This window comes from Esox lucius, chromosome 13 (assembly GCF_011004845.1).
Source record: "Esox lucius isolate fEsoLuc1 chromosome 13, fEsoLuc1.pri, whole genome shotgun sequence".
NCBI classification, from domain to species: domain Eukaryota; kingdom Metazoa; phylum Chordata; class Actinopteri; order Esociformes; family Esocidae; genus Esox; species Esox lucius.
Genome location: NC_047581.1, coordinates 22634145 through 22761688, shown reverse-complemented (window position 1 = coordinate 22761688; position 127544 = coordinate 22634145). Strand labels below are relative to the sequence as shown.

Here is a 127544-nt window from a genome sequence, read left to right as displayed (position 1 = left end):
AGTGGGGCTACCGGCTGTCAGCCCCACTTGGCATCAAATTTGTGTGATCTACATTTATCACACTAACATTCTGAGCATGGGTATTCATATTTTCACATGTACAATGTACATTGCATTGTGAGAGAGGGGCTATCCTCACATTCACGCTTGGCCTATAACCTACTACCTTGAACCGGTAGAATGCAGTCTGAAGCAGCAAGGGAGGGACCAATGAACATTCAATAAATCCTAACACAAATTATATGCAATTTAGGAAGATTCTATATTCATAGATAATAATTTATAGGAAGTAATCTTTGAGAAATAAAAATACAAATGTTGTTGCAGTTCTTTCTGTTGACAACAGGTGGGGCTGTACCCCAACCGCCCTTAATGATCAGTCACACCTGATAATAGGTAATCCTTGCTGGGTCTCAAACCAGAAAGCCATTGAATATCATTAAAATTCATCACCTCTTGTACCTTTGCAGAGATCTGACTACTTTTAGGGAAGCCAAATACAAAAAGGAATATTTAGAATTGTGAAATATGTTGTTAAATATGTTTTCTTGGGTTGGGTTAGGTTCAGGTACAGGGTTATCTAAATTAGAATAAAAAATGAATAGAAGACATAATAAATTGTACAACATTTAAGTCATTCAGAAGACTAGTGTCCAGAGCAACCTACCACAACACATCCCAAATAGGAATTGAACCCCAGGCCCTGGCAGTGAAAGCACCATGCATTTACCAAGCAAGCTACAGATCAGGTTGAAATCAGTCTTTCTGGTGTTTTCCATTCCACCCCTGGGCCAGACAGACAGCACTTGTCTTCAAATCAACTGACAAGGCGAAACATTCAATCAAAACCACTGGAGTTGAAAAATAACATTTTCAACAGTGGGAAATATGCCTGGGGAGACAGACAGCATGGACAGGACCTAATGGATGGAAAGCGCTTACTGGGCAGTTAATATCATCATCCGGGAACAGTAACTCCTCTGCGACTTGGGAACATCAGCTCCTTCCCTCATACAATCGCTGCCGGTTGTGTTTCACCCGGAGATAGTCTCAGGTACAGCCCAAGGCTTTGCCTCCTGTTGCACCCTGCTGGGCCGGTTGGACACATTGTATATTAAGATTGACACATTATGGCACTGGAAGTGTACATAGTCAGCCCTATTGTCATTACAAGTGCCCCACTGTATAGGGCACATTGTCTTTGAAAAGGCTGCTAAGTGGACAGTGATACATGTTGTTCCCCAGGCAAACCTGAAAGACCTAAGGGCCGAGAGCTTATGCAAAACAACCTGCCAACATCCAGTCTGCAGCTCTATCAGACTGTTATAATGGAGACTGGGAAGAAGCAGAGGTGAGTAATTGGGATAACAGCTCCTCTGAGAGATGAGGGAAACCTTCTGTGGAAATGTATGCAAAAGCAAATGTTTATGTAGTGAATTCAATCTCAAACTAACTCCATAGCAGTTGCTGACTGAGTCACATTGGCTTTGTTAAAAAGTCAGACAACCCAAACCCTGTCTTACACAGCTCTTTTCAAGTGATACAGTAGCATATCCTTGCCCCTTTTTGTTGTCAAACAGTCCACCCAGGAAGTCCCTAAAACTAAATTGTGAAAAACAAGAATAGGCGTTATTCTATAGATGTTTAAATTGTGACTTTGGTAAAATTGTGTATAATTGTCCTCGCCAATCAAACATAGAGCTCAATGCATTTTATTATTTTAACTGCAGACTGTAGACTATAGTTGCAGGATCAAAATGTGATTGTTATTATACAAACACAAAATAAAACCACATGTAATGTCATGTTAAAGTGTTTAAACAATGTTTAATTTATCCAATCTCTAAAGCAGTGTTTCCCAATCCTGCTCTAGAAGGGCCGCACATTTTTGTTTTTGCCCAAGAACTCACACACCTGATTGAAATGAAAGACTTTATGACAGGCTGATTACGTCAATCAAGTGTGTAAGTGGTAGGGCAACATTTGAAACAGCTGTGTGAGTGCTAGGGCAAAAACAAAAACGTGCACCCGTTTGGGTCCCAGGGACCAGGATTGGGAACCACTGCTCTAATCAATAATAGGTCAAAAGGTTTTGGCATTGGGGTTGCTTTTCTTAGCAGAATTACTCAGTTAGATTGAAACAAACTGCAGGCAAACAACATACAGTCCTTATCTCATCTCATGTTCATCCACTTATCCGGTATCAGGTCGCGGGGGCAGCAGCTCCACCAGGGGACCCCAAACTTCCCTTTCCCGAGCCACATTTGCCAGCTCTGACTGGGGGATCCCGAGGCGTTCCCAGGCCAGTGTCGAAATATAATCTCTCCACCTAGTCCTGGGGCCTACCCCAAGGTCTCCTCCAAGCTGGACGTGCCTGGAACACCTCCCTAGGGAGACGTCCTGGGGGCATCCTTACCAGATGCCCGAACCACCTCAACTGGCTCATTTCGATGCAAAGGAGCAGCAGCTCTACTCCGAGTTCCTCACGGATGACTGAGCTTCTCACCCTATCTCTAAGGGAGAAGCCAGCCACCCTTCTGAGAAAACCCATTTCAGCCGCTTGTACTCACAATCTAGTCCATTGTCCCCTCACTCGCGAACAAGACCCTGAGCTACTTGAACTCCTTTACTTGGGGTAATGCCTCATTCCCTACTCGGAGGAGGCACTCCATCGGTTTCCTGCTGAGAACCATGGCCTCAGATTTAGAGGTGCTAATCCCCCCCTGGTCCGCCACTCCTTAGGCACTTTCCCCGACTCCCATGCAATGTTGAAGAGGCGTGTCATCCAAAACATCCCCTTCACACCCAAAGCTTTCAACATTTCTGGACGGATCTCGTCAATCCCCGGAGCTTTGCCATTGTGGAGTTGTTTGACTACCTCAGTGACTTCTGCCATGGAGATTGACGATGCTTCCCCATCAGCCTCCAGCTCTGCCTCCACTATAGAGGGCGTGTTAGTGGGATTTAGGAGTTCCTCAAAGTGTTCCTTCCATGTCCTTAACACATCTGGGAAATATTTTTATTACCTGAAAACTTGAGGTACAGCCCATAAATGTTTAGGTAACACCAGTTTCACTGTAGCTGTTTATATTCTGTTAATTGTAGCTATAGGTAATGAAATTAACTTCCCAAGACATGAAGTAATGTTCACCCTCGAACAATAGAGGCTGAGACATTATTTTGTAATGGCAAAACATGCACAAACTCATTGCTGAAGGTTATTAGTTTGGATCCAAACCCACGCTGCAGCTGTACCAGAGGCAAAACACACCATCCAGGCCACAAACTCTTACACTTTTTAATATACACTTAACATTTTTAAATCATAGTGCTTTTTGTTTTATGTTTTAAAAATGTTTTGAAACCATGAGCTTTATTTCATTTATTTAAAAGTTATTTAACAAAGTAAAATAAATGAAATACAATTGTTGGTGTTGGACTACTACACTATAGCTAGAGATCAGGCAGTTGACTTTTAAATGAATACACCTCTGAACTATTGCCCTAAATTATGCTTTTCAGGACACTGCATCCCACTGCAATAAAAGTGATGACGTGCAAGATGGCATCAATTCTTAGCTAATGCAGGGGTTGAGAGGATGTAACTTCGGTTCACTAGATGTCTCCACAGGAAAGGGGTAGGTCTGATTGGAGGCCCAGGAGTGTTGAATTTGGCGATCACTGACATGACCAACTGAGTTAATATACTCTGCTCAGTGTTCAACAAACACCTTAAAGTCAGTAAAATGTAAAACCTGCTAAACTTTGGAGATAGCTCCCAAAAACACTGTATATGTTGGTATTACATAGTTAGCATCTCAAAAACAGTTTCCATCACTAATGTATGAAATGGCAAATTTAAATCCTGATCCCAATAGCCGATCACACCTAACCTAGCCTTAGGCCTACTATCCAATATATTGCAGAAAGCATTAAGCGATTTAGTGCACTGCAATGACAAATCACAAGAGAAAATAAATTATTGACTGTGAGCTTTATCCTATGATAAATAATTCAGAGGAAAACATTTTTGTTTACTAGCAAAAACAACCGGGTTTTGGCAGCTACCTCTGGGTCAGTTATGGATCCTTTTCTTATACCTTCTACCCTGTTCTGGGCTATGCAACCTCAATAAGTTAACTTGATTGCTATGCTATGTGCCTCCTCAAACTCAACATCAACAAGACGAGCAGATCTGCTCTAAATCAAAACTGTTCCACCCACAACATCTCAACGTCACCATAGATGGTTTTCCGGTTCCAGCTTAGACATCCTGATTATTTACCCCACTGGGATATCCAAACATTTGGATATTATTTCTGCCAGACCGCGTAAGCGGAGCCGGCCAAGAAGAGCGATTGTCTCTTACTGACTGACTTACTAACTGAACCTTTTTAAATAGCATAGTGGTTAGAGACAGACTATCAACCAACAGGTTCCACGTTCAAGCCTCATCACAGTCAACACAAATTATGCATTAGTCTCGCTAGCAATGGCTTAAATTTTATGGCTCTTCCAATTATTAAGTTAGTAGATACTAGTAGGCCTATTACTGGCTAATAAGCTGTTAAAACGGCCAGTGGCAAAAGCAGTTCATATTTGGTGTTTGTGGTGGAGGTAAACTTACTAAGAAACGTTAGTCAGTTTAACACATTGCTTAATGGTGTCTAGTGAAATATTCAAACTTGGCGCAATGTTAATGTGTGACGGTATACTGACACTTATTCACTTATAGCTCAGTGGCATAGTGGTTAAAGACACAGCCTCTCACATAGGAGACTCGGGTTTGAATCCAGGGAGGACAACAACAGTTCTCGCTTTTAAAATTGAAAAATTAAAAAAAAAAATTAACATGTGGTGTATTCTGTAATGATTTAAGTGACCATTGTGCTGTGGTAGATGTTAGAAATACTGAGGTCCCTAAGACAAACCCATGCTTACTTTGTAAAAGAAATGTAACTGTTTTATGGAACAGGCTTATTTTCATGAATTGTTTTATTTTGACTGGGGCAGGATTGAGCCCATTCATGATGTGGAAACTACATGGAAATTCTTTCACAATGGTTTATTACAAATTCTAAACCAAAATGTCCTATTCTGCCAGTTCAGAGTTAAAGAGGGAGATAATTTTTTGTCTGTGCTGACTTGTATTATTCATCTAGCATGGGCACAGGCAAGGACAAAATGTTCTGATGATGATTAGCTTATCTTAACACAGTTACGAAACAAGTTTTTCTTCTCTGCTCAGGAAGGCCAAGTCTGAATTATCTGTTACCATGGAAAACCTGAAATAATAATGCTGATTACCATTTTATACTAAAATATTCAGCTGCTGTTTATGACAATATGTTATTAAAATGCTGAATTGTTTTAATAAGCACATTGTATCATCTGGTAAGCTGTTTGATTACATTTCCGTTGTCCCTGTTCAACCCTGTGTTGATAACAAGACAGTAGGCTTGAAATCATGTAATGGGCTGCACAGTCTCCAGACTTAAACACATTGAGCTGGTTTGGGATGAACTGGTGTTGAAGTCTAACACTTCCCCGAGTTGGTTTGTTGGAAAGGAGAATAAAACACCAGGAGTCAGGTCAATTACCGTATCGTATATCCATTTATTACAGAAGCTTCTGGAGACAAGTGTCGCCGCACAATGTCTAAGGATCAACAGTCAAAACATAATTTTTATACTTCTACTACGCCCAAAAAGATATAGGCGTTAACTTACAAAGCAAGTGTGTCCTTGGCCCAATCCCAGTTTTATTCCTTATAGGATAACTGCAAGTACCCCCTTGCCCCCCTTGTGGTTTCTGTGTTGTCTGTCCGACTATGTGTGTGTGCCTCTAACCTGTGACCTGTTTCTCACAAGACAGACATACTAAATCTTTCTCTCCCCGGCAACTGCTTGAACAGGGTTTCCAATTCTCCTACTTGCACCTTCCATTTTAGCTCATATTACAAACAATTAATATTTTGCTTCATTGGTTACAACAGCTTATAATAGTTCACTAACTTATACAATCAATACATCTACACTGGGCAGAAGTGTGACACAAAGCAACCTACAAGTGTAATGCATTTGTGGGGACTTTCGCAACAGTGTTGGGAAGAACGTTCCAAAGAATATTTAATGTGCAAATCATTTATCCCTGTATATAATTGAAGATGGTGCTGAGTTACTGGTATACATTTATTTACAAAGCCATTCTGGGTTTGCTACCTTTTTATTTAAACGTTTTTAATATGGAAAGGGGTTTTTCAGGTACTCTGCCCCATCAGCTAGGAATGCTGTTTTTAAATCATTGATGAAGGACTTTGAGGCTGATTCCTTGATGTGATAATGTTTGTAATATGTTGTTTTTATTATTTGAATAATGGGATTTCTTAGTTTTTTGTTTTTGCCAGACTGCATATGCAGAGCCTGCCAAGAGCGAATGTCTCTTACTGAGTGAGTGATTGACTGAGTAAGCAGTGTCCCCTTGGTAAATAGCATAGTGGTTAGAGTTGCGTACTGGCATGCAGGTGACCGGTGTTCAAGCCATGCCTCAGAAGAAAAACAATTATGTATTAGGATTTGTTCAAGATAAACAAAATCTTCATTGGCTACAACCTTCAGTAGCTATGTAATAGTAAGCCTAAAATAAAACTGTTTACGTTTACATTGCGACTATTTCCGGTTGATTTTCAAAGAATGCATTCATGCATGCCTTTTGGGGTAATATAGATCACAACCCCTTGCACAGTACAAGAGGAGGGGTTTTTCACTTGACAAAATGGTTATCTTCACCTATATTGATTGTTATTGTATCAATGTTATTCACGAATAAAAGAAAAACTCATGTTGTTGTGCCATGAAATGAAATACCTTTGGCGGTGTAAAGTTCATCTTCAGTCTTGCTAGCAATTGCTCAATTCTTATGACTATTCCAAGCAGTAAGCAGATACTAGTAGACCTATTACTGGCTAATAAAAGCCACACAGTTCATAGATGCTATTTGTGGTGGAAGTAAACTCAATAATTAACGTTAGTCAGTTTTACACAATGATTAAATGTGTCTGGCTTAATATTTAATGAGGTACTGATTAGGTGATTACCTGAACCAAATTTAATTTAACGGGTAAAAGTATAAAAACCACTGCTGTGGTCATCACTATCCTCTTGCAATAGGACCAGCTGGATTGCAAAAACAGTGCAAGTAGTACCTCAAAGGTAATTTGAATACAAAAATAACTATTTAGTATGACAAAAGAGTTGAAAAGAAAAACTTGTGAAGAAAATAAGGGTTCAATTCTGGCTTTACTGGCAGAGGGATACAATGAGCATCAGGTTGCTTCCATCCTGAAAATTTCAAAGATGGCGGTTCATAAGAACAAGCTCAAGCAACATAAATTGGGGACAACAAAGATACAGACTGGCAGAGGGCGAAAACGACTGTCCACTGACAGAGATGACTGTCAACTCATTTGAATGTCACTCAAAAACCGTAGGATGAAATCAAGTGACCTACAGAAAGAATGGCAAACAACAGCTGGGGTGAAATGCATGGCAAGGATGGTTTGAAACAGGCTCCTAGGGGCAGGGCTGAAGTCGTGCAAAGCTAGAAAAAAGCCCTCCATCAAGGAGAAGCAAAGAAGAGCCAGGCTGAAGTTTGCAAAAGACCATAAGGATTGGAATGTAGAGGAATGTTGTAAGGTCATCTCTGATAAGTCACATTTTCAGCTTTGCCCAACACCTGGTCACATTTAATGGAGAACTGGAGAGGGCTACAAGCCACAGTGTCTCACACCTACTGTGAAATTATCGGTGATGATCTGGGGATGCTTCAGCAAGGCTGGAATCGGGCAGATTTGTCTTTGTGAAGGACGCATGAATCAAGCCAAGTACAGGGTTATCCTGAAAGAACACCTGCTTCCATCTGCTCTGACAATGTTCCCCAACTCTGAGAATTCGTTTTTCCGGATGGATGGTCCCAAGCCATCAAACAAAGCCGAACTACTTGAATTTTTGTGCCAGGAGTGGCATAAAGTTACCTAACAGCAATGTGACAGACTGGTGGAGCGCATGCCAAGACGTATGAAAGCTGTAATTAAAAATCAGGGTTATTCCACCAAATATAGATTGCTGAACTCTTCCTAAGCTAAAACATTAGTATTTTAATATTAATTATTATTATATTTGAGGTCTGAAAAAATGAAAATTAAATGGAGGAAGGAAAGAGAGAAGACGCGTGGCACCTGGTTTGTTCGCTTGTAGAGCAGGAAAACTTCACACCAGAAGTATCTGTATAGTTGGTTAACAATATAATAGCTATCTAGCTAGAACACAGTGTGCTTGTTCAGCTGATGTGTAGATGGACGAAAAGGTGTATTTAAAATATTTGAGCATGTCGGCTAATCGTTTCAACGATCTTCTGCATCGCTTGAAACCCTTTATTACACATCAAGCCACCCACTTCACGCAATCCTGCTTCAGGGTACAGTTGCCATCCCTCCACCTGCAAACATTCCTGGGATAGGAGTCACCATCCCCATGTCATCGTTGGAGATGCTGCTTTTCCACTGCATGTAAATCTGATGAAGCCCTTTCAAAGTAAGCAATTGTTTATTGATATTCTGAAAATATTTGGAGGGTTAAATCATAAGCAGATAATATATTTGATTAATAATAGGGTTAGGGTTATATACTTAATACTTGTAAATGTTCTGCCTTCTATTTGCCTCCGTGCCACATTTAGAACTGCCATATGAAACACATTTGCATTAATTGTACATCTATACACTCCACTTGTACATACATATACTTAATAATTGCCCTCCTCAATTTGCACTTCTGTTTAGACGCAAACTGCATTTCTTTGTACTGTACTTGTTCAATGACAATAGATTCAACGTTGTCATTGAACAGTACAAGTACAGTACAACAAAATGCCGTTAGTGGGTTTTTTGTTATTTTAAATATCAATGTATATTCTCCTTTACCAGGTGTCAATTTGGACAAAAGCAAGAGGATCTACATCTATTAACATTCACGGGCCAGTCGTGTGATTGAGAACTGTGATGGCAATTCCATCGATCAGAACTCTTTAATGAGGAAATACAGAGACGAAATTCTCTTGGCACAACAGAACTCATTTGGTATGATGGTTGCATAGAGAACTCTAGACAGACCGTTGGAATTCCTACCAGACAAATGTACAGATGTTGTGAAGGCCTGTGCTGCACTGCACAACTATCTGGCCTGTACAGATGCTGCCAACACACCTGCAACAAAGTATATACCACCTAATTTCTCAGACTCTCTTTTGAACAATGGCGAGGCACAGCTGGGGAGTGAAGAAGACAGGTCACTGAGGGAGGCACCTTGGCTGACGCAGGGAGAGCCTCTCAGGCTGCTGGAGTCCTCAATGACCTGATGAGGTTTTTCATGTGCCATGGCAGGATACGGTGCTGAGGGCTGGCCAACTAAACTCTCAGTGAATTATTGACATACAAATATTTGACAAAATAAAGAGGTTTTCTTTAAATGTGTATGTACAATTGTAAGTGTAAACATAAATAGAGCAGACTACTTCGAACATATTGTTGTAAAATCCAAAGAAAGTGCACACAAGTATTTTGTTCAAACGTGCACTTTCTCTGCATTTTTTAAATCAAAGAATATAAAATTAAACAATGTTGAATCAAATAGCTCAAAAGGTCAACATCCATGAAGCGTGCAAATTATTATCACTCAAATCACCACCAAAAGTAACTTAGTCACTGGGAAAAAATATTACTTTAGCCACATCGGGGTGTGTATTCAAACAATGTCTTCAGCACTTTCTTTCCCCATCTCAAATAAAAGCTGATGGATTTTGAACTTGGCTAGACCTTTTATGTTGTAGCAGTTCGCGGATCAGTTCACCTATGGTGTGACAAAATCTTGCAATATCATCATCAATCTCTTAAGTGAGCATGGCATGTCTCTCTTCCCTCTCTTTTCTGTGCTGATCCAGAAGGTTAAGTCGAGCTGTCAGGTCATCGTCCTTCCTAATATTCTTTAGTGTTCTCTAGGAGGATGAAGAGTCGTCAAGGCAGGATGTACCTGGAGAGACACTCCTAGGTTGTTTTTGGTGGACAGGTCTTTGGTAATTAGATATGGCAGGTTCTAATGGTTGTCTGTTCTCAGCCTCGGGGTCAACTGATGCAGCTGTTGAAGTAAAATTTGAGTCCTGGTCAGTTTCAGGTGACTGTATGATTGATGAGCTGCTGCTGTACTCCATCTGCAATGACAACATATTTTACTATTCAACAGGGCCATTCAACCTGAAGGGGGAGAGGGGCACAACATAAGCTTGCAGTACATGACTACTAAAAATAAACAGGCATATGCCTGCTTTCAAGTAACCTTAAACTGAGTTCCACTGTGGTCTACTCTCTTCTCTTCATGTCCTCTGTTGGCTCTCTCTGTACCATTCTGTCCCTCACTATCAAGACTCTTTTCTCTTCCCTGCTTACTAAAGTAATGCATAAGTAATTTATAAACAAAGAGCAGTAAATACATTCATTCAACTTTTAACTAAAGTTGCCTGACACATGTCCCTGCTCCCCCTTTCTCTTTCAGCTTAAACTATTTATTCATCTGAAGAAAAACCTATGACTATGATTTTCACTTTATACTGGTGTGATTCATGGCTAATCCGGTGCGAGAACTCAATGCCCAGATAAAGCACCGCCTCCACGCCAATAGATGCTAAAAACGTGGTTTTGAGAAAACATGATTCGAACGAAGGTACCTGCGTGAAGTTGGCCCCCCCACCAACGCAAAACTTCGTCAAACTATGCTCGTTCGTTTGTGCTGTAAAAAGTTTCGTTTAATATTATTAACATAATATTTTTAGGTCAATCTGAGGTCAACCAGCCCCAGTTCCGTTTGTGCACAACTAACTGAATGGGAAAGACACTGAATGAGAGAGAATTATAGACGGTGCACCAGCCCACTTTTTTTTAACAGTAGGCTAGTTCAAGTAACAAGGTAAGACCTAAAGAATCGGCAAACCAAATGACTATTCACTTATAGGTTACTGTTATCCTGTGCGTTTTCAACTTTTAATGAACACTGATGCGGATCACAAGATGTGTGGATGCAACATAAACTTCAAGGTAAGTGTTTTTACTTACTGTATGCTGTGTTTTGTTAATAATATAAAAATTGTCACAAATACACGCACCATAATCTGTTTGCTGTGTTTATACACTTGTGTATTGTAAAGGCCTATAGGCCTATATGTCTCTTAAGCTCACTATGGCTTTTTTTATTTTTATTAAACATTACGAGCTATTTGCTATTTTCTATTTTTTTATCGAACATCCATTAACAAAAAAAATACCTTTAAAAACACTTAATACTGACAAGTTACAATCTGTCTTCAAACCAAATATACCACACAAAATAATAGACTTGAGTGCAAACTTCCATAAAATAGCACACTACTTCTCCTAACAGGAGTAGGAAAACAAGGGTGTGTGGCATACAAAAAAGTTCAACAAAAATAATTAAACTTGTTAAATTAAATTGTGCAATCAGTCTTTTGTGTATAATACAGCTTGTGGGCATATTTTGCTTTTATCTGACGCTCCTGTCACTCCACTTCTCAGGTCATCATACATCTCCCAGACACATGGAGACCTCCTGCAATAGGCCACATAATGTCCAAGAGCATCCTGGGTTAAGCCTCCTCTAAAAGCAATGACTGCCCGTAAAGTAAATCTCTTTCCCTGGAGCATCAGATTGGAGGGAAATTCACTCAAAGGAAATTCTGTGGAGTTGCTTCCCAGGTCAGTTTCAATCCATATAAGTTCTCCCAGACTGTAACTGTGAGAAACTTTCCCTGCACAGAGCACTTTTTCTGGCTTGATTGCAGAGGGACTCTGTGACGGACTTTGGATCGGCCTGAGGCAGGGGGACTCTGGAAGGTCAAGGCCTTCTTCCACCGCAGTCTGAAGATGAGCCATGCCAGAAGCCTGCAGTACAGCAACAGAAATACAAACAAATGCAATTTCCCTTGTGACTTGTTTGCTGAGACCACAATTCTGTGAAGAGCACTGTTTTGTTAATGAAACACAAGTGCGTTTTGTCATTGACTTTTCAATGATAGTGGAGATGTGGCATTGTGCATCAATTCGGAGAGCACCAGACTTCAGTCGGACAGCTTTGAATATTTCGCTCATCAGTTCTGCCCTCTGTATGTAGGCCTGTGCATTCAGACCCTTTGTGGTGATGGATTTCACTAGCTGGAGGAGGTTGTTGGAATCCTCATTGCAAACAATATTTTCAAAAGTTACACTATCACAGTAGGCACAACATAAGCATTGACAAAAACCATCAAATGCACATGTGTTCAGCACAGAGATTCTTGATTTCCTGAGTTTAACAGGCTGTTCATTGTTTCCATTTTTCAACAGGTCCACTTTGAGTCTTTTCCCTCTCACAGATGGATCTGCATGGAGCCATTCAGGACAAGGAGAGAGGTATGAACTCCTCTTCCTCTTTTTGGGTGGAACTGCTAAGCCTCTCCAGTTTTCAACAGCTTCTTCATCTGTTGGATGGATGTTTGTGACAGTGTCAGACTTCCCAGAGCAGGAAGCATCCATCTCTGGCCTTCCATCAATCCTGCAGGTTGTGGTGGGTAGTGGACTGACTCCTGTGTCGATCTCTGTTGCAACAGCCTCATCCTCTTCACCTTTTTCCACACTCTTTAGTTTTGCAGAAAAAATATGCATGTTGCCTTCAATGAAGGACAGATGTCGAGCAATGAATCGATCCACTCGAATAGGCAAGTGTTCATGCTTGAAAAGGCCGCGTTTGATGTTTTTAAACTCGGCTTCGACATTGGCTGAACTTGCAGTGATTTTGGAGCTCCGGAAGTGAGGGATCATTACCCCTGTCCAGAGAGGTAAGTAATTTGCAAGCCAGATTATATTTGGAATAATCTCAGGGAGGAAGTGCATATTGTCATGATCACCATTAGATGTGGCAAGTGACCTGCTCTCCTCACATATATCTGTTACCCACTGCTGCAGGTCTGTCTGTGTTTGGATCCACTTCTTCCAGGTCTGCACCCTCTACATCTGGAATGATGACACACTCTTCTGCAATTCTGGCTTTTAGGTATTTCTTGCACCTTTCTGAAATGAGGGGGGCTCCAGAGCTGTCACTGCCCTCTGTTTCGCTAAGAGCCACAATAGTAATGCATCTTAGTAGCTCTCTTGCATCGTCCATGGATTGTGACATGAGAAGCTGCGCTATTGACCTAACAAAGAAATCTTTAATGCTATGTTTTTTTTTTCAAGCAGTCCCACCGGCAGATCATCTTGATGCAGTGAGCAACATCAACCCGCACAAAACAAGGTGGGACTTTTGCTGACTGTCTACCGAGTAAGACACCACAACATTCATTGATGTAGGTCTTAAGATCAGGATGAGAAGTAAAAGCCTTGACCAAAGCTCAGAGCAAAGCCAAAGAAAAGTCACTCACAACCTCTTTTGGGGTAGGTGCACCTGCGTGTATCCATTCTGTCAGCCAATGTGTTATGGCATTAACATCATGTCTCTCTGACAGCATTTGCACCACTGGGACACTTGAGCTCTCACCCCCTGCCACAACACCCTGATAAAGGAATATATGGCCAGACTTGCCATTTGGTCTCAGTTGCATCAAAACTCACAGTGGGGTTAGTAGATGTCTTTAATAATGTCTTGTACATCTACATTTGTGTTTGGCTCCAATAGTGACAAAAAAACTTGTCTAGTCCAATGTCTTTAATGCTACCACTGTGAGGGGCACTGTATTTTAGCATCTGCAATGACAGAATAGGATCCTTGTCGCCTAATTCCAAATCATTTCTCTCCTGCTTTGCTTTGCGCAGGGTGGCCAAATTAGGCAGATGACTTGGCTCAGGATCTCCAAAATCCATCAGCTTTATTGCCTCTGATGCCCTCCATACATGGGGTTCCTTTCTACCCTCACACAGTTCTTTGGATATCTGCACACACAAGTTACCAGACATCGGATGTTTGGAACAGCCAGTATGCAGGGAGTCATCAGTGTTTTTAAGCGAACACCTGAACATCATTGTGCTGTTTATTTCAGGCTTTTTGTCACATTTAATGTGAATTTGGCCACAACACTCCTTACAGTTGCCTCTGATTACAATATATTTGTTTGTGACTGATGGATAGACCTTGGCTCTTTTAAAAGTAAATGTGCAGGGGCATTTCACTTCTTGCCAAATGTGATGATTTATCACATGCGTCCAGATACCAGGCTTCAAAATTGTGTATTCCTTTTTTATGTTTTAGAGAACTTGTTTTTGTATGTCACTGTTTCAGGCATAAATTCAATCCATTTCTGAAATGGAACTTCAAAATCAAAAGTGCAGCAATCTTTTGGACTGGAGGAAAGGGACCCTGGCTCAAAATCAGTGTCATCACTACTGCCACTTGTTTCATGATCACGTTCATGAGTAAACCCTAAAGCATTCCAGATGTTGTGTCTGTTTAATTTAACAAAAGTGTATAGTGCCTTTGCAGTGATCTTGTTGTCTAGCTGTTTACTAAGCTCTGTCCAGATGCTCTCATTAGGAGTAGCTATGTTGCCATTTTGGATTATGGCCTCATTTGATGAACACAGGACTGTGAAAATGGAATCCCTGTCGACTGCTGGTTTCTTGGGCATCTGGCATAAGCAAAACATAATTACCCTCAATTATTCTGATTCCAAAAAATATCATGTACAGCATAAATTTGTTTTAATATATTACTGTATTGGTCTGAATATAATGATCATATAATATAGTCAGGATAATGTAGATGGATAATATATCTTATATTAGGACCAATATGGTAATGTTGACCCCTATATTGTCATTTTTTATTGAACTGAAAATTTATTGCTAACACTATCACTAATTTAGCTATGAAATGTTAAATACAGTTGCACCCATGGTCGTTTTTTAATACTAAAATGAAACTTTGTGCAACTGTAAATAGCATTTCATAGCTAAATTAGTAATAGAAGTGTTATTATTGAGGTTTCTGTTCAATAACAAGGTTAGCTCTCTTGAATGTTGTACAATATTCTTGCAGCTACTAGTATTGTAACAGACAGTTTTAAAACAATGTATACTTACATTGTTCAGAAATTTGGATTAGTAACGACTTTTGTAGTTTGATTTATATCGACCTTTTCTCCACTAATTCTCCACAATTTATACAAGAGCATTCTTGAATGGAAGTGTCACTTGCCCCTAGTGGTGGGAGTGGAGTGTAGCAGATGAGATTCGTAAAAATGAAAATACAATCAGAAGATACTGAAGTGAGGATAATTGTTTATTGAACAAATTGTGTGATGACAGAACGTCTTCGTCAATTCTACTTTAAAAGTGTGCTCACCTCGAGGATAGTTTAGCTGTTTTCTTGCCCAAAAATGCTGAAGTTACATTTAAATTACAACTTGATGCCACACGCGCACAAATCTATTTTGCTCATAGAGTAGCAGAAGATAAGAGTGACATAGGCCTAATAAAAGAAAAACATTACGTTTTTATTAAACACTACAGGACTACAAAAAACCTGATAAGAAATTGCATGATGTTCTATTAAATCATCTTTATTAGCATCTAACATTTTAGAGATTGAATAGACAAAACCGAAATAAAATGCTCATAGGCTAGGCTACTGACTAACTACATTATAGACGTCATCGTCTATAATTCAATTTCGAATATTTTAAAACCCAAAGCAGCACACACGAAACTTTTACCGGCACAAACCAGCACAAACGATCGAGACTATTTTGGGTGAATTTGGAGAATGTGGGGGGGCTGGTTGACCTCAGATTGACCTAAAAATATTATGTTAATATCTAAAAAACGGAAGCAGCACAAACGAAACTTTTTACAGCACAAACCAGCACAAACGGAGCACAAACGAACGAGCATAGTTTGAAGAAGCGAACGAGAAAAACATTTTAAGATCGGACGCGAAAATCTATTTAATGATTTTAGCATACACTTTTCACGCTTTTCATACGACTGAATTTAGTTTTTTCATACTATGACATATTTCGTTTTTCTTTTCTTACGGTCAATACATTTGAGCTCAATTTGGCTCCATAGAAATTGAGTATACGTTTATCCCATCCTGGCTGTTCTTCCTCTGGGGGCAGCCAGGAGCACTGAGCATCCTCCTCTTTTATCGGGGCTCGGGGACCAGTTCCAGGTGGTTGTCATGTCGTGTCAGGAACAGCACAGGAGAGCGTTTTGCAAGTTTTATGGGGTTCTTTATGGAGGAAACATGCAAACCCCACACAAAGGGGGTCAATAAAAGGCTTATATTAAAATACACTAACTTGTTCTGTGTTGTTCCTAGTATCATCAAAGTGAATTATTAAGTGGTTCAACAAAAAACAAAACAAAGCAAAAAACACAAACTGACAAAATGATCAAACGTTCTGTTGCGCTTTATTCAGCAAACATAGCATATCACAATATTAGCATTCACAGTTCACCAAATGACAATGTGTAATTTATTAACAAAAAAACTTCCAGGTCTGCAATATGTGAAATACATGGCTCCAAGTCTGATTCCCTCATGTTCGTCCAAAGTTTTCAATACAGCTTAACAACATCTTAAGATCTTAAGACAAATGCAGACCTATGCCCTTGCTAAACTCTTTACAAAAACGTTTAACAAAGTCAGTTAGCTTACGTTATTCACAGAAAAAAGTAAATACCACCATAAAACTTCAGGAGCTAGCCACCTACCTTTAAAACGACAAATAGTAACATTTGGTAATTTGTGTGGTTTAGATTGGCACATATTGATAGTGGTAGCTTTTTTGACAGTGAACATATAGACGACTTTTTTCAATGTTTTGGATAATGCTAATCAGTCATATACCATTGTCTACCTTTGTCACGTGTCGCGAAAACAACAGAGAATGGGATGTAAACAAAATAAAAACCGTTTCGAAAGCGACCCATGGAGCCCTACTGAGAACGGGGTCTGCAACTAGAAGCGATCCACAGTGGAGCCGGAAGCGAGCCCTGCAGCCAGACCCCTCTCTGCTAGGGCCCTTTCATCTGTGTGAACTGAGAACTTACATCACACTGGCACTGAATACTAATGCAAGCAACTTATTTCTGAATAAAATATCAATATTCCATATGTAATTAAGTAAAATTCGAGAATTGGTCAGGGTCTGAATACCTTGCAAGGCCCTGTAAATAATATATCCTAATAATTCTAAATACAACACAGCCAGGTGCTTAGTCATGTGGCATGCTATTTCATTTCACAAAGTCAGTCTTGCAGTTACCTGGTATGTCAAGTCACATTTGGAATTAATGTCTGGAAATTCCAGCATCACCATAAGAGGGGTAGGCTACACTTGTAGCCTAAAGCTCGGTCAGCTACTTGCCTCATCTTGTATTATAGTTTCCTTCTCTTAGATGAGATTAATGTTGTTTATCAGTCTAACTAGTCTGACTAATTAAGTGAAATGCTAAGCTTTTGTTTACTAACGTGATCTGGCTTCAGTATCTCATTATTATAATAAAATCCTAAACATTGGATTTCTAGTAAAATAAGAATATGCTTATTTACTTACGGAACTCTATGGTTAGAATCCGATATAGCATTTTTTATGTAAGTAACCATGTGATATAGGGACGCCGACCCGCATCTCAGAGCCCAGGACAGGATAGAATGTTAAGGACACAAACCACAGACAAAGAATGTAAATTAAACACAGTTGATTGACAGGTCATACCGAGCCAATAATGTTTTCACAAATTTGCGCGAATAACCAATAGTTTATTCACGTGGGCGTGAACAGACGTCCAAACATTTCCCTGTAATTTTAGCAACACCTGGCAGAAAGTCAGTACTGGACTTCAATTCATGCGTATTTAAGAACAGCAACAGTTGGTGAGAATCTTAGGAGTTCTAATTGTAAACCACGTTTCACGAAATTAAATAAGTATTCACGTTGCTAAAAATCTCTCTCGGCTCCAGTTTTTCCCTTCAGCGTGTACTTACAAGTAGCACGTGCCGACGAGAAAAAGCAAGTGCGTTACTAGCTAGCTAACTAGCAAATGATGCGCTTAGACATAATTTAGCGATATTGCCTTTAACTTTCTGAATAGTAACTCGGTTGTGTATATGTTTAGTAGTCGCTGTAATGTTTGGCAGAAAATACACAATGACCATAAGATAAATCAAACTTTGCGACTGGTTAGTTATTTATCATGAAACAGAAGTTCGCTGCTGTACGTTTGCCTTGGGGGGTAGTACTAGGCAGCAGAGTGCTTTGTGAATACTAAATCGCATACGTGTATACTATATAGTAAGCTAGATGAGTAAACGAGAATATTAGTATGTCTCAAACCATAGTACGGTGAAAATAGTATGCCAAAAGTTCCAGGGTAGTCTACTGTTTCTGGTGGATTTTCGAAGTAGGCATGCTTTTTGGGTAATATTGACTAACCCCTTGAGCACGATTATGTTCTTTTGACTTGACGAAAAATGTATCGTTACCTATATTGATAGTTATTGCGTCAATGTCATTGACGTATGGAAAAAAACGAACGTTGTCCTTCCATAAAATTGAAGATATGCGGCTGTGTAAAGTTCGTGTTCAGTCTTGCTAGTAATTGCTCAATTCTTATGACTTCTAGTAAGATACTATTACTGGCTTATAAGCTATTACAACGGTTAGTGGCAAAACAGTTCATAAATACTATTTGTGATGGAAGGGAACTTCATAAGATACGCAAGTCATTTCAACACAATGCTTAATTGTGTCTAGTGAAATGTTCATGATGTTAATGAGTGACAAAATTATCTAAAATTATCTATGAGTGACAAAATTGTTGACGCAATTTTATGACTATGTAGTATGTCCTAATCGTCCCAATACTGACATACTAGCTTAGTATTTACTAAACTGTACATACTTCACCATCATCCACAAAGTACTAACTTGTAGTATGCGATTTGAGATACAGACCCTGTCTCTGAATGTGTGTGCTGCACAACTAAACGTTTTTTATTGGTGGCTAGATGATTGAAATGTTTCTCCGCTAACTAAATTCATATATAGAGCCAACTTAACATCAGAATTCCACTGATGATTTATCTATTACCTTTCTCAACGTATTTAGCTCATGCTAACACTCATACCAATAAGTGTTTTTATTTGCACTTTATTTATTTGCAAAAAAAGCAGGGATGGAGCCAAACAAGCCTAGGGTCCCAGGCATCACTGGTGGGGCCCGAATGCCTTGGGTGCAGCAGAATGTGCAGGGGCGTGGACTTCCGTCAAATGAGGCAGCAATAGGACGAGCAAGAGGCCTGCTGTTTGCAGCTAATGAGTCAGCTGGCTTAGGACGAGCAAGGGGTTTCACCAGCACTGGTGATACACCGCTTATGCAATATGGGAGGGGAGTGCCCTTCCCAGAAAGCAAGCCCCACATTGGCTATTCAAAGGGGATAACCATGCCGACACCTGGATATGGTACACTTGGACGTGCTCGAGGTCTACTTTTCTCGACAGCGGAGCCAACAGTAGGGATGGCAAGAGAGGCTCCCTGTGGGTTGGAGCCTCACCTTGGGAAATCACTCCTAGATCAGCTTGCCAAGGAAAACTTTCCAGAGGGGGTGCCAAGTCTGCAAAAAGAGGAAGAATTAACCAAGCAGGTAGGTTATTACGGTTGATAAAGGCTTCAAATTTCGATCCAAACCGTTGTTCAAGCCTGTTTAGTCAGACAATTCATTTTAGTTCCATTGCACCACTTGTGCTCAGTCAAATGAAGATTTAGTCTTGGCACACACTCAGTGGTAACATTTGCTACACCTGCCCATTATTGCAAATAGCCAAAAAGGTGATCATGTGGCTGCAGCTCCATATATTCAGCATGTATACCTTATAGGTCAAGAGATTTAATTGTTGTTCGACCTAACATAAAAATGGGGACGATGTGTTCTACGACTGTGGTATGAATTTTGGTGCCAGACATGACCACCCAGGAATTTCACACGCTACAGTCTCTAGCGTTCACAGAGAATAATGTGATGAACAAAAAAACATCCAGTGAGCTGCAGTTCTGTGGGTGAAAATAACCTTGTTAATAAGAGTGGTCTGATAAATAACCACTTTTTACAACAGTGGAGTGCAGAAAGTTACCACTGAATGCACCAAGCATTGAACCTTGAAGCAGATGGGCTACAGTAGTAGCTGGAGACTGCAGGGTTTCACTCTCTTCAGCTATATATATTTATTGAATGATGTGGCCAATGAGTGTGTGTATATACCGCACGTGCATACACAGTCACTGCATACACAGTTTTTGTTTTATCCTTGTCAGATCTGGGATTCTAACACAACCTTATTGTCACGGTCAGGACACTAAACCACAAAGCTACATGTAGCAATAGCATTTGCCTAACTAAAATAATGTCTCTTAGCTAGCTAATGTCTAAGTTGTTATAGCTATTCAGGTCATGACTTTGAATTCAGTTACAGAGTCTTTGGAAATTAAAAATGACCTACCTTTTAACCTATAGATGCAGTTGTATTCTGTCTCTGTTTTTCTTATATCTTGAGCTAATTCTTATAGGCCCTATGTGCCCTACTGCTGCTTGTATTAATGCCTGATGGCTGCCTCATATTTCTTGCTGAAGAGCTGTGTATATATTTATCATTGATGGAAGGAAGCTCAATAAACATGTGTAGGTGTATATGCTGTAGCACATTTAAATACTGATTCTAGTGTAATGCACTTACGTGGTTATTCATTTAAAATTTCAGGCCAGTTTTATTTCTTCTCTGGTCCCATGTAGCTCAGAGCATGGCACCTGTAATGCCTGGTTTGATTCCCAGGGCCAGGATGAAAATGGTTACGTTCACTCAATGTGCTAAATTGCTCTGGTTAAAAGTGTCTGTTCTATTGTTACAACATTATGGTAAGATTTGTAACAATATTTTAATTTGTTTGTAATTGACAGATGCACATGCCCACTCAAGGCCAGGGTTCCTCTCTGGTGTCCATGTTCAGAGGCATGGGGATTGAGCCATCAAAAAGCTCCTGGGGCAGGGGCGCTTTGACTTTAGGTGAGTAATATTGTGTCTATGAAAGACAAGATTAATGTGTAGTGCATTACATCTGATTAGGGCCAAAGAGTACTCTTGTGAACCCTACTGTAGGCAAAAGTTACTAGGATTTGTTTTCAATTAATGAGTTTTGGCATAGAGGAACTACATCAGTCACTCCCTATGTCATAAACCTATCTGCAGAAAATATAGAATTGTAGGCATCAAGATGGACATCAAAAAGTATGTTTTGAAAAGGCAACTGAACTTTTGACGTTGTTTTCAAACTTGCTCACTAAGTAATTAATAGAAACAACAAAAGCATTTAACAAATGTTTATTCTGTGTAATCTTTCCTAGAAAATGCAAGTTTCTACTGTAATGTAATGTGGTATATTACTGCTCAAATTCCAAAACATCTTGTGACCTGAGTCTAAGCCAAAATATCACAGAGCAGACATTTTCAGCTGCCCCTGGAAGGAGATTACTTTGGTAATGTAGACCACAACACTTGGATCTGTGGGAGAATTTCTTTACGCTGCCACTCGGATGCTTGACTCTGACAATACTGTTAGTAATTTTACTGTGTGTCTCCACCTGCCTTAAACATTCTACCTCCACATGCCAAAAACCCGCGATTTCCGACTCAGTTAATCAATCTTAATACATTTTTTTTTCTTGGTGATAGTTTATTAAAATAATGTTCTGGGGATTTTTTTATTTGTTTTCTGTATCAATCCCACCCCCATACTTATCTTTTCTGGCCTTGAAAAGACTAAAGCCTGACAGGAGCCCTGTTCCCACCCTGATTGCTAGCTAGAATGTTTGTCTTTGTGAAAAAAATTCTGCTTCTGATAATTGCTTATTACAAGAACAGCTGGACATGGCTATAAACCAATTAAACCAGAAACGCTCATATTTTGTGTTGTGATAAGTCACAATTTTGATGGCACATATGTGAGTACCATATTAACAGATATGTATAGGGCACTATGAATTCTGTTTAAGTTTTTAGCCGATTCTGTTGAATTTCTTTCAGAATTCCTTAACATACATTTTCTTTTTTGGTAATTCTATTTTTAATATCACACCTCCATATGAACACCATAGGCAGTAGTGGTGCATGGGTCAGCTGTTTTTTTTCACCACACAAGCCTGTTTATCCACACAATTTATCCCCAAACTCCAGACCATATGGATAAAGTAAAGTTCTGAAGCTCACACCAACCCCAAACCCAGTTGGAAATGCTGCTGTAACATGCAGTTCCCATAGCGTTGTTTAGACTTATTGCTCCACACTGATTGGGTGACAATGGTGTGGGGTGGCAGTTGAAATTGAGCTTACTTTGAGAGGCTGACTATAGCTTAGTTCTCATAAATTATTGCAAAAATATATGTTAAGCCTAGCACTGTCAGACTCACAACCCACAAGCCCTTTATCTATTTTTTTATGTGTGATATGAGCCTCTGCAAACACCACAACAAAATCATGAGCTTAAAGGGATAGTTCGTCCAATGTTCTCTTACCAAAAGGTGAGCGTGAATTTTTATCTCAACAAGCTATGTGAAGATAGGTTGCTTCGTCTAGCTTTTTAAAATTGCTGCTACTCTACACTTATATTATTGCTATATTTTTGCTTTATAGATTTCTTAATTCTTACTACCTAGATGTCGGGTGCCATGTCAAAAGAATTTCATTGTACAGGATGACACTGTTATTCAATCCATTTGATAAATAAACTTAGAACATCTGCATTTCCTATGTTTGTAAGTATCGATTTCGACTTCTGTCTGCTCGTGGATCTTGAGTTTATGAAATTCTACCTGCTTTGCAATTGGGACAATATCTCTGCCTCTCCCGAGTCGTATTGTGGGAGAATCAATGGAGCAACTTCACCAACGAGACATACAATTTTTGCAAGAAACATTTTAATACAGCCAGTTTAACCCGTGGAGACGAGACAAATTGTAAGTAATACTTCTGATTTCTATGTTATAATGTACAAAGTACACATTGCCTCCTGATATTCTGGGCAAGGGTTGGGATTAACGTGTTCACCATCGTCCACCTTTATCTGCTCTCCAAGCTTTTGTCATGTTCTTTCAGGTAAACAACACCACTTGTCTTAGTTTGGAGTGTTTTATAGGAGTTTTACACTTGCAATGTAGCTTTGCGATAGGGGTATGTACGGTTTCCATTAATGAATTTGTACAATGCTAATAATGCTATTTACAGACTGTGACTGAGCTGAATAACGGATTGTTTTAAAAAATGACTGTGTGCCTGATGAACCTACTCGAGGAAAGAAGGGGACTGTCATCGAAATATGATTTTTGGACAAACTATCCCTTAAAATATGAACTCTCCTGTTTCAATGGAAGGGTGATAATTTTAGGCAAAATATAGTGGTAAATTGTAATTTGAATTGTAATAATTCTATAAAAAATACTTTTGTTGTTGAATTCCATATTTATGTCTGGATTCGTCAATGCAAGGGTGTAATATAGATTTGTTTTACATAAGGACCATGCTGGCTGGCTTCTCTGTTGTGAACTTGGTTTAGATTTTTTAAGTGTACCGCATAATTTGAAAACAAACTTTGCATGAGGCAGACGCGAAAGTAAAACAGTTCATTACTAAACATGGGAAATACTTTTCTGATGGGGGAATATACCAAGGGAATAGGCTTTCCTCAATAATGAGCTCAATACAATGCCTTGCAATAAAATATACAAAACAGTGTGTAAAATCACATTGAACCCTGAAAAAGCAAATCTACGCATGCCTTTTAGAAGTCTGTGCTGCCTTCAGCATCAGGCCTACAGTAGATCTTTTAAGGTGGAGCACTGTGGCAATAAGTTGACAGCTTCTGTTTGGTTTAGCCATCCAGTCAGTTTGACATGTGGACATTAATCAACTGATTAAACATTAAATGGGCAGTCCCGACAAAAATGTTGCCTATCCCTGTGATGTGGCCTACAATTACCACTTGGACAGTCTTCTGTCAATGTCATTATTAGGTTGAAAAGGAATTTGTCTTTGATTTAAGTGGTGTGAGGGTCTCACCGCCACTCTGACACTACTCTTCCAGGTTGGCAGCTCAATGCCAGATACGCAGTTTAAATCAGACATATTGTTTTTCTGATTCAGTTAACATCTTATGTTTTGAGAACTCAATGTAAATACTCCTTAGGCCTCAGGATGGAAACGGCCTAACTGGGTTCAAGCCTATGGCTGGTAGTCCTGTAACAGAGGTGCAAAGTAGACCAGCACCTCAGACATATTGGTTTTGCTTACTTTCTAGTTTATCAAACAATGTGATGAGGCAATATGCTGATCTTTGCCTTTTTGGATCCTTTAGGTAGTGGGTGAATCCGTAACTATCAATTGGTTAACAAGGAATAGCAGAGAAAGGGTGAACTGAATGATTAATTTACAGCCCTGGTGTTTTTTTGCCATAGGAAGGGCTGCAGTTGGAGATTTTGATGCAGAGCGCCAACCACAGACACTGATCCAAGGGGGAGATGGATTATCTGCGGACATGATGGGCCAAGGCAGCAGGTAGGAAGAAAAATAAGGAATGAGGTGACAGGCCAATTCCTCAGTGCTATTCAGATCTAGTGCTTTTCACAGCTTGACAGTAATGCTTCTAGAATGCATCATTAATACTGGTTACATAAATACATATTCCTCTCACAATTACATCATGTTTGTTATATGCCTATCTTGGTTTAAATGGTTATTGAGTTATTCGTTGTTAATGTGGAGGTGATTTGATCGTGCACTTCTTGGTGTGCACATCCCCTCTGTCGTATGCAAACCTTGTCTTTTCAGAAAGTTAGAAAGTAATAATTTTAACTTTAATGAACAAAGCATCATGAAAGTTGACTACATTTTAGATCAGGTATTCACACTTCTGAATAATGGCAATTTGATCACCAAACATTACTCTGTAGTTAAGAATCTTTTGACCCTTGTAGAGATCAGGGGTTTTCTTTTCATTGATTTGAACTAGTGCTGCACGATATATCGTTTCAGCATCGTCATTGTGATGAACGCATCCGCAATAGTCACATCGCAGAACGTGTGATTCAGTAAGGTAAACATACACTCACCTAAAGAATTATTAGGAACACCATACTAATACTGTGTTTGACCCCCTTTCGCCTTCAGAACTGCCTTAATTCTACGTGGCATTGATTCAACAAGGTGCTGAAAGCATTCTTTAGAAATATTGATAGGATAGCATCTGGCAGTTGATGGAGATTTGTGGTATGCATATCCAGGGCACGAAGCTCCCGTTCCACCACATCCCAAAGATGCTCTATTGGGTTGAGATCTGGTGACTGGGGGGGCCATTTCAGTACAGTGAACTCATTGTCATGTTCAAGAAACCAATTTGAAATGATTCAAGCTTTCTGACATGGTGCATTATCCTGCTGGAAGTAGCCATCAGAGGATGGGTACATGGTGGTCATAAAGGGATGGACATGGTCAGAAACAATGCTCAGGTAGGCTGTGGCATTTAAACGATGCCCAATTGGCACTAAGGGGCCTAAAGTGTGCCAAGAAAACAACCCCCACACCATAACACCACCACCACCAGCCTGCACAGTGGTAACAAGGCATGATGGATCCATGTTCTCATTCTGTTTACGCCAAATTCTGACTCTACCATCTGAATGTCTCAACAAAAATCGAGACTCATCAGACCAGGCAACATTCTTCCAGTCTTCAACTGTCCAATTTTGGTGAGCTTGTGCAAATGTTGCCTCTTTTTCCTATTTATAGTGGAGATGAGTGATGCCCGGTGGGGTCTTCTGCTGTTGTAGCCCATCCGCCTCAAGGTTGTGCGTGTTGTGGCTTCACAAATGCTTTGCTGCATACCTCGGTTGTAACGAGTGGTTATTTCAGTCAAAGTTGCTCTTCTATCAGCTTGAATCAGTCGGCCCATTCTCCTCTGACCTCTAGCATCAACAAGGCATTTTCGCCCACAGGACTGCCGCATACTGGATGTTTTTCCCTTTTCACACCATTCTTTTTAAACCCTAGAAATGGTTGTGCATGAAAATCCCAGTAACTGAGCAGATTGTGAAATACTCAGACCGGCACGTCTGGCACCAACAACCATGCCACGCTCAAAATTGCTTAAATCACCTTTCTTTCCCATTCTGACATTCAGTTTGGAGTTCAGGAGATTGTCTTGACCAGGACCACACCCTTGAATGCATTGAAGCAACTGCCATGTGATTGGTTGATTAGATAATTGCATTAATGAGAAATTCAACAGGTGTTCCTAATAATCCTTTAGGTGAGTGTATATCAGTCTACAATATATATTTTTTTCAAATGGAAAACCAGCATTATATCTGTCTGATATAAGGTAATTTCCTCTGATTTATGGGTAATTGGATACACAGTTTATTATTATTATTATTATTATTTTAAACACGGCTCGTTGCTTCACTTACTTGACATGCAGGCTCTGCTTGTGCACAACGAAATGATGAGCAAAGAACTGGCAAAAAAGACAGAAATTGAGAATTTGGTTGCAATAAGAAATGCATCGTCAATTACATGGAAATATTTTGGCTACAGACAGGATGATGTTGACCAAAAACAGGTACTTTGTCAAGAGTGCCTTGCAATTGTTGCCACAACACGACCAGCTTGTTCAATCATTTAAGACGGCACCACAAATCTTCTTATGATGAGTGCAAAGCATCTCAATGCTGTCCAAAGCAAAAATCTATTTCGAATGCATTTGCCAGTATTACACCATACGAGAAAGGTTCCAAACAGCAGAGAGAAACCACAGATTCAAAAACTTTTCACGTCGCCAAAGACATGGTACCAATTAACACCAAAAGAGGGTTTTTAAAACATTATCCGGTCACTTGACAAGCGGTATGTAATGCCATAAAGCAACTATTTTTCTCAAGTTGCCATCCCAGAGCTGTATGAGAAATGCAAGGCAAAAGTTGAAAGAGAGCTCTCACAAGTGGTATATTATACAGCAACAACAGACTTGTGGTCCAGCCGGACAACGGAGCCCTATATAAGTCTGACCGTACACTTTATTAATGAGGACTTCCAACTGAAAAGTCGCTGTTTGCAAACTGAATTTTCCCAGAGGATCATACAAATGAGAACATCGCAACAGGGATGAGAGAAGCTTTAGCTGATTGAGGCATAGATGAGAGTTGTCTAGTCCGTATTACAACAGGCAATGTTGTAAAGGCTGCACCTGAACAAGTGGACCAGATTGCAGTGCTTTGGCCACCGACTGCATCTTGCAGTTGGTAAGTTGTTTGAACCCTCTGTGTCTGAATCCGGGAACGCATCAGTGTTATGCTTTAATTCTCCAGTAATTGATATTCATTACATATTATCATTGTGTATTCGTTAGGTAAAACAGTTGGTTTAGCAGACTTTACATTGGTTGCAAATTGCAGTTGATGAAGTCATAATGGTCATAATAACAACGTACAGGCAGACAAGCTCCTAAACATTCTATTCCAACCAACAATATTTCACCTATCAATTATGCAGTGTTATGTGTATTTGTTATCGGTGCAGAGAAGAAGTTAGTTGGTTGATCTGAATTAAATCTCTGGTTACTTGCTCTGTGGCTTAGCTTGTTCTTTCTTGGCCCAACTCAATAGGCTAGTGGTGCTTGCAGAGCTTAATATTCCTTATATTTTGTTGTCATATGATTAATTATCTACCAATTAACCTGTTAGCTCTTTGTGCACAATTTAAATAAAAAAAAAAAATACTTTTGGGACCCTGTAGTTTTTTTACATTTAAAGCTAGTGGATGAAAATCTTTTGATCATTGCTTGTGTTCATCAGGATACATTATCTGGTGAACTGAAGTATTCTGTCAATTTGCTCAATTTCATAAGAAGTTTAATTGTAATGGGTCAATGACCCTGAAACTACTAATGTAAAAAGTTTGAAATCACAGAATTTGGATTTACAAGGTTTGCATTCAACAGTGACCATATGAATCTGTTGCCTTCCTTTTAAAAATTGAAAAACTTTGTAGATATATAAATAATCAGATTAATTACATAACATCTTATTTGAGAAGTTAAGTTGCCTATTGTATATGACACACATTGGATATAGAAGGTCTATTCAACTCATAACTTGTCTGTCTGCAGCTTCCTTGGTCGAGGTGCGCCACTTCAGATAGTGGGAATGGGACGAGCATTGATGCCCTCCTTGGGCACTGGGAGAGGGCCCATTGTTTCCCCTGTTCTACCCCCAGGCCCTATACATTCCCAATCTGTCTCCATCTCTGCCCCTCTTCTACCTTCTTCACCCAGAGAAGCCCACATTCCTTTAGGAAGCTCTCCAACCAAAAGTGAACTTAAGATGGAGACCACCTGGTAAGTGCTGACCTCAAAATGTACTCCTTGATGTCTGTTGGGCTGAACTGGTTTTGACAGCCAGAACAGCCAAATACTCAATGTTAAATGATTGTGAAGCTGTTCTAGAAACTAAAAGCCCTTTACCTTCTATGTGCTTATTTTTTGTTTAAACACTGTACCGTGCATGTCTTAGGCCATGTGAGAAAATTGTTAGTCAGTAAACATTGTAGAATCCTCCATCTTTGTTTAAATCTTCAGTTTGGCAACATTTTGTCATTCCATTAAACCACAGCAATCATGGGCTGACAGTTGTTGATAAAATCTACTATATGTCACCACTGCTTAATGAAAGCAGCCTACCCAGCCGCTAAGCACTGAAACATGTTGACACATACAGCCAAAGTCACCCCACTATCACTGTTCTTGTTGTCTTGCTGGAAGATCGTTACCAAAGAGCTATTTGTGTTTCATGTAACCATAGCACCCAGTTTCAATTGGGGCGCCAATGACATTTAGCAAAGTCCAGGCACTTAAATGTGTTGATTGCTTTTAAAGTGTATTTTCTGGAAATCTTTCCTAACGGGCTGTTGCCGTGTAGATGGGGTCTGATTGTAGATGTGGCTTTGGTGACTCCAAGATAAAACATTTTGTAACAAATGTTGCCCTTGGAATATTATAATCCAAGTTCGTTTTTTTATTTTTATTTGGCTAATAAAGTATCCTCGGTGGTTCCAGTGGTCACACACACGATGCAGCATTTTGTATCTGTTCCACTGCTCTTTCTGCAAAAACTCTCCTATAACTTTCTGAACGTTGCTGTTTTTAAACATAAAAATTATGTATTTGCACCTATAAATAGATTCTGTTCTTGGAATCTGTACTTTTTCTAATAACTACCAACATTGAAATACTAGTGCATTACCATTGGTGATGACAAGTTGAAAGGTGCGTAAAGTAACAATTTACATGTGGTATTTCTATTACCTGTATTGTTGAAGCCGTTAAATCAAACTTATCTTTTGTTTTGAAAGAAATACTGTTGCTATTTCTGTTTTTAATTATCTGTTGTGTGGGAAAGCAGTCATATGTTCAGGCAGAAATGTATTAGCAATGCGTTTTTAAATGTTTTACCATGATTCTGACAATTTCTTGGCAAATCCTTTGGTCACTTACATTTATTTTATCTCCCTTTACAGTGAGCCATTGAAAAAGATTGGTACCAAAGGAACACCATTGCCTATTGGCTCCAACCACATCACGATTCGCTGCAGGAATGAGGCAGTCTATCAGTACCATGTCACATTCATGTAAGTGCATGTATTTGGAAATGGAATTTCTGTGTTAAATATCTCCTATGAAAATACAGTTTGGTGCAGCTTGCTAAAGCACTTCATCAAAGTGCTGAGAGGCCAAAACATGATGTTACTATCCCAGGGTGTGTCATAGTCGGCAGTGACCAGGAGCTCCAGCCTGCACAGTTGGCTTTGCAGTGTCCAGGTTAGGGCTGGCAGGGGATTATTTCTCATCACACTACAGCAACTCCTTGTGGTTGGTCTTGCACCTGCATGCTAAGGCCGAATGGTGCCGAAGTGTTCCCTCCAACACTTTTGGCTGCATTCCTGGGTAGGACCCAGAAAGTCTGCCTTTCTCTGACATTTTGAATTTACATTGTTGAAAAAAGTTAAGGAAATAATTAAATCTAATTAAATTAAATCGGGTCTCAATGAACAAAATATATTAAAAATAAATTTTAACTGAACATTGAGGATCAAATTATGTAACAACAGTCAATGGAAAACAAAATTACCAACCGATTGAGGGCTGGATTTAAACTCACACTGAAAATCAAAGTTAATGTTCCAACTTTGTGTGAATTTCATCATGGCGCCTCATAATAAAACTCAGTAGTGTGTATGGCCCCCACGTGCATGTATGCACTCCCGACAACGTCTGGGCATGATCCTGATGAGAGGGCAGATGGTGTCGTGGGCGATCTCCACCTAGACTTGGATCAGGGCATCAGTGAGCTCCTGGACTCTGTGGCACTACTTGGTGGTGTCGGATGCTCGGTACATAATGTCCCAGGGGTTCTCAATTGGATTCAGATCTGGGGAATGTGAGGGCCGTTCAATGGTATCAATGCCTTTGTCATCCAGGAAATGCCTACACACTCTGGCCACATGAGGCCGGGCATTGTCCTGCACCAGGAGGAACCCAGGGCCCACTGCACCAGTGCAATGTCTGACAATGGGTTTGAGGATTAAATCCCGGGACCTAACAGCAGTCAAGGTACCGTTGGCTAGCATGTGGAGGTCTGTGCGTCCCTCCGAGGGTATGCCTCCCTCCGCCAAACCGGTCATGCAGGATGGTGTTGCAGGCAGCATAACATTCACCACTGCGTCTCCAGACTCTTTCACATCTGTCACATTTTCAGTGTGAACCTGCTCTGTTATACTGTGATGATTACGTGTTCACCTAACAGTTTATTAAAAACTTCTACATCCCTACTCCTGGGACAGAAACACCAATCTGCATGTACAGTGGAAATAAGAATTAACCAATCACATTTAAACTCATGTTAAATTGAAGTAATTACACCTGCCATCATTTAAATTGACTCTGATTAATCACAAATAAAGTTCAGCTGTTCTAGTAGGATTTTCCTGACATTTTCTTAGTTGCATCTCAGAGCAAAAGCCATGGTCCGCAGAGAGCTTCCAAAGCATCAGAGGGATCTCATTGTTGAAAGATATCAGTCAGGAGACGGGAAAAAAATCATTTCCAGAGCATTAGATATACCATGGAACACAGTGAAGACCGTCATCAAGTGGAGAAAATATGGCACAACAGAGACATTACCAAGAACTGGACGTCCCTCAAAAAATTATGAAAAGACGAGAAGAAAACTGGTAAGGGAGGCTTCCAAGAGGCCTACAGCAACATTAAAGGAACTGTAGGAATTTCTGGCAAGTACTGGCTGTGTGCTACATGTGACAACAATCTCCCATATTCTTCATATGAATGGGCTATGGGGTAGGGGGGCAAGACGGAAGCCTTTTCTTACAACGAGAACATCCAAGAAGATTCACCAGAAGAAGATTTATGTTTTGGAATGGCCCAGCCATAGCCCAGACCTGAATCCAATTGAACATCTTTGATCTGAAGAGGGCTGTGCACAGGAAATGTCCTCGCAATCTGACGAATTTGGAGAGCTTTTGCAAAGAAGAGTGGGTAAATATTGTGTGCTGTAATAAAATCTAAATATATTGCGATATGAAGAAATACAGGATGTCTTCAGAAAATGCTTCTGCTATCAACCTGTCAGTACGTAATCCTCATTCTTCCCCAGCCCCATCTTTTACAATGAAACTCATGCAAATTGTTAAATTTCAGAACAGGTTGCTAGGTCATAATATGTAACAGTAATAGTATAGCAATAGCAACAGTAGTAAAATAGGATGTGCAATTGGATGTGCAAAAATAACTTACCAACTGCAAGATGCAGTCGGTGGCCAAAGCACTGCAATCTGGTCCACTTGTTCAGGTGCAGCCTTTACAACATTGGCTGTTGTAATACAGACTAGATGACTCTCATCTAGGCCCCAATCAGCTAAAGCTTCTCTCATCCCTGTTGTGATGTTCTCACTTGTATGATCCTCTGGGAAAATTCAGTTTGCAAATAGCGACTTTTCAGGTGCAAGTCCTCCTTAATATAGTGTACGGTCAGACTTATGTAGGGCTCCGTTGTCCGGCTGGACCACAAGTCTGTTGTTGCTGTATAATATACCACTTGTGAGAGCTCTCTTTCAACTTTTGCCTTGCATTTCTCATACAGCTCTGCAATAGTTGCGTGATGGCATTACATATCGCTTGTCAAGTGACCGGATAATGTTTTAAAAACCCTCTTTTGGTGTTAATTGGTACCATGTCTTTGGCGACATGAAATGTTATTGAAATTGTGGTTTCTCTCTGCTGTTTGGAACCTTTCTCATATGGTGTAATACTGGCAAGTGCATCCGAAATAGATTTTTGCTTTGGACAGCATTGAGATGCTTTGCACTCGTCATATGAAGATTTGTGGTGCCGCCTTAAATGATCTAACGAATTGGTTGTGTTGTGGCAACAATTGCAAGGCACTCTTGACAAAGTACCTGTTTTTGGTCAACATCATCCTGTCTGTAGCCAAAATATTTCCATGTAATTGACGATGCATTTCTTATTGCAACCATATTCTCAATTTCGGTCTTTTTTGCCAGTTCCTTGCTCATCCATTTCGTTGTGCGCAAGCAAAGCCTGCATGTCAAGTAAGTGCAGCAACAAACCGTGTTTAAAATAAAAATAAACTGTGTATCCAATTACCCATAAATCAGAGGAAATTACCTTATATCAGGCAGATTTAATGCTGGTTTTCCATTTGAAATAAAATATATATTGTAGACTGATATACACTCACCTAAAGGATTGTTAGGAACACCTGTTGAATTTCTCATTTATGCAATTATCTAATCAACCAATCACATGGCAGTTGTTTCAATGCATTCAAGGGTGTGGTCCTGGTCAAGACAATCTCCTGAACTCCAAACTGAATGTCAGAATGGGAAAGAAAGGAGATTTAAGCAATTTTGAGCGTGGCATGGTTGTTGGTGCCAGACGGGCCGGTCTGAGTATTTCACAATCTGCTCAGTTACTGGGATTTTCATGCACAACCATTTCTAGGGTTTACAAAGAATGGTGTGAAAAGGGAAAAACATGTAGTATGCGGCAGTCCTGTGGGCGAAAATGTCTTGTTGATGCTAGAGGTCAGAGGAGAATGGGCCGACTGACTGAGAATGGGCCACAACACGCACAACCTTGAGGCGGATGGGCTACAACAGCAGAAGACCCCACCGGGCATCACTCATCTCCACTATAAATAGGAAAAAGAGGCTACAATATGCACAAGCTCACCAAAATTGGACAGTTGAAGACTGGAAGAATGTTGCCTGGTCTGATGAGTCTCGATTTCTGTTGAGACATTCAGATGGTAGAGTCAGAATTTGGCGTAAACAGAATGAGAACATGGATCCATCATGCCTTGTTACCACTGTGCAGGCTGGTGGTGGTGGTGTAATGGTGTGGGGGATGTTTTCTTGGCACACTTTAGGCCCCTTAGTGCCAATTGGGCATCGTTTAAATGCCACAGCCTACCTGAGCATTGTTTCTGTCCATGTCCATCCCTTTATGACCACCATGTACCCATCCTCTGATGGCTACTTCCAGCAGGATAATGCACCATGTAACAAAGCTCGAATCATTTCAAATTGGTTTCTTGAACATGACAATGAGTTCACTGTACTGAAATGGCCCCCACAGTCACCAGATCTCAACCCAATAGAGCATCTTTGGGATGTGGTGGAACGGGAGCTTCGTGCCCTGGATGTGCATCCCACAAATCTCCATCAACAGCCAGATGCTATCCTATCAATATGGGCCAACATTTCTAAAGAATGCTTTCAGCACCTTGTTGAATCAATGCCACGTAGAATTAAGGCAGTTCTGAAGGCGAAAGGGGGTCAACCACAGTATTAGTATGGTGTTCCTAATAATCCTTTAGGTGAGTGTATGTTTACTTTACTAAATCACACGTTCTGCGATGTGACTATTGCAGATGCATACATAGCAATGTCGATGCTGAAACGATATATCGTGTAGCCATAGTTCCAACAACTAAGCATTCCCCACAGTACTGATGTGATGGATCAATCCAGGAGTGTCATAGAAACATAGAGAGAAATGCATCCCCAGTCCACCTCTTTGAATTATGGGAATGTTGTCTGCATACCTCAGGCTATATTTCAGCTATTTTTAAAGCTACCTTTTTTTAATTTCTCAATAATGTCTTACCTTTATTTATTCCTCCTAATTGCAAATCTGGGTTCCAGCATATTACAGCTTACTAGTGGTATCTTAGCATACCATTTTAGAGAAATAACACACACAAGTGTTCAGACCCCTTCACTCTGTTCATTGCTGAATCAAAAGCAATTATTGCCTTGAGATCTTCCTATATTTGGAGTTTTTCCCCCATTCATCTCTGCAGAACCCCTTAAGCTCTCGTCATGGTCTGAGAGTCCTTTAGGTTCCTTTTAGCAGCCTCCAAGTGGGCTGTCATGTGCCTTTTACAGAGGAGTGTCTTTTGTATGGCAACTGATTTTACATACACATTTTAGTCATTTAGCAGACACCTGTATCCACAGCGACTTTAAGTACATACATTTTAGAAGAGCTAGTTGAGACAACTCTAAAGATTCAGATTGATGGAGGCTACTGTGTTATTGGGGACTGTCAATGCTGCAGAAATGTTTGGGTTTTTGAAGACACAACCATGTCTCATTCAAAACCTGATTGCTGCCGCTGTACTTTATTTTGTGTATGTGACTGAATTTCTGTGCGTATATGCAAGATTAATCACTTAAAGTCCTGGTCAACTTGCCATTATTGAGTCAACCACAATTTCCATATTGTAATCAAGAAGTGATGTAGGGATGCTTATCAACATCAGGGACTAAGCGTCTTGTTCATATTAAAAGAAGAATGGATGGAGCACAATAAATGTAAATACTGCACGAGAACCTTCTTCACTCTGCTAAAAATAGTTTTGGGGGAAATGTGATCAAAGCCACACTAAAGGTTTAAGAACAAACATGTGTGTATCTCACCATGGCCCAGGTAAAGCCCTAATCTCAATCCCATTGACAATATGTGGCACTGTTTTCACAAGTGTTGTCCAACCAACTGTAAGAACATAGACCAAATCTTTCCAAGATACATTTCCAAGACAAAAATCACTAACACTGTGCTAAACTGGTACAAATCCCAAAAGACCTAAAGGTGTTGTTGCTGAAAAGGTGGCTAACCAAACAGTATGTGGGGGTTGAATGCAAGCAAGAAATAATCCTGTAATAAGAGAGAATTGGTCAGGTTGTTGAATACAATTCAATGCAGCTACATTATTAACACTATCATCTGCTGTTGACAGTATGACTTCAGAGCACTGCTCCAAACGTGGTTTGTGTTTTTGACTGTATGACCCAGTGCGTACGGAGCAATTTATTTATTTTATTTGACCTTTATTTGACCAGGAAGTCCCATTGAGATCAAAAATATTTTTTACGAGAGACCTGGCCATGGTAGCTGCCGTATAAAAAACTGAAAACATTAAAATGCAACATATACAACAATGAATTCAGTAGAGACATTAAAAACATTAAACTATTCAAACACTGGCCTCTCAAGAAAAACAACCACATCACCATAAGTCTCCATCACCATATTCTTTATAATGCCCTTAAATTCAACAGTGGATATAAATATGTCTAATTTTAGATATGTTTCCAGATTATTCCATGCCCAAGGTACATAGTAGGAAAATGCAGTTCTCCCCAGATCTGTCAAAGCCCGAGGTACATTAAAAAGCAACCACTTGGAAGAGCGTAGCTGATAGCCACCAGAGCTGAGAGGCTATTGACACTACAAACATAATTTTATCAGATTCCTGTGAACCCCCCCCCCCCCCCCCCCCCAACACACTTGATTAGTCTCTGTTAGGAAGGTATAGCAAGTGTTTAATTTGATTGCTTATTAAAAATGTGTTTAAGAACGTTGTAAGATGTAGCATCCTGGGAAATGGTCTGAGGATGCATTTTAACTGCAAGTTGCTCTGGATGAGAGTCTGATTAACTGACTCATGTTAAATGTTTCAAATATAACCAAAGGGGCTCGTCTTCACAAAGGTTCAATTGTGTCCCACTTTTCAGTCCCAACGTGGAGTCGATGAGTATGCGATTTGGCATGATGAAAGACCATCGCCCGACCACTGGGGAGGTTGTTGCATTTGACGGTTCGATTCTCTACCTCCCTGTGAAGATGGAAGAGGTAGGTAACTTTTTCTGATCTTAAGTCAACTGTATGTCTTGTACTAGAGTGCTAGAATAATAGGCAGATTTACTCTGCAGTTTAGATAAATGTTAGTTTTTTAATGAAATTTCAATCATCTCAAACAGTGACATTTATTAAAGTGATCATTTTCAGAGGAGTCCCATATGTTTTGATACACTTAAACACAAAACCTCAGAAATATAAAAACAATTCAAACATTAGCATTATGTAAATGACAAAAATTTACTGTACCATGCAGTTGAGTTGCTTATTAGAGATTTGCTATTATGGGCTATGGTGAAAATAAATTAGTAATTACTACATTAAAATGAGGGGGAAAAATAAGAATACGTTGACTGAGTGTCAGTCCTCATTTTTAGGAATTAACAAGGAGCAATTCATGTTAAATGGCTTGCTCAGTTGAAGAAATGTTCACTTTTGCAGAAGGCATTTTATTCGGCAACCTTTGGTCTGTGGCCAGAAACTAACCACTCAGCTACTCTTCTCTTAACAAATATCAATAGTTTTGTTGCATGGTGTTCTGATTGGATTCAGTTCATGTTAATACTTTTTTTTTGGTTGGCCTTTTTTCAATATAATTTATTTTCATAGGTATGTAACTATTCATGCTGATTGATTCTTCTAGCATTAAATGCTTAAGATTCCATCATGGGCCTCTACACTCCTTGGTAAAGCAGTGTGAAGGGAAACAGTGTAGGCTACTTAAGGAAATTTCACAAACTCTCACCTACTTAATGTAGTAATTACTAATTTATTGTGTTTCACCAGCATATTGTTTGGACAAACCATACATGCAGTCTCCCAAATGATCTTGGCTACTCTAGTTCAAAACTTTGATTCAGTATCACCATGAAAGATCACTTAAGTAAAATGATTAATCCAAATTTCAATTTTGTTGCGTAAGCTAGCTTGCTATCTGTTATAGGTAAAACCAAAAATAATTTAAACATTTGCGGCGGTAGGGGTGGGACTGGGTCAAAGCAGGAGTCACCGCCCTCGAGTTGTCTTTTAGATCACGAACGATCCAGTGGTTCTTAACAAACCAGCAAAACCACAACTACACACAAAACGACCCATTCCCACACAAGTTGTGTGAAACAAATCTCACTGACCTAGAAATCTCTCAAACATGGTATTTATATAATAAACAATCAAAGTACTATACTACGTTTTTCTCTGGGTGTATGTACTTGACTAAAGGGGACCTATAAATTCTATATAAAGTTTTCCCATATTCAATTCTCAACTGTATTTTCTAGGTTTAGCATTTTGGGGGGGATTCATATTTAATAATATTATAGATACTGCAGCTACTGAAAAAAAAATGAATTCCTGCACTTTGATCATCAGATGTTCAGACCAAAAATATAAGAAACTATGCCCTATGGTATTTTGTTATGCTCATCTAGGTTAAGTCACTGCCATCACAATATTGTATACAATACCACGAACAAAACCACCACCATAATATTATTAATAACAAACCCCATGGGCAATGTGCACAGCACTGATTGCCCCCACAAAAGGAATCATAGGACCAAATAGGTTGACAGTGGGATGGTGGATTTGCCACTACATGCTAGTATGCCAATCAGCATATCAGACTGAGAACCTGACAATTTAGTTGAGAGGTATGAAATCTAATAGTGTGATGGGAGCGGTCTGAAATCAGCTCATGCTTCGCTAACCAAATACCACCCGGGTTTCCTTGCTGAACTGGCTATGCTAATATATTTTGGAAAATTATTTATTTCCTTTAGAAGCACACTTTCACTGCGCTTCTAACAAAAGAAGAATGTGTAGTCCTTGATATAAATGTAGCCAACTATTGGTGCTAATTAAAAAAATATTCTAATTATACCTTACTCTGTGTAGGTTTGCGATAATGCAGGTACAATTGCTTTACTGAAGCAGCATTTAAAGATAGCGCACAGGCATGCCAAATAGCTGCTCTCAGCGGATTAAATGCATGCGACAGTCATGTGCAGAACTCCTGGAAACCATTTTCTTCATAAAAGTTTCACAAAGCAGGTTACATTAAATTACATTAATTATCACAGTGCCGGAAACCCTGCTGTCTGATCCACTTATTGTCTGCATATCTAATTTATTCTTGACATCTATTTCTCCAAAATTGCTGTTTTCCCTATCAGCTTGCATTTTATACTTGTTGTTTTATTTAGGTTTTTGATGTTATAGGTTGAGGCAGATGGACAAAACGTTAAAGAAACTTGACTTAATCAAAAATTCATTAATTCAAGTTTGTGACTGATATCTTTTTTTTATTTTTAATCTTTTTTATCATTACAAGAATTTGTATAGTTTTATCGCCCAGCCTTAGGTATATCTCTTTAGAGTAGGTTATAAAGACCCTACTGCATGGCTAATCTGCCGGTTATACTTTGTAGAAGGCAAACACAAATGTGTATAGCCATCATGGGGATTTTTTTCTGCAATAAATGGTAAGCCAATTCAAAATCGAATCCCCTTTACTGCAGGTATTCCGTTTTCATCATACAGATAAAGTACTATACTCTTTTCTGTCAATATACACTAAATGGCCAAAAGTACGTGGACACCCGACCAGCATACCTGTATGAGCTTGTTGGACATCCCATTCGTTAATATAAAGTTGGCCTACGATTTGCAGTTAGACCCTTTTTGTGTTACTAAACAGCAATGATATATTATGTGGGCGGAGCCAAACTGTTGGTAGAAAGTGACAGTAGCCTCTTTACAACATATAGCAATATGGATCATCCAGACGCCTTCTCCAATTATGGTAAGTTTATGTCATATCACAGATATAATATTACTGTATATCCCATTCATTAAATTAAACTGTCTAAGTATGAGCAATTTGGTATGTTTTTCATACTACACGCTAGCTAATGTTGCTAATGTTGGTCAATGGTGTTTACCATTTTGAAATAGCCTACTGAGAATGCCAGCTTTGTGGTTGCTGCTGTTACTAATTTATCGTAATTATAAAAATTAAAGCCATCTGTTTTGCATTCCTATTCTGAAATCCAACAGCAAAACAAGACATTGTTTTCTTTTGGTCCTAGGAGCTTGCCTGTTTCCCTACATGTTTCCACAGTTTTCTGCCACCACCAAACTTCAGTGACGTAACCGTGACGTCTACTCCAAATTGGTCTATAACAGCTGCCACTCTTCTGGGAAGGCTTTACACCAGATTTTTGAGTCTCTTTGTGGGAATTTGTGCCCGTTCAACCAATATAGCATTTGTGAGTTCAGGCACTGATGTTGGATGCAACAGCCATTCTAATTAATTCAAAAGTAATTCAGTCAGGTTGTGGTCATGGCTTTATGCAGGCCACTCAGGTTTCTCCACACCAACTTTGTCAAACCATGTTTTTATGGACCCCACTTTTTGCACATGGGCACAGTCATGCTGGAATAGGAAAGGGCATTCAATGTCTCAGTATCCGGTAGCATTAAGATGGCCCGTCACTTGAACTAAGGGGCCTCGCCCAAAACCTGAAACACCCAGACCATTATCCTTTCTCCACCAAACTTTACAGTACGCAATCTGCATTCTGGTAGGTAGAGTTCTCCTGGCATCTGCCACACCAAGATTCGTCCATCAGACTGACAGATACTGAAGTGAGATTCATCTTTCCAGAGAGCACTTTTCCACTGCTCCATTGTCCAGTGGCATCGTGCTTTACACCACTCCAGTCAAAGCTTGGCATTGTGCATGTTGATGTCAGGCTTGCATACAGCTGCTTGGCCATGGAAATCCATTGCGTGAAGCTCCCAATCCACAGTTCTAGTGCTGATGTTGCTTCCAGAGGCAATTTGGAACTCTGTGTTGAGTGTGACATTCCACGTGTCCCTTAGAGCTAGGGTGAGAAGCTCGGTCACCCGGGAGGAGCTCAGAGTAGAGCCGCTGCTCCTCCACATCTAGAGGGGTCAGCTGAGGTGGCTTGGGCATCTTTTTTGGATGCCTCCGGAACGCCTTCCTGGGAAGGTGTTCCGGTCCCGTCCCACCGGGAGGAGACCCCGGGGAAGACCTAGGACACGCTGGAGGGACTATGTCTCCCGGCTGGCCTGGGAACGCCTCGGTGTCCCCCCGGAAGAGCTAGAGGAAGTGTCTGGGGAGAGGGAAGTCTGGGCATCCCTGCTTAGACTGCTGCCCCCGCGACCCGGCCCCGGATAAGCGGAAGATGATGTGTGTGTGTGTGTGTGTTGAGTGTTGCAACAGATTATAGGTGATTTATTTTTTTTACAATTATTTTTTTCTTCTCAACACTCAACTGCCCCGCTCTGAGTTTCCTTGGTTTACCTCTTTGTGGCTGGGCCTCTAGACGCTTCCACTTTGGTCAACTGTAAATCACTGTATAGCACTTACAGTTGATCGGGGCAGATCTGTTGGGCAGAATTTCACAAAATGACTTGTGGCATCCTATGACAGTGCCATTTTTAAAGTCACTTAGCTCTTCAGGATGACCCTATGTACTTTCAATGTTTGTCAATTGAGATTTCCTGGTGATTGTGAAGGATGCACCTGGGAGCAATGGGCGTGGCTGAAGATTACATTTAGATTAGATTCAATTTTATTATTGAACAAGTACAGTACAACACAATGCAATTTAAGCAGAAGTGCAAATAGAACATTGCCGACAATTTACAAGTGAAACAATTGAGAACAGTGTATGCTATTGGTGGTGTGTATAAATGAGCAATGAAGGCAAATGCAAATACAAATGGCAATTCTAAATGTGCCATGAAGTCAAATTGAAGGTGAAAGATAGCATGTGCAACTGAAATGCAGGGATTGCAGCAATGAGATTCCCAATGTAGACGTACTGAAACACCCAAACTCATGATTATTGTCCACATAATTTTGGCCATATTGTCTATCTGGCAAAATGAGTTTAACTCTAAGGGTGGCCTTCAGTCAGTCTAGTTTCTGCAGATTTTATTTTTCTATTATAGATTTTAACTGCTATTTAAAAATGTGTAGAGAGAAATTAAATGGGTGGTTCTCATTCCATTACAGTTATTGAATCACATCAGAATATAAAAAATAGTTTAGGTCTAGATGTCTTTTTTTTTTTATTCCCCTTTAGCAGCATATGGATCCACTTCAATTGCGCTTTTCGAAAAAAGAGGAATATGCCAAACTGAAAAAGGTGGCGTGGTCTCTTAATTTTTTCCGGAGCTGTATATATTGGTATATTATATATACATATATATACAGCTCTGGAAAAAAATAAGATACCACTGCACCTTTTTCTTTCTTTTCCAAAAAAGTTGAAAAGGAAAGTTCTGAGTGAGGAACAGGAACGTTCAATTTTCAGTGGTCTCTTAATTTTAACCCTTCTGTTCCTCACTAAAAATATTCCTTTTCGATTTTTTTGGAAAGGAAATTTTTTCCGGAGCTGTATAATCATTGTAAAAAAAAAAAAAGCCTTTTATATAGCAATAGTGGCTGAACATGGGTATGGTAATGTCAATGCTGCGTTGATTTAATAGTAGCTAGGTGCTACGAAGTTTCTCTAGTTCTGTCTGTCTTCAGCCATCTTTTCATCTGTGATTTCTATCTTCAACCCATATAGGTAATTCATCTGAAGAGTGTGAGACGAACAGACAACCAAGAAGTTGATATCATGATCAAGATGACTAAGATCCTGCCACCTAGCTCTGATTTATGCATCCCCTTCTACAACGTGGTGCTAAGGAGGTATGACTTCAGATAAAAAAATACTTTTTACAGGCTTTAGCAGTTTACTCACAAAGCTAGCCTTCGAGAAGCTAATGTTTTCTGGTGTATTAAGGTGTTATTTTTTCTCTTTGTTTTGAAGGGTAATGAGGATCCTGGGACTTAAGCTTGTGGGACGGAATCATTACGATCCAAAAAGTGCAGTCATACTTGGGAAACATCGGCAAGTTTGATTTGATTAGCCCACAGCCTCCAACGGATTCCCATTTATAGTAGCAGCTGACTCAATACCCTTATTTTTGTCTTCTGTTATTCTAGGCTGCAGGTGTGGCCAGGATACTCCACATGCATAAAGCACACTGATGGAGGCCTGTACCTCCAGGTGGATGTGTCTCACAAAGTGCTTAGAAATGACTCAGTCCTTGACTGCATGTGAGTTTATTTATATATTATAGTGAGTATTTTTTCAGATTTTGCTAGGCGGAATTCTTACAAATGGCTTCTTTAAATAAAGTCTTCATATCTATTACCTGGTTGCATATCCTTTGCATGCTCTAACTCTGAAGTTTGCAGCTCATTGACCCACCCAGAGGTTTGCTGTCCTCTCTGGTGTTGCTGTACCAGGACTGTACTGCAACCTTCTCCAGTTTTTTGTTTTGAGGTCATTTTGTTTGGTCATTTTGTCATTCTTTTTCCAGAACACGACAGGCTCTCATTTGTACTTAGTTTTGTGTAATCTGGACATCTTTGGTTTTGAGGTGTGATCCTTGATCTTGTGTGAACCTTGAAGTGGTAGCCTCTAGTTCTGCTGGTGAAGTATTTCATCTACGCCTACATCGTGGAGTGTTCCTGATCTTTTGGATCGCTATGATAATTATTATTTGGTTTTCCACTCTAAAGTACCACACTTAAAAAAAAAAATCTGAGCTTACCAGGGCTTTCCTTCCCAAGGTTTGTATGTATTGTTGGCATTTCTAAAACCACAAGCAACCATTGGTAAAACCAATAACGCTGTAGGTACCCTCATCAATGCTGAGAATCAATACTATATTCCTCCATACAATCCAGGTAGCTTTCAAAACCGAAACTACAGACGTCACAGATAAAGGGATGCAGTGAATTGGGATGCAGCAAATTAGAAAATTAGCAATAGATTGATTCACTGACTGAGAAAAATCTGTGATGGAGGCTTTCATCAGTTTGTTCTGGGGGTAGCTTTTACTCATGCTGCCACACAGGTGATCACAAGTAACAGCAAAATGTAGGTCAAGGCAATCTTCACCAGGACTGCTTACCACCCAAAGGTAAATACCAAGGGGACAGTTACGTTGATGTAGAGAAACCATGGTAGTGAGAAGATTTTTCAAAGTTAAGGGAACTTTGATCCTTTCAGGAAAGCGTAAAAGCTTTCATATACAATGATGAAAGAGCGGAGGATCAGGCAGAGCTGTGATTTTATTACCTGGAAGGGAAGGCTTCTAGGTCAAATAATGCCATAGTTGCCTTTGAAATGTGTGATTCAATTATTTGTTCAGGTAGTGCATGGGATGAGAGAATCTAACTTAGATGAGTTGTCAGTGGCGTCGTTAGGCCTAGGCGTCCAGGGCTATAGCCCCGGATCTTTTATGAATAGCCCCTGATCTATTCATCTATAATTCCGATCGCGCATTGACATTGTAGACTTGTAGGGCGCTAGCGGGTACTTTGAAATTTTCTGCATGTACGTTCAAAACCCTGTACTTTCTGTCCTGTTGCGGGGGGTGGTGTGGGGGGGCTAAGCCCTGAATGTTTTGTGATCCTAGCCACGCCTCTGTTGTACTGAATCAACTGACTGAACAGGAACTAGCTAGTTAACTTGAATGCTTCTAGGATGACTTTAAAGAATAGGCTAGTCTTGACAAGCCTGTTATGCCCCTTGCGCTAATACGCTCTCACCTGAGTATATGATGAGTTCATACGTATTTTAACAGGGTATGATCTTTTTTTGCCCCAGTCATAGAGCAATTTACCAATAGCACATTTACCAATACACCCATATATTTAAACGTGCCAGCAACCTCTCAAAGAAAGTGCATCAGCCTCCTTATAAATGGTATGCTTCAACCACTTAAAAATCCTCAGAGACTTCAAGGGCTTTTTTGAGGCTAAGATGTCAAAGGTCTACATGCTGTTAACAAATTAGTTTACTTGGAAGTTGTGAATGGCCTAACATGAAAAGCATGAATGGGGGGATTTTGAGAACAAAATAGACAAACTCTGACTGGTGACCTTTTGACTCTCCCAGGAATGTGATCTACCAGCAAAGCAGAGAGAGCTTCCAGGATGAGTGCACCAAAGAACTGATCGGCAGCATTGTCATCACCCGCTATAACAACCGGACATACCGCATTGACGACATTGAGTGGGGCAAGTCTCCCAAAGACACCTTTACTATGGCCGACGGCTCTACAACAACTTTTGTCGAGTACTACAGGTACGGCCTGGTTTGGAGTTTCCCATTTACTAAAGAGCAGGAAATTATACACCCCTTTACAACAAGATTTTCTAAATTTGTGTTCTCCACTCCTGCATTCTTTTTTCTCTTCACTGGCTTTCAAAGTCCACTTATGGTCTAAGGTTATCGAGGAGTGGATGTGAGAACAGTGAAGGACAACAAAAATATATTTATGAAAAATATGATATTTTTTTAATGTTTTTGTACAGCATCAAGCATTTCTACAGCATCAAGGAACTTAACGTTCATGGGGTGAATTGCTAAATAAATGTTTAAAGTAATCAAAACAAATTGTTTAGTGCGAGACATTTTCTAGATATTATTAGAACTATTGTTGTTTTTTAAATATATATTTTCTCAGATAACAAAAGCTGATTTAAAGGGGGTGTGACAGATGTCAAAACTCTCAACGATAGAATAAACATGAGTATCCTTGATGAAAGGCAATTTTTGACAAGTGGAGCAAACTTTTCTACTCATCCACTGACAAATTGACATCTCCTCAACCAGTTATACTTTTCCAGGTCATGGAGAAGAGAGGACAGAAGATGTTTTGAACAAAGAGGTGCTTTTTGTGTCCTACTTCTGAGCACTTTTTTGGGGTTAGGGATGAGATTAGTGGTTAGGAACAAAAATAATGTGTATATACACGGCACAAATTTTTTTAAGGGAATATGTAACCATCACAGTATAACATGAAGTCAAACTTCAGGGATATCAATCTGTCCAGTTAGGAAGCATAAGCGATTGTAAATCAATGTCCTCTGTATTGGTGCAAATTAAAGTGACAATAGGTACGCTGGAGTGGCAACAGCAAGACAACCCCCAAAAAGGGAATGGTTTTGCAGGTGGTGGCCACAGGCAGTTGCTCTCTCCTTATCCCGTTTGATTATTCTTTAAATTAAAAGTTAAAAAGTTTTATTTGTCATTTGCAATAACAAGTTACGGCAAAGAAATGCTTGGTTTTCCTACTTCCAACAGTGCAGTTATACGTAAAAAAGTAACAGTAATTATAATTTTTTAAAATTACATAAGATAATCAATCAGTAATAACACTATATAAAAACACACATCAATAATATTAACTATACAACCGTAGTGCAATACAAAAGTGACAGGTGTGCATGATGTAAAGTGACTATGGGCTGGGCATGGGCTATGGATGGAACCAAGCGTGCCGCACAAGCCCTGAAAAGTGAAGCCAAAACGTCTCGATCGCCCCCTGGTGAGTGGTCCCAGTATAGGTCGTAAAGCTCGCCCTCCCCATGTTATTCAATGGGACGCGAGACCAACTAAACAATTAAATTACCCTTCAAATATATTTTTTCCGAAGCTGGTTTCTGTCATTTACTGTAGTTTGTATCACGCTAATGTAAATTCAAGAGTTTGTTTTTAAAATAAGTTTGTTTTTAGTTAGTTATTTAATGCTCTAAAAACGGTGGTGTGACGTCATGATTCACAGCTGTGATTGACAGCTATCTGAGCCGAGGAGCCACTGAATCTTCGGAGGACTGAGGAGATTGGAGCTTTACATTTAATCTCTAAATTTCTATAATTGATATAATTTCACTCGGACATAATGGGTTGTTCTGCATTACATTGTGCTAACCGATCTGGCATTTCCAATCGATCTTTGAATTTTTTTCGGTAAGTTAAATTTATAAGCTATTTAATTAGTAAATAAATGTAATGGGCTAGCTAACGTTAGCTAAAAGACAACAAGCCTCGTTAATAGCCATGTTAATAGCTAGCAGGTGATCGTTAGCTAGAAGTTACCAATTATTTTTGTATTAGGCCTATTCTAAATTAAGGTTAAACATGATGTAAGTTAGGCTATAACATATCGTCTAGGTTTAACAAGCAAAGGTTGTACTGTACTTGGACTTGCGATTGATTACGGTATGCGCATTCTGCGAGGGAGAGTGAGGGCGGGGCACAGGGGTGGGGCCGTTGATTTCGCGGCTTTACGGCTTTACTTCCTGCTTGCTACTGCGCATAACTACTGCGCAGAACTGGTCCCAAGATCGCTATCTGCGCAGACGCAAGTCCAAGATGTCAGCGCCGTATCAGGACACTGGTGGCTTCATTTTTCACCAATGGAAAAGAGCGAAAGGGCGTCGTCCATTATTTATACAGTCTATGGATGGAACGGAGAAGGGGTTCCTGAGTTGAGCCGCCTTACAGCCTGTGGAAAGAAGCTGTCCCGTAGCCTGTTTATTTTGGAATGAATACTTCTGTATCTTTTGACTGATGGAAGCTTGGTAAACAGTCTGTGGCATGGGTGGCTGGGATCTTCAATGATTCGTTTGCTCCTCCTCCACTTCCCTGTGTAGAGATCTTGCAGGGATGGCAGGTCACACGTTGTGATGCTTTCTGCTGTTTAAATCAACCTCTGAAGTGCTTTGCAGTTGAGGGCGGTGCAGCTGCCATACCAGGAGGTGAGACAGCCGGTCAGGATGTTCTTGATAGTGCATCTGTAGAAGTTGGTGAGTATCCTGGAATCCATGCCAAATCTCCTTAATCGGCGTAGGAAGAAGAGCCGTTTCCTGGCCTCCTTCACCACGACGTTAGAGATGAGACCAGGTCAAGTCATCACTGTTGTTGACCCCAAGGAACCTGATGTTGTGAACTCTCTCTACTGCAGACCCATTGATGTGTATGGGGGCGTGGTCTCTCCGCCGCTGCGTCCTTTGATCAACAATCATCTCCTTCGTTTTGCTGATATTGAGCTGGAGGTTGTTATCCACGAAGTCAGTGACCTTACTTCGTCTCTATAGGCTGACTCTTCATTGACAGAGATCAGGCCTATAATGGTGGTGTCGTCAGCAAACCTAATGATGGTGTTGGAGACGTGAGTTGCCAGGCAGTCTTGGGTGAAGAGAAAGTACAGGAGCGGGCTCAACACACAGCCCATCCGCACCACCTGGCTTCTGCCCATCAGGAAGTTTAGGATCCATCTGCACATAGTGGGGTCGAGACCCAGATCCCTGAGCTTAACCACCAGCTTGTGGGGCACTAGTTTTGCTTCTCTAGTTTTACTAGTGTCACTACTGGTAGCATGAGGCAGTACCTGCAGCCCATTGAGGTTGCACAGAAAGTCCAGCTCCTTCAGGATGGCCCATCCGTATGTGTGGTTGCAAGATCGTTTGCTGTGTCTCCCAGTACAGTCTCAAGAGCATGGAGGAGATACCAGGAGACAGGCCATTACACAGGGAGAGCTGGACAGGGCTGTAGAAGGGCATCAACCCAGCAGAAGGACCGGTATCTGCTCCTTTGTTTGAGGAGGAACAGGAGGAGCACTGACACAGCCCTACAAAATGACCTCCAGCTGGCTACTGGTGTGAACGTTTCTGACCAAACTGTCAGAAGCAGACTTTGTGAGGGTGGCATGAGGACCCAATGTCTTTTAGTGGGACCTGTGCTCGCAGCTCGATTGGCATTCGCCAGAGAACACCAGAAAGCTTTACAGAAGAGAGTAGGTTCACACTGGGCTTGTGACAGATATGAAAGAGTCTAGAACGCTGTGGTGAATGTTATGCTGCTTGCAACATCATCCAGCATGACCGGTTTGGTGGTGTCAGTGATGGCCTGGGGAGGCATATCCTTGGATGGTCGCACATACCTCCACGTTCTAAGCCAATGGTACCCTGACTGCTGTAATACCAGGATGAAGTCCTGAGACCCATTGTCAGAACCTATTCTGGTGCAGTGTGCCCTGGGTTCCTCCTGGTGCAGGACAATGCCCCGGCCTCATGTGGCCAGTGTGTAGGCAGTTCCTGGATGAAAAAGGTATTGATGCCGCCAAGTAGCCCCAGAAACTGTCCAGGAGTTCACTGATGCCCTGATCATCAGGAGCATGCCCAGATGTTGTCTGGATTGCATACAGGCACGAGGGGGTCATACACATTACTGAGTCAAAACAAGTTGGAACAGCCTGTGATTTCAATTGTTTACTTGATTTTCGGTGTGAGTTTGAATCCATCCCTCAATTGGTGATTTTGGTGTCCACTGACCGTTATGTCATTTTGTTCTCAATGAATTACACAATGTACAGTAAAGATATTCATCTGTAATATATTTTGTTCAAGACCCAATGTGTGATTTAAGTTTTCCCTTATATTTTTTAGTGTATATACACTGTCTTTCCACAGTATTTATTCTCTTGGACTTTTCCAAATGTTATTGTGACAATATGAAATCCAAAATGTATTTAATTAGCAGTTTTTGCCACTGATCACAACAAAATCCTTAGTGTCAAAGCGGATAACTAAAATCTGCAAATAGTGCAAATTCAATAGAAAATAGAGTACCAATGTGTGTTTTTCTGTGTGTTCAAGTTCTTTTCTAACATGTGAATTTTTATACTTTCATGTGATTTGAATAGCAAGAACTACGGCATCACTATAAAAGAGATGGACCAACCCATGCTTATCCATCGACCCAAAGAGAGGTCCAGGCCAGGAGGAAAGGTAGACACAATTTGTTTTCATAAAATGTAACTTTATCTTTATATAGATGCCTTTTTCTCTTTATTCTTTTCTTGCTTCAAACAGGATCATCTGAAACTAAAAACTTGTCTATTTTATTCATTATTGGAATATATCTCAACATGCAGGTGTTGCAATATTCTAAGAATTTCTTGCTTTCCACATTAAAGAACCAATTACGTTTTTGTACACTTACTCATTTCCAAAATAAAACCTAAGTTGCATACTAAAATGTCATGTAAAAGTAAAAAAAAATTATAAAGATGAATGACGTGGACAATATTATTATGAACTATTATTATTGACCTAGTGCTAGTACTTTTTTACATAGCCTTTGGGGCAAAATTGGTTTCGGTCTGATTTTAAATGAATCCTGACGCATATAATTTCAAGTAAGGATGCATTCAGACCCAAATATAGTAAGTGACCCGAAAATGCTGTGTATTTTGGGTTGAATTCGCTATATATCATGATATTAGTAGGATAAATGTCAACCTTGTGCCAGTTAGCTGTGTTCAACACCCTCTCCAGGCAGAAGAAGCCAAAGCAACTAACCATCTGTAGGACAAGGCATAACAGGAGCCTGCTGAGGCCTACAAGCCTGCTTAGTGGCAAATCAGGTAGACACAGATGCAGGAACACCCATACCCTGACCAGAGGTCAAAGGAATCTGACAGGAAAAATTTTACTTTCTGACACATGCGTCGATGAAAGGCAGGTAATGGGCCCATCCGCCAAAAACTTTCCGGGTTCAACCGAGACAAGAGTGCCGATATACAGACACCAGCAATGGCCCGCATTTTCTTGGAGCTCCAATGGTCCCATATGACATAGAGACAATGTCAGGGGAAGCTGATTTTCCCCCAGCAGAAACCAGCAGTAACCAAGTAGTAGTCATCACCACTCGAATAGGCTCTGCAATAACCTGTATATCAATGTATAGTGGCACACCAGCGGGCTAATGGGTGTAAACCCAATGAGCAGATAGCAAGCAAAACGGAAGAAGGGGACCCAGTGGCTTCCAACAGGTATCCAACAAATGCTAAAAGTGATTGTGCAAGGAAATTGGAGAATACTCCATTACCGCTAGCTCATACCGCTGGAAGAATGGGAGAAATAGGGAGTGCTTGCACAGCTGATCCAAAGAAAAAGGGGCAGAAACCACTCCACCAAAGCTTAGGATCAAGATGAGAAGACCATGCTGGCTTTATTCCTGATCTTCCTTTGTCCAGTGTCTGTGTTCTTTTGCCCTTTATCTTTTCCATGGCTTTTTCTTTGTAACTCTGCCTAGAAGTCGCCTCTTTACTGTTGACTAGGGATGTTAATGGTTAATCGAAGATTAATTCATTCTTAATGAGAATTTGATCAGCCATTTATTTGATTGACATAGGCAATTTCAGTTTAGTATTACTTGAGGATGCTATGTGACTAGTTTGGGGGAACCCCTCTGAATAATCTGCAGCTGTATAATGCAATGAAAGATAAAAAAATAAGAGTGGCTGGTGATCATTTTGATCAAATGATCAGGTTCACTGCACATACCGTGTGTTAAAATAACACAACTACGCATAAGACAGAGCATAATACAAGATTTTCCAGGTAATAGAGAAAGATACAATGCCAATAAATATTATTGACAGTGAAGGCTTTTTGCGGTTAATGAATTATGTGGGACCGGGATATAGCATTTCATTGCGAGGCACAGTAACCGGGAGCATAGAATGACGCTACAGAGAGAAAGTAACTTTCTGCGGGATATTCTACCACCGCTGGATGGAAATCCAACAGACTGTTTTTTGTTTTTAATAAGATGAATCAACTGATTGATCTTTTACAATGTGTATTGTTAAAGAAAAGCCTTAACATTTGCAACCCTACTGTTGACGTTGAGACTGGTGTTTTGTAGGTACTACTTAATGAAGCTCCAGGTTGAGGACCTGTTGCTGTTTCTTTAACTAGATACTGATGTGTTTGTCCTCTTGCTTAGTTGTGTATCGAGACCTCACACTCCTCTTTCGATTCTGGGTTGAGCCAGTTTGCGTTGTTCTGTGAAGGGAGTAGTACACAGTTGTATGAGATCTTTAGTTTCTTGGCATTTTCTCACATGGAATTGCTTTCATTTCTCAGAACAAGAATAGACTGAGTTTCAGAAGGAAGTTCTTCGTTTCTGGCCATTTTGAGCCTGTAATCGATCCACAATTGCTGATGCTTCAGATACTCAACTAGTCAAAAGGACGTTTTTTTTCTTCTTTAATCAGCACAACATGTTTTCAGCTGTGCTAACATAATTGCAAAAGGATCACATAGCCTTTTAAAAACTTAGAAGCACAACGTGCCATTGGAACATAGGACTGATGGTTGCTGATAATGGGCCTCGGTACACCTATGTAGATGATCCATTAATACTCAGTTTCCAGCTACAATAATCATTTACAACATTAACAATATCTACACTGTATTTCTGATCAATTTGATGTTTTTTTTTATGGACACACTTTCTTTTCTTTCAAATACAAGGACATTTCTAAGTGACCCAAATCTTTTGAATGGTAGAGTAAACATTGTTCCAGACCAGGTTCACCCTTTCATGGCAACGGTATTCCCTGATGGCTATGGCCACTTTCAGCAGGACAATGCGCCCTGCCACACTGCACTCATTGTTCGGGAATGGTTTGAAGAACATGATGAAGAGTTGAAGGTGTTCCCCAGATCTCAATCCGATTAAGCATCTGTGGGATGTGCAGGACCAACAAGTCCAATCCACAGCGGCTCCACCTTGCAACTTACGTGACTTGTTGCTAATGTCTTGGTGCCAGGTACCACAGGACCCGTTCAAGTGTCAGATGACTACCATGCCTCGTGGGTCGGCGGGTCCTTCACTTTTATCAAGGTTCCAAGAAACAATATAAAGCGTAAATTAAAATCTGTGGCGCTATCTTATTTTGCCATTATATTTTCTTCTGGTCTATTTGATGTTGTTTACTTGGCAGTTCCATTGTTGAATTAGCGTCATGTTTTATGATGTATGCTAATAAAAACCAATGCTTGAATTCTGTTATTATTCCCACACAGGCTTTCTTACAACAGACTATTAGAAGATTATTATTATTTATTTATTTTAAGTAAATGCTGATTTTACAAATGTTATGGCATAGGCTAGGTGTATGAAGATAAACTCTTTTGCCCCTCATGTTTAACCATGAACTAAAACTAGCCGGCATCCGTCCAGTTATTAACATAAACATTTGTATAAAACATGTAATGTCTGAAAATGAACATAGGAATTGCACTGATAAGTGCTTGATGATGGAGCAGTAACACTAAGAGCTCAGAGTGATAGATCAATAACACACAGATTATATAGGCTTTAACTTCATTTAAAACAATCACACATGCATCCGATTATGAGTATCATGTGTGAGATTACAGATACAAGGATGGTGTATTTTTAACACGGGAGGTGGGGCTCCCAGCTGCTACACACCTATAGGGCCTTATCAGGTGTGATGGTATTAGTTCTCACAGATATGCTTATTTCCTTCCTCAGTAAACAAAGATTATTTACTACGTTGTTCACTTTGGATGCTTCATTTGGATTTATTTGAACACCTCACTGATTTCCCTAGGAGTTTCATTTTAGGTTAATTGGTCCAGAGAACATTTCCCCCCCCAGGTGTCTAGGTTTGTTAGGTGTTGTTTTTAAACTTGTAGTTATTTATTTATTTTGTCCAACAGTGTGCTGTTCTTATGTTAAACAATGACCAAATGAATAATACACAAATGAAATAACAGCCTGCTAATCATATTAATATTGCGATCTGTATGAACATGCCCTGGGATTGCTTTGCTGCCTCTATTATTGAGGGCCTTGAATCTTGGGTTTTATATGTCAAACTGGGAAACGCTACCACTAGATCAGTTTGTAAGATTAAATAAGAAGGGTGTATATTTGACCTTTTCTATATTTTCATAGTTCAGGTTCTATTATCTCTAATTCTTTATAGTAATTAGGATAATTTATTTCCCCATGGTGATGCAATGCATTCTACACTGTACTTGTTTGGGTTTTTGTCTTAAAGCAAGTCATAACTGGTGAGATCCTGCTTCTGCCTGAGCTTTCCTTCATGACTGGAATCCCTGACAAAATGAGAAAGGACTTCCGCGCCATGAAGGTAAAGTAATTGTGTCAGCAATACATTCTCCCCCCTAAGGGGGTATTTTGTGACATGCAAAAATTCACATTCTGCTGTACAGTGCATGTAGGCTGCTCAGTTATTTTGATAATGCAAAACTTGATAGGTCACTGAAGTGGGATTTGAGATTATGATATAGTATGTTTTGGGTTAACAGTCATTTGAAGCATTTAAAACATACGATACATTTATAATTTTTTTGTCAGTGGTTTTAAATTTAAATTCATTTAGCACACATTCTTAACCAGAGTGACCTATAGTTAGTGAAAACATTTTAAATTAGTAGTAGTAGTAAGTACATTCTACTCGGTTACTTAGTTATCAGGAAATAAGGTCTGAAGGAAAACAATAGAAATTGCAGCTGCAAGCAGCATTTCTGGGTTTCAGCAGTATACCCACTTTGCCACCATCAAGGCAAATTAGATATTTCCTCTTAACTACCTGCTTTACTCCTTAACCTACTTTCCAAAGCATCACAAATAAACAATGAAAAGATAATGTAATAGCTTATCAATGTATTTTTCTAAATGTTCAGTGATGTTTTGTGCTAAGAAATACTACTACTCCTGCCTGGTCCCCATGACTAGTATAGTACATGGTATATGTGAGATTATGAAACTCTCTAAGCATATCACTTTTTGTGATATGACTAGAACATAGTGTGTTGTACAGCTTTATGCTTTGAAAGAGGGCGTTATTATGCTGTGCCACCTGAGCGGCAAATCTACACTAGATTTAATAATTCTTGCTTATTCCTTTGCCCAGTTTTGGTAGCAAGCCAATTGTTTTTCTTTCCAAAAAATGTCTTTGCTCTGCCACTATGAAATTAAGAAAAAAGGTTGTAAACCATTCACCCAGCTGACATTCCAATAGAATTTAAACAGGTCTGAATATAACTGGGGGTAATTTCTCAATTGCTATTCTAGGTACTGTACAGAATCTGAAAAGTATCAGTTTTACCTTCCCAGGACCTAACAATGCACATCAATGTGAGTGGTGAGCAACACACCCACTCCTTAAAGCAGCTCCTGAAGAACATCAACACCAACCCAGAAGCCCAAATGGAACTGGCACGATGGGGGCTTGAGATCAGCCAAGACATCCTGGTGGTGAATATACACTTTTGAGTTGATTCCACCATCACATGATTTTGCTGGATCATTTATTAGTGCAGGCGATATTGACCTAACTATTGTCCCATAATGTACCTGCATCTATATAGAACCAGTCTTATGATCATTACGTGCCATTTTAAAAACAGCTTGCCTTTGTGTTACTACATTGACTTATATAGATTAACTCAGGGTTTAACGTAGGGCTCGTAACTAACCTTTTTCCTCACTGTCCCGGCACCGCCCCGAAGCACAACTTCAACCGTTAACTTGACCCATCCCAAAATTAGAATTCTTGTTTAGTTATTGGAATCTGATATTTAATTTATTAATTGAACTCTAACTTAAATAACCTAATATTCCATGGAGAGGATGTTGAGCGCTTGTAATGTGAATTAGTTATGCATAGTTAATGAACTTTTAAACTAAGTAAGATGGTGTCATCATCCTTGCATTTAAACATGTTTGTATGGAACCACTGGGTAATGCATTTTGTTTTTTTTCTTTCCTATCATCCCGAAATCATCCCAAAGTCTTTGTTGAACCGTCCCTGGCATTTTTTTATCGTCCTTGGGACGACAGGACGTGGTGAATTTCGAGCCATAGTTTAATGTTAGGGTCATTGACAGGAATCTGACATTTGACAAAATCATTCTTTAATTTGACATGAAATATTATCTCGGAAAACAGATATTAAAATGTATACTTATTAATTTTCATAAATACTACAAATAAATGTTTTTGGTCAGATATTATAAATGTCCATATCCACAAAATAGTAGAAGCTAATAATATTCAGGTCTCGTTCAGGAAGGGACGGAGACATTGTCATTGTTTAAAATGTAGTCTTGTAAGTGTTCGAGGCAAGTTTCTACACAGTGCCCCTTTAAGTAAATTATAAAAAAAAATTATTCAGACTTTTTATCCCCCATAGTTTTACCTTTTTAGCTATTTTGATATTGAGATAGCCAAGTGGGCTAAAGGGGATGTTTAAAAGTTCGGAACGCATTTTACTGAATAATTTAACTTGAGCTCAACTAAGAAGTACTCTTGTGGATGATGCATCATAGGTGAATAAATCTTTATTTAAAAACAGCTTGGAGTTTTTACAGGAACTTGTGAAAGCGTCACAGTAATGAAATCCATTGTTATCATGTTATCGTTTTTGTAAAGTTCAGTATACTATTGAAATAATTTATGGGCAATTGCATTCAGAAGTAACATTTTGTAAAATGACAAAATAAATTAAAAATGAAGTTTAGTCATGAGAATTTGGAGTAAAAATAAATTGTCCAAAAATCTACAATATGAGCCAGTATTTACCCAAAAGCTATGCGTGTGTATATGTTTGTATTTGTGTGTGTGTATATACACTCACCTAAAGGATTATTAGGAACACCATACTAATACTGTGTTTGACTCCCTTTCGCCTTCAGAACTGCCTTAATTCTACATGGCATTGATTCAACAAGGTGCTGAAAGCATTCTTTAGAAATGTTGGCCCATATTGATAGGATAGCATCTTGCAGTTGATGGAGATTTGTGGGATGCACATCCAGGGCACAAAGCTCCCGTTCCACCACATCCCAAAGATGCTCTATTGGGTTGAGATCTGGTGACTGGGGGGGCCATTTCAGTACAGTGAACTAATTGTCATGTTCAAGAAACCAATTTGAAATGATTCGAGCTTTGTGACATGGTGCATTTATCCTGCTGGAAGTAGCCATCAGAGGATGGATACATGGTAGTCATAAAGGGATGGACATGGTCAGAAACAATGCTCAGGTAGGCTGTGGCATTTAAACAATGCCCAATTGGCACTAAGAGGCCTAAAGTGTGCCAAGAAAACATCCCCCACACCTTTACACCACCACCACCAGCCTGCACAGTGGTAACAAGGCATGATGGATCCATGTTCTCATTCTGTTTACGTCAAATTCTGACTCCCAACATCTGAATGTCTCAACAGAAATCGAGACTTATCAGACCAGGCAACATTCTTCCAGTCTTCAACTGTCCAATTTTGGTGAGCTCGTGCAAATTGTAGCCTCTTTTTCCTATTTGTAGTGGAGATGAGTGGTACCCGGTGGGGTCTTCTGCTGTTGTAGCCCATCCGCCTCAAGGTTGTGCATGTTGTGGCTTCACAAATGCTTTGCTGCATACCTCGGTTGTAACGAGTGGTTGTTTCAGTCAAAGTTGCTCTTCTATCAGCTTGAATCAGTCGGCCCATTCTCCTCTGACCTCTAGCATCAACAAGGCATTTTCGCTCACAGGACTGCCGCATACTGGATGTTTTTCCCTTTTCACACCATTCTTTGTAAACCCTAGAAATGGTTGTGCGTGAAAATCCCAGTAACTGAGCAGATTGTGAAATACTCAGACCGGCCCGTCTGGCACCAACAACCATGCCACGCTCAAAATTGCTTAAATCACCTTTCTTTCCCATTCTGACATTCAGTTTGGAGTTCAGGAGACTGTCTTGACCAGGACCACAGCCCTAAATGCATTGAAACAGCTGCCTTGTGATTGGTTGATTAGATAATTGCATTAAGGAGAAATTGAACAGGTGTTCCTAATAATCCTTTAGGTGTGTGTGTGTGTGTGTGTGTGTGTGTGTGTGTGTGTGTGTGTGTGTGCGCGTGTGTGTGTGCGCGTGTGTGTGTGTGCGCGTGTGTGCGTGTGTGCGTGTGTACGTGTGCACAAATACAGTCAATATCAAAGTCTAACCGGGAGACAGTTAGTTATGGTATATTGACTCTTAGTTATGGTATATTGGCCATATACCATACCCTACGCATGGGGTCCTTGCAATGGGGATCATTTAATTTGGTGGTCCTAAACATGAAATAATTTGGAAACTTGAGTATCGGACATATCGAATTTTAAATACACATTTTAGTCTTTGTTATCAAAATGCTTATTTTTATTTTATAACACCTAATTGCATTTAGAATATTTTAGCAATTACTGTGCTTATAAAAGTTTCACTCCAGCAGTAGGTGCGTGATGACCTTTGATATTTTGTTCAAGCTAAGCTCGGTGTATGCTGTGCATGTATGATTATGAATTTGATTACATGACAATAAACAAATTCTCTTTCTCTCATAATATCCTCTGTTGTTCCTTCCAGACTACAGGAAGAATTCTGCCCCTGGAGACCATTTGTCTGCAGTCAGCATCCTTCGTAACAGGAGCTGATCTCAGCTGGTCCAGGGAAGTTGTCAGGGATGCTTCCATCAGCAGTGTATGTCTTAGCATCAGAGGGTCAAGTACAGCTCACTGATTTGATTATAGAACCTTTTTTACATAATTAGATTGCTTATATAACTACCTAAACCCCAAATGGCTGTGCCAGGTGAAGATTATAACAATTTTTAAGTCCATATCCTTCATCGATATATTTAAATATTCAGATAAAAAATGCACTTGATTCCCAGGCAATACAGGTAATGTAAAAAAACAACGACATTAAAAACCAACAAAAACAATGTCTCCTGGCCAGAATCAGTGCACTTTGTTAAAAATGCAATTTAGACAGACCCCTTTTCTCCTTATTGACTCCTCTCTTTCCTGCTTTTCGGTTTTCTGTCTGTTAGATACCTATGAATTGCTGGGCAATCTTCTACCCACGGCGTTGTGCTGAGCAGGCTGAGGACCTAGTGTCCTGTTTTGGGCAGGTGGCGGGACCTATGGGCCTAAGGCTGGACCGACCAATCCGCGTTGAACTGAAGGACGATCGCACAGAGACCTACATAAAGAGCATCCACTCTCAGCTCACCAGTGAGGTAGGACATGACACTACTTCTGAGCACCATGTCTTGGAGCATTCTTCTATTATGAACAATTACTCTTATTAAATCAAAGATGCTCTATAGGTCATAATAAAAAAAACAATAAAAAAAAAACATCTATTACACTCTGAATGGTTGAACCTATTTAAAAACATGAACTAGTAAAACAATACTACTGTATGGTAATTTGTGTTATGGGATTAAGGTGAGTTTGTAAAGTGCTACTATGTGGAAAATAACTATACATTCTTTAAATTGTCAATCTGTCATAATGAGCTTTGTTTATTTGCATCTTTTCCAATTTTTCAGCCAAACGTCCAGTTAGTAGTTTGCATCATGACGGGAAACAGAGATGACCTATACAGTGCCATCAAGAAGCTGTGTTGTGTCCAGAGCCCTGTGCCCTCTCAGGTTGAGAATGCCAGATTATTGACTACTCACCTCAGTATATTTACTATCATCCCCTCAACAACAGTAATCAATTTAAAACAGTGTACAGTAAATGTCTTTTTTTTTCAACTTTGTCCTCTAAGGTTAGTGAATACTTACCAAGTAGGCTTCAGAAATTGTCAAGCAACTTAGATTTACACTATTCATATAGATCACTGTTTTTTGACAAGCAGACAAAACGTTTCTCAGCTGGTTGATGAGTCTAATACAAAGGTTTAAGGACAATGCAGTCAGAAACTAGATTTATAAAGTTTCTATATTTCCATTAAGCCTGCAGCTATTGATAACTTTGAGAATTTTCATTAAATGCTATGTTAACAATTATAATCTCTTTGGTTTTGTAGGCCATTAATGTCCGGACGATTTCCCAACCCCAAAAGCTGAGGAGCATTGCTCAGAAAATCCTGCTGCAGATGAACTGCAAACTAGGGGGAGAGCTGTGGACTGTAAACATCCCCTTGGTTAGTATTGATTAGTACTGGTTTTCTAGTAGTGAGTTAATTTTTAATATACGTGTCTTTTGGTAGAAAGCCGTATAGGACTATGCAAAACCTACTACTCTGAAATGAAAATGGAGTACAGCAAGCAAACGGCATGACTCTTGGGAAGGAGAACTATGAGAATTGTCTTAACGTTTAAATGTATTGACTTAACATTGTAGAGGAAAACCTCAAACAGCAATACTACTAATATTAAAATATTGTACTTAATTAACAAAGCATTTATTTAAGTATGAGTTAAACAGGTAGGCAGAAAACATGCATGACCTAATGCCCAAAACCAAAATCTGAAGTATACAGAGATATAGAGAGTATTTCCAGATCCTACACGGGTGCAAGAGACTGAACAGTGACTGCAAAACCCTTTTATGACCATCTTGTGAACATTTTAATACAACCTTTAGCTGTCTGATCAATCGCGCTAGCTTCCAATCAGGTATTAAAATTACAATAATTTATTGGATACAGTGTTGATAAGTGTGGGGGAGGTTTACGTACCCTGTTATAGATTTGGCTGCTATAGTTTTTTTAAGCGATGGATTGTTCGTGAATTAATTTAAACTCGCAAATGAATGGAACCTATTAGAAAAATCAAAATGTAAGCCTAAATGCATATAAGCCCAACCTGGTTGACCAATCAACACCTAAAGCCTTACTGGATGGGAGTCAGTAAAAAGATAAGACGGGGGATTTTATAACAGGTGCACATGAAATATCACAGCCAGATGTTTCATTTATTTAGGCTGAGCCCATTTTGTCAACAGGTTGATTGTTTTTTGATTAAGGTCTTTTAGGCAAGCAGTTTAAAGTATACATTCACAGAAAAGTATTGTTCCCTGTCTGTCTTTTTATGCATATCTTTGACTGAATGTTGTCAGATCCTTATACAAAACGTAATATTAGTAAAGAAAACCTGAGTGACATAGACAATATTATCATGATTCCAATCAACAAACAATATTTTTTACAACACATTTTACTTTATGAAAAAGCAATTTAGGTCTACATTTGAGCATTGATATTGCATGTTTTTCACGTGTGACTTAAAAGGCAACTGCGGGAGTGTAACTGCAGAATTTGCAACGGGTTGGGTCGGGTTATCTTGATTGCTTCTAGCACAATCGTGACTGGAGAGCAGGGGAGGAACACCCGCGCACTGATTTGATTAATATTGAGCTAACAATAGCATTATGGATGAATAGGAGAGGTTTGCTGGGCACAAATGTGTTTCATATGATGTCCATTAGTTGCTTGGCAGCTGTTATGTATAGTTTTTGTGTGGTATATTAAGCAGCTGTCATTGTTCTCCATTTTAACAGAAACATCTGATGGTAATTGGAGTGGACGTCCATCACGACACAAGCAAGAAGAACAGATCCGTCATGGGATTTGTCGCCAGCCTGAACAGGTAATAATTTCTTCATTCATGGCTTTTCTAGGGCCCTTTGGTATGTTATTTATTTTGCCTAATAACATCCTGTGGGAAGGAAGCAGAAAAACAGGCAGAACAGAGGATCAACCTCCCACTACCTACTTTATCCCTTCTTGTCAAAAAGTGTCATTCACTTTGCCCCAGTTCCTGCATTTGTGGGCCAAATAAAAGAGCAGACTTGTTTTTCCAAGTTTCAGATGTTTAAATGTTTTCAGGTTAACACTGAATTAAGCAACTCCTAATTAACGCCTAAATCTTTCAGATCTGAGACTGCATCAAAGACTACATATTCCTTAATGTTCTCTGGGAATTTGGGACATTTATGACTTATGTTATGCTGAGACCACATTACATACTGTACATAGATGATATTCACAATGCCACTAAGCAAAATGTCAAAACAATGAGTTTGTCAGTCATCTGCTAGCCAGATTAGCGCTAGATCAATGGGAGCCAATGCACACTGGCAAAGAATGTATGCTCTTACTACTAAGTCGCTCTGGATAAGAGCGTTTGCTAAATCACTTAAGTGTAAAAAATATATATATATAATAATGCAATGAAATGTCTACTTTCACTAGGATTCACATTTGTAACCTGAATTGACACTTCACCTATTGTCTGTTGGTTCAGTGACATTTGTTTTTATTCTTGAGAAAAGTACTCTTTGTTGGGCAGCCTGACATGATTTTGTAAAGCACATAACACTCAGGTGACAGGAGGTCTTCTTGGAACGTAGAACAGACAGCCCTAATTGTCTGTAACTGGTACATTGGGTTATGATTGACAGCACCTCCAGTGTGGAATTACAGGAGAATAGATTTTCCCAGATAATATTAAATGTTCCAAGTAGATTAATGGAACTGTTTTGGCCCCTAGCACTTCAGTTTAATATCCCTGCAACTACATGGTGCATTCACAATTTGTGCCTCAGGCCCAAAATGAAATGGGTTGCAATTTGGGACACAACCTTTTACATTTCCAGCTATTCCTTCCCTTCCTCAGCCTGCTTACCAGGTGGTATTCCCGAGTGACCTTCCAGATGCCCAACGAGGAAATCATCAACGGGTTAAGGGTATGCCTGGTGGCTGCACTGCAGAAATATTACGAGGTAACTAGTTTAACAATAGGGATGTTATGGCTGGTTTAACAATAGGGATGTTATGGCTTTTGTTCAGAAAAATATTTTTGCCGGACCACGTAAGCGGAGCCGACCCAGAAGAGTAATGTCTCTTACTGAGTGAGTGAGTCCGTCCGTCCCTGACTGACTGACTACCCCTTGTTAAATAGTGTAGTGGTTAGAGATGCGGGCTACGGAAGAACAGGTCCCGCGTTCGATTCCTGAAACAGTCTAAACACATTATGCCTGAGGTTCAGGATGGACAAAAACTTCTGGTTATAACCTTATGTAGCTACGTAATAGGAAGTCTAAAATAAAACAGTTCTGGTGGAAATTTTGATTTGTTCAGGATAGACAAACACTTCGCTGCCTACAGGATTATCTGGTCTTTTCACTTGACAAAAGTCAGTTATCGTCACCTATATTGATAGATACTCAATGTCATTCACAAATGGCTGATTAGCTGTTAAAACGGCCAGTGGTAAAAGAGGATTTGTTCAGATTTGACAAAAACTTTGCTGGCTACAACCTTCTGTAGCTACGGGAAGCCTAAAATGAAACTGTTTACTGTAGTGATGGCCAAAAGAGGCTTAATTAACGTTATTTTAGCAGCAGGATAATATGCTGGCAGCAATCAGATTTTCAATATCACAATACAAGCCATAACTTAAATGTATTAGGCCATATAGTTAATCTTGTATATAAAGAAACAACAGAAAATAACATTGGACATTAAACATAAAATGACAAACTAGATTGACAGACTAGATTAACTATATCCCCTTATATAGTTCAATGATGGCTTTTATTTGAGTTAGCACTGCTAGCATATTATCCTGCTGCTAGAAGAGCGGCCATCACTAGTTTACTGTTATATTGTGACTGTTTCTGGTGGAATTTCGAATTATGCTTTAGGATTTCTTCAGGATATTCAAACACTTCGCTGGCTACATATTTTCTCATTTTTTCACTTGTTGTAAAAGTCTGTTATCGTCACCTACAGTGAATATAAAAAGTCTACACACCCCTGTTAAAATGCCAGGTTCTTGTGATGTAAAAGAATGAAACGAAGATAAATCATGTCAGAACTTTTTCCACCTTTAAAGTGACCTATAATGTGAAAAATTCAATATGAAAAACTAACTGAAATCTTTGAGGTGGAAAAATAAAAAACTCAGAATAACCTGGTTGCATAAGTGTGCAAACCCTTAAACTAATACTTTGTTGAAGCACCTTTTGATTTTATTACAGCACTCAGTCTTTTTGGGTAGGAGTCTATTAGCATGGCACATCTTGACGTGGCAATATTTGCCCACTCCTCTTTGCAAAAGTGCTCCAAATCTCTCAGATTGCGAGGACATCTGTGCACAGCCCTCTTCAGATCACCCCACAGATGTTCAATTAGATTCAGGTCTGGGCTCTGGCTGGGCCATTCCAAAATGTTAATCTTCTTCTGGTGAAGCCATGCTTTTGTGGATTTGGATGTGTGCTTTGGGTCGTTGTCATGCTGAAAGGTGAATTTCCTCTTCATCTTTCTAATGGACGCCTGAAGTTTCTGTTCCAAAATTGCCTGGCATTTGGAACTGTTCATAATTCCCTTCACCCTGACTAAGGTCCCGGTTCCAGCTGAAGAAAAAAAGCCCCAAAGCATGATGCTGCCACCACCCTGCTTCACTGTGGGTATGGTGTTCTTTGGGTGATGTGCAGTGCTGTTTTTGTGCCAAACATACCTTTTGGAATTATGGCCACAAAGTTTAACCTTGGCTTCATCAGTACGGCAACAACCTGAAGTACACAGCCAAGATGACGCTGGAGTAGCTTCGGAGCTAGTTTGTGAATGTCCTCGATTGGCCCAACCAAAGCCTGGACTTGAATCCCATTCAACATCTGTGTGGAGACCTGAACATCGCAGTTCACTGACCCTCCTGATACAGTCTGAACTAGTTGGAGAGGATCTACAAGGAAGAATTTAAAAGAGAATAAAAGCCCTCAAAACTCAGCACTCAAACAGAGACATAAGAGAGAATCCACAGAGGCCAACAATCACTTGAGAGTGATGGGTACCAATGAATCACATCAAAAGTTCTGCGTTATTTTGGTTTGTAGGACAGCGTAGCATGAAAAAAAAGCCATTACTCAATAAGTACCATCTGAAAGTACACATGGACTATGACAAAAAGCCGGAGAGTTAATAAAAGTCAGATGAAGGTCAGATGCACTAATCCTATTTTTTTTTTAGCTCACATTGAAAACGTGATATTTAGTGCAAACCCAACACACCCCATGTTTTCTTTAAAGAAGTATCATGGTGACATCATGTTTTGGGGATGCTTTTCATGAGCAGCAAATGGGCATTTTGTTAAAATTGAAGAAGGAATTTATGGAACAAAAACAGGTAGATAAATCTGAAGCTCGGAAATTCACCTTTCAGCTGGTTAAGCACAAGACCAAAGACATTGAAGTGGTCCATGAACAAAATGGTGAATGTCCTACAGAGTCCCAGTCAAGTCCCTATCCCAATCACATTGAGAATATGTGGCCCACCAGTATCGTCTAACCAACCTGAACATCTTGGCACAAATCTGTAACTTAAAAGTTCTTGCAGTAAAAGGTGGCTCTACCAAATATTAGTGGGGGTTATGCAAGCAACATGGTTCTCCCCAAGATATGACCAGTATCACTTTACAATAATTCATTTTGATTTTCAATTTATTAAAATAAAACAATGAAATTTCTATGCCAATATAGTAATTTTAAAGACCTTCATATTTTTTGTTTTTCCAGGTGAACCACAACTTCCCAGAAAAGATAGTGGTGTACCGGGATGGGGTTTCTGAAGGCCAGCTGAAGACAGTTGAGCTTTATGAGGTCCCTCAGTTGCTCAAGTGCTTTGAGACATTTCCTCGCTGTGAACCCAAACTGGTCTTTATTGTGGTGCAGAAACACATCAGCACAACTCTGTACTCGTGTTCCGGAGCGCGATTTGGAACCCCTCCACCTGGGACTGTTCTGGACCACACTGTCACTAACAGGGACTGGTTAGTCTCTGGCTCTGTCATTAATGAGTTCAATGCTAGTTCTCTTCCTTGTCCCTCTCTAACTGTACATCAAGGATGTTCATGGAAAACCATTAATAAGTTAGTTTCCAGTCATACTAATCAGTCTATACATATGTTGAATAGTGTTGTGGAATAAATTAGTGAAAAATGTATGTATCTCATCACACATCCACGGCAATAAAGAGCCTGGTTTAAACAGAACATTGGAGGAGTGAGATGGTGCTTGAGTAAAATGCGCATAAGCCCAGTCATTTTGCTAGAAATATACACCCCCTGGCAGTATTATTAGGTATATGTATTTAGTATGAGGTAGGACCTCTTGCCTCATTCCTCAAGTGTTCTGAGTTCAAAGATGCCCTGCCACTGTTTTAATATTTTTTTATATTATATATATATAACAAAACACAAGACAATAAGTCTGATAATTTATGGAAAATGCATAAACTATACGATAGTAAATACATATTGGCTTTCTATAAATGTATGTTATACAATGGCTGGATATAGATGTAGTGAATAAGGCTGTTAAACTTCAACAAAACGGCAACAGAGAAAAAAATTACAATCACTTTAAATTGTTACAAAAATGTATTACAAATTTTTCTGAAGCATATTGGACACCTATTCACACACAACCACAGTTGTCTGAAATAATCGGCCAAATAAAAGCAATTAGCCAAACACCAATTTCCTTCAAAAGCCCACAACAAATGTATTGGCTTCCACCTATGTTAAATTGTAGTGACACATGATTTTAGGATAACCTCTGCCGTTTTTGTAGGTTACAATAGCCTTTCGACTGAAAGACAATAGGCTTTATTTTTATTCCATTGACCATCTATTTTGAACAATTATAACAGTTTGTTTATCGGTTAATAAATGGTTGAATGGTTTGTTGAACAGCAATGAAACAAAAATATTTTATCCCCTCATATATCTATAAATTGCCTTGAAGGGATTGAAGTTATTACTGTGTGTGTGTGTGCGTGCGTGCGTGCGTGCGTGCGTGCGTGCGTAAATGCATTTTTCAAGTAAAAAATTAAAAAGTGAAGGTTTCATGTAGTTGTGTTGATGTAGCACTATTGTAATTAGTTACTATTATTATGCATCTCAAAATGCATTGTATTTTAGTGAAAAGTAGTTTATTCTTAAAAAAAGTTGAGTCAGTGTAGATTTACAGAAAATATATATTTGTTTTAAATAAATAAAAACAGGATCAATATTGAAAAGGACTGGAATTAGTTAAGCAAAATGCATAAAATGGCCCCCTTTTCCTAAAAGTGTGTGTTTGTAATAGTTTTTTGATATAACAGGAAAGGTTGATTTGATTGCCCAGATAGTTTCCTTCATGTTTACATTTTTTGGGTAGATGGAAAAAGTGGACAGGATTGGAATTAGGCTTGGGTCACCAGATCATCAGTTTTGTAACACTGATTACATTATTTTTCTCTCCCTAGGATTGACTTCTACCTGATGGCACATCACATTCGACAGGGCTGTGGCTTGCCCACACACTACATCTCAGTCTACAACACAGCAAACCTCTCCCCAGACCACTTGCAAAGGTAAGGTTAAACAGACAGTGATGTACATTATGTCACCATAAACCTGTGAGTAAGGGCAAAATATCTGCCAGTACCTTCAGGTATTATTTACTTAATATGTTGGTGGGTGGATTGGATGTCACATGAAAGCTTGTAATTCTTGCAGCAGTAACAGTCTGTCCATGTTAACACAATCTAACTCTGCGACTCCAGGCTTACCTTCAAAATGTGCCACATGTACTGGAATTGGCCCGGAACTATCAGAGTGCCAGCACCGTGCAAGTATGCCCACAAACTGGCCTTCCTGTCAGGCCAGTACCTCCACTCAGAGCCATCCATCCAGCTTGCAGACAAGCTCTACTTCCTCTGATGTGTACTTCTGTAGCCTCAGCTCCCCCCCGCCAGAAGACAAACACGATAAATGATGAGAAAAAAGGGTGACTTTCTGTTATGTTGGATTACTTTGTTGGACAAAGATTTGTTCATTATTGGAGTGTTTTATAAATGCCACTGTGACCCCTACAGTACCCATAAGAGTTAAGAAGACATCAGCGGCTTCCAATTCTATTTGTGTTGATTGTTTTGTTACTCAAGATATTGCTGTTGCAAATAAAACTGGTTTTGGCGTGAAACGTATTCATAACGTGCCGGTCCGTTGTCTTTTTCCCAGAAAGTATGTTGGGCCAGTCTGGGGATCGCTCACTTTTTAACCAACAGGGCATGCCTATTCTGGGCGCTGTATCCTTCAGCACTGGAATGATCTGATTCATCCTCTACTCACTATTACAGTAGCTCTGGCATGATGACGAACGCCGAGCTAAAGCCCACAAATTGTATCGAATCAATTAATACTTGTTTTAGGTTGTTGAGGTATCGTGAGAATATAGTGAATGCACATGTTGCTTCAGTGACAGACCTGTTAGGCCCCCAAACTCATTTCTGGATCTCAAAGCCATTTCCTCTTCTATTATTTCATTGCAACCCTCTTAACAGTGATTTATTTGGACCTGGGATACCAGGTGAGTGCAACTGATGAGGTACAACAGAAAACCAGCAGGCTTCAGACCTCATAAGGTAAGAGTACCCCTTTGTAAGGCAAACTGCAGTGATACCTTTGAGATGGGGCAAGACTAGGTGATCAAATGTTGACCAAGGTAAGGGTCACAGACCAATAGTCTTCAGAAAGTACAGGATTTTGTGCACTGGAACAGTGATGAAGGATTAAAAATAGGCTAAAAATGCATTTCTCTACTGACATTGAAGGTGTTTATGAAAACAAGGACAAGCTGGTCAGCTTTGTGTTTAAATTTGGGCCTTCCAGATTGAGGTGGGAGGGGGGGTTTTCTACCATCACTGATCTGTGTGCTAGCTAGCTATGCTACCAGCAGAACAGGAGTTGGCATTTCTGATCCTGAAAATGACAACAAATGCATTAAAAACGGGCAAATTATCGAGACAGCTGGACATGTACCTGTCCTATAACATGCAACCTAGCGATTGGTGTAGAAGACACGTGGGCCCGAATGTTGTAGGGGATTGTTGGTAGACTGCGCCGGTATTTCTCACGCCAAATTTGATATATTGTTCCACTTCACCGGCAGTTTGTGGGACCAACATTACATTTAATAATGACGGATCAACGAATACAAACTTGGTACTGATTTGTTGACTTTGCTATGGTATCTTTCAAGAGAACCACAAAACCATTGGTCGAGTAGGCGGGCCTTCTGAGTGGCTGTGGCATAGACAGTGAGTGTTTTTGTTTCCAGAGAGGGAGTGAGAGAGCTGCTTTGAAAATGGCGGTGTCTCGTCGCTCATCACAGCAACAACCGCAGGGCAGTTTACAATCTCCCCCACGAAACGGTTCTCTTTCAGTAAATCCTCCGGGCTCTCCTACGATTGATCTTGTGACTGCGACGGTAGTGCCGGATGGTGAGCGTGGATGCAGCGCAGGCATGGAAAATCCTTTGGCCTCGCCAGATCTTCCAGCCCCGGCCTTCAGTAGTGGGAGCAGCACAAGCCCCACCACAACAACCTCGGGTGGGGGGAGTAGTAGTGTCTCGAGCCCCGGTTCAGGAGGCACGAGCCCTGGCGACGGTTGTACCGGAATCGGTGGAGCTTTCAGAGAGCTATTTGAGGCCTGTCGGAGTGGAGATGTATCCCGGGTTAAAAGACTTGTGGACTCGGTGAATGTGAATGCAAAGGACATGGCCGGGCGAAAATCAACTCCTCTTCATTTCGCTGCAGGTTAGCTAAGCTAGGGCTAACCAGCTTTGTTTTCGTGTTGACATCGCAGTTTCTTTGGTTTGTGTTTGTCAAATATATCAATTTGGGTTGTCTTAACGAGAAGAACTGATCACGTAACTAAGTATTTAATAATCACCACAGTATCTACATATTTACATTTGATAAGAAATAGTGGACTAGCTTTCCAAGAAAGGGCCATCGAACGAAGCTAACTAGTTAGCTGGTTAATGCTAAAAACATATTTTTGACGGCCTCAAAATCGTAAGTAGCTCAGTCCGCTACTAGTACTATTGTTGTACTTGCTAAACATACAACACGTTTTTTTAAACGGTTTTTCTAAATATCTTCCTTGGATACCAATTTTTGCATTATAATCAAGAATACCATAACGGTGTGGGTGTTAAAGTTCAAAACCAGCGCTAACCACATTGCTTAGATTAAGACAATTTCCATGTAAAAGACTCATGATCACCAAAGGTGAACATTACAATACATTTGGTGTGAAATAAAAGCATAGTATTGTTGTTGGAGAAACTAAGGTACAGTACTTTTCTTTTAGATATAGATAATGTTATTTAACCAAAATAGTTTATCTGGTTAGAGCATATCAAAGTTGTCTTGGAAAAAAACATGTATCCGGAAAAGTAATTAAACATATTAGATGGTAATAACATCTTGTTGCAATTTGCTGAGATGTTTATTTAGGTGTAATAGAAATGACCTAGTGCTGTCTCATCTTTTAGTTAAAGGATAACGTCCCTCATGAGTAAGTAGGATTATGAAACTTCTAAAGTGGACCTATGGATTAGTGTTTTTGTTTTAGATTTGGGGGGAAACACACTAATTTGGGTGATTAACATGGTGGCTGACAAATCTACAATATATAATAATTACTAATATCATCTTCTAAAGTGGAAACTAAGTTTCTAATCACAATTCTTCCACTTCCTTGCTGTTATATACAGCTCATAATTATGAAACATCTGTGAATGTACCTGCCCATTTCTCTAGGTTTCTCATTCCAGTTAATGTCACATCTAACTCTTCTGACTCCTAAACTGTAAAGTTTGCTTTGAACAGTGGCATATCCTCCCATTAGGATCCTATGATTGATGTCTGTTTCACAGTTTTATACAGTGATGAATAGAGATCACTACAGTAGATATTAGTACAGGGACAAAATTAATATAGGAAAGCGGAGTAGTGGTCTGAACACCTGGAGTAAATACTGAAGAAGCACCTTTATTTGCTAAGTACATTTACAAGCACCTATCATTTTAGTAGGTGTACTGGCGCTGCTAGGGGCAGAATACACAATCAAGACATAGTGGGGTTAAATGTATTATGTACATTTTTACATTTGCGCTATATTAATTCTGGGATGGCAAGGTTGGCTAGTGGTTAGGACATCTAACTGGTGTTCCCTAGTTTAAATCGCATAGCAAAACTGTTAACCCTGAATTGTCCTCATCCTTGACCTTAAACATTCACCCCAGATCATTGTAAATAATTTTGTTCTTAATCAACTGATCTGGTAAATAATGGTAAAAAGAATCTTGGTCTCAATTGACATTTACTGACTGTCTGTACAGGGATCATTTTTGAAACTGTGGGTGACTGGGGTGGTGGATGTCTGGGATGACCTATCCTGCATGCTACTTTGCCCTGTAGTCATGTAAGACCTTAATGGAGGGCAGGTGGCCAATTACTCTTTCTGCAGACTGCATTGCAGTTACTCCTGCAGCTGGCAGACCCAAAACAGACATTGCTGGTGGTAAGGATGGATAACGATTAGTTGTATATGGCTGCATCAAATCTGTTTTCTCAGGTGCCACAAGCTGTACATCTGGCATTGTGCCTTCTTGATGGTCACTGTGATGTTGACATCTCAGAGATACATGGACCTTTCAGTGTTTTGCCGTAAACGAAAATAGATTCCAGGGCCCTCGTATATCAATCTTACGTATGTTTCTAATAAAATTCTCGCATATGTGAAAATCCTACGATTTACGTGCGCATACAATTATTGGGATTTGTCAAACTGGCGTACGCAACACACAAGCATGCTTCCGCTGATAAATCAGACCCATACTATACTTCTGCGTATGTGAACGAAACGCAGGAGTATACTTGTAGAAAATCCATATAGAAAGAAGCCTTCAAGCTTTATATAGAATTAATAAGAGCATAATAGTTTTATCTTGTTTGTTCAATGCACAATTTTACACCTATGTTTATATTCAAGTGGTTTAAAAAAAGTCACAAATTGCATAATCATTTGTACAACATAATTATTGTCACCTTTGTTATATATACACTGTATTTTTGTATCTCTGTTAAAGTTGTTTGCAAGACAACCCAACAACTTGTGTGTATTTACCAATGCATTTGTGTTATTTTAGGTTCCGCAAGGAGTGATATTTTTACGGCAGTTTAACCTCCCTTCCTAACTCAATCTTGCAGTCTTTTGCAATTCTATCATTATTCTTTTTACTTTGGCGGGGGACATTCTTTATGTTATGCTAGTTATTTTATGTTAGTCTAATAGATTCATGGATACGATGGTTGATCATGAAATGCAAGCGTGAAAAGAGTTGTACTCCCAATTAGTAATTTTGCACTGCTTGATGCTCTTGGTCCTTTCTTCAAGCATTTTTGTTGTCTTCCATTAGCTTAGTAGTCTAAATACCACATATTGTAAGTCTGAACACAAAGGATATGGCCTATGGCAAATAGGGAAATAACAAAATAAATCATTTGGCACATTGCTCTACTTGCCATGTTTTAAGAAAAACATACATTGTTACTATTGATGATTGCTTTCAAACATCTTCAGTATGAAGTTTGTCATCCCATCACACAGCCCATGTTACCATTCAACACCGATGCAAAAATGCAGACTGCTCATTTTAATATAAATATTTGTTTTGTTTTTTGTACCACCAACCACGCGTTACTATTTTGGCAAAATATCACCCTGAATACACTGACCACGTCTTGTCCATCACCATTTCAGGTTTTGGCCGAAAGGATGTGGTTGAGCATCTCTTACAGACTGGAGCTAACGTGCACGCCAGAGATGACGGTGGTCTCATCCCCCTGCACAACGCCTGCTCCTTTGGCCACGCCGAGGTGGTGAGTCTGCTGCTGTGCCAAGGTGCGGACCCTAATGCCCGGGACAACTGGAATTACACACCCCTGCATGAGGCAGCCATCAAGGGAAAGATTGACGTGTGCATTGGTAAGGAAGCCCATGTCTGACTGTGATGGTCGGTCCTCTGTGTTAAAGCTATAAGGCAAGGTTTCTCCGACAGTGTCAGATTAATCTAGGGCAAAACATTTCATTATCCTTTATTGTTTTTAGTCCTAGATGTTTGTCCATGAAACGACAAAGTATTTGACTGAAGTACTGTAAATTCTACAATGTATATCATTTTAATAAAGGAGCTGCATATACTTTTTTCCATTGTAATTGACTGGGTTCATGAAAGGGCTCAACTCGATACTCTACAAACTCATGGATTCTTTAATTTCATTGTGTGAAATAGCAGCTCAACGGTGAATTACATATTAGCAGTTATTCAGAGTAATAAATGTTTCAGAGCACTTGTACCGTCATGTTGATGGTACCATTGTGTTTCTTAATCATGGCAAATGTTCAGAAACATATACTAAAAATTTAGTTATGGGCAAAACATAACAAAGCACAATACCAAAAATAGAGTTGGTAGCTTGATTGTAATTATGGTGCAAAATACTAACTTTTGGAGTACTTTAATGCATGATTTGTTGACCTGATTATTTTTTAGGTTTGCAAGCCTTTTCCAATATTTGATCAAGTTGCTCAGTAACAAAAAACCTGAAAATGTGCAAATCTTTTTATATTTGTTTGATCATGCTCTTTAAAAAAATATTATTAGGACTTACATTTGGTTACATTTTAGGTACATTTTATGAAGAAATTCAGAAAGTGCTAAAGGCTTAAACAAACATTTTCTCAACAATGTCTGTTTCACACAGTGCTCCTACAGCATGGTGCTGATCCCAACATCCGTAATACAGACGGTAAGTCTGCTCTGGATTTGGCTGACCCCTCTGCCAAGGCTGTGCTCATCGGTGAGTTTCAAATAACTATTCAATTTCAGCTAATTCTCTCCATTGCTTTAAGTATATTCTAGGTGCTTTAGAAAAAAACACCTATTCTAGGTGGTTAATATTCTTTTTTTTTTTTAGCCATGTCACTGAAACTGTAACATTCTTTGCTGTTCTAACCTTGCATTCCTGTTATTCAGGTGAGTACAAGAAGGATGAACTCCTGGAAGCAGCCAGGTCAGTGTAGTCTTATGTCTACTTGTTTCAAAGTTTTCAAACCATGTAAAATAATACAATTACCCCAGCCACTTATTATTTTTCTATTTTTCATCAGCTAGTATTTGAAGTGGTTTGGCTAAATTTAAATATATAGTTATTGGTTGTACTTAACCCAAGTCAGATGATCTCTGAGCATACCTCTGGAGGAAATTGACGTTGGCATATTGTTAGTTTAGTTGAATGGTAAGTCTCTTAAAAAGTAACCAGCTTTTCCCAAAACCAGGAAAAAAGTCCCATCTACTCCAAAACTGGGTCATTGCTCATTTAGCATCACAACGCTACACATAGGAATCAATATTTTATACATTTGCTATCAGTACTGATAATGATAAGAAGAATATATTCACTATAAATAGAGAATGCAACTTTATAGCCTAGCTGTCTCAAATCTTTGGAATTGCCTGACGTACTGGAACAAATAGAACATTGCGGTCTCAGAAATCTCTGCAACAACCATGCACTGTCGGTTTCACTTCAGCACCATCAGTCCTTGAAGGTTGTTACATAGTGACAATGTTGCTATCCCTTAAGCTTTTTTCAGGTACTCCCTGAAATTGACTTTCTACCTGGCTTTTATTTTAAACTGGTTTTTGATTAAATCTGTGCAAATGCCCTGCTATTAAAAGGGAAATGGGGCTATTACAGTACAACGTTAAGTGACTCTCCGTATTCTTAATGATTTGTGTGCTACAGGAGTGGCAACGAAGAGAAACTGATGGCACTACTGACTCCGTTAAATGTGAACTGTCATGCCAGTGATGGCCGCAAGGTAACATATTTACTTCACAACCATATATCCCTCCAATTTATATTAATATTGTGTAATGTAGCAAATGCTGCCCATGTATGACTTGAATTTTTCTCCTATGTATCACTCAGTTTAAAGTCAGTGCCCTTCTTTTTCTTTTAAATTACATAAATATTAAAGCAAGATATGGATTTGTTTTAAGATAGAGATACTGTAGACCCTTGAGCAATTTGATATGAAGTTTATACACCTAATGTAGCTATTCCCACAAAAATATAAATTATTTAAGATTTGTGAAATGGGCCTTTATTATTATTGTGCATTAAAATAATTTGATAAAAAATATCTTTGCTAAATAGCTGTTCCCACCAAACAATTTGGTAGTTTTATTAAATTTTGTGCTCATCTTGTGGGCATATCATAGCTGTTATTAATCTGTAGCTACAATATTATTTTCTTGTAATGAGTTTTAGAAAACTGCAATCTGCCACTGAAGTTTAATGTTAAGTACCAAACACAATGAAAACATCAATAGTCTGAAATAATGTATGGAATCATGTAGCAAGCCAAACATTTTTAAACATTTCATATTGTAGATTCTGCAAAGTAGCCACCTTTTGTCATGATGACAGCTTTGCACCCTCTTTGCATTTTCTCAACCAGCTTCATGAGGTAATCACCTGGAATACATTTCAATTAACAGGTGTGCATTGTTAAAAGCTAATTTGTGGAATTTCTTTCCTTAATGCATTTTTGGGTTGGTATACAGAAGACCATCATTATGTCTGTACTGTAGTAGTCCATATTATGGCATAAACAGCAGAAATAAGCGAAGATCTATAATTACAAAGGTCTATCATTACTTTAAGACATGAATGTCAGTAAATCCAGACAATTTCAAGAACTCCAGAAGTTTCTTCAAGTGCAGTCACAGAAACCATCAAGCTCTATGATGAAACTGACTCTCATGAGGATCACCACAGGAAAGGAAGACCCAGAGTTCATTAGAAATACCAGCTTCTCAAATCTGCGATCAATTGCACCTCAGATTGCAGCAAAAATAAATGCTTTACAGAGTTCAACTGACTCATCTCAAAATCATCTGTTTAGAAGAGACTGCATGAATCAATCAAATCTATTTTATGAAGCCCTTTTTACATCAGCGGTTATGACAAAGTGCTTTTACAAAACACCCAGCCTGAAATCCCAAGAAGCAAGCAACAACAATGTTGATGCAGAGCGGCTAGGAAAATGTAGGAAGAAACCCAGTGAGGAATTAGGCTCAGAGGGTTGGCCATTCCTCTTCTGGTTGTGGCATGTGAAAAATGTACACATTTTAGTAATGAATAAATGCCTTTGGTCTGAGTATATAAAACAATCCAGAAGCATGACCAGATGGACAGGGACAATCTGGGGGGGGAGGAATGGTCAGCGTAGTGGCAGCTTGAATCGTCAGGTATCGTCTTGATCTGCAACACAACAAGGAGGACCATGGACAGGGACAGCTACGAGTCTTTCGAGGCTGGTACTCCTGAAGTGTGGTCCAAGTTTAAACGGAGCAGGAGACAAGGAAAATTGAGAGCGCATTCCTTAGATTAACAGGGATTTACAATGGAGAAGGAGAACTGGCCCTGCTCCCCTGGTACAATAATATGGGGCTGTAAAAACAGTGGTCCAGTGACACTGGCCCTATCTGAGGGTAACCCTGGATGGGGCCCAACCGGCAGGAAGTCAATCCAGCCACTTTGCCAAGCATCAACCACAGGGACCCCATCCAACCACATTGAATGAGGACTTGAATCAAGCCTTTATATTCCCAGGCCTGTAAAGAAACCACTACTGAAGGACTGATAAGAAGAGACCAGGAAAAATGAGAAATGGACATTAGACCTTTGGTATGGGTAGTCCAAATGAGTCTTTTGGGTGCAACCCCTGTGTTTTTGAGAGACAAAGTCGTTCAACGGATGATCTCTGCATGTGTGGTTTCCACCATGAAGCATGGAGGAGGCGTAATGGTGCGTGGGTGCTTTGCTGGTTACACTGTCTGGTTTATTTTGAATTCAAGCCACACTCAACCAGCATGACTGCCACAGCATTCTGCTGCGATAAGCCATCCCATCTGCTTTGCAATTAGTGGGACTACAATGTTTTTCAACAGAACAATGGCCCAGAACACTCCTCCAGGCTGTGCCAGGGCTTTTTGACCTTGGAGAGTGATGGAGTGCTGCGTTAGATGACCTGGCCTCCACAATCACCCAAAATTATGTGATGGTTTGGGATAAGATGCACCGCAGAGGGAAGGAAAAGCACCAACAAGTGCCCATCATGTGGCAATTACTTCCAGACCTTTGGAAAAGCATTCTAGGTGACTAAATCATGAATCTGGTTGAGAGAATGCCAAGTGTGTGAAAAGCTGTCATCAAAGCAAATGGTGTCTGCTTTGATTAATCTAAACCTAATCATTTATTTTGATACATGATTTCATACTTTTGATTTCATGACTATTATTTTAAATATTTAAAATGGGAAAATGAAATACCCTTGAATAAGTAGGTGTCCATACTTTCGGCTGGTACTGTAACTCTGATTGAAGTTGTATGTAACCGAATGTAGATGTTTGTTTGGAGATTAGACTTTTTCACGGCTTCTGTGTTTTTATAAACTTGTTTCTTGGGCATACTGGGGCATTCTATGGTTTTCATACATTAATAGGCAGATTGAAAAGACCCTGACAGACTCTGTAAATAAATTGTTGCCTACAAAAAAAAATGAAACAGTGAATAACAGATTGGGACTTCAGACAGTTAACTCAGTAGGCACTTCAAACCGCATCCAGTCTAATTTACCAGCATCCACTCGCCTTGGTTCTGTCAACTTTACAACAAGAAAGAGAGAAACCATCCAAATGTGTGGTTTTGTGGCAATATATTCTAACTTAATTTTTCCTTGACTAAGCTACTTAAACTGTACATGATGTTTTCCCCCTGGAGTTTGAAGTTTTTGCGCAGTAATGTAAACTCTGCTAATGATATGTTTACTATCCAGAATTAGTCAATGCTGATGACTTGCGATGTTGTCAAAGTAGCGATTTAGCCAATGTTGCTGTTACTGCTCTTCCTTGATGAGGGTGTGATCCACTAAAGCCTGGTGCTTGGTGGTGATGGTTGCGATGTTTGAATTCTAAGTATCATTTTTAAGGTGAAAACTCCTCCGCTGTTTGTCTCTGAGTTAGATAAGCCTTTAAGTCTTAACCTAAGTGACCACCTTTGTGCTTTCCAAATTGTAAAATTGAATTTAAGTGTTGACAGTAGTGTCCCTTACTGCTTTCAGGTTATATTACAAAGGAGGGTACTATCTGGTGTGTGGCCAACATTTGCATATCAGCTAAACAAGTCTATTTTGACACTAGACCAGTCTATTTTGACAGATCCTAGCTTCACAGTCTGATCTAGAGTGTTAGCCTCACAAAAAACACTTAGCTGATACTAGGAAGGTGAGAGTCCCCAGTCTTGAAGTGTCATCCTCAACTGCATAGGACTTTAGATTTAGACTTGCTAAGCAATTCAGTTCTGTAATTTGTTATTCTAATGCTGGTCTTTGTAAGAAAGTAGGTTGGATTCTGAAAAACACAAATCTAAAACTTATAGAATGGGGTGTGAACCCAGGTCTACAAAAAGGAAAGGCATATGCCTTTCTATTCACGTTAATGAATTGAATTATGTTTTATGGAGACGTGTTTGATTACATCCAACTATGTAGATGTATTTATCAGCTCAGATGGTTGGCCCTAGAGCCAGAAAGGTTTGCCAAACCATCATTAAACCAGTGGTTTATGCAAGTGTGGCCCATGTATGTTTTCTGCCTGCATACTATTAAAAGTCACTGTTGTGTTCAGATTACAAACACCATTTTCATTGTTGTCCGATTATTATGTAGGACTACATGAAAATAATTTACCATTGGATTTAATTAGATTATTACTTTAGTTAGACTCTGTGCCAAAGCTATGTACTGCTTCCTAACATTGAGCAACGTGATATTCTCTGATCTGTGACCTAAAAGATGCCCATCAGTCGAAGACTAAACTTTGTTTTTATAATTTTTTTATACTTGTGCTCAAGTTAAATATAGTCTCCTGTGGTTAAGACTAAGGCTCATTCATATTTTTGCCAGACCGCGTAAGCAGAGCCAGCCAAGAAAAGCGAATATCTCTTACTGACTGAGTGCTTGACTGACTGATTGACCCATTAATATTAAATATACAGTTTAGCAATCTTGGCCGTGTCATACTTTTCATACTACTTATGTCAGTGGGGAATCACACTGTCTTCAGTATTAAGGGAGTGAGGAAAGATGTTACATGTTTTGGGGAATATATTCTGTCAATTCTGGAATCCAGATAATTGACATAACCCTAGATTAGTTTAGATGCTTAGCATTGTTGATTTTAAATACAGATCTTAAACCACAGTTTATGGTAGTTTAATCAAAGGCAACATTTGAGGTGTTTACGTTTTTTAGGTTTAGACATTACCTGTTAGCTTTAGGTTTAGGTTTCAAAGCTACAGGATGTTTAGGCATAAAGGTTTGGTTATCAATGTTACGGTTGGGAACATTCATTCCTGGTTTAGGCTATTGGACCCCTTATGGATAGAACACTTGTGTGAAAGCGCAACATTAGCAGCATAACGGTATGACTCTGAGAATGGTCAGGTTTCATCTTATAAAATCATGATAAATTTCACAATTATTCATTTCACTTTTCATCAAGCTTTTAAAACATGAGACTTTCATAACCTTTTTTAAACATGGGACATGTCTGTTATATGAAAAAAAAATGATCTTGAAACAAACACCTTTTTTTTTTTTTTTTTTTGCCTGATTTGGCACTCGTTCAATTAGTCCCTGAAGTCAATGCTCAAATACACATCTGTCCTACTAATTATTCCTTCATATACATTTTCCGAGCATATTATATTGTTATTGACATTGGAAATGTTTTATTTTTTCTGCAGAGCTGGTTTGTAGATATGTTTTTGTTGAAAGATGAGACCAAAATTAACATGTAACAGTGTGATTGAAAGAGTAGAGGTAAAAAGGAAGTTGTGTGCGTAGATTATGAAGTGGGTGTTATGTTTTTGACACACATCTGCAACTGGAAATGACTTGCTGACGACAGCAGTTTTGAAGTGTACATAAAACATCTTGTCTGCTAAGATACAAGCCAATAGCTCCAATGTTCTGTTATTTCTAAAGGGCTCATCCTAAAATACATGTGAATTAAATTTAACAGTCGGTCTGCTATGTATCCCAATAATCATTGTATATTTCCTTTCATCAGAAGTGCTTGAATACAGGGCCAAAATAACAATGTCTCACGGTCCAAATACTTCTTTGTAGTTCACTGTGAATGGATAATTCCAGTGTTAATCTTATTTACTTTAATATAAAGAGTGATAAGCTAGCATTATCTTCTTGCTTTGAAAAAAAATGCTACAATTTTGTAATTTTTTGTTTTGTTTTGTTTTTTTGTGTGACTGGCAACATTGTCGATCAGTCAACATCCCAAAAAATGCTGGTAAGTTTGCCTTGATAACAGCCATCTGATTGTTGCACTATTGTGATTTTTCTTTAATCCATGGTTTATTTGGCCAGTACACTGACTCTCACTTGTAATTGCACATCATGGACCTGGGTCTTTTGGTCACATTTCCTACCCCAATGCTCTTGTGTATGGAAGTGAGTTGGAGGGTGCTTGTGTGCCAGACCTGGGTTTAATTCTTTTCTGTTGTCTTTCAAATATTTGAGCTGTGCTTAAGCTGGTTGGTTGCAATGGAAACCTTTGGACTAGTCCTTATTAACTTTGCCCAAGCAGGCTCAATCAACTGCTTAAAGTATTTGAAAGAAATCAGATGGGCTTTCTGTTTAAACCCTGGTGTGGTGTTGTCAGTTTGTGGTTCGAAGGCCACGTCCCACTCAAAAGAGCTCAGAAATTTCACATTGCCTGCTTTTCCAGAGTGCCTCCTCCCCCTTTTGCACCCCTCTAACTGCCTTACCCCCTTCCACCTCTGCAACGTTTCAATCACTTCTGTCCCTCCAATCAATACATTTAATGTAGGTCTGTGACTTTTCTTTTTTAATGGTGGTCACATGCATGTCTGGAAGCCTGCACCTGCATTTTGTCAATCAGTTCATGTACTGTATTGTTTGTGGTTATGTGACTGTCCACTTCTCACTTCTTCTAGTCTTGAACGGGGCAAATCATTTTTCATCTTTAAGTGCTGTGCTGTCTTTGCTGCTAATGTTTTTTGTATTAATGGATTTCTTTCCTTATGGTTGTCTTCATCAAGCACTGAATTATTCTAATATAACCTTAATGAATTTGGTTGATCTGTGATGTACTTGTGATTCGGTGATCCGTCTTACAATTTACAAGTTGGGCAGTAGTCTTCTGTCTTGTTAGCATTGAGTGCATGAATGCTACTATTTCTTCCTTTCTGTTTGTCAGGTAAACTGTTTCTAGCCTGATGGATGGATAATCTATTCCACAGCTTGTTTAAACTAACAATGCAATGCTTCACTCATTTGGAATGGATATAGACATACACATTGTATGAATACATAATGCTATAAATTAAATCCTTCCTCCCCCAGCATTTTAGCAAACTGTATATTGTTTTTGGGAAGGAAGGGGTGTAGTTGGGTCAGACCTTTGTCTAGCTAACATTGGCTTTTCAACATTTCCGCTATTTCCTTTTTCATCTTTCTCCACTTGAGGTACGCTAGGGTCAATGTGCGACCTAAGAAGAATACTTTTAATATGGATGATAATTAGTTTTGTCAGGCTTGCATTGGTAGGGTGGTCAAAAGTTATTCTGGAGTTCACTACAATCTTGCTGAGCTTGCATCCTTTTACCATTTCCAATATAAACTCAGACTTTCCTGTGTATGCAACTTGTCTCCAAGTATAATCAGCCATTCACAAACTCTCTGGGCCCCTAAAGGCAGTTTGTTATAAGCTACATTGACCGAGGTCTGTGTATAATAACATTTCCTCTTTTCCAGTCTACCCCATTGCACCTGGCGGCTGGCTACAACCGTGTCCGCATAGTTCAGCTACTTCTGCAGCACGGGGCAGATGTCCATGCCAAGGACAAAGGGTAAAACCACTCAAATAGTTAAAAGTTTTGCTCCCACTGTTTCCTCATCAAAGATCATTCTTAGATTTGTACAACCTCAATCACATAGTGATTACCTTTTGTTAATTATAACTCGAAAGTAAAACTGAATGGCTATATCTTTTTGGCACACAGTGGCCTGGTCCCTCTTCACAATGCCTGCTCCTATGGACATTTTGAAGTCACTGAGCTTCTTCTCAAGGTAAGCGCTCTATTCATCTGTCATTTGTCTGTAGCCCTGCCTGTCACATTTAATGCTTTTATTGATTGAGAATATGATTAACTCTGTGTCTACAGCACGGAGCGTGTGTGAATGCCATGGACCTGTGGCAGTTTACCCCTCTCCACGAAGCTGCATCTAAGAACCGTGTGGAGGTGTGTTCTCTGCTGTTGAGCCACGGGGCAGACCCCAACCTGCTCAACTGCCACAGCAAGAGTGCCGTGGATATGGCGCCGACCCCTGAACTTAAAGAGAGGCTCAGCTGTGAGTTCTGTTTGGAGATGTGTACACACGTGCATGCACCCACACACACAAAGTCCTCATATAGCCTATGGAAAAATACATCTACGTACGTATTTGCATTTCTTCATATTCTCAAAAACTCCTAACAGGACACCACCTCAAACTAGCATCTTCTAGACTGAACAAAATGCCAGCATGTACACTGAGATCTTCTGTTAATGTTTTCAATATCCTCTGTGTACCATTAAGATGAGTTTAAAGGTCATTCGCTGCTCCAGGCTGCTCGGGAAGCAGACATGGCCAAGGTGAAGAAGACCCTGGCTCTGGAGATCATCAGCTTTAAACACCCACAGACCAACGAGACAGCCCTGGTAAGATCCCTTGTCCTTCTGTATGGCTAATTTTCATTGTTACAGTCCTGACAGCTAAAGTTTCCTTAAAATTACAGCTATATACCTGTTCCAATGGCATCATATTCCCTAAATGTAAACTACTACTGAAAAGTAATGCGTCATATGTGTGGCAGCCTTGAGAAAACTCCTTTCAAAGATTCAAGTCAAACTAGATGCAGAAAGACGTGGGGAGGGAACATGCCACTGATGTCTCTATCTTCCAATAAATAATATTTGCTACTTAAAATAGAATTATCTGAACTGCCAAAATTACTGAAATGTTGTTTATATTTTAGCACATTAGATAACATTGGCAGAAGTCTTTTTTTTATTAATGTGCTTATAACTTTGCTAGCTCTGGGGCATTGACAGTGACAATCCAACACACTTATGTTTACATTATTACTATTACAACTACATTATTGATTGCAAAGGTCTGTTTAATACTAGTACATTATTAACTAACAAATGATTATATTTTATTTAGGCCAGTCGGCTGCAACACTCACCAGGGCTGGAGGCGTTAGCTAATGATGTAACACGGCCTGATGTTGCTAGCTATCATGTCAGAAAACCTTGAAAATGAACTCTTTCCTTAGAGTAATCGTACGTTTTGTACATTATAGTGATGTACAGGGTTGAAACTATCCAGAACATCCAATATCTACATTTTAATTGTAAGCGTTTTAGTAGGTTTTTGGTTTGTTGCCTAAAATGAATGGGCATGACATCCAAGGCCGCCACACCCACTTGATGTTTTTAAAAGTAATGTGTTAGAAATGGAACACGGTGTGAATTGTGTGCTGTACCTTTTTTCAGCATTGTGTGGTTGCCTCGCCTCACCCCAAGCGGAAGCAGGTTACAGAGCTGCTGCTACGTAAAGGTGCCAACATCAATGAGAAAAACAAAGAGTAAGACACCAACCATGTGCCAGTGTGTCCCTTAACATGGTATAGGGAAAAAATAAATGAACAACAACAGTTTGGTGCCTGGCTTTAAATCACTGCCTTTTCTCTCGTCCTGCCTGCAGCTTCATGACGGCCCTGCATATAGCAGCTGAGAGAGCACACAATGACATCCTGGAGGTTCTGCAGAAACATGGGGCCAAGGTATACACTGTAGGCCTCTCCATGGTCACACCAATACAACTTCACTTATCTTATCATCCTTGCTGTTTGCTTGACTGACTTGGTCTGCCTACTTCCATCTCGCCAGGTGAATGCGGTGGACAACCTGGGGCAGACAGCCCTCCACAGGGCAGCCCTGGCGGGTCACATTCAGACATGCAGGCTGCTTCTTAGCTACGGGGCCGACTCGGCCATTGTCTCCCTACAGGGCTTCACTGCCTCACAGATGGGCAATGAGGCTGTGCAGCAGATTCTCAATGGTATAGTAGATTTGATTAAATGGCTTTAAAAAATTAGGGTTAGGGTTTTTTTTAACAACCCCGTTTCCCAAAAAGTTGGGAATGAGCATTAAATGTAAAGAAAAACATAATGCAAACATTAGTTAAACCCTACATTCAATAGAAAATAGTACAAAGACAACATATCAAATATTGAAACTGAGAAATGTTATTGTTTCTTTGAAAATACATGCTCACTTTGAATTTGATGCCAGCAACACGTTTCAAAATGTTTGGGACAGAGACAGCAACGGACTGGAAAACTTGTGTAATGCTAAAAAACTAAACCTGGTAGTAGAAAACTGTCCTGTGGTCTGAAGAATAAAAATGTGCAATTATTTTTGGGAACCATGGATGCCGTGTCCTCCGGACTAAAGAAGAGGGGGGGACCATCCACCTTCTTATCAGCACACAGTTCAAAAGCCAGTATCTGTGATGTTATGGAGGTGCCTTAGTGCACATGGCATGGGTGACTTGCACATCTGTGAAGGCGCCATTAATGCTGAACAATATATAGGTTTCGAAGCAACATAGGTTGCCACCCTGACAACGTCTTTTTCAGGGAAAGCATTGGTTATTTCAGCAAGACAATGCCAAACCACATTCTGCACATATTACAACAGCATGGCTCCATAGTAAAAGAGTCTGGGTTCTAAACTGGCCTGTCTGCAGTCCAGACCTGTCACACACTGAAAACATTTGGCACATTTTGAAACCAAAAATGTGACAAAGGAGAACCTGAACTGTTGAGCAGCTGAAATCCAAGAACGGGAAGACATTTCACTTTCAAAGCTACAGCAATTGGTCTCCTCAGTTCCCAAATGCTTACAGAGTATTGCTAAAAGAGATGATGCAACAGAGTAGTAAACCTGCCCCGGTCACAACTTTTTTGAAATGTGTTGCTGGCATCAAATTCAAAATGGGCATGCATTTCTACAAAAGCGATAACATTTCTCGGTTTCAACATTTCATATGTTGTCTTTGTACAGTTTTCAATTAAATTTAGGGATAAATGATTTGCACATCATTGCGTTCTGTTTTTATTTGCATTTTATGCAGCATCCTAACTTTTTTAGAAACAGGGTTGTATATTTCAATTTGATGTTATTTTGTGTGAACGTAAGATGTCTTATGTGATTAAGTCAAAGATGCAAAACCACATTACCTTCTGTGTATATTTGGAACTATACTGTTGTTCCACCACTGGTGCTTCTGAGAAGAAAAAAGAACAATTGAAACAATCTTATTTGTTTTTAGCAGACTTTGGAAAATAAATTCTCATTTTAAATATCTTCGTTCAATCTAGCCTGCTATCACTGTATCGTACCTAGAAATGATGAACCAAAATGTTATTGAAAAAGATATCGGAGACCAATGTTATGATCAATTGCGGTAATATAGTTTCAGGTACTAATTTACAAAAAATGTCCATAGATGCAACAATCACGTTTTGTGCAGCTTATCAATAGGTTTTTCAAACAATGTTTTCCCATTTTAAGGGGGGAAAAAGTCACTATCGTTCTAAGTAATATAGTAAGTTGGAGAATGTATTTCTATCATCAAAAAGAAAATGTATGGTGATAATTGAGGAGTCAAAGGAAAAACTTTCTATAGTATTCTGAAACTTCAGGAGGGAAACCTGTCCATGTACAGTGGATATAAAAAGTATACACACCCCTGTGAAAATGCCTGGTTTTTGTGATGTAAAAGAATGAGACAAAGATAAATAATGTCTCATTCATTTACATCACAAAATCCTGACATTTTCACAAGGTGTGTAGATTTTATATATCCACTGTATGGGAAAATTCCCTTCAAAGATTAGTGGTTATATAAAAAGTTGCAACAAACAGCCTAGAGTTGCGAGCATTATGCTTGTGGGCATTTGAAATCAAGGGTAGTCCACCATTGGACAATGAAATCATGAAAGGATTGTCTATGTGGGGTGAAATTATCTTTTAGTTGGTAAAGTTACTTACTTGACCATGATTTGAAAAATAGATTCCTTGTAGTAATGCGCAATATCTAAATAGAAAGTTTATACCCCTGTAAATTATCTGGTGTCAGTGCCTCAGAATTGATGCATATCCCTTCATAGTAGTGTTTTATTCTTCATATCAACAAATATTGCAATTCATTTGTCAATTAGCATTTTGTGTAAAACTATTAAATCCAATTCAGTCTAATTTTAGCAGTGCAGTGCAGATTTATATCCATTGTGTCACAATTTTATTTAAAAAAAATCCTAATCAATGGTTTTAAAATAACAGAGCTGTGCTTTTAACAGGTTGAAAATACCAAAAAGTGTGAGTTGGATTATTGCGCATGTTTGAAACCAGTTGAAAAGAGAGAATTGTGAGATTTTATTAGGGCTGTAGTTTTATAACTATTCATATGAATACATTTTAAAAAAACAATCTAAATAGATAGCTATGCTATGTTGAGTGCACCTTAAGCAGGAGTTACAGTGAATATCTATGATTTGTCTAAGTTCATAAATAGCTTGAAGTTATTGTTTGGTTGTTTCTGCACACAGCTCTCTCATTCAGGGATAGCCAGGTCAAGCTAGCACAAGTGCTGCATCATCAGGTTGTATGTATTGCCCCACTAAAGTGATTGGATAGAACTTTGTGAAATAACGGTTATCTGCGTGAATGACAAATGTTCTGTCAAAGCGAAAACATTAAATTTGGGAACTCCAATCGATAGAACATGCCATAAACATTGTATCTAATAAATGTCAGTCAGAGGTTTTAAGAGTTAAGGTTCTGTTCCTCAAAGAAGGCATGTTGACTTAATGCATATTAGGCTATAATGTTTAAACAAGAGTCTTTGCTCACATTGTAATCTAAATTATAAGAGCATTTTCAATTGTTGTTTTGTGAGCCGAACACGAGTAGGAACAGCTAGGTCTACAATGCGCGGTGGTATTGATTAACTCTCCAGTTATTGCAGCATTTTGGCATCCCAGTAATCTACAGTGGTGGTGGGCGGGGTTGTTAATAAAACTAAGTTAAGTCGCCACTCCTTGAAGAACACCTCAGACACGTTGACACCTTTACGCTAACATCACCACAGAATCAATGTTCCTGAAGCAACACAGAAACACAAATCAGCATGCAAGCAGCCCTTAGCATCAGCCTAATCGGGTGATGAGCAATGGGTGTGTGTAGAACTGCAGATATGCGCCCCCGTACTCTGTGGTCCTAGGTTTAATGCTTCGCAATTTTTTTCTTCCCTATTAACATTTTATTTCAGTTGAACTTAGAATAAGCAACAGATGTAAACGAATCACATTAAATCCCACTAAAGATATGATTATCTTTAGAAAACCACCAAATAATTAATATTTGAATCTTCCTAGAATTGATACAGGTTTGACTAGCAATCTTTTTATTGACATTAAACATCAGTTTGTTGGAAGTCTTAATGTGATCCATATTAAATGGAACTTATTTAAAATAGAAAGCTTTTAAAATGTATTTATGGTGCAAATCCTCTGGGGCAATACTTACTTTTCAATTACATATTTTAACTGTTTGTTGGTCCCTTTCCAACAGAAAATGTCCCAACTCGAAACTCCGATGTTGATTATCGGTTTCTGGAAGCTGCTAAAGCTGGAGATTTGGAAACTGTGCAGGTAAACTGAGCCGCAAATCAGTTTCATGAACTCATTAATGTTACATGCATCAACAATAACCTACGTCTTACCATCCTGAATCCCAAATGTCATCTTTTCTTACACTTATGATTTTGTCTGTGTTTTAGCAACTGTGCACTCCTCAGAACGTGAACTGTCGTGACCTGGAGGGTCGTCATTCCACCCCTCTGCACTTTGCTGCAGGCTATAATCGTGTGGCTGTAGTGGAGTACCTGCTACATCATGGAGCTGATGTTCATGCTAAAGACAAAGGGTACGCGTTGTCCTCCTTGTCCTCGTTACTATCTCTTTTTGTCTTAAATAGACTGTAGTTGTTGCTTTTGCCATGTAGTCAGCAAAAAGTATATTTATTGGCATTAATTTAGCAAACTGCAATGTTCAAGCAGTAACCAAATTTCAGTCATAGAAGTAGATAATTTATTGAATCTCGGCACATTCAGTCATCTAAGTGTTCTGTCTGCTCTGCAGTGGCCTAGTGCCCCTCCACAATGCCTGCTCGTATGGTCACTATGAGGTAGCGGAGTTGTTGGTGAGACACGGGGCATCGGTCAATGTAGCTGACCTCTGGAAATTCACTCCTCTCCACGAGGCGGCCGCTAAGGGCAAATACGAGATCTGCAAATTGCTGCTTAAGGTTTGTCTTCCTATGCCTTTCTTATCAACTCTTTTGATATAATCTGGTTTCTGAATTTAAGTTAGGCAGGATGTTTTCCGACTCCTTAATGGTCCAGTGTTTTTGACTGTAGGCCCACTAAAGCTGCTTGTTTTTCTTGGCTGATAAGAGTGGAAACATGTCTGGTAGGACTTCTAATTTGGGTAAAATGTTGAATTATGATATTTCTTACAAATATTGCCATAACAATTATTTAAAGTACTGTTTTTAAACACCTGTGTGTAAAATGTGTAGATAATCTCATTCTTAGGATTAGATCAAAGAAATCATAGGCTACATAATGTTCTAATTGAATATCAAATACATTGGTCCACTTTCCAGATGGCCTGTATAGCTCAATCTATAAAGCACTTTTGTGCTATTTTACATACTATTAAAGGATTAGTCCAGGTACCGTATTAAGGAAAAGCACAAAAAGCATATAAAACAGCTAAGAAAGACTTGTTGGACCCCTGGAATTTGTTTTGTATATTGAAAAATGTTATATGATTAAATATGATTAAATATTCAGACCTACTGTGTGGTTGTCAGCTCTAAAAGCCCTCAGGTTAAGGACCAACAAGTTGTGTTCCAAAAAGCTGTTCTGTACCTCATTGTTGTACTGCAATGTTTTTTGCACACATCTTTGTAAACTCTACAGAGCCATGCTTGAAAAGCCCAGAGTACCGCTGTTCCTGAAGTACTGGAAACGGTCCACCTGAAACCTACAATCACATGCCTCACTGTCTATATGAGCCGATCCATTTCTGTAAACGTTATGGTGTACCTAATTTAACTGGCCAAATCTCTATTTTTTATAAAATGTTGCTAAAGAACGCATAGATTTACAGTATTAACAAGGTCATGTCTGTTGTCAACCAGATTTGTTTAAATAGAAAATAAATGAATCATTGCTGATGCTGGTAGAAACTTTTGCTAGCAAATTTGAAACATGCCTCATCATGCAATCAACCTTATGAATGTTTGCTCTCAACTTTTGATAACACTTAAAAAGGACTTATTTCTTACAACTTTTTTCTGCTTCATAGAATTACAGCGACATTAGTTAATTCCCCTTTTTGTTTTGAGGAAAGAGCCAGCTTACCTGCTTTATCACGTCCGAGACCAGTGCAATGTCATTGTGTATTGATCCTATTCTTCAGAACTGGAACCTATTTTAATACACTGCAAACCTTTTTCACCCTGCAGAAAACAGTGATTACCGGCCAGCAGCTATTGGCTGAACAAATCAGATGTAGGAAACAAATTACCCAAATAATCAGTTAACCAAAATGGTGGATTTTAACATCACACATCTTCAATTTGAGCTTCTTCAGAAATGTCCAAAAAGAGAGACAGTTCTGCACCAAGTTTACAGTCCTATGAAATGGCCATACCATGCTACGCTTGGGTATCATGTGACTGCATCTGACCACCATATACAATCTTAGCCTGTAAAACATACATTGTAGAAATAGACTGTTAGGGCCACCACTGATTGGGACGTATTGAAGAACAACATACACAACCACACTGACAGTCACATCCTACATCAATGAGCAGATCTGCATCCCATCTAAAAACGTTATCACACCTTAAAAGATGATCCATGGTTTACTGGTGGTCTTAGGAGCCTCCGCTGTGCCAGAAAGGAAGCCCACATGGTTCTCTTCTCTGATTCAGAGGAGGACCTCAATAAAAGATACAAAACCCTTTTATTAGGAGGCCAAGATAAAGTTACACACTTGGGATTTAAAGCAGCCAAACACAACTACAAAGTAAAGCTAGAGCAACAGTTCTCCAGCAAACGACTGCTTGTCAGTCTGGAAAGGTATCAAACAGATTACGTACTTCAAACCAAAGGTTTCCCCAGCAGCAGTGCATGAGTTGGCGGGGGTGAGATTATCCTGCAGATAGATGCCATGTGCATTTTAGCCACACTCTCCTTGACTCAATATTTCTATCTTAGCCTACTCCGTGTACATTACCTTCACATAGGCCTTAGGAATACTCTCACAAATGGTGTCATTTCCAAGTAGAATCAAAATACCCTTGCGTGCCAGCCTTGGCACTCTAACCTTTCTTCCCTTTGCCTGTTCTAAGGGTTCCCGTATTTAAAACTGTAAGACTTCCGAAATTCTAATCAATGTAAACAAAGACTCATCAGCTTCTTTGACCCCTCCCTCAACTAATTAGTTAGGCAAAGCTGGGTGGTAAGAAATCAAAAATCAGAGTATGATTTATATATCCATGTCAATTCCAATACTAAAATCTACTTTTATCACCACCGCCTGTTTTTGTATGATTGCAAACAAACGGGGGTAGTATTTAACAGTCATTACTTCTAAACCTGAAATGGACCATTTCTAAATGTTATTCAATTAAATACATTGTGAGACTGTAACAATAAATTCTACAAATTTACAGATTTTGTGACTAGTGTCTTCCTTCTAATGGTCATTATGACTAAAGGACCTTAACAAAACGAATAACAGGAGTGGAATAAGTTATAACACACTCCCAATACGTAGTACGTTATAAGAAGATCCAGTATAAGTCAGTGGAGAGTGGGACCCTCTTCAGCCTTTTCTGTTTCCGTCGCTAGAAAATGCAAGTGTGCATGAATGTCTGGGGCTTGCGTGTTGACATTTTAATGATTTATTTTGTCTTTTCTCAGAAATAACAGAATGTAGTCTCTTTTATACATGTAAACATAGGAAAAGCACTGGAATGGGTTGAGTGATGACAGCTTTTGTGGGAGACGTGGCTCAAAATGTTTCTGTAAGAGGTTTTTGACAACAGAACAAAGTATTTGACTATGATAGTTTGTGTGTATTTTTTTCCAGCATGGAGCAGACCCCACCAAGAAGAACCGTGACGGTAACATGCCTCTGGACATGGTGAAAGATGGAGACACTGACATTCAGGATCTGCTAAGAGGAGACGCTGCACTACTGGATGCTGCTAAGAAGGGCTGTCTGGCCCGTGTCCAGAAACTCTGTAGCCCGGAGAACATTAACTGTAGAGACACACAGGGACGCAACTCCACCCCCCTTCACCTTGCAGGTACATCCCTGGCAGCTATCAGCCAGAATTTAGAGTACCCTGTTTTTGCTAAGTGTCTTCATGTTCATATATTTATATTGTTAGTGAATAAATTATGTTAATTGTGGATTTGTACACTATATTCCATATAAAATTTGGTTGGGTACAGTAGCCTATATACCCTAATCGAATCGTCTTTTCACCAGTTATCATCTGTCTCACGAACTCAGTTGAAACGAAATCAGATTTTACAAGAAGTCATCTGAAACGTTAACAAATGTTATGTGGATTGGATGTATTTTAGGCATTACGTTTTAAATATTTTGACATGCTTGGGTATAAAAGAACTTGGTTCCACTTGTTTTTCCGATGTTACTTTTCTCCACAAAGTCAGACCTGGTAAGCAAGGTTGCCAGATCATTGACAGAAAATCGTGAAATCCAAACAAACGCTATATCTTCTATACAACCCTATCTTGTAAATCGACCCAAGCCCATTAAAAATAGCCCAATTTCAGGGGAAACCTACCCATCTGGCAACACTGCCAATAAGAAGAAAAAAAAAATCGTCCTACAGTTACATTTGTTGCAGTGTATCGCTGGTAGGCTATTTATTATATGAGCACAACATTGTTTTACCACGCCGACACACAGAGGCGGTGCAAGATTTTGGGAAGGTGGCCGCCTTTGCGTTTTATATGCAGGAAAATCCCTGAATTGCAGTCAGTTCAAGACCCTGGTTGAAGATGACAAGTATGATCATTCATTGTTCCTTCAATTATAGAAATGTTTTTAGGTAGTGAGGCAGCAAAGCATCCTTCAAAACAGAACACTACTACCAGCATGCTTGACAGTTGATATGCAGTTGAAAGTTAACCAGTGTTTGTTTTTCCACCCGATATACTGGCACTCGTGCTGCTCAAAAGCAAACTTGCGTTTGACAAAGTGCATTTTGAAGCATTTGTCATGAATTATCAACAAGCATTTGTCATGAATTATCAAGGCATTTCTTTGCAAGTATTATTTAAAAATGATGTATTTATTTTTTAAACATAGACCCTGTTATGTATGCCTAAAACCAAAACTGAATAATGATGTGGCACAAAACCGAGAATAACATTAGGCTGTTGAACATCATCTTTTCATGTTTATTTTCTCTATGGTGGACATGTTCCAAGTTGTCACCCATCTTGTTTGCCCACCTCTGTAGCGGGTTACAACAACCTGGAGGTGGCTGAGTATCTCCTGGAGCATGGGGCTGACGTCAACGCGCAGGACAAAGGAGGCCTCATCCCCTTGCACAACGCTGCCTCCTATGGAGTGAGTCAGCACAAACAATATACCAGGCACTGGAAAGCAATGCACATGCTGTTACGTTTGACATAAGGTTTCATAACATACTTTGAAAATGTATACGAAACACCTACGCCGTGACCTTGCCTAAAATGTTCAACAGCTTGGAGGACCACTATGAATTTATTATATGCATTGTTTAGGTTACAGAAAACTCTCCAGCACACCCACACTTTTATAAAAGTGAACTTTTAAATGTAAATATGTAACAGCTTGGATAAAATCAGTTTCTCCCTTGTGTAATCTATTCTGCTCCTCCATTGCCTCCTCTCCCCTATTTCTCTGTTCCTCTGCTGTCTTTCTGTCTTTTCTACAGCACGTGGACATTGCTGCCCTCCTGATCAAGTTCAACACGTGTGTTAATGCTACAGATAAGTGGGCCTTCACTCCCCTCCATGAGGCAGCTCAGAAGGGCCGTACCCAGCTTTGTGCCCTGCTGCTGGCCCATGGAGCTGACCCCACCATGAAGAACCAGGAGGGACAGACAGCACTGGACCTTGCCACGGTAACATTATTTTCTGCTACCATTAGACCAAATTATAATAACATCAAGTGTTGTTTTTTTGTTGTTGGTCGAAATGGTAATCGTTTGAATTATTAATGCTCCCCATATTTCCTGTTTATATATTTTGGCACATCATATTATTCTACAGATTAGTAAAATATCCAGAAATTCTAACTTTTAGACCAACTTGTTGAGTCTCCCTTTTTTACCCACTTCTCCTGCTTTCCTTTTATCCTCTCAGGCTGATGACATCCGTGCCCTGTTGATGGATGCCATGCCCCCAGATGCCCTGCCTAGCTGTTTCAAGCCTCAGGCCACGGTGGTCAGTGCCGGCTCTGTCATCTCACCGGCCTCCACACCATCCTGCCTGTCTGCAGCCAGCAGCATCGACAACCTGGCCGGGCCCATCAATGAGCTGGGGGCCACAGGGACTTCTGGGGTGGCTGACGGGGCCACAGGCTCCGACAGAAAAGAGGGAGAATGTGAGTATTTTGTTTCATTTAAAAGAGGAATTTTGACAACGCTATCTAGAAAATGTTCTAACTCCTTTTACTCATTGTTTGAATTCCAGTGGCAATGTTGGACATGAACATCAGTCAGTTCCTGAAAAGTTTGGGTCTGGAGCATCTGAGGGACATATTTGAGAGAGAACAGGTGTGTTCACTGATCGAGATTCATTATATCATACATCCTAACTTAAGGCATCTAACCAGTCTGACATTTCATCTGTCTTTTTCCACCTCTTGGAATCGTTTTTTGTCTTGTGACTGTTGGGGTTCCCAGCTGTAAATGTCGTCTACCCTTTCAGATCTCTCTCGATGTGCTGGCTGACATGGGTCACGAGGAGCTGAAAGAGATTGGGATCAACGCCTATGGCCACCGACACAAACTCATCAAGGGAGTGGAGAGGCTTCTGGGGGGGCAACAAGGTTAGGATGTTCCCAGAGTTGTTTTAAGGAGCTGCTATGGGTTTTCCTTTTTGTTGTCTCATCAAATTCATAGTTCCAAAGATGTTCCTACTCTTTCTGAATTAGAGGAGGATTAGGATTAAGCCTTAATAGGCATTTTAGGTGCACCCTGTAGATAAAGGTCTGGAACCAAACTAATGTATAACCAAGTGTGAGTAACTGGTGCTTTTTGGTTTTCCAGGTGCCAACCCATACCTGACATTCCACTGTGCAAACCAGGGCACAGTCCTCATCGACCTAGCCCCTGACGACAAGGAGTGTCAATCAGTGGAGGAGGAGGTGTGTACACCTTTAAAAAAATATATAAATTGTTATTTTGTACATATTCTTTCTGATTCAGCGGTTAGACCTTGTCACAGTCTGGTTTGAGTACTGTTAAAGACACAGACCAATATCTCAAGGCCTGTCACATTAATTAATGTTGCCCTGCTGGTGGGTGGTAACTTTATAAATAAAGCCCATCCCTAAATGAAGCATAAACTAAAAGTAATGTGCCGGTCATTTCATAGGAAACTATATGTTTAAGTGGGCAACTACATTTCCTGGTTTAAGACTAAATATGTTATACTTTGACTGAAACTGTGGGCTATTGGTGTGAGATACATTTTATTCATTTAGCGTCATGTTCTTATCCAGAATGACTGAGAGGAACAGTTAAGGTTGTGTCCTAGCTCAAGGGCATAACAATTTATTATTACCATCTTCGCTTGGGGATTCATACAACAGGGGTATCTACTCCCTTAATATTTTTTAAACGTCGTGGATGAGCTCCTGCTCTCATGTTTCAGGTAACAAAGTTGATGTTATTTTGTGCCTTGTAGATACATTTTCTAGAAATCCAGATTTTATGATGTTTCTTTATCTCTGCTCCAGATGCAAAGTACCATTAGAGAACACAGAGATGGAGGCAATGCAGGAGGGGTGTTCAGCAGATACAACATCATCAAGGTCAGCCATTTACAAGACACTACTATGTACAGCTCATATGATGGAGCCCTTTGACACAAAAATACATACCTATTTGATACTACACTTGATCATGGTAATTGGTTGGTAAAAATGCACTATGATTTTAGGAACTGGTGGTGTTAACAATCTCATCCAGGGTCTGCAATTACCGCTGTACTGGGGCCTGTCAAAAGGCTTAGCAAGTGTATCTCATCAGTCACTGGCCAGTTCAACATACCTGCTCTGTTGCAGTCTCCCATTGAAAATTCATAGGCATATTGGTGGTTCAATCAAGCACCATGACATCCCTGTAGGTATTAAGTCACAACCTCCCAAGCTCTTGAGGCTACAAAAGTTAGTGTTCACCAAGCACAAGGAAGCTGTCCTGTGCAAAATGAAGTGCATGTCAATCTACTTTCCAAGCTTATGTATTTTAGGAAAAAACTAAACTTTCAGTATCAAACATAGTCAACATATAACTAGTAATATGATGGCAAAAATGAAGATACAAATACACTTTAGCATAACTTGGTTTTCTATGATACAATTGTCATAAAGGGGCACTTTGTTTTTTGAGAGATCAGTAAAATCTTATAATGACATACTTTGGAAATAAGTATGTATGCAGTGAATACAAAGCAATTCTAAACTAAAGTAATGACATATCTCTAAACTATATTACATAGATTTTTAATAGATAGTTAAATATTTAATTGTGTCTGTGAATAGCTTCATATTCTATAGCATACCACATAATATACTCATAGGCCCTAAATATAGCCCCTGGAAGACCCCAATGCATTTTAAAATGACTCCATATCTCAGCTAGTTGAAATTCTGTCAGTAGTAGCCCTGCCCAGGTAAGATTAGACATTTATCAGTGTTGTTCCTCTTGTTGATTACTGTTTTACTGGTTCCACACAGATCCAGAAGGTGGTCAACAAGAAGCTACGCGAGCGATACACACACCGCCAGAAGGAGATTGCAGATGAGAACCACAACCACCACAATGAGCGCATGCTCTTCCATGGTAACAAGACGTATTCCATGTCCTTATTACAGACTGGTTATTTACGGCACATATTTTTCATCACATAAGCAGGGGTGTGGGTAGAAATTGATTTGTAGCAGGGCATATGTTAGTGTCTGGTCCAGTGTTTTCCTTTTCTTTTTTGTCTCATCACCAATCTTGTGATGTTCATTTCACAAAATGCGCTTGATGTGCCAAACTGCTGTGTAGCCCAGTGATCAGCACAACACTATAACTCTGTACACCCACGACACTGTTTGAGATCCGTGGTCAGGCTGGTATTATGTGTAAAACGGCTAAAGTGGGGGACAACATGTTAACTGATTCCTTGTTTCATCTTCAGGTGATAGTGATTGCTCTTACTACTGCAAGTGTAACCTGGCAAACTTTGTAGTTTCTTCTGCTTGTAGTCCAACTTTCTGAATTGGAACCATCTCGAAACCCAATTTTTCTTTTAAAGAAATTATTTGTCTGGGGGTGGTCCTGGTAAACAAATTACTCGTGGCTGGTAGCATAAATGTGACCTGGGCAGCCACTACTGTAGTTCACCCATTAGACCACTGTGCCATTTGGGAGGAAATTTCACTCGTATTTGACATTATTCTTGTTTCATGTCTTTTGGTTCTCCAGGTTCTCCGTTCATAAATGCCATCATTCACAAAGGCTTTGACGAGCGGCATGCGTACATTGGTGGGATGTTCGGTGCAGGGATTTACTTTGCTGAGAACTCCTCTAAGAGTAACCAGTATGTCTATGGCATTGGGGGTGGCACTGGATGCCCAACTCACAAAGATCGCTCCTGTTACCTGTGCCACAGGTGAGACATGGTCTATGGAAAAGAGCACTCTTGTTAAGTAAAGTGTTCTGCAGCACAGTTGCCAAGCTATTGCATCTCTTTATTATTGCATTTTTCACAGCCTGCATCAGAGCTTTGATAATTCTGAAACACAGAATAACCTCTTTTCCCTTGATCTATGTGACCTCCAGGCAGATGTTATTCTGCCGTGTAACCCTGGGGAAGTCCTTTCTCCAGTTCAGTGCCATGAAAATGGCCCATGCCCCACCTGGGCACCACTCTGTGATTGGCCGGCCCAGCGTCAATGGCCTGGCATATGCCGAGTATGTCATCTACAGAGGGGAGCAGGTGAGACCAATACCCAAATCCACTCACTACCCTTAAATGCCCTTACATTAGACAATCAGGCAGAAGCTGTCATTTTCAACAGAGATTAGACCATCTGCAATGGCAAGTCTCCTGTGAAAGAGCTTCTTCATCTTGTAGTATTTGCTACGCGGTGATACTCTATCAACCTCTGTACCATGTGTTTTTCCAGGCATACCCAGAGTATCTCATCACCTATCAGATCCTTAAGCCCGAGAGCACAGCTACATCAGCTGCAGGAGCAGAGCAGAAAACCTAGTTCTGCACCACCAGACCAGTTGTACACAAACAGTTGCTGAACACAGTCCTCCTGATCCACAACACACGACTGAGGATTTATTTGGTGTTTATTTCTCTCTGCTTTGTTGTTGTTAATTGCAATGCCTTCATTTTCATCGCAGACTGAGTTCAAATGACATTCTTCTTGTCCAGTAGAGTTAATAGTAGACTGGTCAGACAGCATATGAAATATCATGTAATATATGATTATATTACTCGTGGTGATACTCTTTCTGTTTCCTTTGCATTGGCTGCATGTATAGACCGACGCATGTATGGCCCAAAAGCTTGTGTGGGTTACCCACTAGCTATCCATGGAGAGGAGGGCTGTAGAGATTCACCCTCGTCTGCCCCACAGTGTCAGAATATTAACAGTTTGCTACCGTTCTCACTTCATCATGCCTTGTAACATGGAGAATCACCTTTCTTCCATCCTCACATAGCTACATAATGAATAGCCACATAATGGCTCATGACATTTGTGATCTATAATAATACACAGGACACTAGTAACCACCATATGGTTAGCACAACTTTATTTATAGGATTACTTTTCATGGACTCGTTTGAATGACCTTAAATGCCTGAGGGGCATATTCCAGATAAAGCAGGACATCAGGATAATTGAAGAACACAGATGAATGGGAAATTAACAGTCATCTACTCAGAAATTATTTGTTGCACAAGAAAAGATGTGAACTCCACAACTGATTGCCATGGTCTTATTCATGGACTTATTCAAATCCATGTGTTAGGATTTGCACTTTTAAATAGAAAACTATTTAAGTTATTTGACATGAATTGCAAATGTTATGGGATTTTTGTTATGTACAGGTTGTGTAAATGGACGTGTAAACTGTCGATGTTTAACAATGTTATGAGTTTTATTGTAAATGAAGTCTAAATTCCTTTCTTGCCTTCTTGATTCTCTCTACTTTTTTGAATAAACGTTGTCCACGTAAGTGCATTTTGATTTATTTGTGACTCCAAAAGTTCTTTACAGTTGGTTATAAACCAGTATTGAGTTACTATAACCAGCAAGTATAGCAAAAGTTGCTCTTAGAAATCGGAAATAATGTATGCATAAGTTAAGATGCTAAAGATGATAAAAAGAAAATAGTGTGTATATAATTGTTTTAGCGCATTGGACTTCTAGGCGGCCTGTGTAAAGGGTTTCAAAGGTTGTGGGTTCCAGTCCCACCAGAGTCAAATTCTTGCCCAGCACAGCCAGAAGAGGACTGGTCACCCCTCTGAGTCTGGGTCCTCTCTAGGTTTCTTCCTAAAATTCGGCCACTTTTTCCTAGCCACTGAAATTCAACACTACTGTTGTTTGCTCCTTGGGGTTTAAGGCCGGGTGTCTCTGTAAAAGCACTTTGTGACTGCTGTTGTAAAAAGGCCTTTATAAATAAATTTGATTTTAAAAGCTCTTGTAATACATTTTAAACCAGTACCCCAAAGCTAGATCTGTTTAACACCCATGTTTTGTTTTTAATCCATAGATAATACAAAAGTCATCCTCTATTTAAAAATAACTAAGTAAGGGTGCTTTAAAATAACTATTACTAAACAATAACCAGGTTTGAGTTAAAAGTTGACTTGGGGTTAGTGATGTCATAACGTATTTTCTAGTCAGCCGGGCATTGTCCCAGCAGATAGCATCTGTGCCCCCCACATGCGTTCCCCCTAAACACTGCAAATGGTATATGAATTGGATATGTCCTGAAGATGAACTTTTCCATGCCAGAATACAATTTCAGGTTTCGTTTCTTGCCAGCAAAGTTTTCGACAATATGGAATAATTCACCGTGCGCACTTCGCTTCGCCTGCGTAGAGAAACGAACTCGCGACCTATAGTTCAGTCAGTCCCGTCACATTCGCTCTTACGCGGTTAGGCGCCCACCATAAAGTTGCATAATGTTAGAAACATGAAACTCATGAAAAATTACTTCTTGTTACATTCTGCCTTAGACAAATCACATAATTGCAGTTGTTAACTTATTTTGACTGTTAAAATTTGAGACTTATTGGTAATTCTGAGAGGGTGGATCCACGCCGGTCACATGCTGAAGAGTCCCATTTTGCAAACCAAATCATGACACATGGCAAGGGTAACCCCCTTATAGCCCAGTAACTTTCTCATTGGCCATATTCTCATTCCAATTAGGCAGTTGATGTGTGTTCAGATAAATCATTTTATCTCATCAAACTGGCAATTTTCTGGAGGAAATAACAGATATTGCTCATGCTTAATTCTCTCATTCGTCACTTGATTTCTTTTAAACCAGAAGAAATACTAAATTCCTGTGTTTAATCCAACATGGATTAACATGTGTTTAATTCCACAGGGACCACATGCAAGTGTATGCATTTCCTGTATTGACAGTTGCTTTTCCTTATGAAAATGTATAACATTTGGTACAAGGTGAATAAAGTTCACGATACCCAATCACAGATAAAAATGCGTTTGTTCGTATACCTAAATTGATTTGCTGCCTGACGCGATAGCTATCCAACATATAGCACGCTATTCGTGGTCTGAGTAAAACTCGCGAGTGTTTTACGTCAGCACAATCAGCTGAGCAAGAAACTAGTAGGAAATGTTCTGATCTAGTTAGTTGTCTTTGAACAGAGTATTTCATTATTGAAAAAGCGCTTTAAAAGATAATGCCTAGATGCAAGACATGTAATCTCATTCGCAGCCAGCACTATGCCGATTGTGTTGTTTAATTACTTTTACGCTAGCAACTTGATTTGAGCTACCCTTGCTAACATGTTCATTTCGATGCACCCTATAAATGTTTTTGTCATCGCGTTGTTAATGAGAATACACAATTCTGCCGGTTCGTCCTATGAGATTACAGTGGATGTAAGAAATCCAACTGGAAAGCTGAAACATTTCTGGAGGAGCACTGGTTTCTGGTATGCGGGTATCATTTTAATTTACATAGCCTACTGTATCTCATGTGAAAGTGGACTTAAGTATACTTGTACAGTGAAGAATGTGAGAAGCTGTTCATATCCAGGTGTGCAATGCTGTTAGAGGCATATCCAACAAGACTACAAGTTGTGAACACTGCTAAAGGCACTTTCTTAATTACTTAAAACAAACATAATGTCACTTCCAAGGGGAAAAAAGTGGCAGTTGATCCATGATAATGGGGGGGTTGTAGTGACAGGTTTTTTTTTTTAGGTAAAATTTTTATTTTTAAGTAATAATTGGGTTCTTCTTAAAAAAAAAAAAAATGCAGTGTAGACAGTAATTTTCCAACAGCCGTACCTACCATGTTGCCGAACAGACCAACTTTATGTAAAGGGTAAAGGGTGTGGAATATAGCCAATAACCCATGACTTAACATTTCTTGGAGTGCCTGGACACATAAATAAGCCATGGCATATTGTTAATAAACCAAAAACTCAAAATGCCTTATTGCTGTAATAAACTGGTTACCAATGCAATTAGCAGAAAAATGTGACATCATGTCATACCTGTGATATACAGTCTCATACCACAGCTATCAGCCAGTCAGCATTCAAGATTCAAACTACCCAGTTTATAATAATACATATAACACAGGGAGCAAAAAAGGCTTTAACCATTTCTGTATAGTTCAAATTGAGAGACTGAACAGATATGGAACACACATCAATAGTCATAGGCTATTTGATTTTTGTAAAAAACATACAAAAAAGGGAGAAAGGAACTATCACCAATGAAGCTAAACTTTCTCATGTGCTAAGTTAATTGTTAATGCTTGATTTCTGCCCATTTCCAGCCCCCCTCTTCCACACACCCAGGCTGACCAGTATGACCTCAGCAGGGACCAGGAGCTGAACATGGCCTATGTTGGATCTGTCCCTCACTGGGGGATCCAGCAGGTTCGGATCCACTGGATGCTGGAGCTGATCTCAGCACAGTAAGTGGAGTCAGGCCTGCCATTGGCATTATGATTGGTTATTAAACAAAAAATGACAGAGATTACCATTGTATTGCATTGTCACGTTTCCATCTAATTCCCTCTATGATGACATACTTTGGGCCATTTTTTAGCATTGACCAAGGAGACCCTCACTACGATTTTACTAAATTGGACCAGCTGATTGACCTCTTATGGATAAATGGACTGCGGCCCGGTACAGTAGATACTCTGCTTCGTATGGTTAAATGTAATGTATACTTTATCTTTTACTATATAAATAAGGTTCAGATAGATGTTTGTCATGTGGGTTTGTTGCAGGTTTTGAATTGATGGGGAGTGTAAACAACTACTTCACCAACTTTGAGGACAAAAGACAAGTGGTTGAGTGGAGGAACCTGGTGTACCTTACTGCAAAGAGATACATTGGTGAGTGTTCTGTGCAGTGATAGGGGAACACAAAAGCATCTGTACTGTTATGGATCATATGAGTGTTACACTCCACTAATACTTTTCATTCTGAATTAGAGAAGTATGGCTTGGAAAGTGTATCTCAGTGGAACTTTGAGACATGGAATGAACCAAACAATCATGACTTCGACAACGTCACAGTGTCAATCCAAGGTAAAGCTACAATGGTCTTCCACTCTGACAGGTGTTATACATTTTTTATGAAATTGTAAAAATGCATAATATAACATCACCTGATGATAATTTGAATGTGACCTGTTGTGGTCTTTTGTTATTTGTATGTTAACACCCTCTAGAAACTATCTGTCTGTCTTCCAACTCTAGGGTTCTTGAACTATTATGATGCCTGCTCTGAGGGCTTACTGGCTGCAAGCAGCGCCCTGCGGTTTGGTGGTCCAGGAGACTCCTGCCACACCCCACCACACTCCCCTTACTGCTGGGCTATGCTACAGCACTGCTACAACGGAACCAACTTCTTCACTGGGAAGACAGGGGTACGGCTGGACTACATCGCCCTGCACAAAAAGGTGGGAATGGGACTGTTATGTATTCAACCCTCATTGTCGTTTACTGACATTCTGACCCACCCTAGTTTACTAACAGCTCCTCATTTTCACAGTTGAAACATTTGTTCATGATGAAACGTGCCTTGTACTTGTAAACTTCCAGTGTAAAGTTCAAGTTTAGGTTTCATTGTCTTCCAGGGTGGAGGGTATTCGTTACCGATTATGGAACAGGAGATCCAGACAATGAGAGAGATACAGGAGCGTTTCCCTCTCTTCCAAACACTGCAGGTGTACAACGATGAGGCCGATCCATTGGTGGGTTGGTCCAAGCCTCAGACGTGGAGGGCTGATGTGACATATGCAGCCATGGTGGTCAAGGTATGAAAAAGTCAAATTACTTCTCTGTTGTATGTCTTGTCTTTGATGTCCAACAGGTTTGGGGTCAATGCATTTCAATTTAGGAAATGAAAAATATTGTTATTCCCAACTTTAATAATTGAAACGCATTAGGTAACATTTAATTGTATCTCAGTTTAATTCCTGAATTGACATTACTGAAATTGAACTGATCCATCCCTACTGCCCACCCCAGGTAATCTCCCAACATCAGAATCTGCTGTTGTCTGACCAGAATAACACCATCAACTACACATTGCTAAGCAATGACAATGCTTTCCTCAGCTACCACCCTCACCCATTCACCCAGCGAACCCTGACTGCCCGCTTCCAAGTGAACAACACCCAGCCCCCCCACGTCCAGCTGCTCAGGAAGCCTGTTCTGACCGTCATGGGGTTGCTTACACTTCTAGGTAAATCTTTTATTTTAAATTTGTGTTGTCTCGTGTAGTGTTGCAACGGCACAGAAGTTTGTTTTGTCCTCAACAAAGTTAGGCAGAACTGTTTTCCCAGATTATTCGTTTTTGACCTTGAATAATGATATCACTCATTTTAAAGTCACAGTAAAATTATCTGTTTTTCATTATTGTTTTGCGAAAGGAGAGACACAGGTACTGGCTGATGTTGTTACGTTTGGGGAAAATGACAACAGCACCGTGGGGGTCCTTGCCAGCACCCATGACCCTCTCATGTCCTGGACTTCTGACAGCTGGCAGGCCACAGTGTTGATTTACAATAGCCATGACAACTGCTCATCCACTGCCACTGACCTTATCAGGGTCTCGCTTAACGGATTTCCTCAACGAAACGGTGGGTGTCAGGGAAAGTGTTAGGATCAGGACCCTTTTTCACCATTTCTATCTCCACTTGTATGGTGTTTAGTGAGTCACACCCTGCACATTATTCACATTTTCTTGCCTTAAAAAAAATTAAGGGGCTCCCAAATATCACTTCTAAATCAATAACCGCTGTACAGCTGCGTCAATGTGTCCAGGAGTTCATATCTTTATTGCCGCATACTGATAGTAACTAGGGGTCCTGCAGAGGGGAGGTTCAAGTTGGCTCGGCACTGTCCATGGTGAATGGGTAGGATGCCTGACCGGGCTGACTGGTCTTGTCATGCTCTATTGAGTCCATGTAGTGGGTTGGTTGCCTGCAAGCTCAATTGTGTTTATTGGCCAGTAAATGTGAACTGGTAAATACTTTCTGATTGAACAAGCACTTTGAAAAGAAAATAATAAAATTGTGTCGAGGCAAAGGTCTGGGGAAGGTTATAAAAAAAAATAATGTGCTAAACATTTTATTTCATTGTTCCCAGGACCACAGTGGGCTCCATCATTGTGAAATGGAAGACGTTTGGAACCACCAAAACTCTTTCTAGAGTTGTCTGTCCAGCCAAACTATGTAACAGAGCATGAAGAACATTGGTCAGGGCAGACACGGCGCCAAGAGGGGGCTTAGCCCCCTCAGTTGTATTTTTCTGCCCCCTTTTTTGAACTTTTAAATTAAAGAATTGCCAAAAAAAGCAGCCCCCTCAGTCACTTCGTCCTGGTGTCGGGACTGGGTCAAGGAGGTGTCCAAGGAAACAAAGGCCACTCTAACAGAGCTTCAGAGTAGAGGTTGACATGGGTCTCGCAGGTGACTCGCAAAAGTGTTAGGACAGGACACAACAGGATCAACAGTCCACAGGAATGGACTGTACAATAATTTTATAATAAATAAATAATTTTTTAACTTTTATTTTGTATATTTTTTTTTAATAAAATATATATATATATTGAGGGATGAATGGATCAAAATACAGAGAGGTCCTTGTAGATAACCTTACCCAGAGCACACAAGGCCTCCCACTTGGGAAAACATTTAGTTTTCGCCTCAACAATGACCTGAAGCACCCACGCAAGACATTTCTCCCCATCCAATCTGCTTAAGGGTTCTACAAGGAGGAATTTTTTTGAAAATCAAAAAAATATATTGCAGGCACCCCAGAGTTAATACTTGGTGTAAACACCTTTACCAGCTATTACCGCTTTGAATAATATTTGACACAATTACAGCAACATTGTTTTTCATTGTTAGTCATTAAGAATATTATATAGTGTTTTCTTTCACTTTGAAAATCTGAAGTGTGTTCTGCTTGACAGAAATGACATTTTGTTAGTACATATTAGATCTGATCTGAGTTAGTAGATAAGCGGTATAGTGGCTTTTTAATTTCATGCTATCTTCTGCTGTTTTCTTGAACATGATTTTGACTTTAGGGCTTGTGTATGTGACCTATTACCTGGACAACAACGTGACCAACCCGTACCAGCTTTGGCAGAGCATGGGCAGCCCAGACTATCCCTCAGCAGAGCAGTTCAGACAGCTTAGGAATATGGAAGTACGTTAAGAAAAGCACATCCATTATTAAAATATTGGATCTTTTATCTCAAATAACGAATCAGAACAGTGTACTTAAGGTGTTGATGTCTGATTTAGAGTTGAATTGTGAATGGATTTTGCTAGCAACAATATTGAGTAACCAACTGCCAGGAATTTATAAAAAAAAAAAAAAATAATCAGTTCTGAGTGTGCTTACCTGTTCTCAATTTTGTTGCTTGCAAATTCTGCAATCATTGTGTTTCTCTGTCAAATCTCATTAAAACCAGAATGAGTTGAGTATATTGAACTACTTTGGAATGAACATTGGTCATTATAGCTGAGCTGAATGTATTGGGTTGATTTGACTCCAGGATCCTTTGGTGGATGGACCCCTGCCCTTCCCTACTGAAGGTGTCCTGACCCTACAGGCCAAGCTCTCTGTGCCCTCTGTCCTCCTGATACATGTGTGTGCCCAGCCTAAGGCCATACCAGACCAGGTCAGTGCCACCATCTGAGGTGAAGTGGGCTGTAATGACCAAGTAATCCACAACAATGGTTCATTTGTCATTGTTATATCATTAATTCTGTTTTGCCGATCTCCAATAAGGTGAATGGATTGCGATTCATTAGCATCACAAAAGGCCAAGTTCTGGTTGTGTGGAAAGATCATTGTGTCAATTCCAAGTAAGTTTGTATGGGTTAGATGTCTCTTTTTACTCAGGTGGTGGAGTTGATGATGAATGAAACAAGGAAATGTTCTGTTTCATTTGCAGATGCATTAAAACGTTTGAGGTAGAGTTCTCTAAAGATCAGAAAAAATTCCATAGGGTGAACACCTGGGATACCATTTTTACATCATATGTATACTCACCAGGTAAGAATGGTTTAGAAGGTTAAAACTTGTAATATAATGCAATAGTTGGCTTGTTCACATTTGGGGAAATAATCTGTGTTATTATAGAAAACCTGGACGTTAGTGGCATCTACAGAGTACGAGCTGTGGACTACTGGGGAAGACCTGGAGAATATTCACTGACTGAGAAATATTCAGAGAACTAGAATCAACAAGTTCTACATGGTACAATGACTGACATTTTACACTTTTGCACATATTGAAAATATATTATTTCTGAAAGTATCTTTTGAAACTGTCAGATTCTATATGGTAAAATAAGTGCTTTTCAATCAACCGTTTTTACTGTCATTTTGTATGAACAAAATCCAGACAGGTGTGAGGAAATATAACCTGATGTCTGACAGGGTTGCCTGTTGTTGTTGTTGTGCTCTGGCACCTTCGTGGTAGTTCAGGCACCTGAAAGCTCAAACTAACAGGTCCCAAATCAGTGGTCTGTCCTCCACTCCACCCTCGGCCTTCCATTTGCGTGTTCATATGTGGCTCTTTTTCCTGTTTACATGCTGATTGATTTTCAGCTGTTTGATAAATACCGGTAGTAAATATTGCTCCTATCCATATCTCATCATAAAGCCTAGGTTGGCCTAAATGCATTGTATTTTCAAGCTGTTGGGAAATACATAGGTACCAATTATTTTAACTGGAATGTAGATAAATATGTATACCGGTATTTTATTCATTTTCTTTATGCAGATTTATGAATACTGTGTTGCCAATTGGATGGAAACATAGCTAGTGATAACATTAGAATGCTAACATTATATCTTTACCCTGGATAATGTATTCAAAGACACTGACAATGTTACATTTCTTTTAAACATTTATTATTGCCCACACAAACTGATCAACAATTAGGGAAACAAGTGTTAATATCAATTTTGGTAATTGGTTATGAAAAGGGCCCTGTGTACTTGCAATGCTAAAGTTGTGGATTTGATTTTGAAAATATGAAAATGTATGCAATCACTACTTGTAAAAGAAGAATATGTCCAATTAATTATTCTGCATAAATGTAAGCCATTGGATTGGTGCAAGCAACATGCATTTTCCAAAGAGGCATATCATTATTTGTGTATTAGAACAAATATTACATTTAAAAATCTCATTTAGGCGGTTTCCCTCTTTAGTTGGAGGTAGACATCACTATCCAAGGGATCCCTTTGCAGCTTGGCAGCACAGCAAGTTTCTTCGGAGTAGATGTTTAGCAAGCTCCTATTGAGGATTATGAAAAAACAACAAGGTTAGATGGGGACTGATGTTGGTGAAAGTAGACCAAAGGATTAGCAACATTTGACACCATATTTACTTCGCTCTTTGTCATTTAGGGTGAGTTAATGTAAAGCACTTTCTAAAAACTGAAGTAAGCAGGGCTTTATAACTCAAATATGAATAACTTGACAAGTACCAGACTGCAGCACAGGCTCAAACTGTCCGGCCATGCAGATCTCCTCCTGCTTGACGCGAATACTCCTCTGGATGGCTGGGGGCAGTCCCCGGGGGCTACGGGCAAAGATCAGGGAGTAGCCATCCTCACAGCTTCCATCCTCCTTCAGGGTACGGCAGGCATAGGTGATGGCATAGTTGTCATAGTCAGTATCAATCACCCAGTAGTTGTCGCCTGAAAAAAAGAATTGTGAACTGAGAGTCCTGAGCGTGGCGTACTGTTTGTTGTCATTGGTTATGTAGAGACTTACCTCCACTAGACAGATAACTGGCCAGGCCTTGGTAGTTCATGAACATCTTTCCAGGGTTGGCAGAATCCGGCACAGTGTACTGAGCAGCCATGTCAGCGCACACAACCCAGAATCTAAAGACAAAATGCCAACAAGGGAGGTGTTACAGGGAATTTTAATAATGCAAAAAGAAAAAAAGAAAATCTCATTTTTTACATAAATAAAAATTCTGTACTATAACCAAAGGTATCCTGTGGTTCTTAGAAAAAAACTTCACACGTGCAATCTGTTAAATCTTGCATCTGATTTAGCTTTCATCTGGTTTGTAAACATCTTTCGGCACAAGATCACTGATTCAACCACTATGTTTTTGGTGAAATATAATGATTACATTTGTTAAGTAATCGAAACATAACATATTTTCTCAGTTCAGACATTGTAACAGTTAGTCCAAGACCAAACAATGTAGGACACGTTTCAAAATGAGGCTTTGACGTACTAAAGATTATCACTTAGAGTTACTGTTTTTACATTAGGCAAAACTCACTGTACAGTACCCATTACAATTGACTAAAAATGTCTATCCCATAATCAAGTGTGATCAATGAAGACATCATCTACAATCACTGATGCAAAAACAACTAAATACTGCAATATGTGCTTTTGTCAATGGTTCTACAACAACATTCCATGGATAGATGGGTTTACAGTGAAATCATTGGGCTGACAGACCCAGTATGTTTGGTTAAAACCAAATACTGCATTCCACAGTTAGATTTCATATCTGATGTCTTCCTTTCATAACACAAACCATGCTCTATATCATGGATAATAATTATGGATAGTAATTTTTACTCAACTAAATGATTTGGGAGTGTCACATTTTTAAGACAGCCAAAATAATCTCCAGGTCTTACCCGAACAGTGTGACACGGCCCTTGGATGAGGCAATCATGGAGCCATCGTCACCAATGGTATACTCAGCTGAGATGTTGTCCTGTAGGAACAGGCCTTCAGGGTCCTTCTTCTGCAGAGCATACCATTTCCCTGCATACTGGAGCGCACACAAATAAACAACAATAGGTCATTTGAAGGGCTTTGCAGATTGGACTGTTGTAGCCTACTAAGTCATGATTTACCGCATACTGTATTTTGATGCACAACTTCTTTTCTAGCCACATACTGTATCACTACCACACAAAACAATGGATAGATGTACCACAGCCTTGCAGGTAGGTCTGCCATGTAAAGTACAATGAGTATTATCTGTTAGCCTACTCTCTTGGGGTCAAAATCCTCCTTGACTGTGAAGCTATCCACCACACAGGAAGCAGCCCAGCTCTGCTCCAGACACGCCAGGAGCACCACCAGCAGGGAGAGCATGTAACAGTCCATTTCTAAAGGAGAGAGATTCAGTTTTGTAGACATTCATTTTGATGTAATAAAAAACAAATCCAGCAACATCAGAAAGTACAAAAGCTCTTCCTCCTAATTTGTTAAGATGAGACTCTAAATGATGAAAAGTTTCATTTTACATATTCCCACTATATTGGTTTCCTGACAAAAGTATTTGCAGACAATTTTAAAAAAGCCCATAGTGTTACAATATTTAACAAAAACAAATAACCAGAGATGTCCAAATTAGCACCAAACAATAAAATTCACATGAAAAGTAGCAAAGAAACAACACATACCTGGCTAAAGCTCAGTGAAGTTGTGTTGCTCTTCTGTCCAGGAACCTTATATACCCAAGGCACAGACGAGGTCACTGATTATTTTCACATCTTGGTCCTAAATAGAGGGTTTAAATCTATCACTAATCCAGTTAACAAAATCCTGTAAGCTGTTGAACTCTCCCATACATAACTGAAATGTCTTTATGCAATGGTAGCAGGGGTATATAATAGTCTAAACACAGAGAAAGCACATGTCTAGGGAATTAGTTGACCTGAGGCTCACCTCAGACAATCCAAAGTACTGTTTACATAAGTATGTCAATTTATTTTAGACTTACTGAATTGTAAATGGAAGTACAATTCCATCAGTAGATATCACTTCCTACCTGAAGAAATATTTTTGAGTATTAATATAGGGATCAATAAAGAAGGATTCAATGTCAAGATAAAGTAGTACAATTAATTAATGAAACCTACCCTCCGCCACATATTGTGACCATAAACCAGTTAGAGTCGTGTCCTCATTCCACTCTCAAGTTGATTCAAATATCATATTCTCACTCAGTATCAACTGTGGGTGGGCTTCCAGTGTATTACCTGTTAAGCAAAATACAATAACCATTGTTAAATAAATGTCTTCCATGAAAGTTCATCTGAAACCATACAAATAGTAATTCCACAGTGATGTGCATATATTGTCACGTTCTGTGAATAGAAGACAGTTTCACCTAATCTGTAGTGATAATATCCCATGGAATATAGAAGTTGAAAGTTGTTTTTCAAATATAGTTACATTATGATGTGATCCAAATGACCTATCATGTTACGCAAATCTGCATCCCGACCATTGAAATGAGAATGATTAGCAGGCAATTACTTATAAATCACATTATAAGATCACAAGATTTATGAAATTGTATGGTCCACGTGGGAAATGGTGTTTCTGCCCCTGGGTTAAGTAACATGGTTTGTTGTGCCAGCTTGGTCCTTTAATCCCAGAACAAATAAATAATAATAATCTTGGGCTTGCTGAACAGCATTACAAAGTGGTTAACAACAGGTGCATACGTAAATGTGATGACCCTAAAGCTTAAATTGCTAAGACTTGGCACCTGTGTTTCTCAGCCATGACAACACAGTGTCAGGTCAGGTGTTCGTTTCAGCAGAAAATGTTGTATACACGAGTCATGACAGCAGATCTCAGTCCTATTAGTGTACATGACTTAAAACACAATAACAATTAGAATGATCTTTGAATTACAATATTTATGTTAATGGATGGTGAATAAGCTCTCTGAAGAGTAGTCATGTTTGATTCCATAATAGTATTTTAATAAATAAACAACTAAAACATGTTTTAGAAGTAACAGTGAAGCAAGTGCAAGGTAAATGAAGAAAGGAAAGAAGATTCAAATATTTACCATGTATCATTTATGGCATTTTCATGAGGCTGTGTAACAAGAATGCAGACATTTCTATTAATTTACAATATTACTTCTGGGATATGACAGTTCTGAATACAAATAGTAAGCCATTATTTTATGCCATATAAATAACAACATAATGAATATGATCTCCAGACAAAAACACTGATCATGGGTTAGGTGGAATGCACATAATTAGTTGAGTGTTTAATCAAGTATATCCAGAGAAAAGAGCTGGAAAATGCAGAAGTGTAAAGAGCTTCACAGTAACTTCTCCCAGATCAAGCTTACTTCAAAATGGATTCCTCACTGGCTGTAGAGCGAGCAGAGAAAAAGTAGGATGTCAACATACTAATCAGAAACAGTTTGAATAACACTTCACATTAAAAATTTTTTAAATCAAGAACAAGCAGGGTTTTGTTTTTTTTACACCAATGGCATATTCAAAATACACATAATAAAAATTAAAAAATATGAAAACATTTAATGAAAACACTTCTTGGTGCAGTTTTTCCTAATTTAGTTGCTCCTATTAATGTGTAAATAATTTATAATTGATTACATTTATTTTATCAAATATAAAATTTGGTTTATAACAGAATGTGGAAAAAGTTGTCTGTTCTTTCCAAACACACCGTACAAAAACCCAGAAATAAAACCTTTGGAGTGTAGCCCCCCCCCCCCCCCCCCCCCCCCCAAAAAAAAATAAAGAAAAAGTAGGCTTAGGCCTAACTTTCCCAATAACTAAAGAAAAAAATACAATATTATGCCAGTTATTGCTTTTCAAAACAAAGACGTTTACCTTCAGCTATTGCTTTGGCAATTCTTTCCTGCTCTTCCCGAACTTTCTTCTCCTCCTCCTCAACCCTCCTCTCCTCAGCTGCAATAGGCTTCAATTGATCTGAAATTAAATTACAGGGGGTGAGAATGTTACATGCATAACCTACATTGATTAAGTACTTCTGAAATTAAGTACTTCAAAAGCAAAGTAATCTACAAATCTGAGGTCAGTTCTATTGTTAAACAGAAAAGCTAAGTGGTGGTCAGTCTTTGCTTTGCTCAAATGTTGTGATTGTTAGCTTGTGTAGTCGGGTCCCTCATATTAAGTTAAAGGATTAGAATAATTTAGTCCTTAACTATTCAACTGCAATTTTAACCATTGATTAACACACCACATTTTACCCTTTTAAGATGTTTGTGTAAAATAAAATTGTATACTGAAAATACAAAACAAATATATCTGGTTAACTATCCACACAAGCAGCAATCCCATATTCGCTCAGGCTTAACCAATAACTCAAATAACATTGAAGTGAATTGGCTTCTATATTAAATTGTGATGATTCCCATAATTTCAGGATAAATTCTGCAGTTTCTGTAGCTGCCCTCATTTGGGCAGCTACAGTATTTAAAAAATCAAAAACATTGGCACACATTACCTTACAAAAGAGCTATGTAACATTGCCGTGTACAGACAGACCAGGGGACAGGTTTTTCAAAAGCCTTGAATATCCCTTGGACCACGCTCAAGACAAATATTAAGTGGCGGCCACCAAGACCCCATCTAGATAAGGCTCTCCTTTAAAACTGGATGACAGAGCAAGTAGGAGACAGATCAGAAAGGCTACCAAGAGGCCTATTGCAATATTGACAGAGCTGTAGGCTTTCATGGCTGTGACTGTTCAAACTGTGCACATGAAATCCAAGCAAATCTGACCCTTATGACCTCTGAAAGAATGCTTAAACTGGGACACCTTATAGCATAACAAGCCAAAGCACACCATCAAAGCTACAGTGGAATGGGCAAGTAATAAATGGTCAATGTCCTATTTTGCCCCTAGTATTGCATTTTTATTATATCATTACATTTTACAATACAAGCTTTGATTTAGTTATATCGCAAATTTGAGGTGTGCAAACCGGGTATAAAGACTTATCTTGACACAGTTACTGCAAACGTGCTTCCACCAGCTTAACTCTGAGGGTGGAGACTTCTTTGAGTTGTGTGTTATTATAACATTTTATTTCACAATCACAAAAAATCATAGTCTAAATGTGCATCAAACTGCAGCTCGGTCAAGACGATACGGGATTAAATTGAGTAAGAAATGTATGTCACCACCTAAAGAAAATCTATAGTTTCAATACAAATCCCTTCAGATAGATTAAAGGGCAATAAACTCACCATATCTCCTCTTGCCATAGATGATACCAGCTATCAAAGCGGAGTACCTTGCGGTCTGTAGTAAGACACAAATGTTGTATGATTAAAGGGTCTACTCTGATAATGATTTCACGCACTAGTCAAATGTTAGCCAATTTTGGTTGAGAAATCTGTCAAATGCCAGATGCATAAATGTTACCGGAAGAAATGTGTGTGTTAAAAATAAGTACCTACTACAGCTAGTAATTTTAGCGTTAGCTAGCAGTTAGCTCGCATGCAAGCTAACGTTAGCTTATTGACTGCCTTAAGCCGCATTAAGCCATTCATTCCTACATTGCAATACAATATAATTTGCGGTCTGCAAACAATGTAGGATTTCCTTTAAAACAAAACAAAAATGTTTCAATAGTACATTATAAAAATGTGGTAGGTCAAACCTTGATAAGAGGTGACACAGCCACTGGAGGGACCATTTTGTTGCTTGTTATAGTTGTTGGTTAGCCCGCTGCGAAACTTAGCACAACACAGCAGCCGGCATCATCTAGAGGTCACTTTACTAAAGAAAAGCATTGTGGGAAAATTGCCAGGTCTAATTTTACTATTCCCCATGAAACGTGTTATTTCTACCTTAGTTTCTGTCCTTTCACATCGTGTTTCACATATTAAATAACAAACACACTGTAATATTGTCTATCATTTTAATTCTCAATTTCAAAACCAAATATTTGTAGATTATGGTGTGACGTAACTGCCCTACGTTCCTTTCACGTATCGTAAGCGATCGTAATTTAGCCGATACGTGTAAAACGGTGTAAACCCGTGTAAACCTTTGGAGACCATAGTGTCTCCTAGTTCCACCTTCAGACTACAAGTCCATAATTTATAGCAATGATGAATAGAAAACATTTTAAACATTACACATTTGTAATAGTCAATGCTAACAATGTTGGAATGTTGTTAAATTACAATACATTTACAGTATACTAATACACTTACAATACATTTACAGTATATTGGACTTAACAGACAAAGCTAAATATTGAAGAAAGTAGAATCCCATAAGATATAGAATTCAAATTTAGCAATTAAAAACAACAACGAATTGTAGTATTGCAAACCAAAATAATGATATTGAAAGCAAAACATCAACTTAGAAACAACAGCATATTCATTTTCCCAGGTAGCCTAGGTATGCTAATGAGACATTCTTATTAACAGCAACAACCGGGGAATAATTGGGTTAACTGTCTTGGTCTGGAACAGAAAAACTGGGGATTTTAATTTGTCGGCTCAAGCAAGGATTAGAACCAGCAACTAAGATTCAACTTCTGGTTTACCCAGGGCTACTGCTGCTGTGTAAATATTGGATGGGGGCGAAGATGAGGCATTTCTGTTTTTCACCTTTAGCGAGGTGGCTGGAGAGCAACATAAAAAAGTCCGTAATTTTTTTCTAAATGCATATTCATTGCGTGCTGTATGGCCAGTAAAGTTATTTGTATTTGCAACTGTTTACAGACATGCTGGATTTCACCAACACAGTTTAAATCAATCTAAGATAATAGCTAATCTACGTTTTGTAAATCTAAGTTTAAAATGTATCAGTGTTGTGATGCACCACTTAGTTTTAAACCTGGATCAGTAAATCCATGACTAACAGTATTAAACTATAATGTTACTAAGATGACCATTTTCATCACATACAGCCTGCACACTGACTGAGCAGTAGCCTTTACAGTTTACCATTATGGAACAGTTCTCCATTCTCACCACCAAGGTTGGAAACAGGAATATGAGTACAGTCTATTAACCATAGAAGACCTGGGAGTCTAGCTTTCCTATACAATCCAGCTGCTGTTTCTGCTGTTGGATGACATTTTATGTACTGACTACTTAGACCGACAATAGCACCTGACACTCTGGTCACAGTCCTGCTGACCATTGACTTGTGGAGTCCAAAAAGGTCCCCATCCACCATTTGGAAGCATTCAATTGCGTAAAACCGCTGGGACACAAGGAGCTGTAGCATTGGAGGGACCATGCTGAATGACTGGTCCAACCTTTTGGTTTAGATGAGTAACCGAGTCCTTAGAGAAGGGGTATCTTTTTTTAAACTCTTCATTATCATAAAACTCAAACAGGTTTAGTCTCTTATTTTTCTATGAGGAACTCTGTTGTAAATTTGCTCTCTCCACCACAAATATGCTGCCATCTTTGTCTAGTTAAACTACTTCAAGTGGCAGTTTAGAAGTAATCTGTTATCTAAGTTTGAATTCCAAAAAATATTTTTGGAGCAAGAGTCAATTAAAAGTTAATCTAGGTTAAATCAGAAATACACTTAGATTAGAGGAAGGATTACATTTAACTATGATCAATTTAAATCTAGGTTTTATGTTTGGTGCAAAAAGATTTATAGATAAACCTTGATTTAACTCAGTTTAAAAGTTAATCTGTGTTGGTGCAATCCAGTCCTTGGTAAGAAAGCTTTAAAATCTGTTACTTACTTGAAAGACACTGACATTTAGTTTATGGCTAGTTTCCATTGCCAACTTTTCTTGAACATTTTAGCAACAGTGTTTAATTTGTTAGATTTTTCTTGTCATGATCTAGTGACGCCTTGTGGCAGGTTGGAGCAGAGGCACGCTAGAGCAATTGTGGTTGTTGGCTTGAGAATGTCTTCTGGGCGTTTAGGTTGTGAATACTTTGTGGCTGGGTGAATAGCGTTATAAAAACCAGAGTGGCTTTGCAAGATATGCATTGGAGGACATGCCATGTACTTCTTAAAAATGCAATAGCAATATTCATCTTTATTGAGTATATACAAGATAGGATTGCAAAATAAAATCCCACAAAAATAAATGAGAAAATCAATGTGACATCAAAGCCATTAAACACAATAGAAAATGGATAGAAATGAGTACACAAAAATAATTGTATACATACAAATAATGTGCATAATATGGGAGAGGTAAACAATCCCTCGAACCCTTTAAAGTAAAATCTACTGAAAAATGATTCCTGTCCTGGACTCCCCATCCCCCAAGACAAGCGGATAGATGGGTTTTCAGTGGTTTCAAAGTTAACATTACATTAATTAAAACTGATACTGTATGTATGGAAGATTTGACAGATATGCCTCAAAAAGTCATAAACACTTAGCTGTAGTGTGATGTGCTCTCTCCAACCCCACAACAAACTGAGATCTGCATTGCTGTCCTCTTGGCTAACCGCACTTTCCCCCGGTTCTTCATGTTTGCAGTGTACTCATGGGATTTAAGTTTGGAGTAGTAGTCTGAGAACTTGTTGAATAAGATGGAGATGGGCAGGCCATTCAATATGATTCCAAAAGAAATACAGAAAAAAGCAAAGAGACGTCCCAGAATGGTCTCTGGGTACACATCTCCATATCCCACTGTAGAGATGCTCACCTGGAGAGAAGAAACGACAAGATCATGGTTGTCTAACTCAAACTCCTTTCACTGCGAAAATGTTAAAGTGTAATCTATCTCACTTATGACATTCCTATATCCTTTCAGATAGAGATACTGTACAGGGCCTAAAGGTTTTATGACTGTATGTCCTAAGTGTTGTTTATAAGTAAGCACAAATGGCACGTAATGTGAACAAGCTCATACATGGACAATTACACATATTCCTATGAAGGTGCACTGACCACATTTGGATTTGTGAAAAGTATTATCATACAGTGTAAAGTCCACCCTGAAATAGTTTTATAGTTAAGACACCCTTGAGGAACTGTGGAAATGCCCAGTTTAAAAAGTGTCAGAACATGCAGTTAATGGTAAGTTTAACAGTAGAACCGTGTTAAAGCGTATTATTGCGATTATGCACATAGCACTAAATAGTATTACGAGGTATTACGAGGATGCAAGCCATAGACATGACAATACAGACCCAAAACCAGACCTGAGTTTGATTGCATCATAGCTGAAAAATCATTAGAATTTTACAGAGTATATAACTACAGTAAATCAAAGTTAGACTTTTAAAACTCTGACGACCTGTTCTAAACAGATACACTTACAGCGGCCCACCACCAGGCATGGGGGATGCTGGTGAAGTTGGTTTGGGGGACGTCGTGCTCCACAGTGTAGACCATTGCAGAGAAGGCAAAGATTCCCATGGCAATAAACAGGAAGAGGCAGCCCACCTGCTGGTAGCATTGGCGCAGTGTGAATCCAAATGCTCTCAGTCCTGTAGAGTGGCGTGCCAGCTTCAAGATACGAAAGATACGCATCAGGCGCATGATCCGCAGCACCTGACCCAGCTTCCCTACCTGTCCCACTGTCCTCATGTCATGTTCGTGCTTCACATAGTCATTACTGTCAAAGCACTCTAAAGCCAGCTGCAGGTACTGTGGTAGGATAGCGATCAGATCCACTGTGTTGAGCATACTCCTTGCAAAGGTTTGGAGGTCAGGTGTGGACACAAGCCTGAGCAGATACTCCATCGTGAAAAAGGCAATGCACAGGGACTCCACATATTGAAAATAGGTCTTTCCACTCAGTTGGCCAGAGGGAGTCTTGTACTGCATCTCCTCAACTGTGTTTAATGTCATGGCCACCAGGGAAACCACGACAAACAAGCTGGAGGTCAAGGCCGTGATCTTGGCAGGAACAGAGGAGAAAGGTTTCTCCATCAGGTTCCAGATCACTCTACGGCTGTAGCCCATGAACATGTCCTGAAAAAGTTCCTCGTTTTCCTCGATCTCTACCTCAGCCTCCAGCTCTCTCTGGATTTTAAGTTGCTCGTTGATTTCATCCTGTCGCTCCTCAAAGGAGATTCGGCAGCAGCGGTTGGTGTTTTTGATCCTCACGCCCCAGTAGTTGATCTCCTCCAGGAAATTCCGCGGGCACAACTCATCTTTTATCCATAATACCCCGGTTCTGTAAAAGGTGAAGATGTTGTTAAAAACTTCAGGATCCCTGTCAAAGAAGTACTCATTTTTCTTGACTTGGTAGTCATCACACAGGTCAAGTTTCTTGTTATGGTCCGTGTAGGTGGCAAGCCGTCCGATCCTAGTCTTGGGGTACCTTGCTGCCAACCGGTAAGCAATCTGATAGCACTTTCCCCCAACATTGATGTTCAGATTGTAATTCTTGGTGGGTGAAGCTAGCCTTGAAAAAGGAGTCAACGGCCTCTCATCTTCCTCCTCTGCATACTCTGCATAGATATCATAAATGTCCCTGCTCAGTTCTTGCATGGAATTCCATTCCTTTATGCACCTATCCTTGACGAATGGAAGGGTGATGCCTTCTGAGGGTCTCCTAAGTCCAGCACTAGATTCAGGGCCGGTGACTTTGTAGTTGGGAAAGAGGCTCTGCCTCCTATTCCACAGGTTGATTAACTTTCCACTGCTCCCCATGTTGATGCCTACCACAGACTACGCAGACAGACAGCTCGTTCAAATCTTGGAGCATTACATCTCTAAACCCCTAAACCCCCCCCCCCCCACCCCCCCTGCATGGTTAAGCACATGCAGTGAGTGTGAGGCGGTTGTATTGCGCGCCACAGCCTGATCAGTGTTGCTGACTGAGAGAATGTGTGATTACAGAACATTTAAAAACGATTATGTCCTCTTCCCATCCCAAGGTCTCTGGCCCTGTGAAGTCTGTCCGGTTCATGACGCGATTCATCAACATACTTTTTACATGAGTCTGTAAGTGGTATAATCAAACTATTGCTATGTACAGAATGAAAAAACAGAGGAAAAATTATTATGTATGGATAGAAAAACCCACTCATCATTCCCTGAGTAGGTTTGCTACAGCGTTGTTTTTGACCATTGCATTTAATGTTTGTCCACTGATAGTGATGAGCACATCATAAATTCTGGCCGAACACTGTGCTCCAAACGGGAATCCATTGATTCTTAAGAATTTAAAGCTGAGATGATTATCTCCTGTCATGGAACAAAAATGTATTAATCCCACCAGTTTCGCTTGAAATACAATACATTCATTTTGGTTTTCAATACATTCATGTTATTTTTCATTGGGACTCATTATTGCCAAATTGTAATGACACAGAGACCCCTTTGCATAAGAACAACTATGGCGTGGGGGTGTTCATTAAAGAGGATAAAGTATTTAAGATGGTAACATGCTCTCTGTCTAAGTGGACAACAGGTGGCTTTATGTTCTCCCCCAGCCTATCAAAATCAAGGCCACAAGCTGACTTTGACAAAAGAAATGTTCAATCACAGAAATTGTTGCAACTACACCTGAATAACAGAACTACAAAAACCTTGACAAGAAGACTGGTTCTAACTGTGATCCATAAAACAACTAACCCTTACCCTAACAACACCCGTATTATTGCCTAACATAACATGGCTTGACAAAGGAATCCTCTTATAGGATATCAGATTATTGACTTGCTGATTAAAATATCAGCAAAGAATAAGACAAGCACATGTACTAGGCCAACGACACTATCATTAGATTCTTATTTCTTCACCTCTGTTCCCCTCACTGTCTTTTGGTTATTAAATCAATGTTTGGGTTAAAATTATTGTGGAATAGTTTTGACATGTAAATGGAAGTTTAGCTTACTGAGGGTTGTGGATGGGTCAATCCACCAAAGCCTTGCAGAATTCCGCTGACCTCACTTTGGAACAAGCTTTTGTTTATTGCAGTGTTATTGAAACATTTGTGAAGTTATGTGAAGAAAATGGGGTGCTGACCTGTTGCACTTTGATTATAATTTATATCTGGTTGTCATACATGAAAGTTGGAACATAAAAAAAATGGTTATCTACTCATATAGTCTTTAATATTTACAGCACAGCCAGCAGAGTACTTTCCACCAAATGGAGTGCAGTTCCATTCTAGGATTCCTGCTACTGATTCTATGTAGACAGTATTTCTACATCTGCATTATTTGCTCTCTATGGCTTTAGGCTGGGTGTCTGTATAAAACAATTTGTGACAATTGCTTTATTTAAAAGGGCTTCATAAAACACATTTGATTGATTGTGTGTTATTTACTAAGTAGACATAGTAAGTGCCGTAATTAGAAAAGTTGATAACCGGCATCCCAAATTACATCCTATTCTTTATGAAGTGTTCTACTTTTGACCAAGGAATAGGTGCGGTTTGGAATTCCGACAGAGACTTACAAAACCTAGAGGGCGCTCAGTAATATGCAGTATTAATATAGCCATGGGTTCACAGGGATTTCAGCAGAGCTTCATTTGTAAATCGGGAGGACCCAGAACACATTGGGACGCGCGAGAGACATGGATCAGGCGGGCAAATCGACGCGAATAAAGCACATCGGTCACATCGGTAACATTGGTAACGCAAATAGCGGACAACAAAAAAACGTTCACAATCTTGTCAGGCACTGCTGAGGCAGCAGGAAAAAGCAACTTTATTACGCCTGATTGCTTCTAGTGGAGTGTTTACAGTGCAAAGCGAACACAGTGATGGAAAAAGACAAGTCATGCGCAGCAGACCTGATCTGTGAAAAGTAGGTGACTGGAAAAGTTGCATAATGCTAAAAATAACCTGGTAGAATATCACACAACTAATTAGGTTAATTGGCAACAGGTCAGTAACAAGATTGGGTATGAAAAAAAGAACATTCCAGAGAGGATGAGGCTTTCAGAAGTAAAGATTGTGAGGGGTTCACCACTCGGTGAATGACTGCATGGGCAAATTTAAGAGGAAATGTAATAACAATTTAAGAATAAGTTTTCTCAATGTAACATTGCAAAGAGTTTGGGGATTTCATCATCTGTGGTAAATGATACCATTAAAAGATTCTCTGTACACAAGGGACAAGCCTGAAAACCAATATTGGACGGTTGTGATCTAAGGGCCCTCAGGCGGCACTGCATTAAAAACAGACACAAATCTGTAGTGGACAGCACTGCATGGGCTCAAGAACACTTCCGAAAACCATTGTCTGTGAACACAGTACATTGTTGCATCAACAAATGCAAGTTAAAATGCTACCACGCAAAGAAGAAAACATTTGTAAACAAGATCCAGAAACGCTGCTGCCTTCTCTGGGCCCGAGCTCATTTAAGATGGACTGAGGCAAACTGGAAAACTGTCCTGTGGTCTAACAAATCCAAATTAGAATTGTTTTATTTTAGGGAATCAGGGACACCTCGTCCTCCAGACTAAAGAGGAGAGGGACCATCCGGCTTGTTATCAGCGCACAGTTCAAAAGCCAGCATCCGTGATGGTATGGGGGTGCATTAGTGCACATGGCATTGGTGACTTGCTCATCTGTGAAGGCACTAATAATGCTGAACAATATATACAGGTATTGGAGCAACGTATGCTGCCATCCAGACATCTTTTTCAGGGAAGGCCTTGCTTATTTCAGCAAGACAATGCCAAACCACATTTTGCACGTATTACAACAGCATGGCTCTGTAGTAAAAGAGTCCGGGTGCTAAACTGGCCTGCCTGCAGTCCAGACCTGTAATTTTCCCAAAATAACAACATTTCTCAGTTTGTGCCATTTTCTATTAAATATAGGGATAAAGGATTTGCACATCATTGCATTCTGGTTTTATTTGCATTTTACGCAGCATCACACATTTTTGGAAACAGGTTTGTGTATACTGTAGATTAAAATACATTTTATTACACATCCTTACATTTGTTCTGGTTCTGCTGTATTTGACCACTTTCCAAATAAGTTGTTAAATGTTGTTCTAGAGAAAATCAGGAGCTGGGTGAATGATAAGAGCTACTCTGAGGATATTAATGTCAAGATATGCTGCTCTGTTCTCATTATCAGATGAGTATGCATTGTTCAACACAAGTGTCTTTGAGCTGCTCAAAAGCATAGTAATCCCAATGCATCAGATTACGGACTATTATCATCTCAGGACAAATGTTTTCATCTAGACAGTGTTGCAGATGCATTTACCTTCTGCTGCCTTTCCTATGGTTAACGGAACAAAAATGGTGCATATTGATCCATGCACACTATATAATATACAATAGGAACATAAAACCATACACTTTAAGCGTTAAGAAGTTTATTCAGTGTCTAAGTATTGAAGAAAAAAATGTGTGTTACAAGTGGCAAACATACAATAATTGCCATGTGCTCTGGTATCTCTGAATAATAATGTATCTTTCACTGGAGAAGACAACAACACTCAGTGTACAGTATCAGTCATTACATTAATACCAGTAGTTAAATGAAATGGATCACTGTGTCTTTCCAGGGCTGGAATATAGAATGGGCACACAGGTCCCAAAAACATTTATTAATGTATTTATTTTTATTTTTTATTAGATAGCATATGATAGCGGAATATATAGAATGGCATGCATTTAGTAACATTTCAAGTGTCATGATGCAGCATGTGCTACACCACTAGGGAACTGGAATTTCTTCTGCCTGCACCCTGTGATAATGTGTTCTCCAACAACATAACATGGGGCCGTCTGGAGGTCAGTGCTGTAGTCTGACCTCATGTCTTTATTGGTCAGACGCTCAGTTGGATGCAAGAAAAACTTTACAGTACACATTTAGATAAGGATGCTAATTTAACCAATAATTTATCATCATCCAATGACAATTGAGTAAAATTGAGTAAAATGGGTGCCTTGAAAAATTTGAAAAAGCTATAATCTTCTGATCCCCTGAAATAGGTTTGCAGTATAATCAAGCCTATGAAAGGGACAAAAGATTTTTTAAGAATATTTATTTAGATCATGTTTTTAAAACGCATGTCCTGTTTATGTTTTTTTGATAATATTACTGCCAAATAAAATTGATCAATCACTCTTGAAAGATACTTAGCCATATGACGTGCAGGAGATTATAAGTATTTGCCAGTAGCGACAGTAAAGCACTTGCATGCTTTAAATGCTATCGCCTCTAGCAGGAACCGGCTGAGCCTGAGGGCTGGTTATGTATACTACAGTAAAACAACCTGGCACAACAGACATGCCCTTTGTTGTTACCAACGGAACTGTCTGCTGAGGTGTTAGGCCTTGTACTGTGTAGACTGGTGGAGGTGTCGACTGCTCCATAATGGGTTTGTGGTATGGGGCTGGTGGAGGTGTTGTGCCTACGTGGAACTCTTGGATTGTGGTTGCCTCGGTGACTGAAGGCAACGCTGTTATAGCCAGAGACGTAAGGTTGGTTATGACATCCGAAGACAGACTGGGAGTGTCTGTTGCTGTGATGTTTACTGGTTGTTGTGAGGTTGCCTCAACATCAGTCCCGTTTAGTGAGTCTGCCAAAGAAGTTTCAGTCTCATGTGCGATTTGTGAAGCAATCAAAGTATCATTAACTGCTAAGGCTGTTTCAGATGTTACAGCGTTGGTGTCTGGTGGGTCAGTCACCTCCTGGGTATCAGGTATTTCCGCCTCTGTGCCAGCGACCATTGGCTGATCATTGCCCGTCTGTGGTGGCAGGCCAGTGTTCTCTGAAGAAGACTCGTTGGACTCAGAGGACTCAGAGGATTGCATGCTGTCAGCCACCACGTTTCTGAACTGTAATCCATGCAAACTGACCTGTTTTCAACCATTTAAATAATATATTAGTTTGGAAACATAGCAAAGCACACTTTTTACACATTCTCTATTCACTGAATTTGGCTAGGCTATAGTACCATATAAACAGATTTATAAGGAAAGAATTACCGGCTTTGCAGATGCTACTGCCAACACAAAGAAGAGGTAAAGAGTGATACTCAGAATCTCCACTTTCTTTTCCTTCATTTCTGAAATAAAAATAATGCACATTCTAGACTACCAGTGGTTCATGAAAAACATGAATCCAACATAACAAAACATTTAGTACGTTACTCCAAGCATTACCTTGATTAGGTTGATTATCCTATCGTCTTCAGCATATGTTTACAGTCCCCAAAAAATGTATAGTTTGTGTTCCTGCTGTATAACCAGTTCTGATAAAAACTGTAGTATCAAGTACAATGTATGAATGAACACTAACGTTTGCTTGAATGGGGCATGCTTATATGCATGTTTTCTTGCGTGGGATAAACCAAGTATCACTGCATGATAATACATTTGCTGACTTATTACCATGGTAATATTGGTATATCCTTTAGTCTATATTTGAAATCCTCCAAAGAGTTGACTTAGAGAGAAACAGAAATAAAATGTAGACAGATGAATCACTGTCACTTAAAGACAAAGCTAATGTATAAGCTGAGTAAACATGTTTTTGTGGTTTCAGAATTTTAAAACAAACAACAACAAATATTCATATAATTATAGACACAGCTTCATGACCTACAGCAATATACTGTCATGAGTCGAGTCATTACAGGAAGAATAATTGTTTTAATGCTAGCAATCCACCAAACCAAAGAAACACCCTGCATTAATTTCAGTAAACACAGAAAAACAAGTAGACAATACAAACTTGGCATAAAACGAGGAACTACAATCCTATTGCAGGGTAAAATACATTTATCTGAACCTAACCCCTTTATTATGCACTACTCTATAACACTGACTCAGTTCCCACTTGACCACGGTCTTATTGATCAATTTACTATTTAGTGTCTAGGTTGCTGCCTAGTCAATTTAACTCTACCACATGTACACATCTCCCTCAAACAATTTTGTATATGTTTTATCATCATATTATAACAATGTTTTTCGTTTTCATGCTTATGCATTTCTTACTTTTATTGTATTGGGAACTGGCTCCTAAGTGAACATTTCACGGGCGATCTCCACACGTTTTAGCCCTGGGAAGAAGCCCTGTGTATCTCAGTGAGCATGTAACCCAACATTTGATTCATTACCAGACATTTACAGGTAGATACACTGTGATATTAGAGCACACAATTTCAAGTGTTTGTTTTACTCATTTATTGCAGATAACCGCTCAGTATTTAATGGAAGATAGAAATATGCAGAACATATTATAAGAACAAATGATTTACAGAATGTCCACAGTTCTCAATCTGTTAGTCATTTTGTTTATTCTTCAATGTTCAAGAAAATAATCAAGAAAATAAATGCTTTTTTAAAACAAAGCCTCCTATCAGACACTGTGAAACCAGACAAGAGGCATGTCTTCTTTTATGGGCACATATGGGAAAACGCCCACTCTTTAGAGTCTGAGGTTTGTGGGCCGAGGTACACAGCTAGAAGAGGGCAGGGTTGACCACATACACCACATAGGTCATTACAGTGTCTGCGGTGATAGGTGGGACAGTGCCCTTAAAAAGGGGTTCAGAGGTCTTTGTGGAGGGCTTGATGATCTTCATCTGGGGATGGGCTGCTGGTGTGGGTTGGAGCCCTGGAGAAAGGACACATTTGGATTTGTGGTGGTAGGGCATCATCTCACCACCCATCCCTCCATCCTTCTCTCAGAAGTCACAAGGACAGTTTAATGATTAAGGATTTATGATCGGAAAAGGGGTGTGTTGCTCTGTTAGTCTAATTTTAGGAGGTTATTTAGCAATTCTCACATAAATCCTATGTTGCTTGGATAGTGATAAACCCTATCAATTAATCATTTGTGTCCAAAGCGTCTACTGCAAACAGATGCTTGAAGTAATAGTGTTCACTAATTTGAATAGGAGAAGTTTAAATATTTAATGTTTGTTAGTTACATTCATCTGAAACAGCTTTATTCCAGGGTTCTCTTTTAAATCAACCCCAATGATGCCTCCAAAGATACAATTTGGTTAATAATCAAATGAATTAATTCAGAACTACACAATTAAACACTCATCATAATGAATAGGCCACATGTAATATTCAACTAAATAGTAACAGAATACTTCAATGCCTGCCTATCTGTTGAAAGGGGAACAATGGTAAATATCATAATAAAAGTTCATAAATCATTGAAAGTAATTTTCTCTCTTAACATGCAGCTCTTTTAGGGAGAGCAGCGTCGGGTTAGGGAGAGCAGCGTCGGGTTAGGGAGAGCAGCTTCGTGTTAGGGAGAGCAGCATCGGGTTAGGGAGAGCAGCGTCGGGTTAGGGAGAGCAGCGTCGGGTTAGGGAGAGCAGTATCGGGTTAGGGAGAGCAGCGTCGTGTTAGGGAGAGCAGTGTCGGGTTAGGGAGAGCAGCGTCGTGTTAGGGAGAGCAGTGTCGGGTTAGGGAGAGCAGTGTCAGAGGGGTATATTACTTCTACCTCACTAAAGCAATTTGACTGAAGGACGTGAAATAACGAATATCTGCATGAATTACAAATGTTCTGTCACATCAAAAACATAAAATTGGGGAACCCCAATCGATTGTGGTGAATGCCACAGACAATGAATATGACACAAGTTTTCAATTTTACAATTTCTACCATCTACAAAGACAGCTGGTGGGCTAACTGCATATGCAAAGTAAGCTGTTGTTTTCCTTTAATATAGCAAGTCACCATCCTGACTCATTTAACTTTTCAAAGAAAAGTTAATTTTACTCTGAGTTACTGCTTATCTTGAAAGCCCTCTGGGGCCATGTAACAAAACAATGATTCATCAGACTGCAACAGCGCTCCAAGCAATAAATTAATGAATTGGGTTAATTGATTTGTGAAACATTAACGCCATTGTCTTCATAAACATCCATTGCTTTGTGAAAAGAATTGTGCAAAATAAAATTCTGCTCATATTATATAGTCAGAGGCAAAAGCAAGATCCATTGAGTGTTTTTGGTTTTACATTGCCTGCATTGATTGAATGACAGATCGATTTTCTTTTTTTAAAATGTTGTGTACCCTCATTTTACCAGGTAAGTTGATTGACAACCCTCTCTCTTTTACAGCAACAACCTGGAAGCAATTTCACTTAATTGTCTTTAATTGTCCCAACAAAAAAAAAAGAAAAGATTTGCTCAACCCTATTAATTTTCATCTAACTCTAGTTCATATGTAAACAGTGTCATCTTCTGGTCAAAATAAGAAGGACAATGCATTACAATTTCTCTTTACTTCTCAGTTAGCAGATGTTCTTATCCAGAGCAACCTAGATGTCCACCAAAAGTAATGCAATCATGTCTTTTCTACTGTCTGGAGTGTCGCTTTGTTAACAACCTAAAACTGAAGTCTCTCTCATTATTTTGTCCTGAAATACAAATCATACACTTGTTGGGGACACCTCAACTGCCCTGACCAAGTGAGGATAATATGAAGAAAAACTCTGAGCCAGGGCTAAAATAAATTCATAAACATTAATCTGGTAAACCCAACTGTTTGAGGTGTTGCAAAGAAAAGATAGTGGTGACGCAGACTGAAATGGATGCCCATTATAGGGAATAAGCAGTTGGGATGAGGGATTGACAGCTGTAGACTTTATAGCATGTTTAAGGAAAACCATGGTTAAGGTAACTTTAGAAAAACGATTGTTCAAGGTTAAAATGTTTGAGTGATTGTTTGCTTGAAACATTCTTGCCTTTTTAGCATGCATAATCTTTTCTAATAAATTGTAATATTCTGAACAACATGTATAATCCCAACACCTGCTGGTTGCTCTTTACTGGTGGGATATGAGGTGTTCAAAGGGATATATATATATGATTTGACCTCTTACTATTTAGTTCATTCATCCCCTAGTATAAATATAAAAATATAAAATCTATAGTACAGAAAAAATTGACATGCATTTTGAAAGTACATTTATTATCTGTTCATTTTTTGAAAATGCGAGTGCTGCAAAAATATAATTGTTATGGCTTTCTTTGTGGTTTTACAAATATTTTGCTACACTTTACAATTGTGTTTTATCCCAAAACAGTGCAAGTACAGTACAACGAAATGCAGTTAGCATCTATCCAGAAGTGCAAATAGAGGTGAAGTAGAGAAACAAATAGAGGAGAAATAGACAAGTGCAAAATAGAGAAGTATTTACAAGTATCAAGAAAATGTATATTACCAATGGAATGCGTAGATGAGCAAAGAAGGCAAATGCTGTACAAATGGCAATACTAAATGTTCAAAAAGGCAAATAGAGGAGGGCAGACATTTTACATGTATTAGGGATAGTGGGATAATATTACACATTGGATAATAATTGTGTCGCTTGCTTGTTGTCTCTCTGTTGTGAAACAAAGTGCAACTGGGCTGAACTCTGCTGGCAATACTCAGCCCTCATTTCAGGGTGCTTGTAGTTGGTGGGTGTCCCTTTGGTTGATGCTTGGCAATGTGGGTGGATTTATTACCTGCCTGTTGGGCCCTGTCTGGGCAACTGAAATGTGCAACTGAAATGCAGGGATAGCAGCATTGAGTTTTCTTGGCTGTAAGGGTTTCTTGACTATAAGTTGAGGTAGTCCTGTGTAGCTCAGTTCATGGGGCATGACTCTTGGAACACCAGAGGTTGTGGGTTTCCCACAGGTG

At 39.4% G+C, this 127544-nt stretch overlaps 7 protein-coding genes and 1 long non-coding RNA gene across 13 annotated transcripts; 4 read left to right on the top strand and 4 right to left on the bottom strand.

The window, feature by feature from the left end:
• The first annotated feature begins 12179 nt into the window (after positions 1–12179).
• LOC114840719 lies at positions 12180–12665 on the top strand. The gene is made up of 2 exons (XR_004576737.1): positions 12180–12334; positions 12446–12665. It is a non-coding gene; the product is annotated as an uncharacterized LOC114840719 (long non-coding RNA).
• Positions 12666–17880: 5215 nt separating this feature from the next.
• piwil2 (piwi-like RNA-mediated gene silencing 2) lies at positions 17881–66949 on the top strand. 3 transcript variants are annotated; one of them, XM_010902801.3, is made up of 23 exons: positions 17881–17972; positions 19273–19742; positions 21051–21156; positions 24597–24696; positions 28304–28531; positions 29710–29820; positions 36310–36427; positions 42037–42161; positions 42283–42363; positions 42459–42572; positions 44425–44613; positions 49019–49103; positions 53201–53293; positions 54283–54423; positions 57557–57670; positions 58023–58211; positions 58527–58628; positions 59012–59128; positions 60487–60575; positions 61605–61710; positions 64504–64757; positions 66236–66343; positions 66536–66949. In XM_010902801.3, exons 2-23 carry the CDS (start codon positions 19275–19277, stop codon positions 66690–66692), a joined length of 3195 nt encoding a protein of 1064 aa, XP_010901103.2. In that variant the 5' UTR covers positions 17881–17972; positions 19273–19274; the 3' UTR covers positions 66693–66949. The 3 variants fall into 3 exon arrangements, with proteins under 3 accessions (XP_010901103.2, XP_010901102.2, XP_019907766.2); XM_010902800.3 differs by having other exon boundaries at positions 19270–19742; XM_020052207.2 differs by lacking the exon at positions 17881–17972 and adding an exon at positions 18094–18112.
• An 877-nt stretch (positions 66950–67826) lies between these two features.
• Positions 67827–97695, top strand: LOC105029443 (poly [ADP-ribose] polymerase tankyrase-1). 4 transcript variants are annotated; one of them, XM_010902803.5, is made up of 28 exons: positions 67827–68569; positions 71586–71810; positions 72590–72685; positions 72862–72898; positions 73634–73709; positions 79246–79266; positions 80754–80848; positions 81002–81068; positions 81164–81350; positions 81579–81700; positions 82541–82632; positions 82752–82830; positions 82937–83108; positions 86687–86766; positions 86895–87040; positions 87256–87421; positions 90286–90505; positions 91694–91803; positions 92153–92341; positions 92583–92823; positions 92913–92995; positions 93150–93270; positions 93491–93588; positions 94183–94257; positions 95182–95287; positions 95909–96104; positions 96275–96431; positions 96622–97695. In XM_010902803.5, the coding sequence occupies exons 1-28, from the start codon at positions 68119–68121 to the stop codon at positions 96706–96708; spliced, it is 3795 nt and encodes a 1264-aa protein (XP_010901105.2). In that variant the 5' UTR covers positions 67827–68118; the 3' UTR covers positions 96709–97695. The 4 variants fall into 4 exon arrangements, with proteins under 4 accessions (XP_010901105.2, XP_010901106.2, XP_010901108.2 ...); XM_010902804.5 differs by having other exon boundaries at positions 95918–96104; positions 96622–96735; XM_010902806.5 differs by lacking the exon at positions 79246–79266 and having other exon boundaries at positions 95918–96104; positions 96622–96735.
• A 1594-nt stretch (positions 97696–99289) lies between these two features.
• On the top strand, positions 99290–106868 carry idua (alpha-L-iduronidase). The gene is made up of 14 exons (XM_010902809.3): positions 99290–99647; positions 100502–100642; positions 100777–100859; positions 100964–101071; positions 101171–101266; positions 101438–101640; positions 101818–101997; positions 102212–102428; positions 102616–102825; positions 104277–104398; positions 104751–104876; positions 104987–105063; positions 105153–105253; positions 105341–106868. Exons 1-14 carry the CDS (start codon positions 99499–99501, stop codon positions 105436–105438), a joined length of 1911 nt encoding a protein of 636 aa, XP_010901111.2. The 5' UTR covers positions 99290–99498; the 3' UTR covers positions 105439–106868.
• Positions 106100–108757, bottom strand: LOC105029444 (purpurin). The gene is made up of 6 exons (XM_034296477.1): positions 108660–108757; positions 108244–108362; positions 107883–108019; positions 106987–107099; positions 106698–106910; positions 106100–106504 (listed from the first exon to the last, which is right to left on the bottom strand). The coding sequence occupies exons 2-6, from the start codon at positions 108358–108360 to the stop codon at positions 106494–106496; spliced, it is 591 nt and encodes a 196-aa protein (XP_034152368.1). The 5' UTR covers positions 108361–108362; positions 108660–108757; the 3' UTR covers positions 106100–106493.
• Positions 108758–109951: 1194 nt separating this feature from the next.
• On the bottom strand, positions 109952–112822 carry atp5meb (ATP synthase membrane subunit eb). Its single transcript, XM_020052912.3, has 5 exons — positions 112667–112822; positions 112251–112305; positions 110868–110966; positions 110357–110378; positions 109952–110091 (listed from the first exon to the last, which is right to left on the bottom strand). Exons 1-5 carry the CDS (start codon positions 112700–112702, stop codon positions 110073–110075), a joined length of 231 nt encoding a protein of 76 aa, XP_019908471.1. The 5' UTR covers positions 112703–112822; the 3' UTR covers positions 109952–110072.
• A 91-nt stretch (positions 112823–112913) lies between these two features.
• LOC105029449 (potassium voltage-gated channel subfamily V member 2) lies at positions 112914–117662 on the bottom strand. The gene is made up of 2 exons (XM_010902819.4): positions 116272–117662; positions 112914–115654 (listed from the first exon to the last, which is right to left on the bottom strand). Exons 1-2 carry the CDS (start codon positions 117610–117612, stop codon positions 115382–115384), a joined length of 1614 nt encoding a protein of 537 aa, XP_010901121.3. The 5' UTR covers positions 117613–117662; the 3' UTR covers positions 112914–115381.
• A 4297-nt stretch (positions 117663–121959) lies between these two features.
• On the bottom strand, positions 121960–123063 carry LOC105029446. Its single transcript, XM_010902811.2, has 3 exons — positions 123050–123063; positions 122873–122952; positions 121960–122743 (listed from the first exon to the last, which is right to left on the bottom strand). Exons 2-3 carry the CDS (start codon positions 122948–122950, stop codon positions 122087–122089), a joined length of 735 nt encoding a protein of 244 aa, XP_010901113.2. The 5' UTR covers positions 122951–122952; positions 123050–123063; the 3' UTR covers positions 121960–122086.
• Between the last annotated feature and the right edge of the window lie 4481 nt (positions 123064–127544).

Excerpts from the sequence above, each read along its gene's own strand:
- idua (XM_010902809.3), top strand. The coding sequence starts at position 99,499 with ATGTTCATTTCGATGCACCCTATAAATGTTTTTGTCATCGCGTTGTTA. Across the intron at positions 101,267-101,437 it reads CGTCACAGTGTCAATCCAAG|GGTTCTTGAACTATTATGAT; the intron begins GTAAAGCTACAA and ends TTCCAACTCTAG. Across the intron at positions 105,064-105,152 it reads GATCATTGTGTCAATTCCAA|ATGCATTAAAACGTTTGAGG; the intron begins GTAAGTTTGTAT and ends TTTCATTTGCAG.
- atp5meb (XM_020052912.3), bottom strand. The coding sequence starts at position 112,702 with ATGGTCCCTCCAGTGGCTGTGTCACCTCTTATCAAG. Across the intron at positions 110,967-112,250 it reads CTATGGCAAGAGGAGATATG|ATCAATTGAAGCCTATTGCA; the intron begins GTGAGTTTATTG and ends ATTTAATTTCAG. Across the intron at positions 110,379-110,867 it reads TGCCAAAGCAATAGCTGAAG|CCAGTGAGGAATCCATTTTG; the intron begins GTAAACGTCTTT and ends CTCGCTCTACAG.
- piwil2 (XM_010902801.3), top strand. The coding sequence starts at position 19,275 with ATGGAGCCAAACAAGCCTAGGGTCCCAGGCATCACTGGTGGGGCCCGA. Across the intron at positions 44,614-49,018 it reads ACTTTTGTCGAGTACTACAG|CAAGAACTACGGCATCACTA; the intron begins GTACGGCCTGGT and ends TGATTTGAATAG. Across the intron at positions 53,294-54,282 it reads AGGACTTCCGCGCCATGAAG|GACCTAACAATGCACATCAA; the intron begins GTAAAGTAATTG and ends TTACCTTCCCAG.
- LOC105029449 (XM_010902819.4), bottom strand. The coding sequence starts at position 117,612 with ATGGGGAGCAGTGGAAAGTTAATCAACCTGTGGAATAGGAGGCAGAGC. Across the intron at positions 115,655-116,271 it reads ATGCCTGGTGGTGGGCCGCT|GTGAGCATCTCTACAGTGGG; the intron begins GTAAGTGTATCT and ends TCTTCTCTCCAG.
- LOC105029443 (XM_010902803.5), top strand. The coding sequence starts at position 68,119 with ATGGCGGTGTCTCGTCGCTCATCACAGCAACAACCGCAGGGCAGTTTA. Across the intron at positions 82,633-82,751 it reads ATCAATGAGAAAAACAAAGA|CTTCATGACGGCCCTGCATA; the intron begins GTAAGACACCAA and ends TCCTGCCTGCAG. Across the intron at positions 92,342-92,582 it reads CAGCACTGGACCTTGCCACG|GCTGATGACATCCGTGCCCT; the intron begins GTAACATTATTT and ends TTATCCTCTCAG.
- LOC105029446 (XM_010902811.2), bottom strand. The coding sequence starts at position 122,950 with ATGAAGGAAAAGAAAGTGGAGATTCTGAGTATCACTCTTTACCTCTTC. Across the intron at positions 122,744-122,872 it reads CAGTAGCATCTGCAAAGCCG|GTCAGTTTGCATGGATTACA; the intron begins GTAATTCTTTCC and ends GGTTGAAAACAG.
- LOC105029444 (XM_034296477.1), bottom strand. The coding sequence starts at position 108,360 with ATGGACTGTTACATGCTCTCCCTGCTGGTGGTGCTCCTGGCGTGTCTG. Across the intron at positions 108,020-108,243 it reads AGGATTTTGACCCCAAGAGA|TATGCAGGGAAATGGTATGC; the intron begins GTAGGCTAACAG and ends TGTGCGCTCCAG. Across the intron at positions 106,911-106,986 it reads CAGTTATCTGTCTAGTGGAG|GCGACAACTACTGGGTGATT; the intron begins GTAAGTCTCTAC and ends TCTTTTTTTCAG.